General features: G+C 42.5%; 2 protein-coding genes and 1 long non-coding RNA gene across 3 annotated transcripts in view; 1 reads left to right on the top strand and 2 right to left on the bottom strand.

Moving 5' to 3' along the window:
* Positions 1-225, bottom strand: part of LOC142462931 (hemoglobin subunit beta-2-like) — a 3,413-nt gene extending 3,188 nt beyond the window's left edge. The window contains exon 1 of the mRNA XM_075565146.1: positions 140-225. Coding sequence (XP_075421261.1) covers positions 140-157 — 18 coding nt within the window. The 5' untranslated portion in view covers positions 158-225. The remainder of the gene's footprint in view (positions 1-139) is intronic.
* A 43,874-nt stretch (positions 226-44,099) lies between these two features.
* Positions 44,100-49,521, top strand: LOC142463035 (uncharacterized). The gene is made up of 5 exons (XR_012787342.1): positions 44,100-44,739; positions 45,032-45,125; positions 45,461-45,515; positions 46,712-46,726; positions 49,453-49,521. It is a non-coding gene; the product is annotated as an uncharacterized LOC142463035 (long non-coding RNA).
* Positions 49,522-58,742: 9,221 nt separating this feature from the next.
* LOC142462930 (cytoglobin-like) lies at positions 58,743-141,320 on the bottom strand. Its single transcript, XM_075565145.1, has 3 exons — positions 141,129-141,320; positions 68,876-69,107; positions 58,743-59,252 (listed from the first exon to the last, which is right to left on the bottom strand). Exons 1-3 carry the CDS (start codon positions 141,224-141,226, stop codon positions 59,112-59,114), a joined length of 471 nt encoding a protein of 156 aa, XP_075421260.1. The 5' UTR covers positions 141,227-141,320; the 3' UTR covers positions 58,743-59,111.
* Positions 141,321-144,179: the final 2,859 nt, after the last annotated feature.

The raw sequence follows: 144,179 nt of genomic DNA, 5'->3' as shown, positions 1-144,179 counted from the left end.
AATACTGTATGAGTTCTCTCCCCTCAGATTTATAGGAGGTTTTACTAGGCCGTGCCCATATTGCATTAATGCTGTGTCACCCTTACTCTCCCACCCTCCCATTCTACTCAAGACTGATAAGTCAAATCATTTCACTGACCTTGCATTTCAGTATCATGTCTGGTCCATACCGCAACTTTTTGTTGTTGCCGCTGTTTCTATGTATGTTCTTACAGTATGCTGATCCCACAAAACGTCTCCATTGTAATGTGCAAAAGTACAGTGGAGATAAGAAAAAGAAAGAACAGTTTATTCATAAAGCGTTTTACCAGAAAGTAATACATTGAGAGTTACCTCTCATTTTCAAGTATGTCCATGCTACAGTATATGACAGATAAAATTGTTACAATAGAAAATAATTAGGCCCAGAAGGTGCGATTCCATAAAACATCTTCTGGCTCCAGAAATACCTTTGGAATAGCACTGCTTAGTAATTTAAATGACCCTCAATACCCAAATTGAGATTATACATTGTAATGAGCACTCATAGTAATGGGCACACATTGTATTGGGCACACATTGTATTGGGCACACATTGTATTGGGCACACATTGTATTGGGCACACATTGTAAAGGGCACACATTGTATTGGGCACACATCGTATTGGGCACACATTGTAATGGGCACACATTGTATTGGCCACACATAGTAATGGGCACACATTGTATTGGGCACACATTTTATTGGGCACACATTGTAATGGGCACACATTGTATTGGGCACACATTGTATTGGGCACACATAGTAATGGGCACACATTGTATTGGGCACACATAGTAATGGGCACACATTGTATTGGGCACACATAGTTATGGGCACACATTGTATTAAGCAAATAATGTAATGGGCACACATTGTATTGGGCACACATTGTAATGGGCACACATTGTATTGGGCACACATTGTAATGGGCACACATTGTATTGGGCACACATAGTAATGGGCACACATTGTATTAAGCACACAATGTAATGGGCACACATTGTATTGGGCACACATTGTATTGGGCACACATTGTAATGGGCACACATTGTATTGGGCACACATTGTATTGGGCACACATTGTAATGGGCACACATTGTATTGGGCACACATTGTAATGGGCACACATTGTATTGGGCACACATTTTAATGGGCACACATTGTATTTAGCACACAATGTAATGGGCACACATTGTATTGGGCACACATTGTATTGGGCACACATTGTAATGGGCACACATTGTATTGGGCACACATTGTACTGGGCACACATTGTATTGGGCACACATTTTATTGGCACACATTGTATTGGGCACACATTGTACTGGGCACACATTGTATTGGCACACATTGTAATGGGCACACATTGTATTGGCACACATTGTATTGGGCACACATTGTATTGGGCAGACATTGTATTGGGCAGACATTGTATTGGGCACACATTGTAATGGGCACACATTGTATTGGGCACACATTGTATTGGGCACACATTGTATTGGGCACACATTGTAATGGGCACACATTGTAATGGGCACACATTGTATTGGGCACACATTGTATTGGGCACACATTGTATTGGGCACACATTGTTATGGGCACACATTGCATTGGGCACACATTGTAATGGGCACACATTGTAATGGGCACACATTGTATTGGGCACACATTGTAATGGGCACACATTGTATTGGGCACACATTGTAATGGGCACACATTGTAATGGGCACACATTGTATTGGGCACACATTGTATTGGGCACACATTGTATTGGGCCCACATTGTAATGGGAACACATTGTAATGGGCACACATTGTTATGGGCACACATTGTAATGGGCACACATTGTAATGGGCACACATTGTATTGGGCACACATTGTAATGGGCACACATTGTATTGGGCACACATTGTATTGGGCACACATTGTATTGGGCACACATTGTAATGGGCACAAATTGTATTGGGCACACATTGTAATGGGCACACATTGTATTGGGCACACATTGTAATGGGCACACATTGTATTGGGCACACATTGTATTGGGCACACATTGTAATGGGCACACATTGTATTGGGCACACATTGTATTGTGCACACATTGTATTGGGCACACATTGTAATGGGCACACATTGTAATGGGCACACATTGTTATGGGCACACAATGTATTGGGCACACATTGTAATGGGCACACATTGTTATGGGCACACATTGTATTGGGCACACATTGTAATGGGCACACATTGTATTGGGCACACATTGTAATGGGCACACATTGTATTGGGCACACATTGTATTGGGCACACATTGTAATGGGCACACATTGTATTGGGCACACATTGTATTGTGCACACATTGTATTGGGCACACATTGTAATGGGCACACATTGTAATGGGCACACATTGTTATGGGCACACAATGTATTGGGCACACATTGTATTGGGCACACATTGTATTGGGCACACATTGTATTGGGCACACATTGTGTTGGGCACACATTGTATTGTTCACACATTGTAATGGGCACACATTGTTATTGGCACACATTGTAATGGGCACACATTGTAATGGGCACACATTGTATTGGGCACACATTGTATTGTGCACACATTGTATTGGGCACACATTGTAATGGGCACACATTGTATTGGGCATACATTGTAATGGGCACACATTGTAATGGGCACACATTGTATTGGGCACACATTGTAATGGGCACACATTGTTATGGGCACACAATGTATTGGGCACACATTGTATTGGGCACACAGTGTATTGGGCACACATTGTATTGGGCACACATTGTACTGGGCACACATTGTATTGGGCACACATTGTATTGGGCACACATTGTAATGGGCACACATTGTATTGGGCACACATTTTATTGTTCACACATTGTATTGGGCACACATTGTAATGTGCACACATTGCATTGGGCACACATTGTATTAGGCATACATTGTAATGGGCACACATTGTATTGGACACACATTGTATTGGACACACATTGTAATGGGCACACATTGTATTGGACACACATTGTATTGGGCACACATTGTATTGGACACACATTGTAATGGGCACACATTGTATTGGACACACATTGTATTGGGCACACATTGTAATGGGCACACATTGTATTGGGCACACATTGTTATGGACATACATTGTATTGGGCACACATTGTAATGGGCACACATTGTATTGGACACACATTGTAATGGGCACACATTGTATTGGACACACATTGTATTGGGCACACATTGTAATGGGCACACATTGTATTGGACACACATTGTATTGGGCACACATTGTAATGGGCACACATTGTATTGGACACACATTGTAATGGGCACACATTGTATTGGACACACATTGTATTGGGCACACATTGTAATGGGCACACATTGTATTGGACACACATTGTAATGGGCACACATTGTATTGGACACACATTGTATTGGGCACACATTGTATTGGGCACACATTGTATTAGGCACACATTGTTATGGGCACACATTGTATTGGGCACACATTGTAATGGGCACACATTGTATTGAGCACACATTGTAATGGGCACTCCTAATATTGGGCACACATTGTATTGGATACACATTGTAATGAGCACACATTGTATTGGGCACACATTGTAATGGGCACAGATTGTATTGGGTACACATTGTAATGGGCACACATTGTATTGGGCACACATTGTAATGGGCACACATTGTATTGGGCACACATTGTAATGGGCACACATTGTATTGGGCACACATTGTAATGGGCACACATTGTATTGGGCACACATTGTATTGGGCACACATTGTAATGGGCACACATTGTATTGGGCACACATTGTAATGGGCACACATTGTATTGGGCACACATTGAATTGGGCACACATTGTATTGGGCACACATTGTAATGGGCACACATTGTATTGGGCACACATTGTAATGGGCACACATTGTAATGGGCACACATTGTATTGGGCACACATTGTATTGGGCACACATTGTATTGGGCACACATTGTAATGGGCACACATTGTATTGGGCACACATTGTAATGGGCACACATTGTATTGGGCACACATTGTATTGGGCACACATTGTAATGGGCATACATTGTATTGGGCACACATTGTAATGGGCACACATTGTAATGGGCACACATTGTATTGGGCACACATTGTATTGGGCACACATTGTAATGGGCACACATTGTATTGGGCACACATTGTAATGGGCACACATTGTATTGGGCACACATTGTAATGGGCACACATTGTAATGGGCACACATTGTATTGGGCACACATTGTATTGGGCACACATTGTATTGGGCACACATTGTATTGGGCACACATTGTAATGGGCATACATTGTATTGGGCACACATTGTAATGGGCACACATTGTAATGGGCACACATTGTATTGGGCACACATTGTATTGGGCACACATTGTAATGGGCACACATTGTATTGGGCACACATTGTAATGGGCACACATTGTATTGGGCACACATTGTATTGGGCACACATTGCATTGGGCACACATTGACATGTATAGTTTTAAAGCTTATGAACTGAACATGCACTGAACTTTGCACACTGATAAATGTTCTATTAAGTTTTAGACTTCTATTTTTAAAACATATTGATTAATCCCATGTTATTTTTTCAGGATGTGGTCTCTTTTCAACCCTTTCACTGCCAGAGGCAGCAGCGCATTTATAAGTTATCTTCACTGTAGCTTCAATTAGGTTTAGTGCAGCATTCTCTCTATTGCTGGTTTGGTGTATTAGCTACTTTGATGCTAATTAAAGTAATAATAATAACTTTATTTCATGTTTCTCCTAATGGGACTCAGATTACAATACAGCATGTGGTAGTCAGCACTGTACAAATGTGTGTTTCTTACAGGAACGGTCCCTGCCCAGATGAGTGTATAATCTGTGTGTTGCTGAGACACAGGGAGTTAAGGTGTCCGGCCCAAGATAACAAGGAGCTGGCGCTGGGACTTGCACCAGCCTCCCCTGATTCAAACTCACTGACATTGTTAGAGTCAGTGTCTGTATATAGATAATCAAGAGATCATCTATATATAATTATTGCCAATTCCCTCATATTCACTCCTGTTCTTTTCATCCTACAGCAGACTTATATTCAACATGCAAATATTTAACCGATTTAAAATGATGAAAAACAATAATTCTACATAAAGAATGACAGCAAGTACTAGGAAACAGGGTTCCTAAATTCCGTGCTCAGCTGTGGGGTGTCTCTATATGTGTATATTGTAGTCTGATATATAACCACAGAAGGAAACACCACTCTCTTAACATATATGATCCGTGTCTCACTATTTGTCTCCTAACATGTGGGGAACCTGTGTAGCTAGGTGAAGGTCAGTAGTACATCTCTGTCCTCCCAGTAACACAGTATGACACGTCCCCCTGGAGAAAGACACTAATAATGTATGACACAAAGCCCGTAGTGAACGGACTGGGGTACTCACGATTGAGAGTTCTGTCATTTTTTTTTCACGATTGAGAGTTCTGTAAGTTTTCTATATTTTAATTTCTCAATTTTCCTTTTTTCCCCTCCAACTCTTCCTTTCCCCCCCTTTCCCCCCCTTTTCCCTTTCCTCCTTTCCCACCCCCCTGTCCTTCCTTCCTCCCCTCCTCCCCTCCCTCCCCCCCCATTACCGTCCTTTTCTTTCTTCCCATATGGGCTCCCCAAATGTATCTAATATTTATCAGTGGATGATACATCTCTGTATTTCTTCTTGTATCTACTTGTCTATGATCATACCCTAACATAAAGTACTATAGACATATTGCCATTGATGTACATATTTAGTTTCATTGAAAATAACTTTGCCATATAGGCTATGGGAATGTACATTTTATAATGTTTCCCGTCTTCTGTACAAACGTATATCTTTGGTTATAACTTTATTTATATTGATATGTACTATGATTCATTGATATCCTCTTCCTTACCAGATCAGTTTATAAGATTGTTTCTATTATGTTTATATGTTTGATTTTAATATTTAATTATTGCTTCTCGTGTGTGCCGTTTTGTTACAGCATACACTTGCTGCGCATCTGATATATGACGCCCCCCGACTCGAGCGTGTAGTTACCAGTTCATTCATCCCATTGGTTCAGGGCTTGAGCCAATCGGATTGTACTCTGACAATTTCGCGCCATGAGTTGTACACGTGATTGATCAGCAGGAGGCGGGGGAACTCCTATATTAGCTGCTGCAGACGCAGTCTGTAAAATATTCTCTTTGAAAAAGGGCGACGGCCCGAAACGCGTAAGAGTTTTTACTTATCCCATGCCATGATGTCTACCATGGATTAAAGGACTTTTATTCATCGGTGTCTAGCCCCCTTCCTTCACTGCTGTGCTCCGTTTTTCCCTTGAGGAATCATCTGCTACATAAAGAATGAAATGACGGACTGCTTTTGTTTTATTACATCTGATTTATGTTTCTAGATAATACTGAGACTTTCATTACCCCCAGAGCCGCTGACAGGGGAGAGCTGGGATGTCCTGGGTCCGGTGGCTACAGGGGGGTTAGGCCGGCATTGGAAGTTGGTTTCGTCCAACTTCTTTGCCTGGCTGCCGGTCCTCTCATTGCCACTGGGCCCTGGCTCTCCCCAGCTGCGGGCCTTCCTCACTGACACTAACACTGTTGTCGCTGAGCCTCTGATGTCGGTGCATGAGAGAGAGGATCGGCGTGAACTGACATCAGAGGCTCGGCACGGGACAGTGTCAGTGAGAGAGAGCCACAGCTGGGGAGAGTCGTGGCCTGATTATGTAAAAAAACACTAGATGGCGCTCTACTGCACCACAAGCAGTGAAAATGAAATCTTATGCAAAAATTGTGCAGTGATAACAAAATTCAAATAATAAACAGTGAATAATATTAATGACAGTGAAATAAAGGCAAAAACAACTTATCACTCGACCCCGACTAGGGGTCGAAAGCCATGGCCTAGCAGCAACAAGAGGACCGGCAGCCGGGAAAATAAGTCAACTGCTTTGTCCAGCTACCGAGCTCTAGCCCTCCCCAGATGCGGGCCTCCATCACTGTCTCACACATGGCCTCTCTTTGACGTCAGAGCACACTTCAGCATGAGGGAGAGAGGCCCACACAGCGCGGGAGAGGGGGAAGTCTGGCAATAGGCCCGCAGCAGCTGGGGGTGCTGTTTTTTGTATGTATTTTTATTTATTTATAAAATATTTTACCAGGAATTAATACATTGAGAGTTACCTCTCGTTTTCCAGTATGTCCTGGGCACAGAGTAAAACAAATAGTACATGGTTACAAGTACAGTTACATAAATGAACAGGGTATACATTATATACAAGACATTGTGTGCACAGTTAAAGAAAATATATATTATGAGCGTATGAAACAGTTACAGACCAGATTAAAGTGTGAGACAGTCTTAGATTTGAAAGAATTTAAACTGGTGCTGGATGTGAGAGTCTCTGGTAGGTTGTTCCAGTTTTGGGGTGCACGGTAAGAGAAGGAGGAGCGGCCGGATACTTTGTTGAGCCTTGGGACCATGAACAGTCTTTTGGAGTCTGATCTCAGATGATAGGTGCTGCATGTGGTTGGGGTGAGGAGCTTGTTCAGGTAGCTGGGTAGTTTGCCCATAAAAAATTTGAAGGCAAGACAGGAAAGGTGAACTTTGCGCTTAGACTCTAGTGATGACCAATCTAGTTCTTTGAGCATTTCGCAGTGATGTGTGTTATAGTTGCATTGGAGAACAAAACGACAAATTGAATTGTAGAGGGTGTCAATTTTGCTAAGGTGGGTTTGAGGTGCCGAGCCATATACTATGTCTCCATAGTCAATAATTGGCATTAGCATCTGCTGTGTGATACGCTTTCTGACCAGGAGACTTAGGGAGGATTTGTTCCTGTAAAGTACCCCTAGTTTGGCATAGGTCTTGGTTGTCAGGTATCAATGTGCATCCCGAATGTTAAGTGGGAGTCAAACCATATGCCCAGGTATTTAAAACTAGTGACAGGGGTTAGGGTGGTGTTAGTGTTGGTTCTAATCTGGAGCTCAGTCGCTGGAAGCTTTAAAAATTTAGTCTTGGTCCCAAATACCATTGTTACAGTCTTGTCAGTGTTTAAAAACAGTTTGTTTTGGGAAAGTCAGACTGAAGTATGTGTTGAAGGTCAGAGAGGCTATAGCTGTGTGCAAATAGGATTGTGTCATCTGCATACATGTGTATTGAGGCTTCCTGACAAGCTGTGGGAAGATCATTGATGAACACTGAGAAGAGTAGGGGCCCCAGAACAGAGCCTTGCGGGACACCACAGGTGATATCCAGGGGGTTGGAGTTAGAGCCTGAGATGGACACATGTTGGGATCTACCTGATAGGTAGGACAGAAACCAGTTTAAAGCATGCTTCCCTATTCCAGAGCTCTGGAGTTTGTTAAGCAGGATAGCATGATCAACTGTATCAAAAGCCTTTGCAAAATCTAGGAATACTGCACCAGTGAGTTGTCCCCGTTCCATTCTACGCTGGATTTCATTGCAAACTTTTAGCAAGGTACAGGTAGTTATGGTGGAGTGTTTGGGGTGAAAGCCAGATTGGAATTGGCTAGGGAAATTTGTCTTGGTGTAGTAATCACTTAATTGGGAGTGGACACATTTTCCCATTACTTTGGATAGAATTGGGAGAAGTGAGATTGGCCTGTAGTTTGAGACAGTGTTTTTGTCCCCACTTTTGAAGATTGGGACAACTCTGGCAGTTTTCCAGGTCTTAGGGATATGGCCAGACAGGATAGAGTTGACTATGGAAGCAATTGGTTTGGCAATAGCTGGGGCACCAAGTCTTAGGAACCTAGATTGTAGTAAGTCAGGTCCACATTGGCTGCTTAGTTTTAGTTTGAGGAGCGCTTCTGTAATCTCCTCTTTGGATACTGGGCCAAATTGAAAATTGTTGGCATGTTGGGAGGGGGTGGGGCTATATGGGTACTCCCAGGATGAGATTCAGGTTTGGGGTTTGGGCTGCGTTTCACTAATAAGTTAGTGGCACACCCCAAAAAGTAATCATTGAATGCATTGGGGTGGAGGAGATTGTATGTATTTGGGGGGTGGGACGATTGTATGTGTTTGGGGGGTGGGGTTGTTTGTATGTATTTGGGGGGTGGGATGGTTTTTGTATTTGGGACTGGGCTTTTTTTGTATTTGGGTGGGTGGAGTTTTTACGTATATATTTTGTGCGGGGGATTATGTTTGTGTGGGGCCGGCGGGGGGATGGAATGAGTGTGGAGGGGGGATTGAGGGGTAGTATTGAGTGAGAGTGGGGGAGAGTGAGAGGAGAAAGGGGTGAGGGGAGGAGTGAGTGAGACGGAGGGGAGAGAAATACATGGGAAGAGGGGGGTTAACCGAGGGGGCTCACAAGGTGAGAAATGAGCTCATGAGATTGCCGACACAGAGGGGGGGGGGGCAGTCATAACTCTTATCCTGGTACTTGGGCAGACTGTCTGTGGCCCTGATTACCCCTCTAGACTTCTGTTGAAAGGTGTCTCAGTGAGTATATTATGGCCCCTACTTATGTTGTGAAGCCATTTTCCCCTCGCTAATGAAGATTTCAACTCATTTGAATGAACCTGATATCGTCCAGGGCAAGAGGAAATTGGTTGCACAGCAAAATGAATAGGGATGGTTGGGTGCCAATATAAATACTGCTCATGGTTAAGGTTGAGATAACATTCACTGCTCGTTTGGAAACGATCGTAACAGAAGTGCAGAGAGTTCCAATTCCGTTCATGTCACTGTGTGCCGGATGTGATTAAAGATGGACGAATTTGTAAAAATTTGATTTGCGTTTTCCCCCATTGTCAGGAAAATGGGAAATACATGACAAATATGATATAATAGTTTTATTTTTTTATTTTGCTTATACAAATTTGTGAACTTTGGCTAATTTTCGTGTATTGTGTGTAAAAACGTGTTACTTTTAGCTTTTTCAAGCTCAATTAAAAAATAAAAACAACCTAGTGGTGTTTGTTTCTTCAAACTCTAACAAGTTTGTGAATATTGAAAAATGCTAAACTACCATTTGCACGGCGAATTTACATTTTGCCAAAAAATGCACCCATTACAAGCTGAGACTTCTTGATTGCGAGCACTACTCCAAGCAATCACACGCGTGTGACCTCACAAGATCGGCTTCACTCGGGTGCCACTGGTCTTCTGGCATTTAAAGGGTTAAATCAGAAATTCCACTCAAATTATTGAAAACATATACTGTGTTCACTTTACTTTTACTGAGTTTAAACCTGTTTATTATGTCACTGCCATCCTTTGTTACTTTGGCAACCTCTGCTGTTTTAATGTGTGTGCATGGAGACAGCCATTTTAATTTCCCTGGGGCGCCTATCTGTTTAACAAATGATATTCGCAGAATGCTACTGCACAACTTATAAATGGTGGGATAATAATAATAATAATTATTATTATAATAATAATAATAATTAGCATGTTCTTGTATAGCGCTGCTAGTTGTACGCAGCACTTTACAGAGACATTTTGCAGGCTGAGGTCCCTGCCCTGTGGAGCTTACAATCTATGTTTTTGGTGCCTGAGGCACAGGGAGATAAAGTGACGTGCCCAAGATCACAAGGTGCCGACACCGGGAATTGAACCAGGTTTCTGCTTCACACTCAATGCCAGTCAGTGTTTTTACTCACTGGGATCCATGGGTGGTTCCCGCGGGTGTCTGGGGGTCCCCAGGTTGTCCCTGTGGGTGTCTGGGGGCCCTCGGGTGGTTCCCACGGGTGTCTGTGGGTCCCCGGATTGTCCCCGCTGGTCTATGTGTTGTCCCTGCGGGTCCCCCACAGATGTTGCGCCCCCGGTTCCTCCCCGAAAGTGTCCGTGGATTCTCAGGTGGTCCTCATGGGCGTCCTGGGGTCCTTGGGTGGCCCCCGTGGGTCCCCGCTGGCCTGCAGTACCAATCCTGTACTTAAAAAAAATCAACATGGCCTACATTTCAATAAATACACCTCCCCCCCCCCCCAAACACACAGTACAGGGTGGGTTAACACCTTAATTACTATAGCGTTTATTAACCGCTCTGGGGATTAAGGGGTTGGGGCCATTAGATTGTATTTATTATTTATGCTTTCTGGCAATGGAGAACGTGGACCTGCAGTATGCTGACAAGGCCGTACTTCACATTGGCAGGGGTAAGTAGAACGGTTTTATTTATGCTGCCTGACTAATGTTGTGTTTAAAAATGGGCATATAATCTATTATCCATATCTGTATAATAGTTATTTTGCTCATTACTGTACTGTATATGTTTGTGGGTTGTGGGGGAAGGGTAAAGTGTATTTTTTTAAATGTAGGCCATGTTTTTTTTTTTTTTTTAAATACAGCAATGGTACCGCAGTCCAGCGGGGACCCAAGGGAACCACCCGAGGACCCCCGAATGCCCACGCGATCACCTGAGGACCCACGGACACCTGCGGGGATGACCTGGGCACCCCCAGACACCAGCTGGGACAACCTGGAGGCCCACGGAACCTAGCGGGGATGACCCGAGGGCCTCCAGACAACCTTGGGAATCCCCCAGGGTGCACTGTGTGGCCTGCGGACACCCGCGGGGACCACCCAGGGACTCTCGCCGGCCAGTGGTATTAATCCTGTGTGTAAAAAAAGAAATAATGTTTTTGGGGTCCTAGGAGGTGGGTATTAGGGCTGTTGTGTGTATTTTTTTATTGTGGGTAGCGGTGGTGGGTGAAGGGGGTATTAGGCCCAAGGATGGGTGTTTAGGCCTACCAGGTGGGTAGCAGGAGGGGTTAACCCCTTCATTACATTAGCGGTATTAACCGCTAAGGTTATGAAGGGGTTAAGTCCACCCGCATTCCCCCTGCAAGGCCTGAACACCCAGCAAGGGCCAAATATCACCTTCACCCACCCCTTCTACCCACAATAAGCATGGCACTGGTGGTTAACCCCTTCATTGCCTTAGCGGTTAGCCGCAAAGGCAATGAAGTGGCCAATAAATGCATTTTTTTTTGCATGGGATTCATGCCGGGGGTCTCCGTTACTGATATTAATAGATATCAGCTCCGGAGTCTCCCGGCATCAATCTGATGCAGGAAAAATGCATTTTATTTTCTAAGTGCTGTCTCGCAGCTTCTCACCACCTTCTTGCCAACTTTTTGTGGCGATTTGGAGAGGAAATCTCCATTCTAGAGTGGTGATCAGCTACAATAAGTTCATCGGGACTATTAGAATTGAGACAGTTAGAGAAGCTGGCGATAAGTGTTTTTTTTTTCTCGGCACAAAAAGCGGCAATATGTGCTTCTATCGCAAGTTTATTGGGGTTTACTGAATTGCTTTTTTGGCAATAAGCTGGTGATAAGGGGCTTATCGCTGCTTATAGCATGAGGCCCTATATCACTAATAATGCGCAAACCAAGGTAAGTAAGTGTTATGATGAGTGAAGGTGCTTAATATTTAACATTTAATTAATACAATTTAAAATAAGGCAACCTTGAAAATAGTGGTTTAAAACTGAGAGGGTGGGGAAAAGGGGAAGCAAAAATGCTGTCAACTGCTCTGATAGGTAATCAGATCCAAGGTGAGCTAAAATAGCTTAACCATTGGTATTCAATAACCAAATGGCTGACAGTTCTAAAGTGATTTACAGACAGAGATATACTCTGTCCAAGGAGAATCAGTGGGTCCTGCAGGAAGAAAGTGTCCAGGCGGCTAACCAAGTACAAGTGCTACAGGAATGGCTGAGTACCCAGTGTGTCCCCACAGAGCAGTATTAGGAGCCGAAGTAATGAAAAAAGACAGTGCAAAACAGCACTAAAAAAATAATAACAACAATACTTGAAATAAATATTGCAGGCAGCCTGGCAAATACTGACTGTACAGTCAGAAAATGAACCACAGAGAAAAGAAAGAATTGCCGGCGCCAAATCAGTACTTTAAATAATAATAACTCTGAATAAAAACCAAACCGTCTCTTGAAAAGTCCCAAAAGTGTCCTTGAACAGATAGGCAGTGAAGGGGTCAACGAACGGCTCACACCAAATGGTAGTGCAATATGTAAAAAAGAGAAGAAAACAAACAGATAATTTTGCAGTACGCAAAAAAGTTGACATTAAAACATTAAAAACTCACACATGACAAACATTACACACAATAACAGACAGACACTAGCAAGGCTATAATCCTAACAAAAAGCTATTTAATAACATAGAAATACTGGGTTCCGGAGGATACAGCACTTAAGTCCAGAGGGGTAAAATTGAAACACTACTTACAGGACAGTGGATGGTAAAAGCAGTGAAGCTGAAGATTGCTCAGGTGCTCCTCTCTGATGATAACTGGAGCTCCTTTAGGGATTGCCTCGTGTGGGGGATGGCTGTTGAGTCGCACAAAAACAGGAACTTCCGGGTGGATGTGACGTCACACACCGCGGTGTTACCGAAATCGCTGCTCCTCTTCCTCTTCTTTCCCCCCACAGCCTACACAACTGCTGCCAATATCCTCCACAACCAAACGAACAGCTCTAAAAACAGAATAATCTCCCAACGACGTTTCATGCACATACGTGCACATCTTCAGAGGCTGTGGGGGGAAAGGAGAGGAAGAGGAGCAGCGATTTCGGTAACACCGCGGCGTGTGATGTCACATCCACCCGGAAGTTCCTGTTTTCGTGCGACTCAACATCCATCCCCCACACGAGGCAATCCCTAAAGGAGCACCAGTTATCACCAGAGAAGAGCACCTGAGCAATCTTCAGCTTTACTGCTTTTACCATCCACTGTCCTGTAAGTAGGGTTTCAATTTTACCCCTCTGGACTTAAGTGCTGTATCCTCCGGAACCCACTATTTTTATGTTATTAAATAGCTTTTTGTTAGGATTATAGCCATGCTAGTGTCTGTCTGTTGACCCCTTCACTGCCTATCTGTTCAAGGACACTTTTGGGACTTTTCAAGAGACGGTTTGGTTTTTATTCAGAGTTATTATTATTTAAAGGACTGATTTGGCACCAGCAATTCTTTCTTTTCTATGAGGAGCTGAAGGCCACAGAGCATCGCTGGAGGCTGAGCTTGGATGCAAGGTGACTCTGTATGAGAGAGAGCGGGAAAAGGTCCAGCAAGAGCTGGAGAAGCAGAGAGGCTGCTCCATCCCCATGAGTCAGTACGACAAGGAGAAAGAGGCCTGGAAAACAGAAGCAGCAGCAACCCTGGTGATGAAATCTGCAAAGCTCCAAAATATGATGGATGCGCTGACGCAAACTCAGAGCAATCAGCGGGAAGAGGTGAAGGCCCTTAGAAGGGACATGCAGGATCATATTGAAGAGCTGCAGACGCAGGTTGCTGAGCGTAAGATACATCTCGCTGAGAGGGAGGAGGTGTCCATCCGTCAGGTGGCCTGCCTGACATTGTGCTATTAAACCGAGATGGCCGATACCCACAACTTGCTGGACCACACGACCAATGAGAGGGCCTGACTGCAACTTGAGCAAGGCCTGGGAGGAGCACCAGCAGCTGCAGTTCAAGAATAGAGAAAAGGAAACAGAGTTAAACCTTGCTCTGAATCAGATGACCGATGTGGAATCGTGACTCAACTTCAAAGAAGCTGAACTAGCAGCTGCACTGAGTGAAAAAAGACATACAGAAGGACTGCTTCAAGACTTGAGGGAGGACCTGGAGCCTGAGTGTGCTGGCCGCAAGATGGCATAGAAACAAAAGCGCAACCTGGGGGAGGAGCTCGAGGCTCTGAAGACTGAGCGGGACGCTACGTTGGACTCTACTGCTGCCCAGCAGGAGGTTTCTCAGCTGACATTGGAGAAAAAAGGTATTGGCCCAGCTCAAGCGTCTGTATCCCACAGAAACTAATGCCCGTGAACACAAGGGTACAGTGAGAGCTGGGGACACCACTTAATTGAAAAACAAGATTACAAGTTTGAACCGCCTGAGCAAGTGAGGAGCTCCAGGAAGTGTGACTGCAATACCTTTGCTTTATTACAGTCTACTTTCCACAAGGCACGGAATGGAAAGACCAAGGTGTGATGTAGTAGCACAGTAAGAAGCCAGTTGTTCTGCAGTACCCATGGGACCCAAAGTGGATTCCTTGCCAGGAAGGCAGCCGCTGTGAAGAGACAGTCGAGAATGGGAAGGAAATTTGTCCGTGATCATAAGACGAGAAAGGCCTCACAGATTTTACAGCGACACTTCCTACAGAGTAAGTTAAGGAGTCAAGACAGAAAGGCCCAAGCCTACGAGTCTGCCGACTGTAATAGAGAGGCATCATGGGGTACACTTGGGTTAATAAGAATCCCACCCAAATTGAAGTACTGAAGATAAATGGTGTGGAACCCAACACTGAAGGTACACTGATAGAGAAAGGTCCAAAAGCCATCACCGCTAAAGCAGAGTTGCTGTCTTCACAAGAGAAGGCCAAACAGTCACTGGCGAGTGTACGCAATGAGCTGACCGTGGTCAAGGCTCTTCTACAGGGTAGGGAGACTCTGAGCTCAAGAGGAAAACGACAGAGATGCATCTTCAGGATCCACAGATCAAGGTCACAGAGTGACATAGTGTCCTGGCAGAGAGAGCTAATAGATAGCAGGATGCTCAGGAAACTTTGCAGAAGGGGACACAACAAAGGCGGAGCTTCAACCCTAGACCGGCCGGCACAAGATAAAGAGGTAGCGAAGGACCAGTCTGCAGGCCCAGAAGGCCTAGTACCTGCCCAGAAGGAGAGACTCTTCAACTGGAAGGCAAGGAAAAAGAAGAGGTGGATGTCAGACATGTCTGACAAAGAAGCTGGTGCACGGGAATAGTGCACTGGTCACTGCTAAGGTAATGAAGCTGCTTACATTTTATTAACCACATATCCCTCCCCCCAGCAAAACATTACCATCACTGTCCTCTATGGGCTGAATAGAGCAGCTATAGGACTGTTGCAGCACACAGAGTTAATCCTCTCTGGAATAGCTGTTCACTTGCTGGCTAATTAATCAAGATGGACTCCCTCAGTGAATAAGGAAATGTTTAAGGCAAATACAGAGTGATGCCATGTTTAGAGAGAGAGACTGTTTTCCCCAGAGAAGGGGGGGAGACAGGAGTGCACCCCAGCTGCGAAAGCTGGTTACAGAGGAACCTACAAGGAGAGTTTCTCTGGGCTCATGTGGGGCCGAGTTCCCTTAAGAAGGAAAGGATGCAAGGCCTGTGCTGAAGCAGGAACGTCTGCTCCAGAGGACTTACAAACAGATAAGCGAAAACCCTTTGTTATTGCTGTGTGCAAAGACTGTGTAGATTGTTGCATATTCCAGGGCATGTTTTAGCTGGGAACCAGTATAGTTGGCCAGAGGTCTTTAGAGAGGGCTGAAAAAAAGTTAGTTAGTTTCCATAACGGGAAAAGGATTTTATTTTATTATTTACATAGTTACATAGTTACAGAGTTACATAGTAGATGAGGTTGAAAAAAGACGTACGTCCATCAAGTTCAACCAATGCTAGATTTAGACAACAGATACTTTATCCTATATCTATACTTACTTATTGATCCAGAGGAAGGCAAACAAAAAAACCCCAGAGTCATATCATCCAATGATATCTCATAAGGGGAAAAATAAATTCCTTCCTGACTCCAAGAATTGGCAATCGGATTAATCCCTGGATCAACATCCTTCCCATGTATACTTATTTGGTATATCCCTGTATAACTTTCCTATCTAAAAAGATGTCCAACCTTTTCTTGAACAAATCTATTGTATCTGCCATCACAGTCACTATGGGTAATAAATTCCACATTTTAACTGCCCTTACTGTAAAGAACTCTTTCCTTTGCTGCTGATGAAATCTCCTTTCCTTCAACCTTAAGGGATGGCCCAAGTCCTTTGTACTGCCCGTGGGATGAATCGTTCTTTTGAAAGCTCCTTGTATTGTCCCCAAATATATTTGTATATAGTTATCATATCCCTTCTTAGACGCCTGTTTTCTAGTGTAAATAAATCTAATCTAGCTAGCCACTCCTTATAAGTTAGATTGTCCATCCCCTTTATTAATTTGGTGGCTCTTCTCTGCACTCTCTCTAGTTCCATAATATATTTTCTTAGGATTGTTGCCCAAAATTGTACTCCATATTCAAGGTGTGGTCTTACTAATGCTTTGTAAAGGGGCATAATTATGTTTACTTCCCTTCCATCCATTGCCCGTTTGATGCAAGATAAGATCTTGTTTGCCTTTGCAGCTACTGCATGACTTTGGTCACTATTGCTAAGCCTGCTGTCTACAAGCACTCCTAAATCCTTCTCCATCAAGGATTACCCCAATTTATCCCCATTTAATTTGTAATTCGCCTTTTTATTCTTGCATCCTAAATGCATAACCTTACATTTATCTGTATTAAACCTCATCTGCCATTTACCTGCCCATGTTTCCAGTCTCTCCAAGTCCTTCTGAAGAGAAATTACATCCTGCTCTGATTCTATTATCTAGCACAATTTAGTATCATCAGCAAAGATGGAGACTTTGTTCTCGATCCCAACCTCAAGGCCATTAATAAACAAGTTAAAAAGCAGGGGTCCCAGTACCGAGTCCTGAGGTACACCTCTCATGACTTACCAGAAATATGTGGGGCTTTTCTCCATTTCTATCGGAGTTTCCCGCGCGGCCGCCGCATCATCAGATAAGCGCTAATGGCACTTATCATTGAAAGCGCCAGCGGTGCGGGAAACCTGCCAGAAAAAAGCCGCGCGTCATGGGTTTTAAAATTCCCGCGGTAGCGGCCGCAGAAGGATAAAGGCGGCCGCCACTGTATGACAACCCTCTGTTGTCTGTCCTTTAACCAGTTTTCAATCAAGGTGCATATATTATTACTGAGTCCAATTTGGTTTATTTTGTACACCAACCTCTTGTGTGAAACCGTATCAAAAGCCTTTGCAAAATCTAAGTAGACCACATCAACTGCATTACCCTGGTCTAAATTCCTACTTACCTCCTCAAAGAAACAAATAAGGTTAGTTTGGCATGATCTATCCTTCATAAATCCATGCTGACTATTACTAATAATTTTGTTTTCCATTAGGTATTCCTGAATATTATCCTGTATTAAACCTTCAAGTTGTTTCCCAACTATTGAAGTCAGGCTTACAGGTCTGTAATTCCCTGGATGTGATCTAGCTTCCTTTTTAAATATAGGCACCACATCTGCTTTACGCCAATCTTGTGGTACTGAGCCTATGGAAATGGAGTCCTTGAATCTTAAATATAATGGTTTGGCTATTACTGAGCTTAAGTCCTTGAGAACTCTTGGATGTATGCCATCGGGGCCAGGTGCCTTATTTACTTTAATTTTTTCAAGTCACTTGTATTGTATTGTATTGTATGTCTTTATTTATATAGCGCCATTAATGTACATTGCGCTTCACAGTAGTAATACATGTGGTAATCAAATAAATAACAGATAATATAAATAACAGATCATGGGAATAAGTGCATAAACGTAACATTAAGGAAGAGGAGTCCCTGCCCCGAGGAGCTTACAGTCTAATTGGTAGGTAGGGAGAACGTACAGAGACAGTAGGAGGGAGTTCAGGTAAGTGAGTCTGCAGGGGGCCAAGCTTTATGTATCATGTGTTCAGAATATTCCCAGTGCTATTCATATGCTTCTTTAAGCAAGTGTGTCTTAAGGTGGGTCTTAAAGGTGGATAGAGAGGTTGCTAGTCGGGTACTGAGGGGAAGGGCATTCCAGAGGTGTGGGGCAGTCAGTGAAAAAGGTTTAAGGCGGGAGAGGGCTTTAGATACAAAGGGGGTAGAAAGAAGACATCTTTGAGCAGAACGCAAGAGTCGGGATGGTGCATAGCGAGAAATTAGGGCTGAGATGAAAGGAGGGGCAGAAGAGTGTAAAGCTTTAAAAGTGAGGAGAAGAATGGAGTGTGAGATGCAGGATTTGATCGGAAGCCAGGAGAGGGATTTCATGAGGGGAGATGCTGAGGCAGATCTAGGAAAGAGTAGAGTGATTCTGGCAGCAGCATTTAGGATAGATTGTAGGGGAGACAGGTGAGAGGCAGGAAGGCCGGACAGCAGGAGGTTACAGTAATCAAGACGGGAGAGAATGAGGGCCTGAGTCAGAGTTTTAGCAGTCGAGCAACAGAGGAAAGGGCGTATCTTTGTTATATTGCGGAGGAAAAAGCGACAAGTTTTAGAAACGTTTTGAATATGAGAGGAGAATGAGAGAGAGGAATCAAGTGTGACCCCTAGGCAGCGTGCTTGGGCTACTGGGTGAATGATCGTAGTTCCAACAGTTATGTGGAAGGAGGTAGTAGGGCCAGGTTTGGGAGGAAGTATGAGGAGCTCTGTTTTAGCCATGTTGAGTTTAAGGCGGCGGAGGGCCATCCAGGATGATATAGCAGAGAGACATACAGAAACTTTGGTTTGTACAGCAGGTGTAAGGTCGGGTGTTGAAAAGTATATTTGTGTGTCGTCAGCATAGAGGTGATATTTAAACCCAAAAGATGTTATTAGGTCACCTAGAGAGAGTGTGTACAGAGAAAAGAGAAGAGGTCCCAGGACAGAGTCCTGGGTACCCCACAGAGAGATCAATAGAGGAGGAGGAGGTGTTAGCAGAAGAGACACTGAAAGTACGATGGCAGAGGTAGGATGAGATCCAGGATAGAGCTTTGTTCCGAATACCAAGAGTATGGAGAATATGAAGGAGAAGAGGGTGGTCCACGGTGTCCAATGCTGCAGAGAGGTCGAATGATATGAGCAGAGTCTCATGTCTTTGGCAGCATGGAGGTCGTCAGTTATTTTAGTGAGGGCTGTTTCCGTGGAGTGAGCAGTGCGGAAGCCAGATTGTAGAGGGTCTAGGAGAGAATAGGTGTTGAGAAAATGGAGCAAGCGAGAGAATACAAGACGTTCAAGGAGTTTAGAGGCAAAAGGCAGGAGGGAGACAGGTCGATAGTTAGAAAGACAGGTAGGGTCAAGCTTGTTGTTTTTGAGTAATGGTATGACTGTTGCATGTTTGAAGGAGGATGGAAATGTTCCAGAGCAGAGGGAGGAGTTAAAAATGTGTGTGAGCGTAGGGACTATAGTAGGAGCAAGAGGTTTTAGGAGATGGGAGGGAATGGGGTCAAAAGGGCAAGTGGTAGAGGGAGAAGAGGTGATCAACAGCGACACATCCTCCTCTGAGACAGTGGAAAAAGAGTCAAGGAAGGCAGGAGGAGAGTTAGGAAGAGGTGTAGGATGGGAGGAAGAAACAGAGGGGATGTTCTGCCGTATGGATTCCATATTTTCCTTAAAATAGTCAGCAAAGTCCTGAGCGGAGATGGAGGAAGGAGAGGCAGCTGAGGGTGGTTTGAGTAGAGTATCAAAGACAGAGAACAGTCGACGTGGGTTAGACTTGTGCATGTTGATTAGTGCAGAAAAGTAGGCTTGTTTAGCTTGCGAGAGGGCAGAGTTGAAACAGGATAGCATAAATTTGTAGTGAAGGAAGTCTACGAGAGTGTGAGACTTCCTCCAGAGGCATTCAGAGGAACGAGTGGAGGAACGCAGCATGCGTGTGTGGGAATTTAGCCAGGGTCTAGGGTTAGAAGGGCGAGTGCGGCAGAGAGAAAGCGGGACATGTAGATCAAGAGACGAGGACAAGACAGAGTTGTAGTTCCTGACCAGGTTGTCGGGGTCTGTAGCAGAGCTGAGAGAGGAGAGGGAGGAGCCTAAAGTGGACTCAAAGTCAGGTAAGTGAATAGAGCGCAGGTTTCTGCAGAACCGGGGGGTAGATGGAGGTGGAGAAGTGGAGAAGCGAGATAGAGAGAATGAGATGAGATGATGGTCAGAGAGAGGAAAAGGGGAAATGGAGAAATCGGAGAGAGTGAAGTTCTTAGTGAAAACCAGGTCTAAGTAGTGGCCATCCTTGTGGGTGCTGGCTGCAGTCCATTGTTGAAGGCCAAAAGAAGAGGTTAGAGAAAGAAAGCGGGAAGCCCAAGGGAGAGAGGGGTCATCAATGTGGCAATTGAAGTCCCCAAGGAGAAGAACAGGGGAGTCTGAGGAGAGGAAGAAAGAGAGCCAGGATTCAAAGTGAGAGAGAAAGGCAGAAGGGGGATGAGTAGAGGTAGGTGGGCGATAGATGACCGCCACATGGACAGGGAGAGGAGAGAAAATCTGGACAGTGTGAGCCTCAAAGGAGGGAAAAGCAAGAGAGGGAGGAATAGGAAGGGTTCGGTAACGACAGAGAGAGGAGAGCACTTATGAACTTCTTCCTCAGTTAACCAATTGTTCATTAATATGGAGGTTGTGGCTTCCTCCTGAGGCACTACTATTGAACTTGATTCTTCCCTGGTAAACACAGAGGCAAAGAATTTGTTTAATACCTCTGCTTTTTCCTTATCTCCAATAATCTGCCTGCCCATCTCACACTGAAAGGGTCCTATATTTTCTTTTCTCATTTTTTTTGTTATTAAGGTACTTAAAGAACATTTTAGGGTTGACCTTACTTTCTATTGCAATAATTTTTTCATTATTTGATATTTATTTCATATTTGCTTTTCTTATAGGGACGGTGGGCCTGTTTTATGATTTAAACCCTGTAAATAAACCCCTGCATAGAAAATACAGTGTTTCCGGCCTTAAATTGGGCCAAAAGAGACTGGAACGTGGTGTGGGCATTACACTGGTTCATTGGAATGGCTTTGGCCCCGAAGAACGTTCTTGGGTTCCTAAGGACAAACTTCACGCCCCTAGGCTTATTCGGGCCTTTCATAAGAGGTTTCATTTCAAGCCATTCCTGGGATGGTCGCCAGAGTTCACCCATGAAGGAGGGGGGGGGTGTTACTGTGAGGATTGTCCATCAGATCCGCCCCTATGACACACCCCGTGATGGCGCATGCTGCACTAACAGGCTGAGGGACACCACACGCCTACATTTCAATAAATGCACCCCCCCCAAACACACAGTAGAGTAATGGGCAAAATTATGGGTACAGGGTGGGTATAGTGGGTCCGGGGTGGGTCGTTGGACCTCCCGGGTGTGTAGAAGGGCAGGGTGGGTTAACCCCTTAATTACTACAGCAGTTATTAACAGCTACGGTGATTAAGGGGTTTGGGCCATTAGATTTTATTTATTATGTATGCTTTCTGGCAACGGAGAACGTTGACCTGCAGTATGCTGATAAGGCCGTCCTTCATATTGGCAGAGGTAAGTAGAACGGTTTTATTTATTTTATTTATGCTGCCTGACTAATTTTGTGCTTAGACTCCTACTACCCCGTGACGCGTCCTGTGATGAAGTGCCGAACACGTGCCAGGCTGGGGGACACCGCACGGACCTCGCTCAGGCTTCGCCCTCATGATGTCATGGTTGAGGCGCACCACAATCAAGCTACGCAAAGGTGCCGCGCTACCTTGGGCACATAAGGGGTTAATTGCATCAGTAATTATTCCACACCTGCACTTCTCCTGCCCCTGTTTACCAGTGGACTGAATATGTCCTGTTGCTTTCTTGTCTTGCTTATCCTGTTCCTGTTTTGACCTAGGCTTGTATCTAGACCTCCGCCTCTCTGACCCTTGACCTCAGCGTGCATTTGGACTTCTACCTTCTATACCCCTGGACCCCGGCACCGCATAACGACTATCCGATCTCTCCAATCCTAGACCATGGGAAGTACCTCGACCATTCTGACTTCTCCTACTCTGACCCAGCTACACGGCTACCACTCTGCACTTCGGACATGGCTGCCAAGTTGTAGGTCGGTGGTTACCAACATCCCCACCTCAGCCTTGCTGTCCTGTCTTGTTTGTGTTGAGCACTCGTTATAGTAGATAAGCTACAGGGACAACATTTGACTCTGGCCAACGTATATGCCCCCTGTGAACACGATCCCAAATTCTTTGGGTCTTTCTTTACTACGCTAGACAGGATAGCAAAAGGGTTCACAATAATAGGGGGAAATTTTAATCTGGTAATGGACCCTGAACTAAATAGTTTGGCTCATCCTAAAAAAAGAAAAAAGAAAAACACGGATAAATTCCTTCGTAGTCTTAGAGATAATAGATAAGGAAGGTCTACCGCTAAACTAATACTTAGATATTTATAATGAAAAGTCACAAGGTGCATAAGGGAATATATTGAATCTATATACACATAGGAGATAAGGATTGGAGAAAACCCTTCCACCCCAAGAAGCCCTCAAAAATTGCACTCATGTGTAGTACTCAAATGGAGGATAACATTGATCCAGGATACACATTATCCTATACTGCCAGTCATAGTGAGTGGAACAAAATAATAATAATAAATCTTTAATAGTTATCTACAAAAACCACAGGGTGTAATATACAAGGAAAGTTTAAAATTACGCCAGTGGAATATGAATATATATACAGGATATGATTGTTGCAGCAACTTACCTTTGGTCCGATTTTGTGTGGTTGTTAAATAGAGTTTGTAATCTACCAATCTAAGATAGATAATTTCTTTTCCAGCTCTATTCTATCCTGTGTCTTTACCAACAGGAGGGTACAACATCTAGGCATGTAGCAAGAGGTTAAATTATACCTGCTTGTTACTGTGTAACCTTGCAAGGATTCCTCCCCTAAGACACATTGGAGGAATATATACGTAAGGATACATTTTTGATACCTGACTCATGCATCATACATTGTGGCAAGTGTACTGTATCTTTGAGTGTCTATACCTAGAGGGTAATATCCCCTGGACACATCTGCTACGCAGTTATATTCCAATTCCCTGTACTGTGATTAACTGTGGTGGAAGTTCTTTACTCAGGGAGAATTAACCCTGTGTGGGAATTACGAATATCTTCCCACATATATGAGTACTCCCCATTTTTTAGTCATATTCCACTGCCGTAATTTTAAACTTTCCTTGTATATTACACCCTGTGGTTTTTGTAGATAACTATTAAAGATTTATTATTTTTTTCCACTCACTATGACTGGCAGTATAGGATAATGTGTATCCTGGATCAATGTTAACCTCCATTTGAGTACTACACATGAGTGCAATTTTTGAGGGCTTCTTGTGGTGGAAGGGTTTTCTCCAATCCTTACCTCCTATGTGAATATAGTTACATAGTAGATGAGGTTGAAAAAAGACATCCGTCCATCAAGTTCAAACTATGCTAAATTTAGACAACAGATACTTTATCCTATATCTATACTTATTGATCCAGAGGAAGGCAAACAAAAAACCCCATTAAGGGGAAAAATTAATTCCTTCCTGATTCCAAGAATTGGAAATCGGATGAATCCCTGGATCAACATCCTTCCCATGTATACTTATTTGGTATATCCCTGAATACCTTTCCCATCTAAAAAGATGTCCAACCTTTTTTTGAACAAATCTATTGTATCTGCCATCACAGTCTCCATGGGTAATGAATTCCACATTTTAACTGCCCTTACTGTAAAGAACCCTTTCCTTTGTTGCTGGTGAAATTTCCTTTCCTCCAACCTTAAGGGATGGCCCCGAGTCCTTTGTACTGCCAGTGGGATGAACAGTTCTTTTGAAAGCTCCTTGTATTGTCCCTGAATATAAATTGAGAAAAAGAGTGGTGGAGCACTGCTGAAAAAATTAAAGGGCTGGAGGCTGATAGCAAGTAAAAATGCTTTCATTTAAGGCATGAGTAGACCGGGCTACAAACAAAGAAGGTATCTCTAACGCGTTTCGCGCTGTCAGAGCGCTTTGTCAAAGAGAAACCTTAGTGTGAGTAAATTACTAATTTATATATGCAGGAGTGCGGAAGTATGTTCGCGCCAAAACGGACACCCCCCGATCACGTGGTCGGATGTAATTACGGGCCCCTGCAAGGTTTGGACAACCTCCCCCACACATGCATGAATAAAAGTAATTAACAGTGAATAAAACCCAAATAACCACCCCCTTGCCAAGTCTCTACCTGCACAGCCGCTTCCCTGTCACTCCCGGTCTCCTTCCAAAAACCAAGATGGCGATCGGAACTAAATCTACAGAGGCCCTGGATGGACAAAAAAGCACACTGCGCAAAACAGTGACTTCAAAACAAGGACAACTTTATCTTATATAAAATCAACACAAGAACAATATTGAAAAAGATAAGAAAAGAAAACTGAAAAGAAAAGAAATTAAAAGCAAAACATATAATAAAACATGAATAGGCTAAATGTGAATAGTAAAAAAAGCAGTATCATTATTAACATATATAAAGAAACACACTTGTTTTAACCCCTAACAGTGAAAAATATATAAATAATGTAGTAACATAGACAAAATAGATACAACCTGAATAACACTGTTCCACTGATGTGAACAACAATAAATCATATATGTATATATATATTATCCTAAATATGAACATATTAATTATTAAATAATGATAACTATATTGAATGAATATACATGATAAGTCTATACACATATAAATAGTTACCTAACTACATGAACTACATATTATTGAATACCGATATGAAGTGATATTAAATACAAAATCTATTGAATATATAAATGCACCCATATATAAAGAAGAAATTTAATTTTATAAAAAATCTACTTAGATTTATTGTTGTTCACATCAGTGGAACAGTGTTATTCAGGTTGTATCTATTTTGAATATGTTACTACATTATTTATATAATTTTCACTGTTAGGGGTTAAAACAAGTGTGTTTCTTTATATATTATAATAATGATACTGCTTTTTTTACTATTCACATTTAGCCTATTCATGTTTTATTATATGTTTTGCTTTTCATTTCTTTTCTTTTCAGTTTTCTTTTCTTATCTTTTTCAATATTGTTCTTGTGTTGATTTTATATACGATAAAGTTGTCCTTGTTTTGAAGTCACTGTTTTGCGCAGTGTGCTTTTTTTGTCCATCCAGGGCCTCCGTAGATTTAGTTCCGATCGCCATCTTGGTTTTTGGAAGGAGACCGGGAGTGACAGGGAAGCGGCTGTGCAGGTAGAGACTTGGCAAGGGGGTGGTTATTTGGGTTTTATTCACTGTTAATTACTTTTATTCATGCATGTGTGGGGGAGGTTGTCCAAACCTTGCAGGCGCCCGTAATTACACCAGACCACGTGATCGGGGGGCGTCCGTTTTGGCGCGAACATACTTCCGCACTCCTGCATTTATAAATGAGTCATTTACCCACACTAAGGTTACTCTTTGACAAAGCGCTCTGACAGCGCGAAACGCGTTAGAGATACCTTCTTTGTTTGTAGCCCGGTCTACTCATGCCTTAAATTAAAGCATTTTTACTTGCTATCAGCCTCCAGCCCTTTATTTTTTTCAGCAGTGCTCCACCACTCTTTTTCTCAATTTGGATTCATCAAACCGGAAGGAGGCACGCTACATTTATCCAGGATGGATTCGTGAGTTATTCAATATTGTTATTGCAGTTCTACTGTTTATGGCTATACATTGTCTCATGCCTAGGGATTGAGGTGTGCTGTCCCATTAGTGGGTGTGGGGTGTGCTCTCTTCAGTGAGTGTACATTTCACACACCCACTGTGGTGCCTGCATACCATTCTACATATATCCTATATTATGGCTATCAAGTGAGCATTCAATGCCTTTTTACTGCACATGAAGTTAACTCTTTCCTGGATTCTAATGCTATATTGCACAATACCACTAAGACATTTCTAGCACCTAACAGGGATTCATTTCCCATATCCACATTGTCCCTGAATATGTTTGTATATAGTTATCATATCCCCTCTTAGACGCCTCTTTTCTAATGTAAATAAATCTAATTTAGCTACCCTCTCCTCATAAGTTAGAATGTCCATCCCCTTTATTAATTTGGTGGCTCTTCTCTGCACTCTCTCTGGTTCCATAATGTCTTTTCTTAGGATTGGTGCCCAAAATTGTACTCCATATTCAAGGTGTGGACTTACTAATGCTTTGTAATGGGGCATAATTATGTTTACTTCCCTTCCATCCATTGCCCGTTTGATGCAAGATAAGATCTTGTTTGCCTTTGCAGCTACTGCATGACATTGGGCACTATTGCTAAGCCTGCTGTCTACAAGCACTCCTAAATCCTTCTCCATCAAGGATTCCCCCAATATATCTCCATTTAATTTGTAAGTCGCCTTTTTATTCTTGTATCCCAAATGCATAACCTTACATTTATCTGTATTAAACCTCATCTGCCATTGACCTGCCCACGTTTCCAGTCTCTCCAAGTCCTTCTGAAGAGAAATTACATCCTGCTCTGATTCTATTACCTTTACACAATTTAGTATCATCAGCAAAGATGGAGACTTTGCTCTCGATCCCAACCTCAAGGTCATTAATAAACAAGTTAAAAAGCAGGGGTCCCAGTACCGATCCCTGAGGTACTCCACTCACGACTTTAGCCCAACCTGAAAAAGTTCCATTTATGACAACCCTCTGTTGTCTGTCCTTTAACCAGTTTTCAATCCAGGTGCATATATTATTACTGAGTCCAACTTTCTTTATTTTGTACACCAACCTCGTGTGTGAAACCGTATCAAAAGCCTTTGCAAAATCTAAGTAGACCACATCAACGGCATTACCCTGGTCTAGATTCCTACTTACCTCCTCAAAGAAACAAATAAGTTTAGTTTGGCAAGATCTATCCTTCATAAATCCATGCTGACTATTACTAATAATTTTGTTTTCCATGAGGTATTCCTGAATATTATCCCGTATTATACCTTCAAGTAGTTTCCCTACTATTGAAGTCAGGCTTACAGGTCTGTAATTTCCCGGTTGTGATCTAGCTCCCTTTTTAAATATAGGCACCACATCTGCATTACGCCAATCTTGTGGTACTGAGCCTGTGGAAATGGAGTCCTTGAATATTAAATATAATGGTTTTGCTATTACTAAGCTTAACTCCTTGAGAACTCTTGGATGTATGCCATCGGGGCCAGGTGCCTTATTTACTTTAATTTTTTCAAGTCGCTTATGAACTTCTTTCTCAGTTAACCAATTGTTCATTAATATGGAGATTGTGACTTCCTCCTGTGGCACTACTATTGAATTTGATTCTTCCCTGGTAAACACAGAGGCAAAGAATTTGTTTAATACCTCAGCTTTTTCCTTATCTCCAATAATCTGCCTACCCATCTCACACTGAAAGGGTCCTATATTTTCTTTTCTCATTTTTTTGTTATTAAGGTACTTAAAGAATTTTTTAGGGTTGACCTTACTTTCTATTGCAATCCTTTTTTCATTATCCATTTTTGCTAATTTGACTGCCCTTTTGCAATTTTTGTTACATTCGTTATAATTCTGATACGATGTCTCTGTCCCTTCTGACTTAAAGAATCTAAACGCCTTCCTCTTCTTGCCAATTTCCTCCCTATCTGTTTATTTAGCCACATTGGTTTTGACTTATTTCTTTTATACTTATTACCCAAGGGTATACACTGATACGTGTGCTTTTCTAACAATGTTTTAAAGACTGCCCATTTATCTTCTACATTTTTCCCTACAAAAATATCATCCAATTGTATTACTACTAGATTAGACCTCAGTTTATTAAAATCTGCCTTTCCAAAGTTGAAGGTCTTTGTTGAACCCAAGTAATCTGTTTTTGATAGTTTATTTCAAATGAGACCATGTTATGATCACTGTTACCCAAATGTTCCAGGACTTGAATATTTGTTATTACTTCTACATTGTTTGATATGACCAAATCCAGAACTGCCCCTCTCCTGGTTGGTTCCTTAATAATTTGGGTCATATAATTGTCTTTAAGCACCCCCAAAAACCTGTTCCCTTTTGTTGTAACGCTAATCTCATTGCCACAGTCTATGTCTGGATAATTAAAATCCCCCATTATGCAAACATGACCCAGTTTTGATGCCTTCTCCATTTGCAAAAGTATTTTAGCTTCCTCAATCTCACAGATACTTGGTGGTTTATAGCATATTCCCACAAACATTTTCTTTATACTTTTGCCTCCACTGCTAATTTCTATCCACAAAGTCTCTACATTTTCATCATTCCCTTCATAGACATCATCCCTTATAATAGGTTTTAGATCCGGTTTAACATATAAACATACTCCACCTCCCCTTCTATTTGTTCGATCCTTCCGAAAAAGAGAATAACCCTCTAAATTAACTGTCCAGTCATTAGTTTCATCCCACCATGTTTCAGTAATGCCTATGATATCATACTGCTCCCTTGCAGCTATTAATTCAAGCTCCCCCATTTTATCTGTCAGGCTTCTTGCATTAGCAAGCATGCATTTCAGTTTTTTTTCAGCCTGTACTATTATCTTATCTGCTCCTTCCTTTCTGCGCCCTCTTTGTTTAGTCTTTAGAAGTTTTCTAGTATTATCTGTATTTACTATGGGTGTCTCACTGCTTGTCAAACTTGCACTTGCCCCCATTCTACCTCCATACCACCTTGTATCCTCATCTATTCCATTTAGTTCATTATCTGTTTCATTCCCCTCCCCCCTCCATCCTAGTTTAAAATCTCCTCCAACCTTTTTAGCATTCTCCCCCCTAGCACAGAAGATCCCTCTTCATTGAAGTGCAATCCGTCCCTAGAATATAGATAGCACCTCTCAGAAAAGGAGTTCCAGTGCTCTAAAAACCCAAACCCCTCCTTCCTGCACCACTTTCTTAGCCATGCATTAACCTCCCTGATCTCTGACTGTCTCCCTGCGGTAGCGCATGGCACTGGTAGTATTTCAGAAAATACTACCTTGGAGGTCCTTGCCTTAAGCTTTTGGCCTAGATCCCTGTAATCATTGTGCCAACGTGTACCAAGACCACCGGGTCAATCCCAGCCCCCCCAACAATCTGTCTACCCAATCCGCAATGTGCTGAACCCGAGCACCTGGGAGACAACAAACTGTTTGGTTCATGCGGTCCTGGCAACAGATTGCCCTATCTACCTTCCTAATAATGGAGTCCCCTACCACCACAATCTTTATAGTCTTAGAGTTGGTCAATATAGTCTTAGAGATAGTCAGCAAACAGATATCTGGAGGTTTCTCCACCCGAGACATAAGGGCTATACTTTCTATTCACACCCCCACGATAGCTATAGCAGAATAGACTACTTCTTTGTCACAAACAGACTAGTCCTAAGGATCTCAGAAACTCGGATCCATGATATTTCATGGTCAGATCACCCACTGGTAAAATTAAGGTGCTCACAAATTTGTCTAGACCGACCAGGAGCAAACTGGAAGCTGAATGAGTCAATTATTAAAATCCCAGAGGTATTCCAGAATCTCAAGGTGGAAATAGAACAATTTTTCCGAATCAATATGGAAAGTGTAGAGTCGCGTCTAACACTTTGGGAAGCCCACAAGGCAACGCTTAGGGGTATGCTTATCAATACAGCTGCCGGACGTAAAAAGCAGAGAGAAGCTAAATTGACCAAGTTAAGGGCCACACTGCAAGAACTCTCCGACTTGCATAGACAAAATAGAAGAGCAGATATCCTAAAAGAATTAAAAGATGTAAGGATAGAGCTAAATCTGCTACTTACCTCCCAGGCGGAGCAATCTCTGAGTTGGTCAAAGAGGACATTTTTTGAAAAAGCTAACAAGCCAGATACTGATGCAGCGGCCGTTATTCAAACACTTCACGCGGTGTGTAGATCATAATACACATGCGATGGCGCGCAATTTTTTTAATCTATTTCTTTGTTTGTGAGTTTTAATTTGTGAATTTTTGATATTATTACATTTGTTTTTAGCAGTAATGCTCTAGGATTGGGCGTTTTTCTTTTTCTTATGCAGGTTTAAAAGGGGAGTTTGTTGTACCCACGAAAAAGGCTGCCTGTTTCCTGGCTTGTACATTCAATATCAGGACTACTATATCTATGGACTTATAAGTTTTCTTTTTGGTCTTGGATTACATATATATATATATATATATATAAAATCAAAAAATAAATAGATGATACCGTTCTGTGGCTAACGAAATGCTTTTATTTGTGCGAGCTTTCGAGATACACTGATCTCTTCTTCCGGCGATGTTACAATGAATGAAGCAAGGATAACTTAAAAACAGTGTCTCTTGGAATGTTATCTGTGCTTGTCCTTCCCCCGGTGTGGATGTGTTTTATGGCTAGAGGTGTCAAAGGGTAACTGAAAGCAAGTGAAGAAAGAGTGTGTATGTGTATCAGTGTGAATAAAAATGAATGGAGAGCCCACAGTATAAACAGTGCTCTACACAAGGTGTGTGTGGAGTGAGAGGGATATAAATGGTGTGGGTGGGTGTGGAAATGTGAGAGTTTGTAGCACAACTAAAAGTGTGTGTGGATACTATGTGGTCCCTATTGGTGTATATGGATGGAAAAATAAGGAGTATTAGTATGTGTGAGAGACAGCTGTGTGTGCATACATATAGCACAGTATGTACAGACATGGCCAAAGACATGAAAGACCTCTGGCAGGAAGACAGTGCATAGCGTTTCTCTCAGCAATCAGGAAATCATTCAGCAAACGAAGTTAATTACCAGTTAATTACAAGCCTGTCACGAGAGCTTGCGACAGGCTGTAATTGACACCAAAACTATATATAAATATATATATACCTGGGTTTGAACTGGGACGAGACTTAAGATACTGCACCGACACACTTTATTCGAGCAAATACCCAGTATGTACCTGGCAGATACCTGGAATGCGCCGCTCCTCACCTCTGACAAGCCCCGTTGCGTTTGCCTTCCCAGCCTGGGTTCATGCCTGGCTGACGGGCGGCTGATCTGTTAAATGATAATGATTAGGATTTAATAGGCTGCAATGCTTCGCGTGTCTACCAGATGGCATAAATTCATGAATTGTAATGCAGTATATATATATATACTGTGCAGTATTGCAGCCAGGGGGAATAAAATGCTTCAATCCCTGCTTGGAAAATACCTCAATGCACTCGGGCAGAAAACAGTCACAAACCTCAATACACCCGGGTATACCCGAATTCGTGGGACTAGCCGAGCTCGAATAAAGTGTGTCGCCAGTGTATAATAAAGTGATTTTATTCCTTGATAAAGGTGAACACAGCAAATATGTACAAATAACAGGCAAAATATAGACACTTACAAGCCTGTCACGAGAGCTTGCGACAGGCTGTAATTGACACCAAAACTATATATAAATATATATATACCTGGGTTTGAACTGGGACGAGACTTAAGATATAATAAAGTGATTTTATTCCTTGATAAAGGTGAACACAGCAAATATGTACAAATAACAGGCAAAATATAGACACTTACGTAAAGATTATGGCAAGAAAGCCAGCAGGATCACAGCCTGCCACTTCTTCCATATTTGAGTTGACATCACAGCAAAACAGGCAGGACACATGCATGCATGAAGATCATTTGCATGAAGAACAATGAACAGCATGAACAACATGGGTAAAGGGTGGCTTTGACTTATATATCATTTTAACCCTGGTACCCCAGTTTACGGCTCCGTGCCGTCTAGCAAACGTCCCTTTCAAGCTTTTGAAGCTCATTTTGGGACTTCCAGCTTGGGGTGTGAATTACCACATTTACAAAACCATCCACTTCCCTTGGTCTTTGATGATCAGGTTTGTAAATTCTCCTTTCCTGCTCATCACAACAGGGGTTCCTCAGACTCAACCAAAGTTTCATATTTACTGCAAATTACCTCATAACTTGAGTTCAGTAAAACATACAGTCAGGTGAGATATATTACTGCATTCTGTGACACCTGACGTTCGTAGAGAGACCCAACATTACATTGTAATATGAACATTAATAGAGATATTAATATCTGGCATTTAGCAGCAGGTACATATACAGTGTTTAGACTCCCAAAGATCGGCTGACTCCCGCCAATACACTTATGTAATTCTTAGCTGGTTCAGCCAAGGACATCTCATAATATTCTTATATTTATTAAAGTTACTCACTTTTGATATCATGTTGGGGGTAGCCCCCCTCCTGGCCCCATCAATAAAACCTTTTGAAGTGGGCTTTTGCTTCTTGCATAAACAATTCCCCTGGGAAGCCAGGCTCCAAGCTCGCACAAATAAAAGCATTTCGTTAGCCACAGAACGGTATCATCTATTTATTTTTTGATTATTGAAGCTCGGCTAACACGGTACTGATACCTCTACATATATATATATATATATATATATATATATATATATATATAACAAAAAGACAGAAGCGCCGGCTCCATAGCATAATACTGTAAAAATAAGAGGATTCTTTAATGAAACAGAGAATGATCACCAGGACCTATACTCACAATGTGGGTAAAAACACAATCAATTGAGACAATCTGTAAGCAGCAGCGGATCAGCGCAGATGGATATAGCAGACAGGTAGCCAGGACAATTAGGTAATGAAGTGGTTGATCAATCGGGGAGAACAGTCCTCAGTATACCTCTTGATGTAGGGATGATGAATACACCAGCGTCTAACTCCCACCAGCCAGTGGAGTGTATGGTACAATGTCCTCCTGTAGTAGTGAAGGGTTAACCACACTGGACTCTCAAATAGCAGCAGCCAGATGGAAGAGTTGCTGTGAATCAGATAAGTTCACAGCAATGGCGGCGCCACGAGGGGCAGGAGATGAGGTAGCTGTGAGCATGTAAAGTCTCCAGATAGTAGCACAAAGCAAATTCAAACCTGGCCTGGCTCCGCCTGCCGTATGCGCGTCACCGCGTGCTGACGTCACACGCCAACGCGTTTCGTCACAAGGATCCTTGAGAAAGTCACTGATCGTGATGAAACGCGCTGGCGTGTGACGTCAGCACGCAGTGACGCGCATACGGCAGGCGGAGCCAGGCCAGGTTTGATTCACAGCAGCTCTTCCATCTGGCTGCTTCTATTTGAGAGTCCAGTGTGGTTAACCCTTCACTACTACAGGAGGACATTGTACCATACACTCCACTGGCTGGTGGGAGTTAGACTCTGGTGTATTCATCATCCCTACATCAAGAGGTATACTGAGGACTGTTCTCCCCCATTGATCAACCACTTCATTACCTATTTGTCCTGGCTACCTGTCTGCTATATCCATCTGCGCTGACCCGCTGCTGCTTACAGATTGTCTCAATTGATTGTGTTTTTACCCACATTGTGAGTTTAGGTCCTGGTGACTATTCTCTGTTTCATTAAAGAATCCTCTTATTTTTACAGTATTATGCTATGGAGCGGGCGCTTCTGTCTTTTTGTTTTTTGTAGATTTCTGTGATCTGGCAGGATCATATCAAGAAGCTTTGTCTCCCCATACAGACTGGTTCCTGACCTGGACTTTTCATCTTCATTTCACGTGTTTGGTTTTCTATACATTTATTTTGGTGTTACACTTATTAATTGATTTATTTTAAATAATTGTTATTGATTATATTTATGCACATATGCTTATTAACACCTCATCTCACTACACACTTTAGCGCTACTCTTTGTTTGTGTTAGTATATATATATATATATGTATACAGATGTGTAGCAATTTAATTAGTATAACCATGTGATGCTGATGTCCCAACCTTAAAGATTATGAGTGAACAAAAAATATTTTTATTTTATATATATATATATATATTTTTTTTTTATGCACATTTTTTTTTTAATACTTCATACATTTTTTGTTCACTCATAATCTTTAAGGTTGGGACATCAGCATCACATGGTTATACTAATTAAATTGCTACACATCTGTCATAATCAGTAAGATGAGATATTTTTAATTATTTGTGTATATCATATTAGCAAAATATCTGTGGTTTTGTATGGTTGTTTATTATCACCAGATAACTAAGCGCAGTCTTATATCCGTCTCTGTGTGTATATATATATATATATATATATATATATATATATATATATATATATATATATATATATATATACAAAAGGAACGATTCCTGCACTCCTACCAATTAGGATAAAATAAAATAATGATCTCAAGAAAAAGGGTAATTTTGTTAAACCCTTTGGCCAAAGCATTTATAAGCCTGCATGCCACGTCAAGACATAACCGTATGCAGGTACCTACACTGAATATATGTAATAATTGTCCCATGAACTAGTGATAAAATGTGATAAAGCTCTGAAGGGGTTAAATAAAGCATATGCTTATGTGAGTATTGCAAATAAAAACTGGCCAAAGCCAGTATCATAGTTACCTTACTATAGAGGTAAACGGTGAGTGCACAAATTCCCTGGTGTGAGTATAATAAAACTTACACATATTGCTTTCTGTCAGTCTTATACATTCACCTACTCTTCAATGGAGGGTGGTGTCCAGACTGACACAGGGGTGTATTGTACCTGCACTAATTGGAAAATATATATATATAATGCACATTTTAAGTTATGGTGTGTGAAAAAGGCGACAAAAAAACTCCACCGTTAGCATATAGCTAATAAAGAATATAACACTTGTAAGCACATTCACATGTCTTAGACAGGTCTGACCCTGCCTTTCAACATTATCACCTAGCATACAGTGCTCCCACTGCAGCAAGGGATTCTGGAAAACGATATGCAAATGAGCACACAATGTGTCACCTTTTGCCTGAAATCGATTTTTACAAGGAACCCTTATAAGCAAATGCTCTGAAAATTGTTTGTTTTTCCTCTAGGAATAATTATTTGTTTTAAGAATTGTGACATCTTTTCGGAAAATGAAAGTTTGAATGTACTAAAAAACTAACTGCATTACATTGCTGCAGTGAAACATATTTGTGTTGAGATGTTGGCTATGGATAAGGTCTCCCCTAAATTTTAATTAGACTTCCTGCCTCCTTATCAGCACAAATTGAGTTGAATTAAAAACTGTTATATGGGTTGTACAGGAAGTTAAGAAATTAGAAATGTCCTTGCCGCTTTATTTATGAAGTCCAAAACTCAACATTTTTCTAATGCAGTTAACTAAATATGTCACATTTAATAACTGCTGACTATTTTCCTCTCCAAAGGTGTCCCACCCTGAATCCAGCTTCTCTAATGTCCACCCCATTTGATGGAGAACCCCTCATGCTAGTATGCGCCGGATGATCTGCGGGATGTCCCGTTGAGCAATCCGGATTTTGTTCTGTATGTTGATGGTTCCTAGTAAACTGATAGGGAAGCCCCTGCTGCTGCCTCAACAAGTAATAAGTGAACGGTGCTTTGGGTATATGTATAGAGGGAAGTAGGGTAGAGATAGAACCCAAATGTAGCACTCAGGTTCACGCTCTGTGTGATGAGTGAATGATTTAAAACATAACTTTATTAAAGTACCAATGAATTAAAATAATGGGTATTAAGAACAGACGACCTGAAGGTATTCTGACCTTCGATACTTGAACCGTATAGGTTCAGGGTCTATGATAGCTGTGTGTACCTTAATATTCTGGTTACACACTAAACACCATTCCTTGTAAGGATCTGATGTGAGTCAATTCTTACAGGGTAGCTCTAGGGTAGGTATTGGGGTGCAATAAACTAATAGCAAAGTATATGAACCGAACGTGATGTATAATCGTAGTGGGTAAACTGTGATTAAATGAAATCTAGACAGTTCCGATATACCCTGTGTCTAAGTACATTGATTCTGAAGTCAGTAGGATATTGAGTCGGGTTGACCTAAGGTAACCTCCTTCTGTGTGCGGTAGTAGGGAGGATGTGACCTCTAATAACCTTTGACATAAATGAAAGAGCTATTTGCACAGTGTGCATAGCGACACAGAATGTACTTATATATCAGAGAGTCACTAGACCGCGTGGTAAATACATACAATAATAGAGTAGTAGTATTGGTTCATAAGTATAAAACACCCAATTGTTGGCAGCCTAAGTAATGCTCTCAGCTCACTCCTACTGTGATGAGGATAATACAGTGTGTATTACATTGTGTCACTTAACCCCTTTAACCTGTGGGTTAATATTAACAGATACCCAATGTGGAGGTATATATGAACTGGGTCATGTAGTTATACCCTGTATGATAGTACTGCTCAGGGGGATCGTGACACACCAATATACATGTAGGTGGGCTGAATGGAACAGACTTTATATAGGGAGTAAAGTATCACCATAGCTGCTGTTGATGGTTCCTGTCAGAGAGATATGATGGGTAATTTGGTATTAGGACATATTGTTTTTTCCCAACATGAGTTTTTAGAAGCAAATCCCCTACTTAAGGTTTATTAAGCCCAAGTTGCTGAATTGTTTGCACTTACCAGAGCTTGTGTTCCCACCACGGACAAAACAGCTAATGTATATACTGACTCTGCATATGTTTTTGGTACTGTACATGATTTCACATCCACAGAGTTCTGCAATGTTTATATCTACCACTCAGTCTCCAAGCACGGAATTTAGTGATCTAGCTCAAATTAAAAAATTCTGCTCCATGTTGTGAATTAGAATCATGGAGACTGGCAGGGTGTCTGTTACACCCGGATGCACTCTGGCGCTCACCGGACGGCCATCTGGTAGCGCCGGAGATCCTTTTACCTCCTCTTGCTAGAGCAAGCTATGGTATATCTAACTCTAGCAAAAGGGGAATGTACTGAAATTAAAAAATGTATGTATGTCCGAAGGCTTACTGTTCTCGCACAGCAATATTGTAAAACATGCCCCATTTGTCAAAATGTTATAATAGGCAAAGCAGATAACACCAAGCAGGCTAAACATCACCCAACCTGGCGACTATTTGTCAATCTGCAAATTGATTTTATACAAATGCCTAAATGTTGTAAATATGAATATGTTATTGTTCTGCTGGTCATGTTCTTGGTCTGGATTGAAGCCTATCCATGCATACATGTGGACACAATAGTTTTATTTAATTTTAAACTCAAGTTCCAGCACTCACTGACTATAGAATAATAGATCAAACAAGGTAAATGCCAAAAAAGTAAATAATTTAATATCAGCACAAGACTATATAATTAAACCTGGAGTGATGTGGCACTAGTGTGAAAACAATAGACCCTACAACATGGGTGTTAATGGACAGGGAACACAGGGATAGGGAGTGTAATAAACAATAGACAAGGTCCGTGGGGGAATAACAAAACTAATGGGGGGAGGGTAATCAAGGGGCAACGTTTCAGGGAATTACCCCTTCCTCAGGCCCGTTCCCTTGGGTCTATAAGAACCACAAGGTACTTTCCTGGACCCTTATCTCCCCAACCACGGAGCAGCACCCAGCAAACACTATTCAAGAACAGAGTTTAAGCTCAAAATGCCAGAGTCCTGTTATAGCAAGAGAAGAATGCATTAACGATCAATGTCCAAACCGTCAGGTTCAAAGTCTCTTGTCTCGCGTCTCTCTCTACCTCACTCCTACTAGATAGCAGCTACACGTGGAAGCAGTAGGAGTGAGAGAGAAAGACGAGAGACAAGAGACTTTGAACCATACTGTTTGGACATTGATCTTTAATGCAGGGGGCCCTAAGAGTCTCATCGGGGCTTGAAGTATCTGGAAAGATAAAAAATATATATATTGTTTGAAAAATTAAAAAATTAAAAAAGTTAATAACAGATATAATTTGGTAAAAGACAATTGATGGTCAAATAAAAGCCCCTAGATCAATATCAATATTTAGACCCATCGGTGTCAATGTATGTAATTGATATATCCAATATGTTACTCTTTGTGCGAAACGTTTTACCCGATCTCCTCCTCTCCAATTTTGGGGTACAGATTCAATTGCTCTGTATATTATGCCATCTGGTTTCCCTTCATGATGCATGGTAAAGTGTTTCAAGACGCTGTGGGTTAGAACATGGCATCTGATGTTGCCCATGTGCTCCAGCATGTGGGTTTGCAAAGGTCTAGTGGTGCGCCCCACATACTGGAGGCCGCATGGGCACTCCAGAAGGTATACGACATGATTAGTTCGACAATGAATAAAATCCTTCATCTTAAAACATTTCCCAGTCACATTTGATTTGGAAGAGATTTTCTCAGAAGAGCCCAATTTACATGCCTTGCGTGTTGGGCATCCCCTGCTTGGGAGAGCCAGTTGTCTGGTTTCTGCACAGCAGTAGATTTAAAAACACTTGGCGCTAATTTAGTTTTAATATTTGCTGCCTTTTTCAAAATAATCCTCGGACTTTGGGTAGATGCCCCTTGAGAATGGGATTATCTTGTAATAAGTGCCAATGCTTGTTAACTATCTTTTTCATTTTTTCTGAATCTTTATTAAACTGTGTTATAAAAGAGACACCAAACCCTGATGTTGTTGTCTTTGGCTTGGTAACTAACAGTTCGCGTCTGTTTAATGCAGTAGCTTTTTGGATATCAGATTCCAAATGTTCATTGTCATACTCTCTGTCTCTGAACCTTTCTTTCAAGACTAATGTCTGTTCCAAAAAGATTTTGGTGTCTGTTTAGTTCCTTCTTAAGCACCTGAACTGGCCTGTTGGAATATTTGTCATCCATCTAGGATGGTGGCAGCTTGATCTCAAAAGATAGTTGTTGCAGTCTACAAGTTTGAAGTAGGTTTTAGTTTTAAGTATATCATCCTTGATGTATATAATGAGATCTAAAAAATTGATGGATTCATAACTATATTCCGAAGTTAATTTAAGATTCAGATTGTTGGTATTGATGTACTGAAGAAAGGCATTCAAACCATTTTCGTCTCCTTCCCAGGTGAAAATGACAATCTATATATCGCCGCCAGAGGACCAGGTTTGCGCCATACGGGTGGTCGGACCAGATGGAATCGGTCTCCCAAATATCCATGAATAGATTTGTGTAAATAGGCGCAAACCTGGTCCCCATAGCGGTGCCGCATTTTTGTAGATTATGTGTCCCGTTAAACCAAAATGTGTTGTGGGTGAGGATAAATTCAATACTATCCAATATGAATTTAATCTGTTAATTTTGTAGTTCAGGATCCTTTCCCAATTCTTGGTTGATGGCAGTGAGACCATCTTTGTGGTCAATCACAGTGTAAAGGCTGGTTACATCACAAGTAACAAGTATATAGCCTTTCTTCCATTCGATTCCCTCTAAAATGCTTAGGATCTGGGTTGTATCTCTGAGATAGAATCTCATGACAGTCACATACCTCTGGAGAAACACTTCAATGTACTCCAAGAGATTGGACGTCAGAGACCCTCTCCCAGAGATAATGGGCCGCCCAGGAGGATTGACGGGATCTTTTTTTAGGCAGGTAGTAAAAGACTGCTGTAACTGGGTGTGTGACATTGACATAATCAAATTTGTTACTGTTTAAAATCCCCAAATTTTGCCCGCTCTGGAGTAGGGTAATCAGTTCTTCTTTGAATTTGGCTGTATTATTACTCTTAAGACTTTCGTAAGTCTTCACGTCTGAAAGGATTCTACCCACTTCATCTAGATATGCTCTAGTGTCCAGAATGACAACCCCCCCGCCTTTGTTGGCTTGTTTGATAGTTATCGTGGGGTCATCCATTAGTATATTTAAGGCCTCATTTTCTTTGATACTTAGATTGTTTTCATACTTTTTATTATTATTGCTCTTGAGCTCTAGGTCCTTCATGATTGCCTTTTGATAGACCTGTAGGAAGTGTCCCTTCACTCCACTCAGATAGAACGTGGATTTGTTCTTCAGGCTAGAATGTCTAAAACTACTATCTGGTGTGATGGTACTCTGTGTCCCCTGGTTAGTACGCATTTTACACTGTAGGAGATTGTTTTCTCTTGTCATGGTGTCCTTATTTATAAAAAATCTTTTAAGTGTTAATTGACATATAAATTTACTTGCGTCTACGAACAGATTGAAGCCATTGGCTCCTATCATTAGGGCAAAATTTAGACCCTTAGAAATATGAGAGTTTTCTGATGGTGTTAGTGTTCTATTACTCAGATTAAAAATTGTATTTATAGGTGTATTTTTGTCCTTCTGTCATCTATCCCCTCTTTTTCCTCTCTTAGTCTTTTTTTGTTGCCTATTGGTGATATCCCCTCCCGATTGGCTCCATCTCTGAGAGTCGTGACCTTGTGGTGTGTGTGTTGAGGCCTAGATCTAAAAAAGACACTGTGTTTGAATCACGGCCGTGTCTGTTCCTATTGGGACAGTCTCTGCATCGGCTCCTCCTTTTGGGTGGGCTATTGTCTCTCCTAGTATGATATCTATCTGCTGGACTCCTATCTCTTCTCCTAGGGCTTCTCTGTGGCCTGTCTTGTGGCGTAGGTGTCTGTCTCTCCAATCTTCTCTACGTTGTGTGTTTTGGAAACTACCCCTACTGTCACTGTGCTGTCTCCTCTCTCCCCTTTGTGTGTCATGTGTTACTCTGGGTCGTGTCTGGTGTTCATGTTTGTTGTCTTGTGGAACTGTTTGGGTCTTTGGTGAATCTTTACCTTCTGGATCGGAGTGACAAGTATGGTTCCTATTCTCACGTGGTGTGTCTATCCTGGAGTTGGAATCGATATCATTGACATTACTGGAAGTGGATGCCTTCCTAGTATTGTTAATGAATTTGGTGTTGTAATCTATTTTCCTTACAGTGTGTAAATATATTCTCAATTGGAGTTTTGAGCCATTTTCTGTGATTTCCTTCTCTATAATCCTGTTCGTCTCTGACAATGTTTTTATTTTTTATCTCTTTAATTTGTTTTTCGAATATATCCAATTCCTCTGTAAAAGTTGCGTCACTTTTTAAATGTTTAATTTTTTTTATTTTTCAAACAATATATATATATATATATTTCTTATCTTTCCAGATTCTTCAAGCCCCGATGAGACTCTTAGGGCCACCTTTTTTCCATTTGTGTCATCTGTATTTGTTCCATTGCTGTAATTCTATTGCTGTCTAATACTGTATGAGCTTTATTATCTTGTTAATACTAATATGGCTTCCTACCACTAGGTAGCACTCTTGAGCCAATATAGAGGTTAGATCCTTATGCTTGCTGCTCGCTGTCACTACATTATTATTTCTTATTTCATATCAAGGAGCTTATGTTATGCTGTCTTTGAGCTTATTCTATATATCACATATAGCATTATACCCCCTCTGTCCTTTTACCTTATATGTTCTTGGTGTCACAGCAATTTTGTTAATGTTCTCTCAGTCATTAGTTTACAATATAGACCATTTTCTGTCAATACACTTATATAGGGTACCAGGTTTTATTGATTGTATAGTAAGTGGATGCTATTTCAGTTATTGTGTGCCAACGGAGATTAAGAATTACTACACCCCCTTCCTCGATCTGCATGACGTCATGAGACTCAAATACAGACGCCGATGCTCAGATTGAACAAACTATGTGTGATCAGACTATCTCCAGTAGTCACAATTATCCAATCAGCAGTTTTCAAGGACTATATATATGCCCCTCCAGCCCTCCACGTTCACGGCCTGAAGAAGCACTTACCTTGTGTGAAACGCATAGCCTGCTGAACGTGGAGCATTTTGGACCTTGGACTCCGTATTCCCAGGCACACTGCAGTTTGACTCCGGACGCGGCAATCAGTAAAACTGACAGGAGCAACGAGGAGCGGAGAATCCACAAGACTGCTCGTTATGTGAGTGGCTTTTTAGTTGTATATGGTTTATGTCATTAAAATAGTGGTTTTATCTAACTCGCATTCTCCTGGATATCTGTGTGGGACTGCACCTGCGCCGAGTGCTAATACGCCTTGCGGAGAGACAGACGCAGCAGACGCAGGAGTTAAAGAAACTGTTTGGAGGCTGTGACTCACACACGGCCGTTTGAGTGATTAATTATTTACTTTATTTCATTCTACCACCGTTGCTGCGCCTGCACCACCACTGGGGTACTGCACTCGGCTCATGGAGAGGATTTAAAGACACCCTTATACGCAGTGACTCACACATGGCCGTGTCAGTCAGATGTTATATTAGGCAGTGGATATTCACAGTTGAGTGCAAATAGCCGCACGGCTATTCGCACTCAGTAAACATCCCAGCCTGGAATCGAACCCTTGTCCCCTTACGGCTATTCGCACTCAGTAGAACTTAACTGAGTGCGAATAGCCGAGCTGTTATGAACAGGTTTCTATGCCTTTATTCACCAGGAAAAAATCAGAAAGTCTTATAGCTCAGTGGTTATGCTGCAGGCCATTCGCATAGTGGACCAGGGTTCCATTCCTGGCAGGGATGTTTATTTTTTCCATTTTATTTTCTACTGAGTGCGAATAGCCGTGCGGCTATTTGCACTCAGTAGAACTTAACTGAGTGTGACTAGCCGAGCTACTAGAACTTAACTGAGTGCGAATAGCCGAGCTGTTATGAACACGTTTCTATGGAACTTAACTGAGTGCGAATAGCCGAGCTACTGAGTGCGAATAGCCGAGCTAGTAGAACTTAACTGAGTGCGAATAGCCGAGCTGTTATATACAGGTTTCTATGCCTTTAATCACCAGGAAAATCAGGAAGTCTTATAGCTCAGTAGTTATGCAGCAGTTATGCAGCAGGCTATTAGCATAGGGGACCAGGGTTCCATTCCTGGCAGGGATGTTTATTTTTTCCATTTTATTTTCTACTGAGTGCAAATAGCCGAACTCAAAAGAAAATAAAATGGAAAAAAATGAACATCCCAGCCAGGAATCGAACCCAGGTCTCCCGTACTAATGGCCTGGAGCATAACCACTGAGCTATAAGACTTTCTAATGCTTTTCTAGGGCACAGAGGCATAGAAACCTACTGACAGTACAGTGTTCCTAACAGCTCGGCTATTCGCACTCAGTTCAGTTGAGTGCAAATAGCCGCACGGCTATTCGCACACAGTAGGAAATAAAATGGAAAAAAATGAACATCCCAGCCAGGAATCGAACCCAGGTCTCCCGTACTAATGGCCTGGAGCATAACCACTGAGCTATAAGACTTTCTAATGCTTTTCAAGGGCACAGAGGCATAGAAACCTACTGACAGTAGAGTGTTCCTAACAGCTCGGCTATTCGCACTCAGTTCAGTTGAGTGCAAATAGCCGCACTGACTCGGGAGCTGGTGAGTATTTCAATGTTGTTTGAAAAAAATGGAAATGGGATGCATAGAATTGGCTGGAGTATGGCACGGCCGGGGCTTTGCCAGAATGCCGGCTGTGCCGCAGTGCATTTGTTGAATATAAGGGTGGGGCATTGCATAGCACCCTTGACATCCTTCAACCAATCCCCTGCGGCCATGATTGAATTCTACCAAAGCACCGGCCCTGCCATACTCCTTCAACCAATCCCCCATTCAACCAATTATAGAATGCTGGGGAGGATGGGGGGACTAGGTGCTGGCGTTGGTTATGAGGTGATGGGTGAGGGCCAGGGGGAGCGCCGAGTGCATCGCACACCACCAGGCAATAAGGGTGCAGGTGATTGTCTCTTTTGAGGCATGAGCACAGGGGATAGGACGGATGCCGGGCAGAGTGGGTGCGTGCATTTTTCCATGGGATGGCAGTGATGGTACAGACCCGTGACATTGACTGCCACGAAGAGGACAGTGTGTCAGACTGTCTGTAGCTGCTCAGTCTGCTCTGTATGAGTCTTCTTCTCTCCCTCTCCTTGTACCGCTCCTTCTCCCACTTTTTCTCTCTCCCTTTCTCATTTTCGCCCTCTCCCTCTTTCATATCACTGTAATCCCAGGGGCAGAACTTTGATTTATTTTTGGTGCAAATATATCGCATTTAAAATTAAGTTTTGAACTTCATATTTGAGTTTGTGCACCCTTTTTCATGCAGTGTGTGCACTCACAATGGACACTGTGTTGTCTGCCACGAGGATGACTTTTGCCAGAATACCAGTTTACCAAAGGTTAGTACAGAGAATAATAAAAAATAAGTTTAAAAGCTATTTTCTCATCCTATTTTTTTGGTCAACTGTTTTAAAAAACACAATAACACATATATTGACATATGTTCGCTCAAACATATACGTGGTGTTTGCCACGAGGAAGACTTTTGCCAGACCACCTAAAAACATTCATCACGGTACCCTAAAACGTAAAAATAAAGATTCCGAAACGCAATTGTCGTTGACAATCCTTTCTCTCATCCCTATATTGTGGGTATGTTCTAACTATTTATTTTCTTATTTTTCATATGAGGAGGAAGTCCCTAACCTTCAGACACACACCAGGAGCGCTGTTTTACTGACGCTCACAGGCCGATAGTTGTGAATTGCAGGCACAGATTTATCTGGTAAGTACTGCAAACATTCTTTTTCGATGGCCTTCGACATTTTATTTGACGGTTTACATCAAAGTGCTCCATCTTTCTCTAGCGCCCCCCTGCAGCCCATCTGCCTCACCATGCTGCCCCCTGCACTCCATCAGCCTCACTAGGCCGCCTCCTGCACTCCCCATGGTTCCTGCAGTCCACCCTTACTCTCTGCCTCACCCACCCTCACTCTCTGCCTCACCCAACAAAACTCTCTGCCTCACCCACCCTCACTCTGGATATTTTAATGTACCTGGTATATATTAAGTGCCCAATAAATACACTGAACTAAATATACCTATACTGCTTTCTTCCAGATCTGACAATCTTCCCAAGGGAGACATAGGAATCCCAACTATCCCCAGAAGACAGGTAGGGAACACCTCCCCTACAACATATAACATTGCGGGAATGAGGTACACTACCTGTTTTTATTGTGTTTGTTTTTGTGTTTTTTTTTCCGCCCACATAAACTTGATGCCCCGGCTGTAATGTACAAGTTGATGGTCCCATGCAAAGGCCCCACCTCAATACACACAATCGCAAACTGCGGCACCCATCTCTATACACACACACACACTGCAGGGGTATCACGTGATGCAACACTGTTTGCCGTACGTCTCGTTGGCATGGCAACGGCGGCGTCACGTGAGGTAATTTGTTTGAGAACAAATTTTTGACGGTGTCCTGGCTGTTTCAAATTAAAAATTTGGTCACCCTACTGGAAGGTGGAAGATAAGAGCTGGCAGTTGAAGGCACTCTTTGTCTCTGCCCACCCTTTCCCACCGCATAGCACCCGGTGATCTGTCGCCCCTCTCCCATCTTTCGACGTGTATTAGCTCAGGGGGAGTATTCAGGAGATGGGTAATCTCGAAGCGACACACAGTGACGCGCGCACACACGCATTGTAACGCACACGCAGTGTAACGCACCCACACAAATTTTTGTGGGGGTTATGCATGATTTCTGTTGGCGGCCCTGAGGGGGAAGAAAGTAGAGATTTAATGGGAAGAGGTAGAATGAATAATATAGCATCTAATAAAGCATCAATGGTGACTTTATTAGATAAAGATCATTATAATATTCCTTTTTTTGGTATGTCCATTATAATATTCATTTTTTAGTAATGTGATGTGTTGTATTAATATTTATTTTTGAAGTGTCCCATCTTTTAAGTGTCAAAATGTGGCCACCCTAATCATGCTGTAAACCAGGGTTTCCCAAACGTATTTTTTTCAATGACCCGGTTATTTTTGAACGTCTCCTTCGTGACCCACTAAAAATGTTATCGCCTATACTGGCCTTTAGGGCCTGCACAGACACAAACACACAGCCACTGATACACACGCAGCCACTGACAGACATATATAGAAGTTGCAAGCATATTTTATCCATTATGTAATGTCCTCCAACCCTACCAGTGCCTAATGCCCTCCCTTGACTAATTCAACACACAGTTACTGTACAGTATATACTGTAACGTTATAGTAGAATATAGTATATACTTTAGTGAGACACACTGAAGGCCTTCCATCATGTAATCCTGGTGAAATAATTTTGTCTTTCAGAGATTCATCAGAACGGTAAGGGGGGGGGGGGGGGGTAGTGCAAACTTATTGAACTGCGTGCATAATGTAATAACAGTCAATAGTTTGTTATGCTCTCACCCTCTCTAAATGGCAAATTAAGTACAGTACAAAATCCAAGAGAATGAGAATGTGTATGGAAAGAAGTAAGTAATATTTAATGTCATAATTTATCAAATATTAATACCGAGTGTGACACGTAAACACTTGTACCCCCTCTCCCAATCGCAGATTGGTGTGGTGCATGTAGATACGTATGTTACCATGAGTGTGATGCGTGTACCTGTATGTTCACAGGGGGCCAGAGACGTCACAGTTGGAAACCTGGGGTGCACCTGGAACGTATTTGTTCAGCGCCAAGAGGGATCCTCACAGTGGTGGGAATAGGCCCAACTGGAAACATACCATTAGAAACACACACAATGATGTATGCTAACATATTTTCTAATAGCAACAATAATATAGAAAATATATTGGTAATCAAATCCACACATGCAGATTTTGAACATATGCAATGCACATATAATCCAGAATTAGATAACTCCCCTAAATATGGTAGTGGGGTATAATGAACACAGTTCAATAATAGTGCTCTAATGTCCATAGATATTTCAAAATGTAGATGTAAAAATAATTCTTGATTGAAGATGGATAATTGGCTGGATATTAGTGACGTGAGTAGGTAGGTATATTGGTGGGTGTATGAGCAAAACCTATAATTAATGTCCTGGGATGTATAGTGGATGGAGATATATACCAACCCCTCCATCTGCACTCCCTATTTGGACTAAATATGCAATCACCTAAGTGCACCAAACATATACCTCCATGTACAGCATAAAGTACATAAACTCACGTGAACCATGCCTGTAGTATCTTCCAAATGGCGTGCTTCTGGAAAGTTAGATTAAACCTCAGGTAGCCACAGATGTAGAGATGCAGAGCACAGCAGAGAAGCAGAATTCCATAAGGCAGCAGCGGTATAATAAAAGATTCCTTTATTAACATATCATGTTGCAAACAGGGATGGGTGCAAAAAACCTCCTATTACGTGTTTCACGCCTGTGTGGCGCTTCGTCCCAACTCCCCTAAATCCCCCAAAGTCCAAGGGCTGCAGGTACTCCCTCCCCATGGGTCAAATGCAGCGCTGCCCCATTATAATGTTGGTGCACTTTAGTAAAGATACTTTACGGTGTTCCAGGACCCCAGGATGATGAAAAACTAATGATTTGATAGTTTAGCTGCTCCAGTGATGCACTGCAGCACTGGTGGTGTTGACTCCTGCAGATGTCCCACCTCAAAGCCCAGTCTCGCACTGGATAGAGGTGGCATGCTCTCAGATCACAAAATGTGGATGGTACACTGCAATGCAGTCCTATGTCCCTGTCTTGCACCACTAACTAGAGGACAGCATCCATATCTAAACAACACAATTACAAAATTAACTATTACTAATTTCTAATTTACTAATGTTGAATTTACTAACTTATTAACTTCTAAGTAACTACTGTCACTCACTTATCTTTAACTGCTAACTGTTCCTTTCTTGAACTGCATCACAGGCTTAGGGCTGGGACCTGCTGGGCCCGTCGGCACGGGCGGCTGCACGGGAGTTAACCACCAGCAGGGGAATCCCTACATTGCCGGTCCCGCTCCACACTGGCTGCACAGCTGACTACAGGCTGTGGCGCGTCAGCCGCTATGGGATACCAGAGAATGGTGTTCCCTAGCGTTGACGCGTCACGTGGTGTGGCTGTGAGCCAATGGGGAGGGGGGCTTCGGGGAGCGGGGAGGAGTGTGGAGTGACAGCAGCGTGAGTGCCTGTGTGTGTGTGTGTGTGTACCTGCGTGTGCCTGTGTCTGCGTGCGTGTGTGTGAGTTGCTTACCTTTGGCAGCTCCAGCACAGGTCCGTGGAGGGAGGGAGGGGAGGGGGGGGGGAAGAGAGAGAGTAGCGGATCCGTTCGCTCAGGCCACACCCCCTCCCGCTCATGCCGTCCCCCTCCCGCCCACATCCTGCTCTGGCTCCCGCTCCCTACAGACCGCATATCGCGGTCTGTGTCTGTCAGCGCCCCGCCTGTCTGCAGCATGGGAGCGCTGACGGAGGGAGCGTGGCCTTAGCCTAACTCACTCATCTTGGAAGAAATCTCTCCCATTGGTTGCCTTGCAACACATGCTGCAGCTTTCGAGGCAGCTGACACTTGTAGTTCCCTTAATGTGATATACTCCTATGGAAAGGTAAGGGGTACCAGCGGAACACAGGTTATACATGCAGCACATCATTTATTTTTTATTTTTAATCACTAATGTTCCCTTGTCGATCAACTAAATAAGTATGGGTTATTTCACAGTTAATACTTTAAATTAATATTTGCACAAATCCACCCAAAACTAATCCCACATAATGGTTACCTGTAGCAAAAACCAATTTCATTAGAGCTTTTTTTAAAAAGAGTATATAGAGTCATATTTTTCACAATAGAATGCAACACTGCTGAGGCAATGTAGAACTACCGTAGGTTGTAATTCTGGCAAAAACTGTAGTGTACTGAACAGCAGCAGCAATGATACACACTTGATTTGTCCTGTATGAGTAGCCAATTACTATAAATTTGTGACTCTTGGTGTACAGTAGATCATGGCCTAATATTGGTAGACGATGCAGGCATACAATTATAACAATATTCAGTGCGATAATTAATATGGTAAATTATCTTTATTTCCAGACGCTGATGTCAAACAAGCCATTACGAAGAAGAAACAGACAAGATTGAAAATTGTGAAGATGAGGCAAAGCTGTTTTTTTAAAAAAAAAAAAATTTCATTATTCACATCCAAATGAAACTATTTATTCTTTAAATATACTCTTTTGGTTGTTCACGTTTGCCATTTCGAAAACACTTACTGTACGATAGTAATATACCGTAAAGATGTTTGGCAATGTAAATATGTTAAATATATAGAAACTAGCTGATATACCTGGCGTTGCACGGGCGTGGAAGGGCAGGGGGCATGGCGTGGAGGGGAGGGGCGGAGGGGCAAAGGACGATGGGGGGGGAAAGGGCAGGGAGGGGCACGGGGGCATCACGGGCACCCACTGACACGGGGGCATCACAGGCACCCACTGACACGGGGGCATCACAACCACAGGCTGCACCTTGTCCCACAGACAGAGCTGCACCCAGTACCAGGCTAAGGACAGACCCACTCACGTACTGTACAAAGGCAGTGGCACTGACATACCCCCTGCACACAGGGCACGGGTGGCACTGACCTGCCGGTAGCCGCTGTCCGTGGGGTTGAAGTCGCCCCCGAGCCACATGGAGAGCTGCAGTTGTGGGAACCCGTGCAGCCAGTCGAGTCCCCTGCTGTGTCCCGTGCGCTCGCTCCGCTGACTAGTGGCGCATGGGGGGTGGGGGAAGGAAAAACTGCGGGAGACCCGGTGAGAGGAGGTGCGCGCGGCTCCCGCTGAGCGCCGCGCACTGCGGCTGTGATGAGTTGGATTTCCGGGACCGGTGGTAAGAGAGGTGTGTGTGTGACCGTCACTCTGCCTCAGGCCAATGAGAGGTGTGCGGGGACGGTCGGCACAAGGGACCAATGAGATTTCCCCTAGGGACACAGGAGATGCATACAGTGCTTTCACAAATATAGTATAAGATGTATAATTTTTAAACTACTGAAAACATTAATTGTTAAAATAGTATAAAATTGGCTTTATTTGCATTCTATTTTTTCTTTTTTTAATTTTGCACATTTTCAATTTTATGTAAATCTACATCAATGTGTGGAAATATCCATAACTTGATTAGGGGGCTCATTGGTGTTAAAAATGCACCCTGCACTTCCTTTAATCACTAATTATTATATTTTGGTTAGCTTCTTTTATGAAGTATGCGCGTACAGTATTTCTGTGCGTTCATAAGTTGCTAATGCTTCTACAGTATCTTTTTTTTTTTTTTTTATTGTTTTTGAGTAAAAAAAATTATACAACCCCAAAATAATGGAAACATACACACAATATTCATTTAGATCACTTTTAAGGTTAATTGTTAAATTGTTGTCATTGGATGTTATTTATTAGCACGCACAACAATGTGCTCCAAATATTTTCAAATACATAAAATTATGGAAACAAGGAAAGTATAAATATGAAAATTATATTAAAAGTTACCATAAAATAATTCTGGACACTTGCAACTCAGTATCGAAATGTAGATGAGCTAAATTTCAAGTGTTTACGAAAACGTCACACAGGCGCGCATCTATATTTACGTGTCATTTATTGTGCTTATGTATTGATCAGCAGTTGTCATTTTTCCGACTATGAATCATGTTACTTAGCTGAAATTAAAGTACTAAGAAAACAGGATGGCTAGCCATTATTTGTGAAATAGTGTTATTCTAGTTTTTGAAGTTAAATTTCTTTAGCGGCACATAGCACCTTAGCAAAATCCAGTGACAGTAAATGGAGTTGATTTGAAGCGGAATGCAGGGGTGACGGAAGTGATGTCACCGCTGGCAGAAGAGGCCACCAGCAACAGTCGCTGACACTAGCAAGAGTAAGGATGAACTAACACACACACACACCACCGTGACTGAGCCGCATGAGTTTGAACAGAACGCTTTGGAGCAGACATAACGCTCAGCCAGTGAGACAAGAGTTATGCAGCGTTCACACACGTGGCTTCACAACGCAGCGTTGGTGCCTGTCTGCTGGGCGGTGCGCAATCATACACAGCAGACAGAATGTTGCGACATACCACGCACCAACGTGACGCGCTCCCTTCTGACGCCCTGTCATTTAGGAGACTAGTGAGTCTGCAGACTCCACATTCAGCTCTGGCTATTGAAGGTGCAATCTCACATAGCCATAAAAATAATAAACAACCTTTGGTATACTGCGATCGCTTTCTCAGAATAATGTCAACATGCTAAAAGCTATGTTTTGACTTCTATTGTTTCTCAGCAAATTACTTATAATCGACCACAACTTGATCAACAGCAGCCGGAACAAGGCGACATACCGGGAGAGAACGTGTGTGGTGGGGTGGTGTGTGGGTGTCCATTTCTCCCTCGCTGTTGGCGACACTGATTAAGATCAATGGTGTACAGCACATATTTCGTGAAACATTTTATAATTGGTATTAAAGCTTTATGCATACTGTGTCTGGGCAGGGTGAGCATCGGGGCTTGAGACGCTTATACAGCAAGCTAAATTGAATTTGCCATCTCAAGCGCGTCACGTTGTGCTGGGATCACAGTCCTAACTGTGACACTCGCGCCCGCCGGCGGGCAAAGCGTGCACAGCGCTAACCGCGCTCTGAGGTCTGACATGTAGAGAGGGAGCTTGCAACAGGAGGGAGCATGGTACGGGATTTGTGGGTGCGTGGGCATGACGACATGCATCAGGTTCGCTCTCAATGGGAGAACCGCCGGTGATGGCGTTGCCACATCTCCGTCGCAAGTTGTAAAATTATTAATTTATAAAATATTGTACCTGGAATTAATACATTGAGAGTTACCTCTCATTTTCAAGTATGTCCTGGGCACAGAGAGGACAAATAATACATGGTTACAAGTACAGTTACATAATGAGCACGGTATACATTATATACAAGACATTGCGTGCACAGTTAGAGATAATATATATTATGGGCGTATGAAACAGTTACAGACCAGGTTAAAATGTGAGACAGCCTTAGTTATGAAAGAGCTTTGACTGGTGGTGGATGTGAGAGTCTCCGGGAGACTTTTCCAGTTTTGGGTTCACGGTAAGAGAAGGAGGAGCGGGCGGATACTTTGTTGAGCCTTGGGACCATGAATAGTCTTTTGGAGTCTGATCTCAGATGATGAGTGCTGCAAGTGCTAGGGGTGAGGAGCTTGTTCAGGTAGCTGGTTAGCTTGCCTATGAATAATTTAAAGGCAAGACAGGAAAGGTGAACTTTGCACCTAGACTCTAGTGATGACCAATCTAGTTCTTTGCGCATTTCCCAGTGATGTGTGTTGTAGTTGCATTGGAGAACAAAACGACAAATTGAATTGTAGAGGGTGTCAAGTTTGCTAAAGTGGGTTTGAAGAGCCGAGCCATATACTATGTCTCCATAGTCAATAATTGGCATAAGCATCTGCTGTGCGATACGCTTTCTGACCAGGAGACTTAGGGAGGATTTGTTCCTGTAAAGTACCCCTAGTTTGGCATAGGTCTTGGTTGTCAGGGTATCAATGTGCATTCCGAATGTTAAGTGGGAGTCAGACCATAAGCCCAGGTATTTAAAACTAGTGACAGGGGTTAGGGTGGTGTTAGCGTTGGTTCTAATCAGGAGCTAAGTCACTGGAAGCTTTCAAAATGTAGTCTTGGTCCCATATACCATTGTTACAGTCTTGTCAGTGTTATAAAAGCTGGTTGTTTGGTGAAATCCAGTTTTCGACTGTCAAAAAGTCAGACTGAATTATGTGTTGAAGGTCAGAGAGGCTATGGCTGTGTGCATATAGGATTGTGTCTTCTGCATACATGTGTATTGAGGTTTCCTTAAAAGCTGTGTGAAGATCATTGCTGAACACTGAGAAGAGTAGGGCCCCCAGAACAGAGCCTTGCGGGACACCACAGGTGATATCCAGGGGGTTGGAGTTAGAGCCTGAGATGGACACATGTTGGGATCTTCCTGCTAGGTTGGACTGAAACCAGTTTAAAGCATGTTTCCCTATTCCAGAGCTCTGGAGTTTGTTAAGCAGGATAGCATGATCAACTGTGTCAAAAGCCTTTGAAAAAACTCGGCACACTGCACCAGTGAGTTGTCCCCGTTCCATTCCACACTGGATTTAATTGCAATCTTTTAGCAGGGTAGTTATAGTGGAGTGTTTGGTGCGAAAGCCCGATTGGAATTGGCAAGGGTAATTTAATTTGTTCAAGAAATCGTTTAATTGGGAGTGGACACATTTTTCCATGACTTTGGATAGCATTGGGAGAGGTGAGATTGGCCTGTAGTTTCAGACAGTGCTTTTGTCTTCACTTTTGAAGATTGGGACAACTCTGGCAGTTTTGCAGGTATTAGGGATATGGCCTGCTGACAGGATAGAGTTGACTATGGAATCAATTGGTTTGTCAATGGTTGGGACACCAAGTCATAGGAACTTGGATTGTACTAAGTCGGGTCCGCATTGCCAGCTTATTTTTAGTTTGAGGAGTGCTTGTGTAATCACCTCTTCAGATACTGGGCCAAAATGAAAATTGTGGGCAGTGTTGGATGCGGGTGGGGCTATGTGTGTACTCCCTGGATGAGATTCAGGTTTGAGGTTTGGCCTGCGTTTCGCTAATAAGTTAGTGGCACAACCCACAAAGTAATCATTGACTGACATTTGCAATGTCAGTTGGGTTTGTCAGAGTAATATCCCCCTTTAGTGATATAACTTGATTGTTGATGGTTAGGAGGCTGGAATATATTGTTGATAACCTTCCAGAAGTTAGCTGGGTTTGATGTATTTTGGTGGAGATTGTCAGAGTAATATTGTGCTTTTGCGTGTCTTGTTTGCCCCTTGTTTTGCGTAGTGGAGCATGGTTATTGCAGAGTTTTTAGAACTCTGAGTTGAACTATTCGAGCGCTGAATCAGGTTCGTGAATTACTTCGATTCTGTGCCATGGGCAGTTGTTAAGGTCATCCAGAAACTGTTGTGGGTTAAAGTTTTTAAAACTTCTAGTGAGGAGAACTTTAGGGCTTGAATGAGGCTGTTTAATGTTCCTTACACAATACACTATTGCATGATCACTGAAAATATCAGGCAGGATGCCAGAGGATTGGATTCTGCTGGGGTTTGAGGAGAGAATCCAGTCTATCAAGGAATGGTTATGCAATTTCAGGTTTGTCCGTGTGGCTTGAAAAAGGAGTTTTGATAGGTTAAGTGACTTGAGTTGAATGTGGTTTTTGTGGGTAAAGCCAATTTCAGTTGAAATCACAAAGAACTAGCAGCTCACTCATCTCATTCCGAGAGGAAATGTAGCCAAGAAATTGGGTGATATCTGTCAGGGATTGTAGAGGGGCTTTAGGGGGCCGGTAGATGGCAGGGAGAAAGATGGTCTTAGAAAAGGGGCGGCAGATTTAGCCGACTACTATTTCAAAAGAGGGTGGGCTTGGGGGGCAATGTAACAGTGTAAATTTTAATGTGTCTGCAATATAAAATAACACTCCTCCTCCTCTCTTTGACCTATCTCTCCAAAAAATGGAGTATCCTTTGATGGCGATATTTGCATCAGGGGTTTTATGGGTTAGCCATGTTACGGTAAGAACGATGGTTTTTGTTTATGCATAAGGCACCATGACCTTAGTGCTTTCCAGTTTGGGCAGCAGGCTCAGGATGTTTATATGGGCGACAAATACCCCTTTTTTTAAATTAAAGGTAGAATTCTCAGGGGCATGGGACAGAGCTGAAATGGGAGAACCTGGGTTAGGTTCAATATCACCTGCTAAGGAGAGTAACAGTACGAGTAGGAATTTGGGTAGTTCTTTGTAAGTTGTATATTTGTGGTGTTTGCCATTAGAGTGAGCAGTGGTTGTGTGCTGGTTTTTAGAGTTCTCCACCAACTTTCAGTAGATAGAGCAAGGCTTTTGAGTAGTCCAGGGTGTCTGGTGATGTTGGTTGTGGGCCAGGATGGATGAGTTTGTTGTGGAAAGAGGGTATAACATCTCCATGAGGCCAGGAGAAAGAAAAAAATTAAGATACATAGCAGGTTCATGATGTCACAGGTAGGCATTTCTGCATGGAGCTGTTGTGAGTGTGTGCAGTCTAAACAGCAAGGGTGTGCCTGTTCCTTGTCAAATGTTTTGCTGCATTGCAATGCTATTGTCAAATCTGGGTTTCAGTGTTTTGTGCAGGCTGTTTTGGAAGAGACTGCAGTGAAATAAGTTGTAAAGGGGTGGGGGGGGGGGGGGTTAAATTATGCAGATTAACAAGCATGGGATCATAGTGTGGTCATATATGCTCACCATTTGTTGCCTTGAGTAAGAGTTTGCAGAAAGGATGCAGTCCCCCAGTCACCTCTAGTCAAACTAGAGTCTAACTATTATTATAACTTTAAATGCATCACTCTTAAGAGGCCAATGCAAGGGGGATATGTGTTTTATACATCTAAAGCAGTCATATGACCCTCCCCCTGCCCCAATAATTCAGCTTTTTTGAGTTGGTCAATTAACAGCAAAAAGTTAAGAGGGGGGAGGGGGGGAAAACTCATTTACATATTCAAACATACCAAACTTATCAATGCTTAAGGCCACTGAGAAAATATTTTAAACAGAACTTGAACATCAAGGGACATACAGCTTTACTCACAGCTATTCCAGCTAATTACATCTCATAGCTCCTTCAGCTCACTAGAAACAGGCAAAATAAATTTCATTGTGTTTATAAAAACTTGCAGCACACCGTGGCTGCACCTTCAGCATGAAGGTGCGTACTGGGCCCTTCCCCATTGAGAGGTGGTGCTTACATGCACAGCGCACGCCGAGCAGTGCGCTGTGGCAGTGACTGGGACCACCGCGCCTACCTAAGCGGTTCACCTAATGAGGGCGAACCAGCTCAGTGCCGTTGTGGCCGCGCCCCCAGATGAGCGTGCACCTAGCCACAAATTGCACGGCCGAGCAAGGGCTCGTGTGCCAGCACGCCACGCTCCGTCCCAGGCCGCGGCCTAAGGCTTAGTCCGTGCGGCTATTTGCACTCAACTGAACTGAGTGCGAATAGCCGAGCTGTTAGGAACACTGTACTGTCAGTAGGTTTCTATGCCTCTGTGCCCTAGAAAAGCATTAGAAAGTCTTATAGCTCAGTGGTTATGCTCCAGGCCATTAGTACGGGAGACCTGGGTTCGATTCCTGGCTGGGATGTTAATTTTTTTCCATTTTATTTCCTACTGAGTGCGAATAGCCGTGCGGCTATTTGCACTCTATTTGCACTCAACTGAACTGAGTGCGAATAGCCGAGCTGTTAGGAACACTGTACTGTCAGTAGGTTTCTATGCCTCTGTGCCCTAGAAAAGCATTAGAAAGTCTTATAGCTCAGTGGTTATGCTCCAGGCCATTAGTACGGGAGACCTGGGTTTGATTCCTGGCTGGGATGTTCATTTTTTTCCATTTTCTTTTCTTTTGAGTTCGGCTATTTGCACTCAGTAGAAAATAAAATGGAAAAAATAAACATCCCTGCCAGGAAAGGAAACCTGGTCCCCTATGCTAATAGCCTGCTGCATAACTGCTGCATAACTACTGAGCTATAAGACTTCCTGATTTTTCCTGGTGATTAAAGGCATAGAAACCTGTATATAACAGCTCGGCTATTCGCACTCAGTTAAGTTCTACTAGCTCGGCTATTCGCACTCAGTAGCTCGGCTATTCGCACTCAGTTAAGTTCCATAGAAACGTGTTCATAACAGCTCGGCTATTCGCACTCAGTTAAGTTCTAGTAGCTCGGCTAGTCACACTCAGTTAAGTTCTACTGAGTGCAAATAGCCGCACGGCTATTCGCACTCAGTAGAAAATAAAATGGAAAAAATAAACATCCCTGCCAGGAATGGAACCCTGGTCCACTATGCGAATGGCCTGCAGCATAACCACTGAGCTATAAGACTTTCTGATTTTTTCCTGGTGAATAAAGGCATAGAAACCTGTTCATAACAGCTCGGCTATTCGCACTCAGTTAAGTTCTACTGAGTGCGAATAGCCGTAAGGGGACAAGGGTTCGATTCCAGGCTGGGATGTTTACTGAGTGCGAATAGCCGTGCGGCTATTTGCACTCAACTGTGAATATCCACTGCCGTTATTATTCCACACTTTACAGTGTTTTTCTCTATCCACCAAGACTTTAGTTCACCAAATATACTCTAGTTGGAGAGGATTTTCAAGGTACCTTGCATATCACTGACTTGCACAGGGCCGTGTAAGTTTATATTTCCATTTGTGCCCCCTTCACCACATCCCGTGCATGTAGTTGCATGATTGCAATTTATTTCTCTACACAGTATTTCTACTGATATTTGTTCTGTATATTTCTCTTTTGTATGGTTTGCGCTCCCCACATCTGCTTTACATCTTACCTCAAGGATCCAGGGAGATTCTCTACCGGGTAGAGCTGCAACAAATCATTCCCGGCCAGGATTAAATATTTATTATATATTTTATTTACTATACGGCATTCTTGCATTTCTACTATCGTCTGATTTGGGAAGCGCCACAGTTTTTTTCCCACTGGATTGGGGATACAGTACGCACTGTACTGTATCAAACATTGCAAATAATGGTGACTCCAAAAATACGCTAATTATACCAGTTTGACTGCACGTTACTCCTGCATTATTGTATTACGATGCTTTGCTTCACTCGTGGCAGTTAATGATTTCGGTCGTATTATTGAGCTGTTGGAAGAGTATTTGCTTGGAGCAAAATCAAAATGAGATGCAAAGTGTGCATCAATAAAATGGTACCGAGCTGCACCAATTCAATCATAAGTTCTCATAAAAGATTATTTGTTTTGGCTGCAGAATTCAACAGAGTTGAGATATCAAGACATTTGTAACCAAATGTACACACATTGGCTTCACGTTTTGCTCCACAATATAAACTCGCAATTTGGAAAGTGTCAATAGCAGGAGTTAGAGATAAGTTATATGATGGACACATTATAATGGGATGTATCTTACTGTATTATGCACGGGGTCAGTTTTTTACCTTTTATTTGTGTCAAGAAAATATACCAGGTTTGAAGAGGTGATACATTTCCTGGCTAACAAATTGCAGCAAATGTAGGAAACACTTTTTAAAATATAGCAAACAGAAAATGGAGTAATGAATATGGTTTGTTTTCCTCTCTTGTGCAAGTGATGTAAGCTTATCGAGGCATTCAGTAGGCACGTGGTATCTTTATTATTCCACATAGATGAATATTACTGTATATTGGAAGTTGATTGTAGACCCATCTTAAAATAAGTAGCTAGCCAATGTGCTTTCATATATTTGTAGTATATAAAACAAAACACAGCGCATTCCACTAAGGAGTTTATTATCACTAATCTGCAAAATCATAAGAACTACTTTACCAGTGGGACCAGCAATATCTTAATTGTTTCATTTTCCTCAGAGAACAAGACTCATTCAAAAGTTTAATATTTTGTTAGTAGGATAGGCCTAAAAAAACTGCAAATAAACATATTGCAGATAGATTTGCACAGAAATTGAGTTAATTGGTCAGGGTAAATTTTACTTGGAACTCAGAGTATTTTACAGCTATAAAAAGTGAAGATTTTATACATACTTTAAAATGTGCGTGTACGTTTGAGAATGTTACATACTGTAGATAAAAGAAGAGTTATTATTCATTTGTTATATATTCTCAAGAATTAAAAAAAGCACGCTCAGGAAACAGAGTTTGTATAGCAGCTACTTAAATAATCATAGATTATTGACAACAGTTTCTCCCAGGATGCACAGTGTTCTGCCGTAAATTCGGGTCCCAGGGCATCTTTGCAGATATTGATGATGACCAAAAACAGCAACTGTCAAGAAAAACAAAGTCTATCATTAGTCTAGTTTATAGTAATTGTGACATCTGAGATAGGTATTACAAACTATACTATTAAAAGTGGGTTATTGTCAAATAACCTCTACTCAAATAAGGCAGAATTCAGTTACCATTTCAGGATTTAATTTTGGGGGGATCTTTTAAATCCATGCTTTTCTAGCATGATAGATAAAATGCAAACATGTATGTTCAGTAATTGTACATAGAATATACTGTAGTACCTGTAGAAACATTTATTTTGCTAGTCATCTAGTGTAATCCCATTATAAGTTTGAGATGTTCCTACAGTAGCTGGTGAAATGGACTGCAGACTATAGTATTCTAAGATTATGAATACACTTCAAAATGTAATACTGTACTTTCAAGCTCTGATTATTAAAATACATGTTTTTTTCTTTATCATCTACATTATATTATCTTTATTACGGAGGCCCGTACTCACACATTCACTCTATGCCGACAAGTGAGGTTTTTATGTAATGGAGCGGCCCTTATATACAGTAGGCTGTGCCACATAGCATAACACAGACTCGTTGATGGTAACTGCTCTTGCTAATGACGTTGGACAATGTTGGTACATTTTTTTCCACGTGACATCATCTTTTAAAAAAAGGTTACCACGTGATAATTTAACCATCTGATTGGTTGATTAACCATGGGGATGTCATCTGTTTCTTGTGCAAGGGCAACAGGGTGGCAACCTCCTACCTAATTGAAGCTCACCCCCTCCCACATTTAAATGGTTAAGGGCTCACTCCATATCATCTTCCACTCAGGGGAACTTGCTTGCTTGCAGTATGGTTGTGACAACTCTAATACTGAGTGCTTTTCCTGGTAATGTACAGGTGAATAAAAGCTTCAATCAGACTTAGAACTTTGCAACTAATATTGACAGATTTACTATAAATCTTTCTTCCTGTTATTAGGAGCTTGTTAGGTGTCCAGTATGTTTGGCAATAAAGTATACCTGAGGCTCTTAGTATGTTTTACCAGCTCAAGCTGAACTAATCGGCAGTGAAGTACACCAAAAGCACTGAATAGGTAACATACATGTAATCCCTAATGGGACTGCTTCACCATTCTAATGTGTGGTACAGCTGGTACGCAGTATGCAGCATACGTGGCAGCAAATGAGTGAACAGTATCAAGCCTGAGGCTCAGAGCGGTATGAGCAATACTGCAGCACACTATAGCTTAACAATCTGTGCACTGTGTGAGAGGTATACACTAGGTTAATGCCGTCATGCTTGATTGCAGATACCCAACTCTTCCTAAGGTGTAAATGCTAGCTAACACCGTATATAAGTGATATAAGCCTGTAACAGGGTCATATCCCTATTAACAGGCTTGCCTCTAATCCAGCAGTGTGCTAGTTAAATTGCACAGCAGCAATCAGCTAGTCTTCACCTGGCTGATTTGAACTATAGAAAAACCATGTTCCCAGACACAGGAAGAGGATTCCTTAGTCCACAACTGGGCTGACCTGGGAAACAAACAGAGATTCTTCCTGAGCTCACACATGAGCTGAACCGGGAAACAGACAGCGGAGAGGTTCCTGAGTCTCACAGGTGAGACTGACCGAGAGAACACAGATGTCTTGAGTCTGCCAAAAGAGACTGCACACTGCCAGCAAGACACAGGGGAAAAGACTTCTAAAACCTGGATGCTGATATATCCGGAGAAAAGGCAGCAACCCAGCTAACAGATAAGACTTTTCTAATAAGACTGATTATCTATGTCTATCTATATATATACATATATAAATGTCTCTATGATTTGGGCTGGTGAATCGCTGGGCTAACCATGCAGTTAAAGAGAACTGGATTACAAGTGTATATATACTCCAGAGTGGAGCGTATTTTGTTTGCTGATTTACATGTTTGCTGTGTTTAAAGCGACAGGCGCAATAAAGCCTTATTTTAATTTTACCTTAAAACAGTCTCCTTGCGTACCTCTGCACATGTCCTCTTACATATGGTGTCAGAAGTGGAATGAGAGGTGGCCCTTGAAGTAAAAAGGGGCCCCGAAGATTGCCTATGAATTTTTTTTTGTGCTTTTTGCCTGCATATAGTCTTACAAACAGCCTGAGCAACAAAAACAAAGATTCACCTGCAGCAGAGATCAGAATTAAAGGGCTCCACTCCACTGAACAAAGCCATAAAACTACAGATGGACTCTTTTCCCCGATCCCAAGAGGAGAGAGACGGTGCTGAAGCTGGTAAACCTCAATTGCCTATCACAAAAATGTGTAATATGGTTGTTGAAAAAGGGGCTTTGCCTTTCAGCCGTAGTCAGGGTTCAAGAAGTGAGTCAGCGCTCCAGAGGAGCTAGGCTTTGTTTATTATTTTCTTTAAAAAAAAACAAAAAAAAAACATTTTTTTGCTGAAGCAGGGGAGTTTTCAGCAAGCAAGTGCTGAGTGTAAAATTGCCCCACCGGATAAAAAGGGATTGCTGAACTGTGTAAAGGGTAACCCAAAGCCAATTGCTGCGTTTTAAGTTGCCCTGCCGGAAGTGAAAGAAAGTGAAAAAAAAAAGAATATTTATTTTCTGCAAGTAAAGTCTGTCTTTGTATCTTGGGAATACAACATGCACCCAAAGTGTGAAGAGTTAATGCCATAATATCCAAAGATGAGACTGAAAATTACTGAACTCAAGCAGAAACCCAAATTCTTTTGCTGAAGCGGAGAGATTGCACATAGCAAGAAAATGGTGTAAAGCAAACGCCTTTGCTGAAGCAAGGAAATGGGCAGCTACACAAGCAAGCATTGTGTGAAAGAAATAGTGCCAAATCAGTCAAGATGAAGAGTACATCAAAAGAGAAAAAAAAAATAATAAAAACCCCTGGGAATTTAAAATGGCCGCCCAGCTGAAGTCAAATACAGACTCTGCAAGAATGGGGAAGAAAATATGTTCCTGGTGTAAAGAGCCCAGCCACACGGAGCAGTGTCCCTTCAGGCCTTATTCAGATGATGAGGATGGCCCCTACGTGGCCCCAGATAAAGGGCAGCAGCCAGAGGACATGTTTTCCAACGAGCCAAGGAACTGCAGCAGCAAGCAATACACTGTGGACCCAAGGGAGATACAGAAGTTTTACTTAGCAACCGCACATCCAGTATCACTGATGAGAAAGAATGCGTGCCCAGTACTGCTGATGTTGTAAAACATACCAAAGTAAAGAAAAAGAAAAAGTCTACAGAGACGCCTGTGAGAGCTACGAACTCTACAAGCAAAGTCTACCCACCTGTAGGACTAACACAATTTGGGGTTCTAGCAAATACAGTGGCAACAGCTGCAATAGCGCCTCCAGAGGTCAGGAAGGAAATATACCTGATTGCCCAAAATGGAGGACAAGATGCGACGTTCCTGTAATGAACCCTACCCCACGGAAGAGTGGCCCTTCCAGCCGATGAGGAGGAGGACGACATCTCTTATGGGGAACCCAAACCGAGTCACACCCACAAAACACCCCAAGAATGGTAGGGAGGCCTGAAATCGGTATGAACCGAAAAGACCGCTCTCTATGATAATGAATATGATCGGCAGGAGAAAGAGCGGAAGCAGCAGATCACCGAATATTTCTGTCAGCTAACGCAACTGCAAGAGAAGCCTGGTGCATACAGTGAAGATGCTGAAGTTTCAAATAAAGACGGAGACCCCAGTATTCCTGATGGGATCGAGTCATCCAAAACAAAAAGGCGAAAAAAGAAAAGCGGTTCTTCACTTACCGTGGAAGTAACAGACACGTCCGCAGATCCCATGGAGGAAAAGGGGGACTGAGATGCCCTGCGGCCTAGAGAAAACGGAGGATTCGCCATGCGGATGACAGAATATCCAGAGGGCTCAAGGCAGAAGTCGTGTAACCCAAAGAAGTGTCTGTCCGGTGCCAACTGTGAGGAACTCCAGATGGACTCTTTTCCCCAATCCCAAGAGGAGAGAGACTGCTGAAGCAGCTAAACCTTATTTGCCTATTACAAAGTGTAATATGGTCATTGAAATAGGGGTTTTGCTTTCCAGCCATAGTCAGGGTTCAAGAAGTGAGTCAGCCCTTAAAAAGGGATAGGTGTTTGTTGTTTTCAAAAGTTTCGCTGAAGCAGTGAATACAGATGGTGACCCACGAGTGGTACTGATTTTGCAAATAAAGGTTGCCACACCGCATAGGGCTACCAGCTGGGAAACAGACAGCGGAGAGGTTCCTGAGTCTCACAGGTGAGACTGACCGAGAGAACACATATGTCTTGAGCCTGCCAAAAGATACTGCACGCAGCCAGTAAGACACACGGGAAAAGACTTCTAAAACCTGGATACTGATATATCCGGAGAAAAGGCAGCAACCCAGCTAACAGATAAGACTTTTCTTATAAGACTGATTATCTATGTCTATCTATATATATACATATATAAATGTCTCTATGATTTGGACTGGTGAATCACTGGGCTAACCATGCAGTTAAAGAGAACTGGATTACAAGCGTATATATACTCCAGAGTGGAGCAGATTTTGTTTGCTGATTTACATGTTTGCTGTGTTTAAAGCGACAGGCGCAATAAAGCCTTATTTTAATTTCACCTTAAAACAGTCTCCATTGCCTACCTCTGCACATGTCCTCTTACAAAGCCCCAGAGCCCATATTCATGAATGGGCTAGCACTTTAAATAACTGGGTACCACTATTTGAACATATAAGTGCACGTATGCACAGAGGGTTAAACTGATCAGTCAAAATGTTACATACAGATGTCCCTATACACTCTATGAGGAGAGTAGCCACTGTAATAGCTAAAACAAACTCCCTAGGGACCCCACAGGGCTCCCGCAGTTACTCGCTCTGCGACTGAAATTTCGCTTTCTCAAGGCTCAAGTTGTAGAGAGGGGGGCGTCCCATAGAAAAGGGGGAGGTTTTATAGCAGCGTCCTGCGATCTGATTGGTCTATATGACCCAATGTGCTCTACACCTATTTGCTTGTCTTGCATTGCGCTGGCATAGACACTATTAGTGTATAGACACAACTAGCAACTAGTACACTCAGGGTAAGTGACAGACTAAATATGTCTCCCTATCTGCTTCTCACAGTCCGTAATTAAACCAAAGTGTAACATATTCCTGTGAATAAACAGATATGTCATCTGTCCTATATGCTTGTTCCTTAGTTTGAGGTAAACATAGGTAAATGAAGAAGCACCTGAAAGTAAGTGACTCCTACAGTATGAGTGATTGGGTAAGTATTACTTATATAAAGTGACCACAGTAATATGTAGAGTTCAGAATACATCAACCCTACAAATGGATACTTATGCTACCACAATAATGTCCCAATGAACTGAGCAACATTCTCAATGTCAGAAATAGAGTTCCCTAAATTAATAATAACATACTGATAATGACATACTTTAATTTCAAAAGGCAGTTCATCATAATAATATGATCCCCACACTCCCAAATACAGTACGTAAAAGCACACAAATGAGCCATGTGCAGTCAAACGCACAGGGTTGCAGTCAAAAGCTACAGCAAAGATTGAATATCGTAATATCAAGATGATTTTTGCAGGCTTGTGGAGAAAATAAACATTAAAAATTGAGGAGAATTTTTTTTTGGTCACTCACTCAAGCAAGCAGTGGTAGGTGAAGTTACAGGCGCATGCGCAGTAATCATCTGCTGTCAAGCAGGAATGTGATTGAAACCAGAAAGACACACGTTCAAAGGAATGGTGTGGGAGAGATGTACTGCACTGTAGATAAGATAAGAAGTTGAAATACCCTGCAGTGCAGTAAATTATCCTGTGTGTGTCCGAGCGAGGGGAGAGCGCTGTATATGCCGAAATGTGACACTGTTACAGTACTGTACATGCCTATGCATTTCAACAATTTTCAAATGAGACATACAGTACAGCACTGCAAATGCATGTATATTGTAAATATGCAAATTTACAATTACTGCGTGCGCACGTAGGTTGAACTGCTAACGTATTAGACTTCCATGACAACAGCTCGCGAACGCCCCCCTGAGTTTTTAGATGGCATTGCAGTATTGCAGACAGCGAGAATAAAATGCTAATATCACGAGCGCTAAAATAACGCAATTCACTCCGGACAAAAAAAAAACGCATCTGACCGTGATAATCAGTGCGTTGCGGATACAGCCGATTTAGGCTAAAGGCGGCGCCACTGTAACTGTCAGTCTATTCACATATTGGTTTATATAACCACCTTTGTATTTGCTCCTGGTCACTCTCTACTTAGGGATCTTCATACAAGATATCCTAGTAGTGTTAATTGATCCAATCAATCTCAATTAACCTATTTTATTATTATTGATTCAGGGTACTCGCCATACCCGACATAGGATCATTAGCGTGTGTCCAATACGTATCTATTTTAACCACCTTTATTTTATAGTTCGTGACGAATAAAGATTACGTTTTAAATGACACATTCATGATCTGGATTGGGAGTGTGAGTACTATTTAGTGGGTTCTTTGCCTCTCTCTAGTAAAACTTATTGTTAGTAATTGTTGTATATGGCCAAGGGAAAAAAAAGGTTCACATCCACCTTTATTCAGTTGGATGATTAATTTGGGGGAATTAGCTCAAGTGTTTCAGATGGTGCATGATAATTTTATCCTAGAGAATAACCCCAAGTGTAGGGGTTATTTTCTACAGCTTTGCTAAAAAGGTCTGAAAAAAAAGTCAAGTACTTATTATTACAGTTTCTGTGGAACACAGGTCGGGGGGCTAAAAACAAATGCACTCGCTTATATCCATGGTCGCTAACTCCAGTAGGTCTGACCTGGGGGGATGATACACTGGCGACACACTTTATTCGAGCTCGGCTAGTCCCACGAATTCGGGTATACCCGGGTGTATTGAGGTTTGTGACTGTTTTCTGCCCGAGTGCATTGAGGTATTTTCCAAGCAGGGATTGAAGCATTTTATTCCCGCTGGCTGCAATACTGCACAGTATATATATATATACTGCATTACAATTCATGAATTTATGCCATCTGGTAGACACGCGAAGCATTGCAGCCTATTAAATCCTAATCATTATCATTTAATAGATCAGCCGCCCGTCAGCCAGGCATGAACCCAGGCTGGGAAGGCAAACACAACGGGGCTTGTCAGAGGTGAGGAGCGGCGCATTCCAGGTATCTGCCAGATACATACTGGGTATTTGCTCGAATAAAGTGTGTCGGTGCAGTATGTGACAGCCCTAGAGAAATGTTCTAAATAAATGAACAGATCACTAACTGTATTTGCATGTTCTATTAAGGGGTCCTTGGGGGCGGGGGGAGCTTTCAGAGAGCAGGGTTAGCCGTTGCTCCACTCCGCAGTTTCAGGATAGCTTAAACTAATATGTGAGGAGTCCAGGCCAGTGTTTGTGCTGAGCTCTGATTTCTCACACCTGTTCTAATCATTAGAGAGGCAGGTATTTAAAGCTGTCTGGTGCTGTCTCCAATGATCTCTTTCTGTCCTAAGAGCCTGGATGCTGAGCTGATGTTTGGGGACTCGCTCTGTGGTGTCAAATGACGTGCGGTGGTCATGAGGCATCACGTCACCGGCAGCGTCATTTGATGTTGCGTTGCTATTGCAACACGCGTGTGAGATCATGCCGCATGACCTTGCGCGTCATTTAACGCCGCTTTGCCATGGAGACGCTTCCAGACACGGATGAAGCAAGGTAAGTTTAGGTTCCAGAGTCCTCAGCTGATACCCCGGCATTTAATTTTAATGCCTTGGAGAAGAGCACAGGGCCTCTGCAACTGCCCGCGCCCCCCAGAAAAATCTTGCGCCCCCCAGTTTGCGCACACCTAGTCTAACTAATGCTTTTATGGAGGGGAATAATTCAAGTATTCTTATTTCCCTTCCGCCAAATCCCTGTTTAATGCAAAATAAGATCTTTCTCTTGGCAGCTGCTGTACCTCATGAGAAAGATTCACCTAATTTGTCCCCATTTAATCTGTAAATTGCCGGTTTATTCTTTCCAAATATATAACCTTACATTTATCTGTATTGAACCTCACCTACCATTTACTTGCCCAAGTTTTCAGTCTATTCAAGTCCTTCCAGAGAGATATATTTAAGATAAAGGTCTTTTATCATTACAGGAGAGACTTGCATTATAGCAGATTGTTTCAAATCAAAATATTGGAAGCTTGAGGAAATTGGGTGTAGCAATTGAAGATACATTAAAATAGCTTAAAGAAGCAAAATGTTTTGTTTAAGAACTTAAGATATCTATTATTTGATAAGATTATCTTTCTTATCTTGTGTCATACATTTATTTGTTGTTGTTGAATGAAGAGCCTACGATTGCTGTTCTTTATCATTTGTCAAACAACATTCATAAATCATTACCAAAGCATCCAGATTGATCCATTATATTGGGTATTGGATCTCTGACATCTAATCTATCTCAATATATAGACCCATACAATTAACCTCTAGTGGCCACCCTTTCCTCATTTTTGAACGACTCCAGTGATCTATTACATATAATTGACCATTTTTAAAAGACAGCCCATTGTTATTTAGTTAAATGTGCCATGTCTTTCTATAAATATGCATTATGTGACATTACAGGCTATTAATTTCTTCCTATATAGGAGATTTATTCTTATAAATCTACTAACTGATTTTATCTTAAGAAATAGGTACAGTGTGTATAAGGTTTATACTCACAACTATTTATGATGCTGTACTGTATGTATGACTTTATTTTTTCCTACAAGACTGGGAGTGAAATGACAATATGTGTTGTGCCTATCTACTGTATGTGGGTTTTTTTTAAAAACAATTATACTTTTTTTTTAATCAAATGGTTTTTTTTCAAAAGGGGACAGATATGGTAGCTACATCACTAATAAATAATTTATTAATAAATACCACCATTGAATTGAAATGCAACTGTTGGCTTCCTCCATCAATATCATGCCCCATTCCCACCCTCGTATCCCTCTCTAAATTTAACTGCAGAAGGTGACAGTGTTGTTGGCAAAAATGCATGATTTAATATGCACAAGGGATTTACATGTACATTCTCGCTTACCGCAGCCAAACAAAAATCATTTAATACAAATATAGTAGAAACCCCTCCATTTCTTACATTTTATGGGATCCTAAAGTCTTCTGTCTTGACTACAATTTTGATGTGACAATGGTAAAGATGAAAAAGAAAAACACTTAAGAGCACATTGACATGTTTCAGGCAGGATCATAAGCCTGCCTTTCCACATAGTCACTCAGCATACAAGTATTCTACTGCAGAAAAGGGTTCTGGGTAATACAATTCAAATGAGCACTCACAATGTGTCACTTTTTACTTCAAGTGCAAGGATGGACATTAACATTTTAATTGGACTCTTCTTTGGCCATCTGCTCTTTGTGCTCTGAATAGAATTTGCGTTTTGAGTGTGTTCTCCAAGCTGAAGAGGCTTTAGATAAGAGAAGGTAGTCATACTAAATGTTGCTTTATACAATGTATATATATATTTCAAGAACATTTTATACTTGTTTTTGTTCCTTTGTTTTTCTTAACATGTGTATTATCCAGAAGAAATTGAATTAAAAAGTAGTTGATATATACAAATCTGCAAATACCTGAAAGTTGTAAGCTTCCACTTGGTGAACATCTTCGTGCCTCTCTGCTAAACGAGCCAAAGCATTGCTCACGACACTCCAGTCATTTATGTTCTCAACAACTTGGTTAAGGGCCACCATAACTCTTTTGCCATGAGCCCTTATTCCAGCATTCACTTGCATTTCTTCAAGAGTTGAGATATTGCTCAAGTTTTTGAAGTATCTTTTAGTATTTGGGTAGTCCACAAATAGCCTAAATAAAAAATAAATAAAAAAATATTTAAAAAAATGATTTCTATTTATTATAAAAAGTAAACATAACTCAAACATATTGATACACAGTATTCAGTATATTTAGTCCAACAATCCAGGGGTATATATTTTTTAAATCCTACCTGAAAGAAGGGGTCCCACTGTAGTTAATCAGTGGTCGCCCAATGTCCAGGGACCAATAGTTTAAAAATGGGAGGTAAACCAGTGGTCCCCAGGCAAACTGGGGAAACAACATGGATGCCGTGCCAGAGCTCGCCCACGCAATCAATAGAAAAACTGCAGTGTCATCTCAATGATGACTGTGGCTTTCTACAAAAACTAAAAGGTGACCTCGCTGAATGGGCCGTCCACAACTTCTCCAGGATAGGAAGCATTCACTCAGTAGAAGATTTATTTTCACAGAGGATACTACAATATATTTGTTTCAATCTCTCCCTATCCCAATCCTACAAAGTATTAACAGATTTACAATCCCATATCACTAAATTTAAGTGGATAAAAAAAAAAAAGCTTGGCTTTGCAGAACCATCCTCAGCATGCCCAGGGACATTGGTGGTCTTGCCCTACTTTACCATTCATGGACTCATATTATAGCGCTGCAAAGCTGGGCCAACTGGTGGTTTGGGACGCTGACCTCACACTAAGGAGATGGGTAGAACTGGAGGCCGTTCTCCTACACCCATACAAAATCCACTTGGCGCTCTGGTAAGGAAAAGGTTCACAATTCCCCTCCCCTCAATAACCCACTCCTTCAAAATGTGGGGCCAAAATAAAATTAGGCTTTAGCTATCCAAAGGGTGTTCCTTAATGATCCCTCTATTCTGCAACTCAGAATTCCTTCTGGGCCAAAATGTACCAATTATTAAAGAATGGTTTCAAAAGGTCTGGACAGGTTGAATTACCTAATAACAGACAATGGGCCTAGGTCATACGAGTCTCAATCCATTGAGCATGACTTGGGTAATTGAGTGATCTTCCGCTATTTGGAATTAATCCGTTTTGCATGCAATTCTGACCCTAACCCCAGCCTAACAAGGTTTTAAGAGATTTGCCTTAACTCCCCTGACCAGTCTAGCATGCCATCCTTTTTTACTCATGTGTCTTGCCTGCCCACAGATGTCTAGCATGTGTATCTATGAATTTGAATCAACATTGCTTCAAAAGCATTGATATGCAAAACATCAAGGAGAATGCTTAAAAGATTCTCTATCAGTAGTACCCAACACCAGTGAGGCTCTCGAGGATGTTCCCTGGGACCTCCCCCATCTGCCCTAGGGTGTGTGGCAGTAGGCAGACTTCATGAACATATAGTGGTTATGCCATAACGTTGTCCTACTTTGGAACAAGGTACACAGATTAGCTCAAAGTGCTGGGTTTCTCATGGAGATTAGACCCTTGGTCATGCTTGTTGAACATGCATAAATTAATCTCAATTTTAATAATGGCGACCGGATGCACCATAGCCCTACATTGGAAGAAACCTATCTCCTATCTAAGGGCTATATTAAAAATAATATATTTTAGTCCATTCTCCAAATGGAGAATGGAGAGGTTCTTGAGAGACTTCTGTTCCAAGTTCCACAGGGTGTGCAGCTGTGACTAATATATCACAGTTACATAGTTACATAGTCACATACATAGTTACATAGTTACATAGTAGATGAGGTTGAAAAAAGACGTAAGTCCATCAAGTTCAACCTATGCTAAATTTAGACAACAGATACTTTATCTTATATCTATACTTACTTATTGATCCAGAGGTAGCCAAACAAAAAACCCCAGAGTCATATCATCCAATGATATCTCATAAGGGGAAAAATAAATTCCTTTCTTACTCCAAGAATTGGCAATCGGATTAACATCCTTGCCATCAGTATCTGAGGACCAGCTGCCCCAATATTAGATGGCACCCCGGTCGTGTTATAAGATCCTAATGTACAACAGCATCCTGGCTGCACCTTCTCTCTCCCCCCACCCACAAAATGGCCTCTGACTAGCCCACATGCCTCCCAATGATACAAGAGTTTCAGACCCTGACCCGCTTGTATTCACCTGAGCTGTTAATATGTATTTATACAGTTTTTCTCAGTCATTTTAAATCAATGTATCAACATGTAACTTTATTACTGATTTGTACTATGAACCCCAAAAAACCCTCTTTCCTTTCTGTACCCCCACCTACTGCCCCCGTAAACTCATTATTGTCTGTTGTACAACAAATAAAATTGGTATTTTTAAAAACAAAAAATATGAACCACAATGTCAGGACCTGATGTCACTGTAGCTTTCTTTCAGTCTACAAGAGAGAGGCTAACCTCAAATACAAAAGGTACATTTCTCTGCAACTGAATGGTCCCTGTAATTCAAAATACAGTAGCGCAATCCTGCTCTGGGGACCTACCTGTATGTGTATATGTATATATCTGTATGTATGTATATATCTATATCTATATCCTAAAAACTACTGTATGTTTCTAAAATGGAATAATGAATAATTATTTGAAAAAACGACAAAAAATTGGTCTTTCCTTACACAAAAAAATGCTACAGTGGCGCCCAGCTTTATTCGAAAGCGCGTGGCACCGTGGGAATGTTAACCGGCGGACGGCGTGCGCCTCTTTTCGGCTCTTTTCGTCCGGTTTCCCGCGCCTCGGGCGCTTTCAATGATAAGCGCCATTAGCGCTAATCTTTTGAAGCGGCCGCCGCGCGGGGAACTGCGGGAAACTCCGTTCAATCGGTGAAAAGCCCCGCATTTATCCCGGCAAGCTTTAGAATAAAGCTGGCCGGGACAGTACACATAAAACACAGAAAATATCATTTATTCCTACAAGATACGTTAAACAAAAATATATCTACTGTATGAAATCACATGAACATAATTTTTACATAAACCTCAGAGTTACATAGTAGATGAGGTTGAAAAAAGACATAATTCCATCAAGTTCAACCTATACCAAATTTAGACGACAGATACTTTATCCTATATCCCTACTTACAGTATATTGATCCAGAGGAAGGAAAACAAAAAATCCCAGTGATATCCTCCAATGATAAGGGGAAAAATTAATTCCTTCCTGACTCCAAGAATTGGCAATCGGATTACTCCCTGGATCAACATCCTTCCCATGTATACTTATTTGGTATATCCCTGTATACCTTTCCTTTCTAAAAAGATGTCCATCCTTTTTTGAACAAATCTATTGTATCTGCCATCATAGTCTCCATGGGTAATGAATTCCACATTTTAACTACCCTTACTGTAAAGAACCCTTTCCTTTGTTGCTGCTGAAATATCCTTTATGGGATGACCCAGAGTCCTTTGTACTGCCCTTGGGATAGATAGTTCTTTTGAACGCTCCTTGTACTGTCCCCGAATATATTTGTATATGGTTATCATATCCCCTCTTAGACGCCTCTTTTCTAATGTAAATAAATCTAATTTAGCTAGCCTCTCCTCATAAGTTAAATTGTCTACCCCCTTTATTAATTTGGTGGCTCTTCTCTGCACTCTCTAGTTCCAAAATGTATTTTCTAAGGAGTGGCGCCCGAAATTGTACTCAATATTCAAGGTGTGGTCTTACTAATGCTTTATAAAGTGGCATCATTATATTCGCTTTTCTTTCATCCATTGCCTGTTTAATGCAAAATAAGATCTTGTTTGCCTTTGCAGCTACTGCATGACTTTGGGCACTATTGCTAAGCCTGCTGTCTACAAGCACTCCTAAAGGATTCCCCTGAGCTCTTTTTTATAGAGGGCCAACTCCTCCCATACCTTTTTAAAACATGTTCTACAAGGAGGGGTATGTTTAAGGGACTTTTTTAAACCCATAATTGGTATCAAAAGCCTAACCCTTTGTAAACCACAGAGAGGGACTAAACTAAAATGGATTTTAATGTGTTGTTTAAATCAACTGTATTTCATTGGTATTGTGGAGTTAGTATTGTTTGATATAAAAATGAAATAAACTACAATTTCAAAATCAATTATCAAAATAAATGTAATAAAGCATATTGCTCAATTTCTTAGTATAGAGCTTTCATTGAGATGAAAGTACACTCATAGGATTTAGGATAAGATTTTCTATATTTAGCTTTCTAAGTAGTTTTTTTTTTACATTCTTTTAACATATTTCCACGAAGCCTGTAGAATATTTTAAAGCAATCATTAAAAGGTTTATGCAGTATGGTAATCTAGTTATTCTAGTGCAAAGTAAAGTAGTAACCCACTTCCAATTCTTAAGGACTGGTTAGTGATCCTACCATAATTATGTTCAGCATTTATAACATTACATCACTGTCTACAAAGAAAAAGCACTACCCTGTAATCCCCAAATTAAAAAGAAAAGATGTAACGTGTATAGCTGCACACAACATCTGCAATTATTTACATGTGTAAGCAGTGGATTCCTGAGGGCAAAAAAAATATAACTTTTTTTTTTTGGTAGTGATTGAACATGTCTCCATTTAATATGGCATAATGATGCCACATTTTTTTCATTAAGAAAAGCTAAACAGATGGACATTTAACTTTAAACCACATTTCTAAAAACTAGAGCTTAGTGCTGTGAATTCATGGAATTTACTCATGCCCATGAAAAATAACTTTGATCTGACATGTTTAATGTAACTTTACACTGGGAAAAGGTGATGTGTTCCAACTGTTTCTGATTCCTGAAGTGCATTTCTTTTTTAAAGACCTTGAGATGTTTGTACAGCATGTGTTAAATAAGAAATAGAATAGGCAGGACAGAAAATAATGATGAGTGGGAACTACTGTATATTGGTTTTCACCAGTTTCAAAATCAAGAAATGAGCTATGGTATCCAGCTAAATGTCTAGTACTCAGATCAACCGAACAGATTGTCATTTTTTTTTAACTATAGTACAAACTTCTGGCAGACAAATTGGCCCTAGAGTGATATAGATTCATTGTAGTGGTGAAACATTAAGGGTTCTTGATAGTTCTTCAAAGACAGAATTAAAGGCAGGAATTTATGAAGATACAGTAACTTGAGACGTATCGTCCCCCAACCCAGCGTGAGCGGCCAATGACTTGCATAACAGTTACTGCAGGACTTGGGGAGAGATATACGTAACACTGCTTATTGAATTCTAGCCATTCTGTACTGAGCAAACATGCCTTGGTCTCTTCTTCAATAGGCCATATTCTTTACATGCATTTGCTATTTATACTGCTAATAATATGAATTAAAGTAGCAATCTGCCAAAATGTTTATTTTTAGGAAATGTAGCAAAGCAATTACGTGGTCGTTCCAAGCAACTTCTTAAGAAGTAAGATACACAGAAGGGAAAAGCGGTGTGTTCACAGTATATCAAATGGACACTGGTAAAGGACGAATCACACAGCGTAGAAGTAGCAAGTTTATCAAAATCTAATTTGAACAGGATATTCGAAAGCACACAGAGAATAAGAAAAGCAGACTTGATCAAATAAATTTAGAGTGAGAAAAGGCAAAATTGGGATAAATGGAGAAGTGTTACAGTATATGTACATGCAATGCATATTCTGTAAGCTTTGAGTGCATTTCAGCAATCTCGCATGGAAAGCCCTATACACTTCAATGATTTGCAGAATAAACCCTTATGTATGTAAATGTATAGAATTTGTGGATTTAGTTGTGTACTGTTTGAACAGAATATGAAGGTTGTAAATATGCCTTCTATCAAACTGGGAGAAGTGGTTCCTCCTTCAAGGCAAACTATATATTAGATTTGAGAACGGGAGAGAAGCCCGAAACTTTGCCGATGCTTGTATTTTATGGCGACGCCTAGAAAGCTTTACTAAGGATATGAAAGCTATTTTTGAGTGCTGTAGACAGGGTCACTGACATGGGAAGAGCTGTGACATCTGCCTTGGAACCAGTCCCTGCAGGGGGGGGGGGGGGTGGCTGGCCAGCCTGAGCTGGACTTTAGGCCTGGACAATGGTCGGGCCCAATGTCTGTGTCCAGCTGCCGGGTCTCTGATTGCTGTCGGACCTCATTTCTCCCCATATGCTGTGGACCTCTCCTGCCAGGCATGCCTCTCCCTCACTTGGCCTCCTGTCGGTTGGCCTCTCTCCCGCCGGGCCTCCCACTGGGCCTGCTTCTCCCCCTCGGGCTTCTATCTCCCACCGGTGCACACCAGAAGCTGGGCCCACCTTGAAGTCTGGCCCAAGGGCTGCATGTGAATCAGAGCGGTACCAGAGGCCTAAGACCACCCCAAGGTAAGTCTGTCTGTGTGTATTGTGTATGGGAGATATTGTGGGCGGTATTATTGTGTGTATTGTGGAGGCTGGTATTATTGTGTGTGTGGGGTAATTATTGTAAGTACTGTAGTAGGGGGGAATTGTATGGGTATTGGAGAGAAGTGTGGGAGGGGGAATTGTATGTGGCATGAGAGAAGGGGGAGATGGGGAGAGAGGTGGGGAAATGAGATGTGGGGAAGAGTGAGAGACAGAGGGGGAGAAATAAATGGGGAGAGGGTAGAATAGAGTGGGATGAGAGTGAGGTGGTGATAAAGGGGATGGGGCATGCAAGGCCACTGTCATGGGGGGGGTGGATAATCTCTAGTTCCGGCCCACAGGAAAGCTGTCATAGGCCCGGGCTGTGGATATTCTCTTTTTTTTCTCCCATCTATTATGTTAGGATACATAAAAGACAGAGACTGAGACACGCACTCAATATCAAGGGTAATAGAGGTGGGGTACTTAGCTGCCGGTGCGCTGGTCCTGAGGAACTCCTGTAGTCCCAAATGTTCCAGTACAAAGAAGAAGAAGCAGGCACACGGTCTTACTCAAAAGAGGTTTAATATGCCATAAAGTCCAACGTTTCGGCAGTCAAATACTGCCTTTCTCAAGGTGACTGCACTCACAGCGCTGGACAAAGATGTATGACACTGATCCCATGGTGACGGATACATCTTTGTCCAGCCCTGTGAGTGCAGTCTTGATTGGTGCACGCCACCCCCAAATTCCCCCCCCCCCCGACGGCCGGGTCACGCTGACGTCATCATGGGGGAGTGTTCAGTCTGGGGAGAGGTGTGGCTGTGGCTGCTGTCCTCCAAGACAGCTCTATGCTGTATTGCCAGGGATTTAGACCTAGACGTCTGACGTCACTAGGGGGCGCCATATGGTAGCTCTGACGTCATCAGGTGGGCGTCAACATCCTGGTTATGTGGCAGAGTGGGGTGGGGTGAGTATCAGGGGGGGGTATATATTGTGACTGTTTTCTTGTGTTTGGTAGCCTTCACCTTGAGAAAGGCAGTATTTGACTGCCGAAACGTTGGACTTTATGGCATATTAAACCTCCTTTGAGTAAGACCGTGTGCCTGCTTCTTCTTCTTTGTACTGGATACAGAAAAGCAAATGGAAGACTTGGACAGCAGTCGGCATATACACAGACAGAAAAGGCCTTCATGTCCATCCAATATAACATTCAGGGAATGCTATTTGTACATTACAAATAGCATTAATTGTAAAATAATAATTTATTATTATTATTATTATTATTATTATTATTGTTGTCAGATATGCTATTTTCTACATTACCATGATATGTTTTCATTTTAAATTATCTTACTGGTGTATGGTAGGAAATATAATTGCATTTTTATTACTGCTGTTACTGCTGGAATGAAACCCATTATGTTTTGTTTTATCGTTATTCATTACTTGTTTGACTAAAAGAAATGAGTCCTTTCACGGTTCATACAACTACAGTACAAAAGCGAATTTATGATTTGCAGCATCAATTAAACTTAATGTACACTCAAGCTGTCATTTGCACAAAAAATGTTGCATTGTACCTACTGTAGGTTTAAAGCTCTCCAAAGTCATTGGCATTCCTATGATACTTGTAGTACATTTCTTTCTCCTGTGGTTCATACTCCAAGATGTAGCTAAGGAAACAGCAGTGACTAGCAATAACTATATAGCACGTAAATTGCATTCAACAAACTTTGGCCAGAAAGTTTCTTTCACAGAAAATGCGTCAACGATGGGGGATAATCAGTAAATTCAGATCAAACAGAATTGCAGTGCAATGTCTGATAACTGTCATTCAAGTCAATGGTAGTTGATGTAAGATTTTGCTGCGGTACCCTGTATCAGACCTTATCTCGGCCCATGTCTTCCAAAAATACAGTTACATGATATATTTTAATCAGAGCTTACACTCTTCTATCATTCTCCTACAGTACCTACCATGCAGTACTTTACAGCGTACTCATTGATACCCCTTTGGCTGCTCAAGTAAATGGCTGTTAATAAAGGGTAGCAGCTATCAACTTTTAATGAATTAACCCCTTTGTATATTCAACATTCATTAATGTCACAGAATATAAAGGCGCATTTATAATAGTATTGCAGCTGCAAAACAGAGGCAGAACCACCTCACTAAATGTATCAATACAAATATTGCTGCAATTTGTTTCTTTGATAAGTTTGATGCAGCATTTATTCACCAGATTTGACCCCATTTTACAGCCACAAGACATAAATAATCCACGTAGTCTATGTCATTCTCATTGTGTTATGGTCTCCATTTCTATCATAACTAAACTCACCTTATATAAAATGCAGCCAATTCCAGCTCTTAATTCTCCTACCCCCCTAGGAGTCAGCATTTATACACAAGACCTTAGATACCTGTAAATATCAACAGAGATTTTATAAGCTAGTGATTCTCATTCCTCTACTGCCAGTATATACTATCCACATTGATCCTCAAGCATACCATCTTCCTGGCAAAAGGACCTTGCTGCTTACTTCATTACTCACATGGAGTATGAAATAGCATATTTACAACAGATGTTGCCAGACTTGTCTATTCTAGAATCGAGGCAAGATTCCACAACTCTGGTGAAGGTACAGTAAGAGTCACGGGCAGCGGCAAGGGGCCATGCCACTCTACCAGACCCTCCTTCCCCCACCCCCATAGTTAGTACTGAATTTTCTACCAGTGGGTGTTGTGGTTTCTGTTCCTTTGACTTTCCCAGGCAGCAGGGAAAGTAAAGTTGTCTACATCGGTAATACTGTTGCTGCCAGAGAGGCCTGCTAACACTTGCAGAGCAATGTTTTACAGGACACTCTGACAGAGATTGGGTTAAGTATACAAGTACATTTGAACTCCAAGATAAAATGGTTTGGATGTCATTACTCCAAAGAGATCAGGGGGAAGCATCTTAGAATTCTGATAGATGTGTTGCAATAGAAAGTTGAGTTATGCAGGAACACATCAGAAAAAGAGTCAAAAGAATCTATAACACTGGTGCTCTTTGCTGAATAGGGAAATTCTTCTGAGTCACAAATATGAAGTATTGCAGAAAGAAAAACAGTGCAGGCACAATAGTCTTCAATGCAAAAAGTGTTTAATATACACTGGCGACACGTTTTATTGAAGCACGGCTAGCACCGCAAGCCGGGGGATGCCCCGGCGTGCTAGCCGCACTCCCTCAGCGTGCCGCGCATCACCGATGCGCGGTCACGCGTCATCGGGTGCCTGCGCCCCCTGCACGCGCGTCCAGGGCTCCCCGAGGGAGCCCTGGTGTCCCGCGATGTGGGGGACGGCGGCAGGGGGTTCCGGGGGACCCGGCGGACCTGGCAGCGGGAGGGAGAGCGCCCCGATCGGAGGGCGCTCCTCCGCTGCTTCGGCGCGCGCCCGGCACCCTCCGGCGCGCGCCAGGTTACTGCTGCGGCCGAGAACGGGCAAATGCTCGAATAAACTCGGCCGCAGCAGTAAGCCATGAAATCCAATGTTTTGGCTGCTACATGCAGCCTGTGTCAAAGTAAGTGCTACAAATGATACATCTTAGCTTGTGTGTTTGTGTGTATATAACATGTATTGTTTGTAGCCCTCACCTTGACAAAGGCTTTGTGTGTCCGCTGAAACGGATTTCATGACTTGTTAAAAACTTCCCCCCTCCCTCTTTGAGCCCTTCTTCTCCCATACCCCTTTTCTCCCCCTCACATCCTCCTGCTTTTTTCTCCCTCTCCCCACCCAACTCCTCCCATATTTCTTTGTCCCTCTACCCTTTGTAACCTAACCCCCTCCCCCTGTCTATATTGTATCCAAATATGATACTTAGGTTGTATATAGGATAAGTATATTTGAACCGTTTGAATTGTGTTTTGAACTGTTTAAAACAATTGAGGTTATAAGTCATAAACACAATTACAGGTGATAGCTTGTTTATCAGCTACCCATAAGCCTCTTTGGAACTGAAGTTTATAATAATAGTTTGTTCTTGTATAGCGCTGCTAGTTTTACGTAGCGCTTTACAGACATTTTGCAGACACAGCCCCTGCCCCGTAGATCTTACAATCTATGTTTTTGGTGCCTGAGGCACAGGGAGACAAAGTGACTTGCCCAAGGTCACACGGAGCTGACACCCGGAATTGATCCAGGTTCCCCTGCTTCACACTCAGTGCCAGTCAGTGTCTTTACTCACTGAGCCACCCCTTCTTTCCTGTTTATGAGATATAAGTTACCTCCCAGACTCCCTCCTGATCCCCCTCTCACCCCCCCTCCCTGTCGCCTCACCCCCCCTCCCTGTCGCCTCACCCCCCCATTTACACTATAACATCAATATAAATATTAATACCTTTCCCACCCCCTCCTTACCCCCCCCCCTTGTTACAAACATAAAAGGTCTAAAGAAGCAATTGTTATGGACATATTGACCTCACACTAATATAGGATTTATATTTATCTTTGCTTGGAGAATTAATATGCTTCCATCTAGTAGTTTGAATTACTAGTTAAAATATAGGGGGAATATTTATTGAGCAACGTCGGGGGCCCCCGTGTCCTTCTTTTTGCTGTCCACAGAATTCCGGGACCGGGGTTGTCTCTAAAGTGCCATATGCCCTACCCACCAGTTATTAGGATAACTGGTTTTCCTAACTTAGGGCCTATTCTTTGCTCTCTTTTTTTTTCTTCTTTCTGCTGCTCTGTTCCCAGCAGGCACTTTCTCCTTCCTCACTTTTTTTAAATTTTTTTAATAAAGGCTCAGTCACATCTCCGGGCGATGCTCTGGGAAGCCCATAAAGCTACGATCAGGGGTAATTTTATCTCTATAGTATCCTATAGGAAAAAAATCAAATTGAAAAAATATAAATAATTAACTGAAAGTTATCAATTTAGAAAAATTGCATAAGGCAAACCCATCAAAATATCTATCTATCTCTATCCCTGGCTACAGCCAGATCATAGCTGAGACAGATTCAATTGGAAGATGTTGAAAAGGCCCTGAAATGGACCAATCAAAGATATTATGATAAAGTTTACAAAGCAGATAAACATCTAGCCAATAAATTAAGGGGGATGCATGTGAAGTTGCAAATAACTGCGGTCAAAGATAAAAATGGCAATATTATCTACAGGTATAATGACAGAGGAATTGCTCAAGAATTCACCAAATTCTATACAAAACAATATAATCTGAACTCCTCCATGGGGACGTCTCAGCTCTTAAATTAACAGGCAATTACGAGTTATCTAGAAAATTGCAATCTACCCCAACTGACCGAGAAGGAAACTGGGATACTGCACAGTAAAGTTGCCCCGGCCCTGATGATTTTACCAATGTCTACTACAAGAAGTGTTTACCTATACTCTCCCTATACCTACTAGAGATGTTTAACTCATTTATGGATAGAAAACCAATTCCACCATCCACATCGACTACAAATTTGGCCATTATACACAAAGAGGGCCGAGACCCTATGCAATGCGGTAGCTATCGCCCAATCTCTTTACTGAATAACAATCTTAAATTATATAGCAAAATCTTGGCGAACAGGTTAAACCCTATTTTGCCTAGATTGATACATATTGATCATTTTGAATTCGTGTCTTGTAGACAAGCTTCAGATAATAGCAGGAAAATAATAAATATAGTGGATCATGTTCATCTCACTGGAACCAAAGCCATTCTTCTACTGTAAGTCTTGATGCAGAGAAGGCATTCAATAGAATAAATTGGATATTCTTAGATAAAACTTTACAGAGATTCAGATTCAAAGATTCATTTTTGGAGGGAGTTCGAGCATTATATCAAACGCCGACATCTTTTGTTAAACTTCCAGGGAATAACCCAGACCCGATTACAATTAAAAATGGTACGAGACAGGGATGTCCATTAACTCCTCTTCTTTTTGCTCTAACGATTGAACCACTAGCTGATAGTATTAGAGCAAATGTTAATATACCGGGTATAGCGATAGGAAAAACAAATGATAAAACTCATTATTCGCCGACGATATTATTCTGACCTTAGCAAATCCCCAGACTTCTTTGACTAATCTCCAAAAACTATTATTGGACTTTGGGAAAATCTCTGGATATAAAATGAATAAGTCAGAGGCTCTGAATTTGAATCTCCCAGATAAGGAGGTAAAATTATTCAAATTAAATTTTAATTAGAGATGGAGTTCCTCGTATATTAAATACCTGGGAATATATGTGACCAGGCCCTACTACTCTTTATATCAGAGCAACTATCCACATCTGTTTCATAAGATCAAAAGGAATTTGGCGAAGTGGGAAGGATGCCAGGTGTCTTGGATCGGGAGAATAGTATTAGTTAAATTGAATATACTTCCTAGATTATTAAATAATTTCCAGACTCTCCCGGTCTGGATACCTGGATCCGAATTTAAAAATCTACAATACAGAATACTTCAATTTATTTGGCAGAGTAAGAGGTCCAGAGTGGCTAGGTCAGTCATATAAATCCAGCACCTCTGTTTTTAAATGGAATGTGAATGCTGATTTCATTACCGGTAAATGCTTCTGGTTGATGGGCAGCTTTCAGTGAGCTGGGAGAAAAGGTCAGTGACATGTGTGATCATTATATTAGATGTGCCTTGTGTATACCATGGCTGGGCCCCCTTTATAAATGAATATATTGTTGTTGTTGGCAATAAAACCTAAACTATTAATGAACAACAACTGTTCCTGCAAATTTATTTAGTATTCTAATCTCCTTTGAATGGAGCTGCTCTCTTGCACAGCAGGGGCTTATGCATCGATTTTTCTGCAGAAATGAATGTTGCATTCTTTAATGCAGCTCCTTTAGTTTGGATTTTAGATTGCAGATGCAGAATAACATTTTACACGTTGCAGACTTATTTACAACATTGTCAGATTTAAAGTATGTCCAGAGCAAAGGCATTGTCAGTATACGCTGCTCTGTGCTTGTATATAAATAACCTACGCCCTCAATGGGTCTACCCGTCTCCTCTCTGAGCCTCGTGTGTTTTTGTGGTGTCAGATAACATAACAGCAGAACTCGCAAGAAATCTGCAATGTTCTGTTCTCCTGTAAAATAGGTTCTCATGGCTAATAAAAAAGACTGGAACTTTTTTGAAAGAGGGAGGTCTGCAGAGTATTGTCTGTTCCCTGTTCCCTGCGCCACCCAAAACATATATATAGGGTGGCCAGATTTTGAAAATGAAAAGCCGGGACACATTTTTTTTTTTTAACGTAACAGTTTATTTATTGTAGCACACTTATACTTTACTACCATAAGTCCTTGTTACATAGCTACGTGTGTGTGTGTGTGTGTGTGTGTGTGGTATGACCTCACCAATCGAACAAAAAAAAAAGCCAGATGTTGTACTGGAGGGCTGGTGTTCCCTACCTGTCTTCCAATGTCTCCCGCGTGAAACTTGAGTCAGATCTGGAAGAAAGCAGGGTAGGTTACTTCGGTGTAGGTATTCGGCAGTTAAGATAAGACATAGAGGGTGAGGGAGACAGGGAGGGTGAGGGAGACAGGGAGGGTGAGGGAGACAGGGAGGGTGAGGGAGACAGGGAGGGTGAGGGAGACAGGGAGGGTGAGGGAGACAGGGAGGGTGAGGGAGACAGGGAGTGTGAGGGAGACAGGGAGTGTGAGGGAGACAGGGAGTGTGAGGGAGACAGGGAGTGTGAGGGAGACAGGGAGGGTGAGGGAGACAGGGAGGGTGAGGGAGACAGGGAGACGGAGACGGAGACGGAGACGGTGACAGAGACAGGGAGGGTGAGGGAGACGGAGAGGGAGACAGGGAGGGTAAAAGAGATGGAGAGGGAGACAGGGAGGGTAAGGGAGACGGAGAGGGAGACAGGGAGGTTGAGGGAGATGGTGAGGGTGAGGGAGACAGAGTGAGACAGGGAGGGGGAGGGAGATGGTGAGGGTGAGGGAGACAGGGAGGGTGAGGGAGATGGTGAGGGTGAGGGAGACGGAGAGGGAGACAGGGAGGGTGAGGGAGACGGTGAGGGAGACAGGGAGGGTGAGGGAGACGCTGAGGGTGAGGGAGACGGAGAGGGAGACAGGGAGGGTGAGGGAGACGCTGAGGGTGAGGGAGACGGAGAGGGAGACAGGGAGGGTGAGGGAGACGGTGAGGGTGAGGGTGAGGGAGACGGAGAGGGAGACAGGGAGGGTGAGGGAGACAGAGAGGGTGAGGGTGAGGGAGACAGAGAGGGACACACACACTGATACACACACACCCAGATACACACACACACCCAGACACACACACACACACACACACACACACACACACACACACACACACACACACACACACACACACACACACACACAGTCTGATACACACACACACACTCTGATACACACACACACACACACATACACACACACACTCTCACACACACTGATACACACACTGATGCACACACACTCACACACACTGATACACACACATTGATACACACACACACACACTGATACACACACACACACACACTGATACACACACACACACACACACTGATACACACACACACACACGCACACTGATACACACACACTGATACACACACACTGATATACACACACATACTGATATACAAACACACACACACTGATACACACACACACACTGATACACACACACATATACACTGATACACACACTGATATACACACACACACACTGATACACACATACACTGATACAAACACACACACACTGATACACACACACACTGATACACACACACACTGATACACACACACACTGATACACACACACACACACACACACTGATACACCCACGCACACTTTGACACACACACACTGATACACACACACACTGATACACACACACACACACACATACACACACACTCTCACACACACACACTGATACACACACACTGATACACTCCGCATCCCCCTGCACCGCCCACCAGGCCCTGCACCGTCCGCCAGCGACCGCGCAGTCACCACTGCCCGCCCCCGAGCCCATCTCCCGCACCAAGGGGATGGGGGGAAGTGAGCGCCATGAGAGGCAAAGGTGGAAGCACTGGGGGGCAAAGGTGGGAGTGCCGGGGGGCAAAGGTGGGAGCGCGGGGGGGCAAAGGTACAAGGTGATACAAGGTAGGTGGTACAGAGGCAGGCGCACCCCCGCTACCACCTCCTATTACCCCCCTGGCTGGGACCCGGGACAGGAGGGGACCAATCCCCTGTGGGCCGGCCGAAATTCTAAGTACCGCCCCCGGCATTCCCCTTCAGTCAATCCCCCCGGCAGCATTCATTCATACACACACATAGAAAATACTTACCGGCCGCCGCATTCTCCTCACCGCCGCTGCCCCACAATACCGGGACCAGGGACAAAAAACGGGATATTTCCGGGGTGGACCTGAAACCGGGACAGGACAGAAAAAAATGGGACTGTCCCGGCAAAACCTGGACAAATGGTCACCATATATATATATATATATATATATATATATATATGGTGACCATAATCCCAGAATCCCTTGCTGCAGTGGAAGTGCTGTATGCTGGGTGATAATGGGGAAAGGTGGGGTTGCAGACCTGCCTAAGACATGCAGATGAGCATACAGTTATATTTGCATATTTGCTTTCCTGTGGAGGGTTTTTGTCACTTTTTTTACTCACCATAACTTAACTCAGTATTATGGTTTTATATATATATATATATACACACACACACACACACACACACACACACCTCTCAGACAGAGCCAGCTGACATCTCAGCTTCTGCAGAGAGCCTGAGATCCTCCCCGCTTTGCCCACTCTCGCAGACTCACCAGCTGTCCTGCATTGCACACAGCCCACAGTCTCCTGCACTGCATAGGTAAGTCCTGTGTGGTGCTGCCGCTGCGACGCCGGCTTCCGGGAGAGCTGGGAGAGTTATCTCCGCTCTCCCCCTCCAGCGGACCCTGATCACCGGTTATAATGCGGCCCCAGAGCACCGCGTTATAATGGGGTCCAGCTGTATTGGGAATAACTCTGAATGTGAGCAACAACAACTCTTCTATCAACATTCTAGAATTTCAGCATTTCTCTATTATGGTTTTTAATCCCTCACATCTTGCTCTTTACTTAACTTTATTTTCACTGCCCAGCCCTTACCCATCTCTCAACACTAGCCTAGCAGTACTACTACTACCAAGCCTCCTCCTACTATTCTTTCTATTTTCTCATACAGTACTGTACCTCACTTTGGTTCAAACTGCACTTTTCTTTCTACCATCCTCCAAGACAGTAGGAGATTAGGGAGGTTAATGCATGGCTCAGAAAGTGGTCTAGGAAGGAGGGTTTGAGGTTTTTAGAGCCCTGAGACTCCTTTGCTGAGAGGTGCAATCTTTATAGCAGGGATGGATAAAATGTTAAATTGGAGGAGATTTTAAACTAAAACGAAGTGAAGTGGGGAGGGACAAGAAACAGATAATGAACTAAATAGAATAGATAGGGATGGGGAAACAGCAAGGGGTTTGTAACAGGGACGTATCCTTGTTTAAATAAAGCTGCCTCTATTGGTCTGAGAAATCCAACAGAGAGCTGGTTAATTGCTGCTAGTCATTTAACCAGCTCCACCTAGGTAAACTGAGAAGGGTAAAAAAAAACCCTGCTGGGGACAGACTGACAGACTCCTTGGCACAGACACACTATTCTGGCAGAGGAGATGAAGTCTTAAGGACACAAAAGGGTTGTGTGCAGAGAGCAGGAGACCAATGGAGAATCAGGACTGCAACACCTACATCTGAAGTTTTGCCTGGAGAAACCAGAGATGCTGGACCAGCATATTCTGATATGACTTTCATATACATTATGCCCTGATAATGTTATGTGTTTTGGATTGGGAACTGGCCTATCCAGCCAGTCAGATAGCTAGAGCATGTACTGTTTATTTAGTCTCCAAAGTGGAGTAGGTGTTTGTTTCTTTGTATTATGTTTTGATTTAAACAGTTGTTTAACGTGACAGGCTAAATAAAGCCATGTTTAATTGCCCCCAAATCGATCTCCCTCAGTATACCTCTGCACAGGTCTCTTACAGGGTAATGGAGGTAGAATGGGGGCAAATTGGAGTTTGGAAAGCAGAGAGACACCCATACTAAATACAGATAATACTACAAAACTTCTAAAGACTAAATACAATTGAAAGAGGCAGGAGCAGATACGATAATAGTACAAGAAACAGAAAATAAAGCTCAGCAAATATACAGATAAAATCAAGCTGCTGCCTAAACACCAGGCGTTTCCCTAAACCGCAATCCTAACAAAACAAAACCAAAAAGGTGTTCGTGGCGCAAAGTGAATTAAATGTACAATAAAATTTGCAAATAAGCCCAGTGAACAATTCGCACTGAAGACACATATTACTGTTACTCCATAGAACGGAATCCTCAGGTCCGTGGGCTCCTGGTTGCCCTCATATGGAGAAGACACAAATGCATAGGGTATAGTGTATTAACATTTTACTCAAAATGACAGACAACACAGAGGGGAAAGGAACAACTCACACTTTCCCCGCTGGTAAATAGACATTTTGAGTAAAATGTTAATGCACTATACTTATTGCATTTGTGTCTTCTTCTCCATATGAGGTCAACCAGGAGCCACGAACTTGAGGATTCCGTTCTATGGCGTAACAGTAGTATGTGTCTTCAGTGCTAATCGTTCACTGGGTTTATTTGCACAAGATAATAGTACAGACTGGAAGAAATCTTAAATGAATGCAGATTTTAAGAAACTGAAATCTTAAAGAAATACATTGGGGTGATGTTTTTGCAGGGAAAAATGTAGAAGATAAATGGGCAGTCTTTAAAACATTGTTAGTAAAGCACACTTATCAGTGTATACCCTTGGCTAATAAATATAAAAGACATCAGTCCAAACTAATGTGGTTAAACAAACATGTAGGGAAGTAAATGGAAAAGAAGAGGCAGGCATTTAGATTTTTAAAGTCAGAAGGGACGGAGGCATCGTATCAGAATTATAAGGAATGTAACAAAAGTTGCAAAGGGTAATCAAATTAGTAAAAAATGAAAATGAAATTAAGATTGCAATTGAAAGTAAGATCAGAGTTCTTTATGTACCTTAATTACAAAAAAATTAGAAAAGAAAATATAGGAGCCTTTCAGTGTGAGATGGGCAGGCAGATTATAGGGGATAAGGAAAAAGCAGAGGTATTAAACAAATTATTTGCTAATGTATTAACCATTGAACAATCAATTGCAATAGTAGTGCCAAAGGAGGAAGACACAACCTCTATATTAATGAACAATTGGATAATTGAGGAAGACGTGCATAGGCTGCTTGATAAAATTAAAGTAAATAAGGCACATGGCCCCAATGGCATACATCCAAGAGTTCTTAAGGAGCTAAGTGCATTAATAGCCAAACCAGTACATCTAATATTCAAGAATTCAATTTCCACAGGCTCAGTACCACAAGATAGACATAAAGCAGACCTGGTGCCCATATTTAAAAAGGGAGCTATTGTAGATCCCAACCGGGTGATTACAGACCTGTAAGACTAACATCAATAGTGGGGGCGCTACTTGAATGTTTAGTTCAGGAAGGGCCGATTCATGCAGTAGGCCAATTAGGCGGGCCGCCTAAGGTGCCAGAATTTGAGGGGCGGCAGCCACTAGTTTCCCCAAAATCTCAGATCAAGGCCATTGCTAGGGGGTGGGGCAGTCTCCTCCATTCTGATTGGCTACTCCTGGGTAATGCAGCCAATCAGGCGTAAGGAGCCTGGGGGTGGGGCTAAACATAGCATGGAGCGAGAGAGGTAAGGTTGTGCTTCTCTGTCCAGCCCGTGTGTGTGTGTGTGTGTGGTTTCTGTAGATATCCTGTGTGTATTTGTTCTGTTTTGTGTGTGTCGGGGGAAAACAATGACAGAGAGGGGAGATAATGAGAGAGGGGGAGACAATGACAGAAAGAGAGGAGGGGGAGAGAATGAAAGGGAGAGGGGTACGTGTGTATGAATGAATCTATTAGATATAACATTTTAATTTTTCCGTTAGATATTAAAAAAAATCTGAAAGTTTCATTGTGTGTGGATGACGGGATTGGGGGTGGGGAGGGGGTTTCACCTAGGGTATCAATTACCATTGCACAGACCCTGAGTATGGGATAAAATTCAGAAATACCTAATGGATAACAACATTATTAGTAAGTCAGCATGGATTTACGAAGGATTGATCATGCCAAACTAACCTTATTAGTTTCTTTGAGGAGGTAAGTAGGAATTTAGACCAGGGTAATGCAGTTGATCTGGTCTGCATAGAGTTTGCAATGGCTTTTTATGCGGTGCCATATGAGGTTAGTGTACAAAATAAAGCAAATTGGACTCTGTCAAAATATTTGTACCTGGATTGAAAACTGTTTGAAGGACAGAAAACAGAGTTGTTGTAATTTGACTTTTGCCGGTTTGGCTAAGGTTGTGAGTGGAGTACATCAATGATCAGTGCTGGGACTTCTGGGCATAGAGAGCAAGGTCTCCATCTTTGCTGATGACACTAAGTGGTGTAAGGTAGAATCGGAGCAGGATGTCATTTCTCTTCAGGACTTGGATAGACTGGAAACTTGTGTAGGTAAATGGCAGATTAGGTTATATGTATATGTATATGTAAAAGAAAAGGGAGTGAAGTCGCGCCAAATAAGAAGTGTTGAAGTAGTGTAAAAATATTATTAATGATAATTTAAAATGAATATTTCTAAATAGGCAAAATCACTAAAAATTATAGATGTGTATACTACAATTTAAAATAAATATATATAACATATATTATGTGCTCCTATTTCGTGAAAAACAATTTAAGACAACACTCCAAAAACATGTGATAACATAAAATACAAGCAAAAAGAAAAATTGATATAAAAACCAGTCCTTGAGTGAAAATCCTTAAATAGGAAAAAATAGTCCTGGTATGAGGGGATCTCCGGCTGCTCTCAAATAGGATGAATCACATCCAGATGATACCTATTAGAAAAGAAAAGAGAGAGAGCGCACGCCCCATAGCATAATACAGTACATTTATTGGGAAAGGGGAGGGGGGGGTAGAAAATCCACTCACAAGGGTAGGTTAAAATCAAGCAGTGTGTGAAATATATCACCGCCAACTCTGGTCACTCAGTCTCCAGACCCTGCAGTCCAAATCTCACTTGAAGCTAGGGAACGGAACTGCGTCATCACGCAAGCACATGACAGGTCGTATCGAGCGCTGATACACATTGTGGCCCCCTAGGGAACGGAACTGCGTCATCATGCAAGCGAATGACAGGCCGTATCAAGCGCTGATACACATTGCGGCCCCCTAGGGAACGGAACTGCGTCATCATGCAAGCGCATGACAGGCCGTATCGAGCTCTGATACACATTGCGGCCCCCTAGGGAACTGAACTGCGTCATCATGCAAGCGCATGACAGGCCGTATCGAGCTCTGATACACATTGCGGCCAGCAGAGATTGGAGATTTTCCTAAAACTCAAAGACTGCATCATTGATTTTAAGGAGCCTTTCTACTCATGCACCAGAGAACATCTACCAGCAGCTTCAAGTGAGATTTTGACTGCAGGGTCTGGAGGCTGAGTGACCAGTGTTGGCGGTGATATAATTCACACACTGCTTGATTTTAACCTACCCTTGTAAGTGGATTTTCTACCCCCCCCTCCCCTTTCCCAATAAATGTACTGTATTATGCTGTGGGGCGTGCGCTCTCTCTTCTTTTTTCTTTTCTAATATATATATATATAATATATTTATGTATTTGGGAAGCAAGAATAAACAGGCCATTTACAAATTAAATGGGGATAAATTAGGATAATCTATGATGGAGATAAATTTAGGAGTGTTTGAAGACAGTCGGCTTAACAATAGTGCCCAAAGTCATGCAGTGGCTTGAAAGGCAAACAAGATTTTATCTTGCATTAAACGGGGAATGGATGGAAGGGAAGTGAACATAATTAGGAACCTTTATAAAGTCTTAGACCACACCTTGAACATTGAGTATAGTTTTTGGCACCACTCCTTAGAAAAGATATTATGGAAAAAGAAAAAGCGCAGAGAAGAGCCACCAAATGAATAAAGGGCATGGATAATCTGATTTGAGAGGCTTGTTAAATTAGATTTGTTTACATTAGAAAAGAGGCGTCTAAGAAGGTACATGATAACTATATAGAAATACATTCAAGGCCAATACAAGGAGCTTTTAAAAGAACTATTCATTCCAAGGGCCATAAAAATGACATAGGGCCATACCTTAAGGTTGGAGGAAAGGAGATTTCATCAACAGCAAAAGGAAATGATTTTTACGGTAAGAGCAGTTAAAATGTGTGATTCATTACCCATGGAGACTGTGATGGCGGATACAATAGATATCTTCAAAAAAAGGTTAGATATATTTTTAGAAAGGAATGGTATACAAGGATATACCAAATAAGTAAACATGGGAAGGATGTTGATCCAGGAAGTAATCTTATTGCCAAGATTTGGAGTCAGGAAGGAATTTATTTTTCCCCTAATGAGATATCATTAGATGATATGTCACTGGGGTTTTATCCTGCCTTCCTCTGAATCAATATACTGTAACTGCAAATATAGAATAAAGTATCTGTTGCCTTAATTTAGCATAGGTTGAATTTGATAAACGTATGTCTTTTTTCAACCTCATCTACTATGTAAGTATTCCTTTATCTCCATTCAAAGTTCTTACTCGCTCCATCCCTCTACCCATCTCGATTCACAAACTCCATTCCTATCTGCACCCTCTTACAGAAACTAGGCAACAGATGAAGACACGCCTACAAATGCTGGTCACATATTCTTTCTTTCCAGGCTTGTCCGACTTTCTTTTGGGGATATCTCTGACCCTGTCTAATTTCTACATAATTTCGTCCTCACCTCCCATGTCCAAGTCTGCTTCCTTATGGTGTACACATCTCTAACTTTATACCCATTCCCAGTCTACCTCCCACCCTCTCCCTTTCTCCTGTGCCCTTTGGAATGCCTGCTCCCATTTGATGTTCCTGTCTGTACAATTTTTCCGCACTCTTTTCTCTTTTTTTCTATAACTAGGTGCTTGGCTCTCTCTGTCTGACTGGGAGCTGGAATCTGCCGTGTATGATGGCTTTGTTTTCAGCCATACTCCTTGCTCTAGTGGCAGGGGTGGAGGTGTGGGACTTCTTTTCTTATTTGCAAAAAAGTGATCCAGAGATGATCACAAAAAAGATACCCGCTTTGTTGCACTCAGCCTAATTGCCTGTATTTCTTATAGCTGAACAGTAGGTGTCCCAGACTCGCATTTGTAATGCAACCACCAAGGAGGTAAGTACAAAAATAATAACATTTTATTAAACTCATCTATCAAAAAAGTATTATTACATATACATTCTAATAAAATATTAAAACCAATGTCTCTGTTGTCTACACAGTATCTACCAAATGTTGCATATAAATCAAAAGGCACTTGTGCCAAGTAATCATTAGTATCAAATAATATATATGCAAGGGTTTGGGAGGTGAAAACACCCTAATCATGGGTTGTAGCAAAAAAAGTATACACTGGCGACACACTTTATTGCAGCACGGCTAGCACCGCAAGCTGGGGGATGCCCCGGCGTGCTAGCTGCACTCCCTCAGCGTGCCGCGCATCACCGATGCGCGGTCACGTGTCATCGGGTGCCTGTGCCCCCTGCACGCGCGTCCAGGGCTCCCCGAGGGAGCCCTGGTGTCCCGCGATGTGGGGGACGGCGGCAGGGGGTTCTGGGGGACCCGGCGGACCCGGCAGCGGGAGAAAGCCCTGATCGGAGGGCGATCCTCCGCTGCTTCGCCGCGCGCCCGGCACCCTCCGGCGCGCGCCAGGTTACTGCTGCGGCCGAGAACGGGCAAATGCTCGAATAAACTCGGCCGCAGCAGTATATCTCAGTAGTTGTTGCTCATAGCTACAATGTTTGAGACAAAGTATGTATAAATTGATATAGTGTTGCAATACACGGTGTATATTCTCCTGTGTTCAATTTTCAACCGCAGTGGATCCTGCACACTTGGCAGCACTATTCAGACTGTTTACATATGAATCATAAATTTCACACAAGCTACTTGCTAATAGACAGTATATCAGCATAATATTACTCTCATAGAGAGCCTCAGTATATGGAGACCACAGTCAGTCACCATAAGTAGCAGATCATATATATACAGAGATGAAGTCTGTCTCAAACAGAGCGCTATCTAGATCGTTAAAAGGTAGCTTTCACGAAGGCGCATGCGCGGCGGGAACGGAGATGGCAGCCTGATTTGAGTGCTCCGATACCCGTCGGCAATAAATAAAGCATTACAACTGCAAAACCCAACAAAAATATCCCTGCACTACGGGACCGGCTAAAGCTAAGATCACAGCAACTACACACATGGCGGCGACTCGCAAAAAAAACAAACAAAAGGTGGATGTACGCACCTATTTCGTGGGGGCAAAGAAGGCAAGAGAGACAGACAGCATGGCGGCCTCCGACTCAGAGTCCGCACCGGAGTTGGAGTCGGCCCCGGACGAGCAGACGGGTGCTTTAAAGAGGGAAATTGCCCAACTCCTCTCTGACCTAAAAACGTTTTTCCGCGGAGAGGTGGACCAGCTAAGGAAGGACATACTGAACATCGGGACACGAACGCACGCCCTGGAGGAGAAAATGGAGGAGTCTTCCCGCTCTCAAAATGTAACAGACACCAGGGTCTCTGCACTAGAGAGAAGGGTGGCAGAGCTGGAAGAACGCCATGAGGACAGCGAGAATCGCGATAGGCGCAATAACCTAAGGGTTAGGGGGATACCGGAGGAGATACTAGACCCCGAAGTGATGCTGAATCGCTGGATGTCCTCCATTATGCCGGGGAAAACGGAAGCAGAGCTGGTCATGGACCGGTGCCACCGTGCATTACGGGCCCGACCGCTTCCTAACAACCCACCCAGAGACATAATTCTGCGTCTGCATCATTTCACCACAAAGGCAGAAATCAGTAAAATTACACGAGCCACCCCAACGGTGAAATTCGAGGGAATAGAAATGGCCATATTTCAAGACATTTCCCCGATTACATTGGCACGGCGCCAGGCCCTCCAGCCAGTTACCAAACTACTAAGGGACAGAAATATAAGGTATAGATGGGCCTTTCCCTTTGCCCTGATCGTGGTGCAAAACGGTCGGTCCCATGTACTAAAACACCTTGCAGACGGCGCTGAGTTCCTGAATAAGTTGAATATACCTCATGATCTCCCACTAGTAGAGGCCCAGGTGGGGCGCCCTCCCAGGCGGACGGAATGGGAAAAGGTGGGCTCACCTAAAGGTCCGCGACAAGCTACCTCAGGATCGCCCAGACCGGCATGAGGGCTTTTTGAGTGGCTCTCCAGCTATGCTGGACACATCAGTTCCTGTTATTAACCCGGTTGAAGTTATCTCCCAGCCAGTGAATACCACTGAGTAATACCCACAAAAGCGACTGACAGTGGGCGACCCCTCTGCCCCCTCTCGATGGGTCCCGACCCAGATGGCCAAGCCCCGGCGGAGGATGCTGGAACAGCCAAGAAGAAAAAAGAAAACAAAAGTGAAGAAAAACATAACACTCACCAAAATGGCGGCCGGAGACGATCCGCGGGAGAATCTGGAGGAGAGGCGCGGAAACAGAATGGCGGAGGTCAATTGGGCGCGAAAAAGAGAAGCTCCTGCTAGCTCCGCCTTCGGGACACGCCTGCTCCCTCGGCTCACCACGGACTGGAATGCGCACGCAGCCCGGATGATGACAGAGGGCGGTCCCCGGCGAGTCCGTGTCGATCCGGATCTGACGTCAGTGACAGCGCCTGCGGAGCAGGACAAAGATGGCCGCGCACCGGAGCAGCGGGGCAGAGGGTCTGGGGGGAGTCACTGAGAGGGAGGGGGTGTTCCGAGGGGGTTCGCGCATTCCCCCGAGGGGACGAGGGAGAGGGGGGCTAAGCCCGATTAAGATACACAGTTAAGGGTAGTTAAAGAGCTGGACTGCTAACAGTAAACAACCAAAGTCTATAGCACACAGCGGTCCGCAATAAGACACAGAAACAATACAGACCAGCAAATATGTTGTTGAACTTGCAAAACACGGCTATTATTTTAGTTGTTCGTTTAAAAAAAATGTTTATGTTGCCGACGGGGGGGCAGATGCCTGTCCTCTTCCCTACCTGTTGGCATGTGCCTCTGGGGCTGGACTGTGGCCTTAAGCCACAGGTCAGTCAAAGACCAGGGGATCCGCAGTCTGGAGTTTCCTCTCAATCCCGGATGGGAAGGTGGGATCATCCGGAATATGTGCGGCATCCCCAGGCAGTTAACCACAGGTCAAATAAGACCAAGATGGTTTCCCTTGTATGTTCTACAAGGATTTATGTTCCCTGTCACTCCCCTATGTGTTTTCCTCCCCATCCCACAGGTATCCCAAAAGGAAGCAGCTCGGCAGACGGAGGGCAGCAGTACCGCTCCCGACACCGGCAGAAAAGACAAGACAAGGGTAGGAAACAAACACAGCACACCCGCAAGGTCTCACTACATAAACACCTATGGCATTGACATTTATATCACAGAATGTTAAGGGATTCAACTCCCCTCAAAAGCGTAGAATCGCCTTTGCTGAATTTAAACGCAGGAAAACAGATGTTTTATTCCTACAAGAGACGCACTACTGCTCGAGAAAAAACCCGGGGTTCATAGATAAACATTTTAGGAAGTTCTATCTAGCCTCAGCTAAGGAAAAAAAAAAAGGGGTAGCCATTCTACTCCACAACAGAGTCCCATTTGAGATGGAAAAAATAAAACGAGACCCAGGCGGTCGATATATTATATTGGTGGGCACATTGCAACAATGTAGAGTAACACTGGCGTGCATATATGCCCCATGTGAAAAAGACCCTAAATTCTTCACAGAGTTCTTCCTTAAGCTGCAGCAATGGGCTTCCGGCAATATAATATTAGCGGGAGATTTCAATAAGGTCTTAGACCCTCGAATAGACAGGTCCCCTAGAAGGGAGAAAATGCGACAAGCAGGGACGACGGGGTTGATGGAGGGGCTGAGACGGCTGTGTCTGGTAGACATATGGCGGGAACAGCACCCAGGTGACCGTTCGTATACATTCTATTCACACCCCCATGACAGCTATAGCAGGCTAGACCACTTCTTTGTGTCGAGCAGAGTGGTCCCACAAATCACCGGCACCTTAATTCATGACATTTCATGGTCGGACCATGCATCAATTGAGCTAAAATGCACGCAAATTAGATCGGTTAGCCCGGGAGCAAACTGGAAATTAAACGAGTCCCTAATAAAGATACCGGAATTGGCACAGATAGTCAAAGACGAGATTAGACAATTTTTTGTCATGAACGCAGGTACAGTGGAATCTCACACTATACTGTGGGAGGCTCACAAGGCCACAATGCGTGGAACGCTCATTAGTCTCGCAGCAAGGCGAAAAAGACAGAGGGAATCGAAATTGTCACAACTATACAAGAGGTTACATGAGCTCTCCACACTACATAGCCGATCAGGTGGAGAAGACATTCTTAAGGAGTTGAAGGATGTAAGGATAGAACTTAACCTCTTCCTCACATCCCAGGCCGAGAGGGACATTAGCTGGACCAAGAGGAAATTTTTTGAGAAAGCCAACAAACCGGATACTATGCTAGCCAACAGGATTCGCAATAGGCAACCAAACTATAACATACAGGCCATCAAAACCAAATCGGGGGAATTGACCTCCAACCCCAAACGTATAGTGGAAGAGTTTAGACTTTACTATGAACAGCTTTATAATGGGGAGAAGGTGATACACAATTCCAAAACAAGCAAATTATTACAGACCTTCCTAAAAGAGGCAGCCTTACCTAGGCTGAGCAGAATGGAGAGCGAGGCAATCCAGGCTGATTTCACTCTGGAGGAACTGACCGCGGTTATCAAAAACCTCAAACCCTCTAAGGCCCCAGGCCCAGATGGGTTTTCCAATTTATACTACAAAAAATACATAGGGGTTCTAGCACCGCACATGCTCAAGTTATTTAACGGAGTCTTGGCGGGGGAACCCTTCTCAGACCAGATGCTCCAGGCGTCGATATCTATAATCCATAAACAGGACAAAGATCCTACAAACTGTCAAAGCTATAGGCCGATATCATTAATCAATTCGGACGTTAAGATATATTCCAAATTGCTGGCCAACAGATTGAGCGCAATCATGCCAAGGCTTATCCACCCGGACCAAGTTGGCTTTATTAGCAATAGACAAGCGGCCGACAATACTAGAAGAATCATAGATATCATTAACTTTATCAATGTCAACGGGATCCGAGGTGTAGTATTAAGTTTAGACGCAGAGAAGGCCTTTGACAGGATTGACTGGCCATTCATGGAGTCCACGCTTGAAGCATTCGGGTTTAGAGGTAAAATTCTAGGGGCTATAAACGCATTATACACAACCCCGACCGCCAAGGTGGTCCATCAAGGATTCCCGTCAGAGCTGTTTAAAATCAAAAGCGGGACCAGACAGGGCTGCCCACTCTCGCCCTTGTTGTTTGCCCTATGCATGGAACCGCTAGCGGCGCACATACGTCGCAACCCGGATATTGCCGGCATTCACATTCAATCCCAAGAGCACAAAATCGCTCTGTATGCAGATGACATTATCCTGTCTCTGACGAAACCGCTTACCTCGCTGCCCAATCTGTTTGCTCTACTGGACGCATTTGGCAGAATCTCCGGATTTAAGATAAATCAATCTAAGTCGGAGGCACTGAACCTAAATGTTCCAAAGGAGACGGAGAAATTAATAGAGATCAACTTTCAGTTTAAATGGCAGCCCAAGGCGATAAAGTATTTAGGAATATACCTAACTAAACATAACTCCAATCTTTATCAGGAGAATTATCCGAGACTCCTAAGAGCCCTCACAAAAGAACTAAAAGATTGGTCTGCATATGGGATATCTTGGATTGGCAGAATTTACTGTGTGAAAATGAACCTCCTCCCTAGGATACTCTATCTGTTCCAAACACTTCCGATACCCGTAGTGAGATCAGACATTAAGGAACTGCAGAACGCAGTTACAAAGTTCATCTGGAAGAATAAAAAGCCACGGGTAAAAATGTCAATTATGCAAAGACCTAAGGAAACTGGAGGCTTAGCAGTACCGAGTTTGATGGCCTATTATAAAGCAGCACAACTATGCCAAATCACTCAATGGCATGGTGATCCGGAGCAGAGGCGATGGGTGGCACTGGAGAGGGAGGTCTGCGCCCCTCTCGAGCTTAAAGATATACTGTGGTATCCTAAACCCAGACTAAAAGATATGCAGAACCCGCTGCCCTCGGTGCATAACTCCCTATCGGTCTGGGAAGCGGCCAAAAGTAATCACACATTAACCTCAAAACATTCTTTAATGACCCCCCTATACGGAAATCCAGACTTTGCTCCAGGGCTGATAGGTAGGAACTACACTCTCTGGCAAAATTTGGGGCTGAGAAGGCTTAAGGACCTGGAGGGACGAGACACGATCAAAACATTTGAACAATTGCAGTCAGATACGGACTTACCAAACACAGAATTTCTTAGATACCTTCAGGTCCGGGCATTTTATACCAAACACATCAATAGACCACCTCTAACTAATTTTGAAAAGCTCTGTGCTCGGGGAACCGACACACGGGGACTCATCTCTGCTCTATACAGGGAAGTGGTTAGGGCAGACATCGACGGATCGCGCAAAACCAGGTTTATGACACAGTGGGAGACAGACCTGACAGGACCGTTAGAAGACGAAGAGTGAACGGCGATCTTTAAGGCCGCGGCCAGTAGTTCGATTTGTACGACATTGAAGGAAAACTCATATAAAGTGTTAATGAGGTGGTATCTCACCCCAGTTAGATTGGCTAAATTCGTCGCGGGCGCTTCCCCGCTCTGTCCCAGACGGTGCGGGGAACGGGGAGATCTGGTACATATGCTGTGGTCTTGTCCACGAATCATACCCGTTTGGACACAAATCAGGGATTGGCTACAGAGGGTCTTTTTGGGCCTCAAAATTACACTTGACCCGTGGGTTTTCCTATTAGGTAAGCCCACAGATGAGGTATCGAGATCAGGAAATAAATTAATAGCACACTTTGCTACGGCGATGAGGTGCGAGACCGCAGCACTGTGGAATCAGAATACAATTCCATCAATAGACAAAATTCGGAACAGAATCTGGTTTGCTTGCCAGATGGAAAAGTTGACGAGTCTGGTCAACGACACTGGCGCAAATTTCCAAAAAGTCTGGCACAGACCGACATCCCAGGGATGAGCAATGCCTCCGTCTGGCTTTGATAAAATCAAATGGGTTTTCCTTCGATGCCGGACTAAACACACGAGAGGAACTATAACACCCATGAATACAGGATCCACAGAGAGGAACCACACAACCTCCGGGCCCGTAGATTCGGTGCGGGGGCGGTGCGGATGCATCTAAGTCTGCAGAAGCGAGCTAAGTCTACTGGAGCACACGGAAGAGGATACCTCAGTCCCTTGCCCTCTCCACACCCCTCCCCCTTCCCCCCCTCTCCTCTACCCTAACCCACTCATGTCTACCCCTCCCCATGTCTGTATCAATGTTGTATGTCCTACAATCTACCATTAGGTACCAAAGTGATAACTGACTATATTATACTTGCAAAAATCCAATAAAAGAAAGTTACAAAAAAAAAAAAAAAAAGGTAGCTTTCACATATATACTTCAGTGAAATCATATACCGTGGGTAACAAATCATATATGCGTAATATAGTTATCCCAAACATTGCTGTCTAAGCTGTTTGAAGACGGCTATCGCAGATAAAGTACAATTGCGGCTCAGAAACGCAGCTTATCCGCCGCGTGTCAAACAAGGGGTTAATACCCTCTCAGCGTATATACAAGTCCCAGTGCCTTAGTTGAAATATAACTAGGCCACACATATTATGTGTCTTGTGGGTAAGTATAGAGCCATACGACCGTAATTTCTCTGCATCTAGTGTTGGTTCAGCATACTGTGTGTAGCATGTTCCTCCGAGCTGGCTGACATCATCTGTAGTGGCGTCGCCAGACTGCCCGACAGCTGTTTCGTGCCGTGAACCGGCGCTTCTTCAAGGGGGAGGAGTGTGCCTGCACTCTCAATGTCTCAGCATTTATACCTCGCCTGGGGGCGGGGCTTAGGGATACAGCGAATGCGTGTTCATGCCCCAATTACATCTAGTCCGATGAGGTCACATGCAGACCTCTTAAAGATATAGCATTTTAGTATATTGCTATTTAGTTGTACTTGAATAGTACAGATCCCACATGAGTGTCAGCTTTCTTGTACCAGAATAGAGTCATATGTGGGAAGGTGTTAATCAGGCATTATACACCAAATTAAATTGTTATATCTCGTTGGCAGGGCCACATTTTCTCACATGTATATACAGTATGTGTGTATCTTGGCATTTATGTTATAGTGTAGGATTGGAAGCTAAATAGACGGGCCGCCCCTAAGGTCAATACGGCCCTACTAATAATTACATTATTTAGTTCTCACTACAAGCAAATAAAACCTTCATTCAACCCCAAAGGACTCTGTGTTTTTAGTTTGAAGATCCATTTGCATTCTTACTACACACAGTATGCTGAACCAACACCAGATGCAGAGAAATTACGGTCGTATGGCTCTATACTTACCCACAAGACACATAATATGTGTGGCCTAGTTAAATTTCAACTAAGGTATTGGGACTTGTATACACGCTGAGAGGGTATTAACCCCTTGTTTGACACGCGGCAGATAAGCTGCGTTTCTGAGCCGCAATTGTACTTTATCTGCGATAGCCGTCTTCAAACAGCTTAGACAGCAATGTTTGGGATAACTATATTACGCATATATGATTTGTTACCCACGGTATATGATTTCACTGAAGTATATATGTGAAAGCTACCTTTTAACGATCTAGATAGCGCTCTGTTTGAGACAGACTTCATCTCTGTATATATATGATCTGCTACTTATGGTGACTGACTGTGGTCTCCATATACTGAGGCTCTCTATGAGAGTAATATTATGCTGATATACTGTCTATTAGCAAGTAGCTTGTGTGAAATTTATGATTCATATGTAAACAGTCTGAATAGTGCTGCCAAGTGTGCAGGATCCACTGCGGTTGAAAATTGAACACAGGAGAATATACACCGTGTATTGCAACACTATATAAATTTATACATACTTTGTCTCAAACATTGTAGCTATGAGCAACAACTACTGAGATATATACTTTTTTGCTACAACCCATGATTAGGGTGTTTTCACCTCCCAAACCCTTGCATATATATTATTTGATACTAATGATTATTTGGCACAAGTGCCTTTTGATTTATATGCAACATTTGGTAGATACTGTGTAGACAACAGAGACATTGGTTTTAATATTTTATTAGAATGTATATGTAATAATTTGATAGATGAGTGTAATAAAATGTTATTATTTTTGTACTTACCTCCTTGGTGGTTGCATTACAAATGCGAGTCTGGGACACCTACTGTTCAGCTATAAGAAATACAGGCAATTAGGCTGAGTGCAACAAAGCGGGTATCTTTTTTGTGATCATCTCTGGATCACTTTTTTGCAAATATATTTGATCTTCCCCCTGCACCGCCACTTTGTTTATACTTCTTTTCTTATCCATGTGCTGATAGTGGACCGTTTCTATGCCTCCCTTTTTTTTTATTTCCTTCATGTGGATGCTCACACTGTATCTTTTTTTCTTCTCTCCACCCCCAGTTGGCTGTCATCTATTGCCGATCTACTTCTAGCCCTCCTGGTTATAGCTTTCTCTCCTCCACCTTCCATTCTCTTCTCCTTGTGTGACTTCAACTGTAATATTGATGACCCCTCTCTCCCTTGAGATTTCTCTAACCTCTTCTTTTGTGCTTCACAATTGACTGCAGCAAGTAGAGATGGGCAAATGTTTTGTTTTCCTTTGTATTCAATGCGGATTGACCACTAGTTCCTTTCAGCTGCGGAATTCCGCGTATCAGGCTAAAAAAATAAAATCAACCATTTTTTTTGTTATCACTAAAATCTGCCCATTGGATTAGTAATCTGAACCTAAACTGAATTATAATAGGGGGCGGAGGTGTTGAGGAGTATTCTGTAAATAGCGGTGCAGCCTCAAGCTGAAGCCATTGTTTTGTAGGCACCTCAGCATTAAGCTGTAGCTTGGGCTTTTGCTGAGGTGGTAGTAGTACTGTAAAGCTGAAACACATACATTATTTACTTAATACAAAATGTAGTTAAACCATTAACCTGGAGTGACGTGACTGATCTCTGTCTGTGTGTCCAGTAGCCACTCCTGGGCTTGGTGGCCTGTGCTCTTGTCCTTTTTCTGTCTATTAAATTAATTATACACAGTAACAGTGTATTAATATTTAATAATCCTGATATTAATTTGAATACTGTCAATTATTTTAAAGGGTTACATTTGTACACATTTTTGGCAGCGGATGACATCGGATTTGATATAAACACGCTCCGTCAACTGAATTTACGTTAAATCAGACATCAAATTATTTAAAATCCAAGAGACCGAGCTTTATGGACTGATTTGAAATAATTTGCACGGATTAAAGTTGGTACAATCGGAAATCGATTTTTTTTTATACACGCCGATTGGATTTTGAATCAAAAGCCTGAGAAAATCTGGGAAGTCCGCCTATCTCTAGCAGCAAGCATCCACAAAGAAGTCCAGTATCTGCACCTGTTGTGTTTATTTTATTATTTAAGAAGAAACAGTGCTCTGATTTCTCTATTTCTCCCTTTCCTCTCTCTGACCATCACTTAATCTCATTACTCTCTCTCAATTCTCCCTTTCTTCACCTTCTTCATCTACCCCTTATTTTTGCAGAGACCTGCAATTCATTAATCTACCAGCTCTTGACTCCACTTTGCGCTCCTCAATCTCTTCTCTCTGCTCCTCTATATAATCTGACAACCTTGTTATTAACTACAACTCTGCTCTCCTCCTCTCTTGATCTACATGCCCCTTGTCTTTTCTGCTGGTCTCAACCCTTGTAATATCTGACCTTGGATTAATTGATGCTCCTCTTAATGCCTCTAGAGGTAATCTCATACTCTCGATGACCCTGTATTACAAAATTATCCTATCCTGGTTCAACTCTGCCCTCTCCCAGGTTAAACAGTAAGGTCATGGCGTTATAGTAGACACCCCCTGGATGACACATATTGTTTGGAGGTACTTTATGGAGGTCGTAGAAAATGCTGTGAGGCTAGTAGGTGTTACGATTTCCCTTCTGTGTCATATCGATTATACTGTAGCTGAAAAAAAGCTTAGTAAATACAGTCTTCTTTCTGAGAGCATTGGAGCTTCTCGTCATAGAACGGGGTCAGAAAGGAATAGTGAATTTGTTTATATAATTTTGCCATAGGCACCAATCAATAGGGCTTTATTACAAACAAATACAGTCTATGTTGAACAATATACATTTGTATATGTATATATGTGTGTGTATATATATATATATATATATATATATATATATATATATACGATCACTGAATGAAGCCACAAAAAATAAACAAACAATTGAATTAATAGTCCTTGGTTCTGGCTTTAGAAATTGCATGATTTATAAAGAAAGATCATCATATAAGCTCTGTATCTGGCTAGTTCTGAAAAGAGACATGCAGTATGTGGGAGGGAAAGCTAAAAGCTCACTCAAAATTATTAATGTAGAAACAAGTGAAATGCAGCCAATAAGCAGTTAAAATAATCATTCATTTGAGAACACAAGTAAACATATGGTTTAGAAAAGGGTCAATGTATTAAGCAATCCTGAAATACTTTACACAGAGGATGGGAGGAATGTGCATCTGATTGCCAATGTAAACATCAGATCTAAGTTCTGTACATCAGTGGGAAGTAAATTGGCTGAATATATGGTAGAGGTCAATATGAGAAATGCAACAATCTGCCACATACTACACTTTATGTCATTACCTAATAATTAGTTTTGTGTATAGTTTTCTAATGTAAACAAATATAAAGTAGCTAGCCTCTCTGCATACAGTAAGTCAGATTTTCCATTCCCTTTATTAATTTGGTGACTTTTCTCTGCACTTTTTCTAGTGCCATAATGTCTTTTTTTTTATGGTTTGTTGCCCAAAACTCTACTCCATATTCAAGGTGTGGTCTTACTAATGGTTTATGCAGTGGCATAATTATGTTTACTTCACTTCTATCCATTCCCCATTTAATGCAAGATACTATAGATAGATTGTATTTGCCTTTTCAACTACTGCATGACTTTGGGCACTATTGCTAAGCCTGCTAAATCCTTCTCCATCAAGGATTACACTAATTTATCCCCCTTTAATTTGTATGTCGTCTGTCGTCTTGCTTCCCAAATGCATAACCTTACATATCTGTATTAAACCTCATCTGCCATTTACCTGCCCAAGTTTCCAGTCACTAAGCTCCGTGCTTTTGCGTCTGTTTGAAATAAAAAATCACGTCCGATACAAAGTGAAGCCGGAGACGCTATTCACTAAGGCCTTGAGGCCATTTTCTCTCGGCCGGGCCAAAAACTGGCTTATCGTACGTGCAAGCTTTTTCCCCTGCTAGCGTTCTTAAAATTCACGTACGCTAGCTGATAGAAAAAAAAGCCGCATGTAACATTTGCATGGAGATTTGCCATCTCCATGCAAGGCTGTTACAGGCGATCGTACACTAAATAAATACATTTGAATAATAGTGTACATGAGCAGGGGTTCTCCGGAGCTGAACAGCATTGGTTTCAGGTCCGAGGACCCCCTACTTCAGGAGATACAGGCCCTGTTATGGGGTGCCGGTATCCCCTGCAGAATTTCAATGCCCCAGTCACGTGACGCGGACGCTTGAAAGTGCAGGGGATACCGGCACCCCATAACGGGGCCTGTATCTCCTGAAGTAGGGAGTCCTCGGACCTGAAACCAATGCGGTTCAGCTCCGGAGACCCCATGCACATCTACACTATGAAACACATGTATATTAAAAAAAGATTTAACAAACATCAATACACGACCCCCCTCCCCCCTCCGCCCTAACACATACAGTAAAATAATGTGCAAAATTACTATTATCCAGATATGAGGAACCTGACGAAGCATCACTGCGAAATGCGTAGTTCCCTGCCGGAGCTCATTGAGAGAGGGACCTAGGCAGCCGCCGGACATACGGTTCATATCCTCCCTCCCGGTCCCGCTGTCGGACGCGTTAGCGGGAGTACAAGCGGAAGAAGAGGTCTTTCCGGATAGCCTCGCGGCTGACGCTGGGCAGTCTTACCTGTGTGTGAGTGTATTTTACTGTTTTTATCTTTGAATATTGTTATTAATAAACTTTATCAGCGACTAATCCAGACTTTGCCCATCCTTTTGGCTTATGGGCATCTGGGAGAGGAGCCACTCATACACTACACCTATTGGGACAGAATACTAAGATGCATCTGCTCCATCGGAGACTGATGACAACACCCACTGAAGGAACGAACTCACATATGGCCGTGTGAGTTTTTATTACTATTTCTCCGCTTTAGGAGTTTCATTCACCCACTACATTCTTCGCTGAGGGTGAAGTCTCACACAAGCCCGTGTGAGTCGTTGAAACTTACATTTTATGTTTCATTTACTGTTTCATTCTAGTGTCATTCATCACAACAATCCCCCCTTTATCCCTTCCCCTCCCCCATCACCTTTCCCCTCCTTGCATCAACACCGTTTTATGCACTAATATTGTGTGTTGTATTATCTTTTATCATTTCTTGAGTTCCACGAGTTTGCGCTGACCATCACCATACTTCAATTGCCGTTATAAGAAGATCTTGGGATTTGTCTTCTTCAAGGTCAAGCTGCAGCAAAATCAACAAGGGCCAGTACACAATTTTTTAATATATTTTTAATTATTTTAGGCACAGTCATTTATGTCCATAGGCGTTTAACACCTATAAGCCATATATAACAGGGAGCGCCCCAGTTCCACACTCTGCATCCAGATATGGATAATAGATTATTTGCCCATTATTAAACACTGCATTAGCATAACTAAATAAAGTAAATAAAAACAGTAGCCAGCTAATCCAATGAATACAAGCAGTAACAACATCAACAATGTATTAATTAAACCATTAACCAATGAAACCAATTAATTCCTAATCCAACTCAAAATGAATAGTAACACTAACCAATAAAATGACGTGACGAAGCCGGCGTCACATGGTATTTCAGCCAATCAGATCGTGGGAACCAATTCCACACTCTGTTTGAAATACCATGTGACGCCGGCCATCTTGGATTTAGTGAAGTCATCTTAAAGGCAAATGAAGCACAGCCTTTCTGATTGGCTTTAAGTGATGTCATGTAAAAAAAAAAAATTAAAGTCGGAACATGGTTTGAACAGCCAATCAGGTGGCTGTTAACCATTTTGAGGCTAAATGTGATGTCACAAGCCCTATTTAAGGCCGTGATGCCTCATTTGAGCCCAAGAAGATGACGAGACAACATCGGTTGGGATTTACCATGGGGTTTTTTGGATTGACAGATGAAGATAGAAGCTAAAGAAGATCAAGAAATGGTGACAGATGAAGATAGAAGAAGGTGATTAAAGAAAGAAAAAAGAAGATTTGGGTACCTGATCCGGATCTTCATGGCGGATTACATCGGATGCTGTTGGAGGCCTTCAAGGTATGTGAGCTTCCTGTTACCCCGGGAGTCGAAGGGCCACCGCTTCTAATGGTAAGTAATATATTGAATGTTTGTAAATGTCTCTTTTTACAGGTTTCTTCATTGGATGTGTTTTTTGATTTTTTGGGGGAGGCACATTGACTGATAATATACTAATCTGTACCACTTTAGGGTACAGATGAATAAATTATTGACAATGTTTGGGGGGCATTGATGGCTTGGTATTGCTGTTGTTTTTTTTAATTTCAATTTCTTATGTGGATGTGATTGTTTGTTTTTTTCCTGCTTAATGGTAATAAAATGTTTGTGATTGGTGTTCGTTTGTAGTTAATGTTGTATTATGTTAGCTAATGCGTTTTATGGTTATTTCAGATATTGTTTGAATTTATTTCTTTGTCTTTTAATGTTTACATTCATTAATGTTGTAGTAATTAATTGGTTTGATTGGTTAGTGTTACTATTCATTTTGAGTTGGTTTAGGAATTAATTGGTTTCATTGGTTAATGGTTTAATTAATTCATTGTTGATGTTGTTACTGCTTGTATTCATTGGATTAGCTGGCTACTGTTTTTATTTACTTTATTTAGCTATGCTAATGCAGTGTTTAATAATGGGTAAATAATCTATTATCCACATCTGGATAATAGTTATTTTGCACATCATTGTACTGTATGTGTTAGGGGGTATATTTAGTTAGAAATAATGTTTAGTATTTTTGTAGGCACAACATTGGTACCGCAGGCCCGTGGGTACCCCGGGACTCCCGTGGAGACCCCGGGACGGCTGCGGGGTCAGCCGGGGACACCCGCGCGACCCCCAGCCTCCCTCGGGGACCCCTGCTTGCTGAGCCGGGACCCCCAGACCCCCATGGGGACAGCCGGGGACACCCGCCGACCTGTTGTATGGGTGTTGCGCATGCAATAATGTAAACAAATAAATTTTTCCAGCTTTTTTATCACCTGCCTTGAGCTGGTGATCTTTTTTGAACGCAACTTTCACGCACGATAACTTTGCGTAGCTTAGTGAATCCCGGAGAAGGGCAGAATTGAACTCAAACAGGTTATCGTACGAGCAAAGTTGGACTTTGAAAAATTTCCAGGAAAAAGTCAGTTTAAGAACGCAAAGTGCCTGTTTGCGTGGCTTAGTGAATCGTGTTCGGTGGAACATCACGTTCTAAGAGCACTTTGCACTCTTAAAACGACTTAACGGAGCTTAGTGCATAGCCCCCTAAGTCCTTCTGGAGAGAAATTACGTCCTGCTCTGATTTTATCACCTTACACAATTTAGTGTCATCAGCAAAGATGGAGACTTTGCTCTCAATGCCAACCTCAAGGTCATTAATAAACAAGTTAAAAGGCAGGGCAAATGAGCACAGTGTCACTCTTTAACTCATCCATTTTAACATGGAGCCCAGTAAACTTTTTCCTTACCGTATCGCACAGGTTTTCAAACAGCCTGGGTTAAAGAAGTGCATATCCAGTAACCATATACACAGACAGCCGTTTCAACATTTTGGGTCTCATCAGTTTGAGATTGGTTGCTGGCTTTGTATTGTGAAGCTGTACATGACTATAACCAGACATGAAAAAAGTTATGGTGGGTAAAAGAAAAGTGACAAAAACCCTCCACGTACTGTGTGTGGGTTTGTTTTGTTACTTTTTTGCATCACAATGTGTGCAACCCTGCCTTTCACCCTTAGTGCTTAGCAAACAGTGCTTCCACTGCAGGAAGGGATTCTGGGTAGTGACATGCAATTGAGCACAGTGTGTCCATTTTAACATGGAACCCTATAAGCTTATGCCTGCCGTATTACACAGCTTTTCAGCACAGCCAGTAGACTACTCATCAAGTCTTGTCGTTGAACAGAAATACCCATTTCTGCCTTCTCTGTTTCACCCCCCCCCCCTTTCCTTGACAGTTCTGCCTGCTAGCTGTATTTGGATGTTACTTTCCTTGCAGTTTCACTCCCAGTGCAGATGGAATGGATACATTATGTTGCCTTTTTTCCTTCCAGTCTGTCACACCCCTGGTTGCCCTGGCAACATCTCCAGTCCTCCAAGTTAATGAGCTTTCCCATTCCCCCCTGTTCCTGATGACAGTTAGTATGGCCTGACCCCTATCCCTGTGTCACAAGCAGTACCCACTGTCTTTTACTTCCTGACATTGGCAGAGTGAGTACATTCATGTTACACCCCTATGGCAAGGCCAATTCTTTTCACCTGCCATTACTACAAAGCACCCACAGAGATACACCTTTCCAAAACAAACATCTTATCCACAAGTGCCTGTTTTTATTGCTGCCTTCCTAAATAAAGTGAAGAAAATATACATGATTTGTTGTGCTTTGAAAAGAGGGCTGAGTTGAAGCTAGCTGGGTTCATTCATACCCCAGACATGACCCTGGATCCAGAATAAGTATTGTGATGTTACTGAATCCCATGGAAAGCCTATGTGATATTTTGATATGCAATATTGTCACTGTGTTTAATTGCCAATGTAAAATTTTTTTATTCTTCAGAGCATTTATACATTCTGCTATGTTTGGCACTTTTATCCTGCATATTGTATGTGATTTTAATTAACTGACATACAGGTGCCACTGCCGGTTCTATTCCGCTGTCTGAGGAAAATCCGTGACCATCTCGTGGACACTCAGCTAGAGTCCACAGCAGGCTGTAATGGACCATAGGATTACCAAAGTGGGGTCCCGCACTTTAATGGGACTCGTGCGGTGTGAATTCTTCAGGGTTCCACCTGACTGTAAGACGTGCAGTAAGAGAGTCTGAATCCGTCACTCTAACTGCGCACCTGTAACAGGCGATCGCAGGGCTTTTATTTTATTTTAATAGTATATTATTGTAGCAGGGGGTCACCAGCGCTGAATCACATTGATTTGAGGTCCGGGGACCTCCTACTTGCCGAGTAACAGGCCCCGTTATGGGGTGCCAATATCCCTCTGCTTTGTTTAAATCTCCCGATCACGTGGGCCAAGACGCGGGGGAATTTAAACATGGCTGTTGGGGTATGTTTTATCATTTAACTTCTCTCACAAATGTCCTCTAATAACAAGCAATATTTAATACAGTGGTCTAAGATTCTAACGCAATTAATTGCCCAACAAGTACAATAATAATTGTATAAAGAAAAATTCAGTTACATTTTTACAAAACTGCATTTTGCAGGATTGCTTGCATTAGAACAAATAAGGACCAATTCTTAAAACAAGCAAACATCATTAACTTACAGTACAGTACAATCCTACCAAATTGTTTCTGAGATTTTTGTTTTAGTTCTGATGGTGCAGGAAGGGTTAAAATCGATTTCAGGTGTTGGAAATCTACATTGTAGCAAAAAAATCTAGCTTTCAGTTCTTTAGCAGTATTACTCACTCCTAGTCACTACCACTTCAAACTCCACTAGGCTAATGGTGCTTACTGTACATTGTATCAGCCGTAAAGAATACTGTATCGAGCACATTTTTAGGGCATTTTTCTTACCAGGATTTACAGTGCATAATTTGTTGATAAAGCTTGATGTATTTTTTGCCAATGTTGACAGCTTTAGTGAAAATGTATAATAATGTTAATGTTATAATTTCAGTTTTACAAATTTGGGTGAAGTTTCACACACCTCTAGCTGGCATGCCAGCAAACAGTGACATTACTTTCACTATCTACAACTTTCAAGTGGAACAACTTTGTCTTGGACCAAAAAAAGGATTTGTGTTGTAATAAAGGTAAATAGAACGTTGAAACAAGAACATGAAACAAGTACCTACAGTAAGTACTGTAGTGTCAACATTTTTCTGCCAGATTATCAGTAGTCAAATTACAATGTCTTTGGGGCACTACCACACTTTGATTTCAATGGGAGTTTCCATGGTAGTTGTCACATACGCATTTCTCAATCTTCTACAAATACTTATGTCACATAAGTATGTCTTAATCTTCAACAAATACTAATTTCTTAATCTTCGGCAAAATAGTTAAGGTGACTACATTCCTGAAGCAAAAAGGAAGTTGCTACTATAGACATTTCTGAATCAGAACACATCTCTATGATATCTTAATATTTACTTAACATATATATATTATATTATAGATTCTAATATATATATATATACTATATATATAGTGCAATCCTGTATAGCTATAAACTGGATAAATTATTAAGCAAGAGAGGGGCTGGGTTGCTGAACAAACACAATAGTGCAATATATCACAATATGACAGTATAAAAAAACACTCAACAGGAAAATATCATAAAGAGGCGAAAAAATATGGATGTATATCCAAAAACATGTCCAATAGATCTATTGTGAGGAAGTGGTAGTTGCTGTAGATGATACACTGGCGACACACTTTATTCGAGCTCGGCTAGTCCCACGAATTCGGGTATACCCGGGTGTATTGAGGTTTGTGACTGTTTTCTGCCTGAGTGCATTGAGGTATTTCCCGGCAGGGATTGAAGCATTTTATTCCCGCTGGCTGCAATACTGCACAGTATATATATATATACTGCATTACAATTCATGAATTTATGCCATCTGGTAGACACGCGAAGCATTGCAGCCTATTAAATCCTAATCATTATCATTTAACAGATCAGCCGCCCGTCAGCCAGGCATGAACCCAGGCTGGGAAGGCAAACGCAACGGGGCTTGTCAGAGGTGAGGAGCGGCGCATTCCAGGTATCTGCCAGGTACATACTGGGTATTTGCTCGAATAAAGTGTGTCGGTGCAGTATATCAATTGATAAGTTAGTCAGTGACTATAGCAACAAGTGGGGAGTAGAGGAGAGTCGTAAATGAATCAATGTGGATGTTAAGGTGATAATAGCAGGCTGATGGGTGTCTTCTGTTAGATGAATATAAAATGTCAGCAAATAATGCAGCAAGGGGTAAAGGAACGGTCTCACCAGGTAGTGTATCCTTGATGACCCAGAGAGGGTCTCCGTGTCCTTCCATCAGCTACACCAACGATGCCACGCTGGAGATATCACGTGATACTGATCCGGGTAACACTGGAGACGCTGTTCTACTTCCTATAAGCCCCCCTCCACAGTAGCTGTAATTTTTCCGTCGGGAAGGTATCACACTAGGTTAGGTAATCTCTGGTGTATCCACTAGGTGCCAGACTCAGCCCCACATGCAGAAAAACCGCAGCCTTCCACTTTGTTTCGGTATACACTTAGATTTTGCTCTCCACTCCTCTCACGTCGCTCATCACTCCTCCCACAATCAGCTGTTGGACATGGATGACGTAGACCTACGCGTTTCATCAGCTGTTGTGCCGACTTCTTCAAGGGTGTCAACCCAGCCTCTCTTGCTTAATAAATTATCCAGTTTTTTTATAGCTATACAGGATTGCGCTTTTTGTCTTCTTTATCACATTTATTAGGATAGGCATATCCTCATTAGGGCTGCATCCTGTTAGCTCAATTCTCCATGGTCAGTACCTGAGAATTAATTATATTATTCACTTAAAAGTCACCTATATATACTATCACTTATGTGCTAGTTCTAGCGCTGATTTTTCCTTGTATGTGTGTGTATATGTATGTGTGTGTACTGTATATGTGTATGTATATATATGTACCCACCTCCTAGGCCCCCAATAAACATTACAAAATCTAATAAACACCACAACCACCCCCCTGTGCCCCCACATACTGTAAAACCATGATTTATTTTTTACCATACAGGATTAATACCCCAGGCCGGCGGGGGTCCCCGATGGGCTCGACGGGTGTCCGCAGGCCCCACAGTGCACCCCGGGGGGGGGCAACGGGTGTCTGGGGGCCTCCGGGTTGTCCCACTAGGCACCGTGGGCCTCCAGGTGGTACCCGCATGTCAGTGCGGGCCCCAATAGGGCCCCGGGTGGTCCCCACGGGTGTCTGGGGGTCCCTGTGTGGTTCCTATGGGGGTCTGGGGGCCCTTGGGTAGTTCCTATGGGGGTCTGGGGCCCTTGGGTGGTTCCCATGGGGGTCTGGGGGCCCTTGGGTGGTTCCTATGGGGGTCTGGGGACCTTGGGTGGTTGTTGAGTGTCCGTTTTTTTTCCGCAGGTGTCCCCCGTGGGTCCACAGGTGGTACCCGTGGGCGTCTGGGGAACTCGGGTGGTCTCCATGGGTCCCCGCAGCCCTGCGGTACCAAACATGTATGTAAAAAATAAAACATGTCCTACATTTAAATCAATACCCCCCACCCCCAGCCCCACCAAACACATTCAGTACAGTAATGTTGAAAAAAATATAAATGCGCACTAGACTAGGTGATTATAAGTGACCTAATTAGGCATTGAATACAGTGCAGGTGAGAAATCGGTGATAACCCGCACTAAACACCACTAAACAACCTAGGAATGTTGAAAGCAGAAAAGGCAGGATGTTCAGCGCTCGTGCTGTAGTAATACAATATGGAAAATCCCTTTGCAGCACGTGCATGGAGCGTCTCCCCAAAGGCTCCTACTTCAAGGTGATCCCCCCTACAAGAGGGGGGAGGGCACCCTGAAAAACAAGGTAAAAAAAAATGCACAAATGCGCACCAGATATTAATTATTAGTAATTTATTAAAATACACAGATACTGAGGGGATCCAACCCCACCTCAGCAATAAATGCTATACAGCTAAGATACAGTGATCGTGGAAAGTGACCTCTGATGCTAACTGAACCCTAAACAGTACAACATACAAAACACAGTAAAAATACATATGATAAATAAAAAGTGAAATTCTAACTAACGCTTTAGAATGAAACCGCCATAGAAGTATGAACAGCTGGCAAGGGGAGACGGACACTTACACTGAGGCAGAAATGCGGGTTCACGGTGTCTGCAAAGGGATCCGGATCTCGACACCGTGAAGATGGAACACACCGCTTGTGCCTCTTGCAGGCTCCGTCTCAGCTTGTCAGGAAACACGCGCAGGGTGACCTGTCGGGACCTCTACGCGTTTCGCACCATGTGCTGTCTGCCGCCTACAAATACGCGCGGATGACGCTGTACGTGACCTCCTGACGAAGCACGTGGTGCGAAACGCGTAGAGGTCACGACAGGTCATCCTGCGCGTGTTTCCTGACAAGCTGAGACGGAGCCTGCAAGAGGCCCAAGCGGTGTGTTCCATCTTCACGGTGTCGAGATCCGGATCCCTTTGCAGACACCGTGAACCCGCATTTCTGCCTCAGTGTAAGTGTCCGTCTCCCCTTGCCAGCTATTCATACTTCTATGGCGGTTTCATTCTAAAGCGTTAGTTAGAATTTCACTTTTTATTTATCATATGTATTTTTACTGTGTTTTGTATGTTGTACTGTTTAGGGTTCAGTTAGCATCAGAGGTCACTTTCCACGATCACTGTATCTTAGCTGTATAGCATTTATTGCTGAGGTGGGGTTGGATCCCCTCAGTATCTGTGTATTTTAATAAATTACTAATAATTAATCCCTGGTGCTCATTTGTGCATTTTTTCTAACCTAGGAATGTTACTAATATATTTGGTACAATAAATAAAAGTGAAAAAAGTTAAAGAAGTGTCATTAACCTGTTGTGGTAGGGCATAACCAAATAACAACCTCTCCTGTAGAATACACGCGAGTCTGCAGCTATTTAGTAGAGATGGCTCAGCCTCACACAAACTGAACATGAAAAGACAAAAAACAGCGCACGACTCCTAGTGTATTAAATATGATTATATTGGATCATCACAGGTAGGTGAGTATTACACGTACAATTAGGTTGAAAATATCACGCAGTACATATTAGGGACATGTTACCACTATGCAGCATACATCCAATCATCAGAGGCACAGCGTCTCAGCATAAACTGCCAGCTTGCGACCGTCCACGGGTCCGCGGTAACTCTCACTGCACGGCACACGTGTTCTGCCCCGTCACTGGTCGCCTCCATCTCCAACTCTTAACTCGGTTCACAGGGGAGACTAAGTACTGCAATCTCTAGTAGTGGGAACTCCCAACACTCAACACAGCTCTCACGCCGCAACTAGACTCAGACTCTCGTGGTTCACACTGACGTCATTGACATGCGCCTGCTGGCGACTCAGTCAGAATGAACCTTCAGTCAATAAATTAAAACCACAGTCTCTCGATCTGGCTCTGAGCTGGAAAGTGTATTCAGAGCATATATTATACTGCAGCTATCACAGATGCAAAGTGACTGCTTTTGAACTGGAGGTCAGGGTGAATCTTAGGGACCAGCTGTCAGGCAGATTGAGGTAGCAGACCTAGGGACAACTTGGCACACAGCGTGCCACCACTGAACTCAGTCAGGCTGTGCAGAGTACAGCAGGGTGTCTCAATATATCACACAGGATGGATTAGAGGACTCCAACAGAAATACAAAGTGCACAATACCGTGTATGCAATTAATATTAAACCAAATACAGGATAGTGAGCATCACAGGAGGAATGATTCAGCGTTTATCAAGGAAACAGTTCAGAGAGAAATTTACATTAAGTCCTTTTGGGGCAACCATGTCAATGGTATAAATCCAAAACGCCTCTCTTCTGAGCAGTGCTTTGTTGTATCACCACCCTTTGTAGGGCGCCATAAAGTATCTTGCCACAGGTTGGCCGAATGCGTTATCATGGATACTCCTTCTGCTACATGACCAGTGAAGAGCCATTCTTTCTTTAAAGTTGTCGATCCATTTCCCCCACATAGTATAGTCTACCATAGACATTTTATGAAGACTTGGTATCAGTTCTCAGTCTGCTATGGCACCGATGGGTCCCGTGGCTTAATGTTGGATATACTTGGACTCAGCACACAGTCACATCTGGGGGCCCTTGGGTGGCTCCCATGGGGGTCTGGGGCCCTTGGGTGGTCGCTGAGTGTTCCCGGTTCTTTTCCGCAGGCTGACATTGGACAGCCCTCTGCCCTTGAAACTATGGAATCACCATTTCATATGACTTGTATGGCTCTGGGTGTTCACACAGAACTCCATTGTGGCTCTTGTATGTTCCGTCTAAATCAGTTTCCTTATACTTACCACACTGCAGTAGATGCATCTTTGTCCTTTGCTTATTGTAGACCCATTTGCTCATGCTCATACCCATATATGGATACATGATTAAATCCCTATAATGCATATGCCCTTTTGGACTTAGAATCTATGACGTACATCACCATATATGGGGTTACTCCTTCTGACTTCAAATATTTAGCCACATTGGTTTTGACTTTTGTCTTTTATAATTATTACCCAAGGGTATACACTGATAAGTGTACTTTTCTAACAATGTTTTAAAGACTGCCAACTTATCTTCAACATTATCCCAATGTATTCCTTGGAGATTAGTCCTCAGTTTATTAAAATCTGCCTTTTTAAAGTTTAACGTCTTTATTGAACCCAAATAATCTGTTTGTTTTTTTTCAACTTGTATTTGATTGTTTTTACAAATCATAGGGATGGGGGGGGGGGAGGAATACAGAAAAAAAAGGGTGGGGATTACATCCACTTGGTCTCCGTGCAGGGAGCATACAGTCAGTTATATTCATACATGCACCTATGATAGCATCTTTTCAGTCTGTGTGGTGGTAGTCAGGTCTCGCGACAGGGATCAGTTTGTGTTTTGCCACTCATAGGTCTCCCAGGGGTCCCAAATTGTCAGAAATCTGTTGTACCTGTCATGCATTAGGCTAGTGAGTCTCTCCATGGTCATTATATGATTCAGTTTGTGCTTTACTGCTACAATGGGTTGGGAGTCATTCGGTTTCCAGTGTTTTGCAACACTGCCTTTGCTGTCATGAGGATTTGTGGTGTTAAGACGTCCATGTTCCTCTCCATGTCTTCTATTGGTTTTAAAAGTAGCATGGTTTCCTTGTCACATGACAGATCTATTCCCAGTACACCTTTTATTAATCTTCTGATCTTTCCCGAGAAAAGGATTATCTTGGGGCAGGACCACCATATGTGCTTGTACGTGCCCAGCTGGCCGCTGTTGCGACAGCACATGGGGAAGCTAGTGGGGAAAAAGAGTGTAGGCACGCTGGTGTGTGGTACCACCTGTGCAGAATTTTTAGGTTAGTTTCTCTAAGTGTTGACCATCGAGAGGCTCTGGCTACCCTTTTGTATATATCTTCCCAGTCCTCGTCTTCTAGGGGCCTACAGTACCTACACTGGCGACACACTTTATTCGAGCTCGGCTAGTCCCACGAATTCGGGTATACCCGGGTGTATTGAGGTTTGTGACTGTTTTCTGCCCGAGTGCATTGAGGTATTTTCCAGGCAGGGATTGAAGCATTTTATTCCCGCTGGTTGCAATACTGCACAGTATATATATATATACTGCATTACAATTCATGAATTTATGCCATCTGGTAGACACGCGAAGCATTGCAGCCTATTAAATCCTAATCATTATCATTTAACAGATCAGCCGCCCATCAGCCAGGCATGAACCCAGGCTGGGAAGGCAAACGCAACGGGGCTTGTCAGAGGTGAGGAGCGGCGCATTCCAGGTATCTGCCAGGTACATACTGGGTATTTGCTCGAATAAAGTGTGTCGGTGCAGTATATCCCTTTCCCAATCTGAGATGCTTTTGCTTGTTTTGCCACCTAAATTGATGTTTTGGGGTCTGGTCAAATTGGGCAATTGTCCCCTTGTAGTATTCTCCTGATTGATACAAGTTCTCAAAATTGGTAAGGGATGTATTCCAAACATCGCTTGGTTGTAGCGAGGAAACATAGGGCTTGAGTTGAATATATTGAAATAGTTGTGTGATCGTAATTTCATATTACTCTTTTAGTTCAGGGAATATCTTTGTCTTGCCATCTTTGTACATGTCTCCAATAGAAGGCCTTTTTTGTCCCAACTCTTACAAAACATTTGAGTGGTATGTTGGGGGGAAACCAGGATTGAATCTGATCGGAGTCAGTGGTGAAGGAATAGACGAGATCTGTTTTATAATTGCAGCTTTTGTCCAGATATGTAGGGAGTGTGTTAAGACTGGGTGTTCCCTATAGTGTGTTAGCCTGATTTCCTTTTTTAGCCACAAGAGTGGCCATGTCTGTGGTATGGGCTTCCGACCTCTCAATATCCACCTACGGTTTAGTACCTGGTGAAGTCGACCAGTAAATTAGTGAATTCAACCTAGCTGCTTCGTAGTATTTAGCTAAGTCCAGCTGGCCCAGGCCTCCCTGAGTCAGAAGAAGCACCATTAACTTTTTCTTGATTGTGGGTTTCCTGCAGTTCCAGATAACTAAGTTTATCTCTCTCTCTAAATATCTGACATGTTTTGGGGCTGTTACTCGTAGTGCTTGGAAGAGGTACAGCAATCTAGATAATAGATTCATTTTAACTGAAGTGATACTACCTGACCATGAAATCTGATAACCCGACCAGCTCATTAGATCTTTTTTCAAAGTTTTAATGAGATTTGGGTAGTTCGCGCCAAAGGTGCCCTCATATGTTCTTGTGATTAACACCCCCAGGTACTTTATCTTGTCTAACTTCCATTTTATAGGAAATTTCTTATTCAGGTCATTCTCTATTTCTTTAGGTTTATGGAGGTTTAGAGCCTCTGATTTGGTATGGTTAATTTTAACATTTGACACCTTCCCAAATTCATCTAGTGTGGCAAACAGGTTCAGTAGAGATGTTTTTGGTTTGGTCAGGGAGAGTAAAATGTTGTCTGTGAAAAGGGATACTTTGCATGTTTTGTCTGGACTCCCTTTATCTCTGGATTTAATCTAATTTTTGAGGCCAAAGCTTCTATGCAGAGAGCAAATAGCAGGGGGGATAGCGGGAAACACTTGTCTAGTGCCGTTGGTGACTTTGAGTGGGGATGAGGTGTGACCTGAAGTGCGTAACATGGCTTTTAGGTTGGAGTATAGCGCTTTAATGCCATTGATCAAATGTTCATGAAGGCCCACCTCCCTAACAACCCAGAACATAAAAGGCCAAGCTACACTATCGAATGCCTTTTCTGTGTCAAGCCCCAGGATCAGCGTGGGTCTTTGTGTTGTATACTGTATGTTGTCTGAGGCTTGACGCTCTGGAGTGAAGCCCACCTGATCTGGGTGAACAAGTGTTTAATACCCTGTTCAGTCTGGATGCCAGAATTTTTGCGACAAGTTTTGACTGTGTTTATCTGGGAGATGGGTCTGTAGCTAGGTCATAGCGAGGGGTCTTTCCCTTCTTTCGAAACTACAATAATTGAGGCTTCCAGTAGTTCTTTCAGTAGGCCTTCACCCTTCAGAATTTTATTAAACTACCTAACCAAATATGGCTTCAGTGTGGATTCAAACTTTTTAAAATAGAGGTTGGAGGACCTGTCTGGTCCTCGGGCCTTAACATTTTTCAAGGATTTGATGTTTTTGAATACTTCCTCTGCCGTTATTAGGGCTCCTAGCTGACTGGTTTCGGAGTCGTCTAGTTTAGGTAGTCCCAGTTGTTTTTATATACTCTATTTTTGTTTCTAGTCTGCAATGTTCTGGGCGGGTTTCGCCAGATTGTATAAACTGCTATAATACGTCACAAATTCTCTGATTTCGGCAGGATTGTATGTCATTTAATCCTGGTTGTTCTTTGTGTTGTAGATATTTAAGCTGGCTATTTTATTACAGAGTTTAGCTGGAAGCTACCTGTCTGCTTTGTTAGCCTTCTCATAGAAAATCTGGTTAGTTCAGCACATTGCTTTCTCAGTGCCCTCAATTAATACGTTTTTAAGTTCAGTTCTATATTTGTCTATGTTGCCTCTGACTTCGTGTGTTGGATGTTGTTGGAACCCCTCCTCGTTTTCTCTGATGCTATCATTTAGTCTGATTATTCTCCTGTTTTTCTCTCTTTTTCTATGTGAGGCAATGCTAATTATTTTACCTCTTAGGGTGGCTTTATGCGCAGCCCACAGAGTGCTATCTCTTACTTGTCCATTATCATTTAATGAGAAATACTCTTGTATGGCTCCTCCTATAGCATCTTTAGTCTCTGGTACCCCAAGCAGAAGATCATTCATACTCCACCGGGCGTGGGTCGGTCTCTGATGGATATCCCTTAATGTCAGTGTCACAGGCATGATCCAACCAAGTAATGTTATCCATCTCCGCTTTCACTATGCGACTGACCAGGTCCCTAGATACTGTAGTAATATGTAGTCTATGCGTGTATATTGTTTGTGTGGGGCCGAATAGAACGAATAGCCTCCATGTGTGTACACTCCCACACGTTCTTATATTGTGTTTCAGGGCCCTTGCGGTTTTTAGTTTTGATTGGTGTTCCTTATCTGGGATTCTCACCCTATCTTTATTACTATCTATGATGGTGTTTAGGTATCCTTTCCTATGTTGGCTGATAGTGTTGAAGGCTTCATTAATGAAGGTTTCTTGGTCATCGTTAGGAGCGTATAGGCACGAATGTTAGTTCTGCTGTGCCTAGTTTGCCAGAGATAATTAGCATTCTTCCTAGCTTGTCTCTTTTTATCTTTTCTATTGCAAAGGGCACTGGTTTTAATCAATTTGTTTTTCCCTGGAGAGGGATAGATTTGGTGAATTTTTGTCTCTTAGCCTAGTTAAATCTTTTCTGTTCAGGTGTGTTTCCTGAATCATATATATATATCTCATTGCTTAGCTTTAAAGTTTCTGAACATGAGCCTCCTTTTTCATGGGCGAGTTTAGGTCCTTAACGTTCTGTGTGATTACTTTTAGACAGCTAGCCATTCCATTGTTTAAAGTATCTTATCGTGGGTTTCTCCGTGGCTGGCCTCTTACAACTATTATCTTTCTGGGAATTCCCTTGTACTGGAGAACATGCCCTTCCCTGTTTTCCATCTTTGAGAGTCGGTGTGGGTGGATTCCAGTTAGGATGGGATGGAAAAATGATTGGGGAAAACCGAAAATAACCGTGGGGTATAAACGTCAACATTGATATCTAACTAGGACCTGCGGGATTGCAACCCTAACTGTGCCGATGGCTTGGGATCTCTAGAGAGGGGGATCCCTATGTTGAAACTATCCACCCTTACGCAGTCTCGCAGACAGGGTGGTCCCAGCCCAAGTTCCCGGTTTGACCAAACCAGGGCACGTCATGGGAATCAGGGTCGGAGGGTCAGCTATATCTCTAAACATTTAGTGTGGTCCTCTCCTTTTCAAGCCCCTCCTCCCTCTTCCCCCCCACCTCCGCAACCCAGGTCTTAGTTCAGAAGGCAAGTAGGTCTCTGTATCTGTGTTATTGGCGATTGTGCCTTTCTCAGAATCTTTTCATTTTTGAGTCTCTCTCGGCTGGCCTAGCTCTCCTCCTCTCTCGTGGTCTATTTTTACTTCAAATCCAGCTGTTGCCAGGTTTGAATAGTCAGGTTTGGATGTTCTAATTCTTTTTTGAAGTTGAAGTTGCCGGGACCAGCGGTGCACAGACTGGGGGGCGCGATACTTTTTTGGGGGTGTGGCTCACTTACCCAGGTTCCATGTCCACTCGTCTCCATGACAACGTGGCATCAAATGACGCCGCGGGCCATGTGACGTAACGTTACATGACCCCGCAAAGTCAATGGACGCCCGTTGCGATGGAGACGCGGCGTCAAACGACACTGTCGGCTATGTGACGTCACATGGCCCCGAAGCGTCATTTGACACCACAGGGGAGAGCAGGCAAGGGGGGGGGGCGCAGCGCAAGAAGTTTTCACACCCTTGCTCTAGACCATGGCCTCTCTCTCGATTGGGGAGGGGCTTCCTCTGGATTCCTTGTCAGCTCCGCCGGGACCTCCAGGCCTACTGCAGTAATGAAGGACGGACCCTCCTTCAGACTTCTCCCTTGATGTGAGGCCTATAGGAGAAATGGAAAGCCCCAGCGGTATCTGACTCCTTGGTTTCGTAGAAAGCCTGTTATTTCTCGTCTTTTGACCAGTGTTATTGGTGCAAGATCTGAGAAGATCTGTATCTCTGTATCTTCAAAGGAGATCTTATCCAGGTTCCTAGTTTTGTTGAGTAATTCCTCTTTGGTCGAGAAGTAGTGTAGCCTTGTAATTACTGTGTCTCTAGGGCCCCTATTTCCTTGGTCTGTAAACCCTGTGAGCTCTGTCCAATTCCAGCTTGTTGTTGGTGTCTTCTGGAAGTATGTTTTGGAACAGTCTGTATAAGTAGGATTTGATTTCTTCTGAGGGGGCTGACTCCGTGATGTTTCGGACCCTATCTTCCCTTATTCTTCCTTGATCTATTCTCAGTCTCCTCTTGGGCATCTTGGAGTCTGGATACCTGTTCTCTCAGTTGGGCTAAGTCGGAGTCTATCTCTATCTGTTTTTCTGTTGTGGTCTCAATGGCTTCCTCCAACCTTGTAGTGTGCTCCTCGACCACTGCGGTTTTTCGATCGGAGACCCTTCATGGTGCTCTGTAGTTCCTCATGAAACGTCTGCTTGATCACCTTGACCCAGGCCTTCAGATTGTTTCTAATGCTTGAGCCTTGATCTGTGTCGGAGTATGACTCGGCCTCCTCTTGGTCTTGTGGTTGTGGTTGAGTTTCACATTCTTTGTTTGGGGGCTTTGGTGTCATATTCTTTTTATTGAAGAACGATGAAGCCTCCGGTTTCTGTGTTTTTTTTTTTTGGTGGCACCATGTCGCGATTTCCCAAGAAGGGGGGGAGGGGGTGAGTCAGTCCTGGTTTGCGCTCTTTGTATTAGCTGTTATCTGTTTTAGTTTATAGCTTCCAAGGTGGGCCTTATTAGTTCATCTATGCCAGTACCAGGTTTGCACCCTCTCACTTGGATATTCTTCTTTTACATTAAGTTGGTTATATACTCTGGTCAGAGGCTACTAGTCCTCACTTTTGGCCAGGCTTCATACCTCGTTTCCAGGTTTATTGTTGAGGGCCCCTTCACTCCCACTCGGTGGCCATCTTGAGTGCGCAGTCTCATGTGTGTGTGGGGGAGCTGGAGACCCGACGGTCTCGCTCTGGGTTATCGTCGCTTGCTGCTGTCTTCTGTCTTTGTGCTCCTACCAGTACTCGGGGTGAGTCTTCCCCCAACTTTGCTCACTTTTTGGAGGGGTTTCTGTGGGTTTTTGCCCCAAAAATCTATTTTTTAGGATGGAGCTGCTCCTCCACACGCCTTGCTAGCTTGGTGTTGGCCACGCCCCAGTAATCTGTTTTTTGATAAAATAATTTATTTCAAAAGTGACCATGTTATGATCACTGTTACCCAAATGTTCCAGGACTTGAATATTTGTTATTACCTCTACATTGTTTGATACTACCAAGTCCAGTTTTACCCCTCTCCTGGTTGATTCCTCAATAATTTGGGTCATATAATTCTCTTTAAGCAACCCCAAATACCTGTTTTCTTTCATTGTAATGCTAATCTCATTGCCCCAGTCTGTCTGGATAGGTAAAATCCCCCATTATGCAAACATGACCTAGTTTTGATGCCTTCTCGATTTGCAAAAGTATTTTACCTTCCTCAATCTCACAGATATTTGGTGGTTTATAGCATATCCCTACAAGATATTTTCTTTATACTTTTACCTCCACTGCTAATTTCTATCCACAAGGTCTCTACATTTTCATAATTCCCTTCATAAACATCTTCCCTTACAATAGGTTTTAGATCCGGTTTAACATACAAGCATACTCCACCTCCTATTCCATTTGCTCGATCCTTCCGAAAAAAGGAATAACCCTCTAAATAAACTGCCCAGTTATGAGTTTCATCCCACCATGTTTCAGTAGTGCCTATGATATCATATTGTTCCCTTTCAGCTATTAATTCAAGCTCCCCCCTTTTATCTGTCAGGCTTCTTGCATTAGCAAGCATACATTCAAGTTTTTTTTCGTCTGTACTATTATCTGATCCTTCCTTTCTGCTCCATATGGTTTAGTCTCGCTGCTTGCCAAACTCGCACTTGCACCCAATCTACCTCTATAACCCCTTGCTATTTCCCCATCTATTCTATTTAGTTCATCATCTGTTTCTTTCACCTGCCCCCTCCATCCTAGTTTAAAATCTCCTCCAACCTTTTTAACATTCTCCCCCTTGGCACAGAAGATTCCTATTCATTGAGGTGTTTTCCGTCCCGAGCATAAAGATTGCACCTCTGAGAAAAAGCGTCCCAGTGCTGTAAAAACCCAAAAACCTCCTTGCTACAACACTTTCTTAGCCTAATCTACTACTGTTTCCTTGGGGCACATGGCATTGGTAGTATTTCGATAGTCAATAAATTTCCCTTTTTTTGAATATAGGAGTTCCTGTCCTGTTTTCCCTTTTGTATCGTTTTGGACATTATGCGCCCTCCCTTTACCTTTATTTTAAATTCTGATATGTGTACACAGTTTCTTATAAATATATATAAAATAAAAAAGGAATAGACAATACCGTTCTGTGGCTAACAAAATGCTTTTATTTGTGCGAGCTTTCGAGATACACTGATCTCTTCGTCCGGCGATGTTACAATGAATGAAGCCAAAAAGGGTTTTAATTTTAAAACAGTGCATTCTGGAATGTGATCTGTGATTGAAGTCTATCCCTCCCCCCTGTGCAGTATGCTGTTTTATGACTCGAGGTGTTAAATGGTCCCTGAATGTTAGTGATGTAAGAGTGTGTATGTGTGTGTGTGTGTGTGTGTGTACGTAGATAAAAATTGGTGAAGAGCCCACAGTGTATTCAGCACTTTACAAAAGGTGTGTGTGGAGTGGGAGTGTATATCAATGGTGTGGTTAGGTGTGGAAATGTAAGAGGCTGTGGCATAACTGTGTGTGTGTGTAGATACTATGTGGTCCCTATTGGTATATAGGGATGGAATTACATAGAGTATTTGTATGTGTGTGTGTGTGTGTGTGTGTGTGTGTGTGTGTGTGTGTGTGTGTGTGTGTGTGTATATATATATATATATATATATATATATATATATATATATATATATATAAAAATGTAAATACAACTGTATGCTCATCTGCATGTCTTAGGCAGGTCTGCAACCCCGCCTTTCCCTATTATCATCCAGCATACAGCACTTCCACTGCAGCAAGGGATTCTGGGAAATGACATGCAAATGGGCACACAGTGTCACCTTTTATAGCGTAGTACTGTATGTATGGAGATGGCCTTTAGCACTCATGGGAAGAGAGTTCAGCAGTGTCAGTAGTGACTCATAAAACTTCGGTCTCAGTTTAGGCCATCGCTAAGGGTCCCGAACAGTTGCATAAATTCGTATTCATGCAACTGTCTCTCTTTCGGTGTTCTAAGATTACCTTTGAGTATGGCCACCTTCAGATCGTTCATCTTATGGCTAGAGTCAGATATATGTTCGCCGACAGGACTGTCTCTTCTTCCGTGTGTGATGCTGTGGCGATGCAGGTTCATTCTCTTGTTTAGCCCCTGTCCCGTCTCACCTAAGTAGTAGCAGCCCCCTGGGCATTTCATGCACATGAGGTACACGACATTGATGGAGGAACAGGTGAATCTTTCTCTGATTTTGTACTCCAGATTCCTGTGTGGTATTTGTATTGTGCCCGCTGTGTGGAGCATTGCGCAGGTTTTGCATCTTGTGTCCTGGCATGATCTTGTCCTGCATTCAGTTGTAACTGTTGAATACTTTACTTCTCACCATAATTTTCTTGAGAATTTGGGTTGTCTGTATGATAATAAGTGTGTTTCAGGGAAAACCTGTTGCAGTCTTTTATCTTCCTGGAGAATGGGTTGTAGTTCCCTGGCAATCTTGCGTAGGGCTTCTAGGGGTGGGTTATATGTGACCACCAAAGCCACCCTTTCGCTTGTCTCTGTCTGTTTTCAAGGAGATCACTTCTTAGTATTCTGGTGGTTTTGTGGATTTGCTGGTCTACAATTCTGTGGTTATATCCATGGTTTATGAAATCCAGTGGCCTCTTCTGCTGTGTTGGAGCATATCCGGTTGTATCATATGGCTTGACTGTAGATGGCTGCATTCTTAGTGTGTGTCGGGTGAAAGCTTTTGTCCCTCAAATAGCTGGCTCTGTCTATAGGTTTGCGGTATACAGAAGTCTGCAGTTGGTTGTTCTTTATAGTAATGGTGGTGTCTAGGAAGTATACTTCGTCTGGGGAATGGGTGAGTTTGAGGTTAATGGCCGGGTGGAACGTATTGAAGTTCTCATGTTCATCAGAGGTCCAAATCAAGAGGATGTCATCGATGTAGCGAAGGTATGTAAGGGTTTTAAGTGACAGGTGGAAAGAAAATAACATTCCAGTTTTGCGCAGAACAGATTGGCATACTGTGGCGCCATCCGAGTGCCCATAGCGGTCCCAGTTGTCTGGAGGTATGTGTCATTTCCAAATGTGAAGTAGTTATGGGTCAGAATAAATTCGATGCATTTAGTCACTGTCTCTGTGAGTGACTCCTGTGATCCCAGAAAGTATCTGCAGGCTGAAATCCCATCTGTGTGGGGGATGTTTGTGTAGAGTGACTCTACATCCATGGTTGCTAGTAGTGTTCCTGTTGGGAGGGGGCCAATGGCATTATGTTTGTTAAGCAGGTCGGTGGTGTCCTGGATATAGCTGGTTGTGTTCCTGACAAGTGGTTTTAGAATGCCTTCCACCCAGCAAGAAATATTCTCTGTAAGTGTGCCAGATCCAGAGATAATAGGCCGCCCATGGTTACCCTCTTTGTGAATTTTAGGGAGCATACTGTATAGAATGTGCCATGTTTTGGGTTAGCTGGTATCAGGTTCAGAATTTGTTCTCTTGTGTGGATCGGGAGTGTTTTAATGATCCTGTTGAGTTCTCTCATGTATTTTTTGGTTATTGGATCCTCCTACAGTTTGGTGTAATACTTTGCATCAGAGAGTTGTCTGTGCGCTTCCCACAGGTAGTCTGTGGTGTTCACTATGACCACTGCCCCTCCCTTGTCTGCAGGTTTGATTGTTATGTTGTGGTTGGCCTTAAGCGATTCTATGGCTCTCCTCTCGATCAATGTCTGATTATACATTTGTTTCCTTACTTTGTCCAGGATGGTGGTTTTGGCGCTGTGTCTAAAGCTTTCGATGTACCGGTCCAGTTTGGGGTTGCGTCCAGTTTGTGGGATCCAGTTGGATTTTTGTTTCTCCCTGCTCATGTGCAGCGGCCCTCCCTCTGCAGTGTTGGCACGATCTTGGTCGTGTCTGTCATGGAAGAACTCTTTAAAACGCAGTCTTCTGAAGAACTCTTCCAGATCACTGCACAGCTCGATCTTGTCCATAGGCTTGGATGGGCAGAATATGAAATCACACACACACGATAGATCCAGCCAACTTGGACTTCTTCAATATGTGGAGTTTATTTACACAGTAATCGACGTTTCAGTCCCCAGGACCTTTGTCAAGATACCATGCAAGTGAATTCAATTTATAACTCCAGAACCCAAGTGCAAGAGGCAACGGGTGACCTGTGATTTTTGCAGTGCAATATAACAACCAAAACAATTAAAAGACTGAGTCTGCATGCAATTAAGCAATGATCTGTCACTTGAGCTGTGTTTCAAACCAAGCTAAGTATGTAAATTAGCTAGCACAGTCGTCTAAGTGATGCAATACAAGACTAAAGTAAGAGACTTGAGCTTGTGTGACTGGTTGATTTCAAGTGCTGGTTGTATTGTGTGGAATTAGAACAAGAAGGGATGTGCTGTGTATACTAGTGCAGCGATGCGCAAACTGGTGGGGGGAAGACTTTTTAGGGGGGGCGGGTTCCATGTCCACTTGTGTCCATGACAACGTGGCGTCAAATGACGCTGTGGGTCACGTGACGTCACATGACCCCGGAGCGTCATTTGATGCTGCAGGGGGGGCGCGACACAGGGAGAGCAGGCAAGGGGCGCAGCAAGTTTGCGCACCCCTGTATTAGTGTATACTAGCAAGGGTGGCTGAATTTGAGGAGTGTAGAGTGGGTATATTTATTTTCAAAGTGTGTGGTAATTGAAAGCCTGTAACTTTTTTTTTCTCCTGCCTGATTGAGCCTGCAGTGAGTGTGGTTAGTTATTTGCTAACCTAACACACCTGGTTGGTGTGTGTGTGTATCTATTTAAACAGGGGTTTCTTCCTCCTACTCAACTTGGGCTTCTCCAGCCACATCCTCCTCCTTGTGGGGATCCGTGAAACTAACCACCCTCTGTGCGCCTCCTGCCTGCCCCGCTCTGCGATCGGGTGCTCCGCTGCTCCCTCTCCCTGCAGTGCATCATCAGGGCCACCCTCCTCCAGCCACCGGACTACGGGCATGCGCGCATCACATGCAGACATAAATACGGAGTCTCGTGATCCCGCCTCTAGGTTGCGCCCACGCGGGGGTGTCATTGGCACGCCATGCACGTGACGTGCGCTCAGCAAGTTCCTGCTCCACGTCATCAACCCAAAGCTGCTATACAGCTCTCACCTGTCTCCTGCATCACTGCAACCAACCACAACCCACACTGCTCTTCACTGATTGGCTCTACTCCCTGTTATATGCTCAGCCGGCCCACTGGCTCATCGGCTGAGCATAAACCTTTGTCATTCAAAGTGTTCAACGCTCTCCTTGTTCCTGCTGCCTTGCCTAGTGCTCTTGTTCCTAGATCTCTGTTCCTGACACGGCTATTCCTTGGACACCACTCTTCTGTACTCCTGACCCTGGCTACCATTGACGATCCGCACCTCTCCAATCCAGACCTTGGCATACGTACCACGACTACTCCCATCTCTCCAATCCTGACCTCGGCTAATAGCATCTGCAACGATCCGTACCTCTCCAACCCAGACCCCGGCAAGTATCTTGACTGTCCGTACCTCTCTAACCCAGACCCAGCTACCTCGACCAATCTACACTCCAGACATGCCCACGTGGCTCTGGGTTGGTGTTTATCTAATCCCCACTTCGGCCTTGCGTCCCGCCTTGTTTGTGGTGAGCACTCTGTGACACTCCTCAACCTGTTGGTTTTGAGCCACTGACCCAGCCTGTCCGGCAATCACATCCGCTGCCTGAAATATGGCCCTGTATAAAATTATATCATATCATCAAAGACATTCATGTTAAACTTAAGTAAATGTTAGCACCTTAGGATTGATTTTCTTAGACCAAACAGACTTTTTTTTTAATCATGTCTCTTCAATTATAGAACATTTTAGCAGTAGCATATATAGAAGCATTGCTCCACAAACTGTTGCTAAATGTAAGAAAGTGAAGAGAAAAAAAACAAGGGGCACAGCACTTACTGATGCAGCGGCCGTTATTCGAACACTTCACGCGTCATGTACATCGGAATCCCGATTTGAAACCGCGGGATGAATTCCAGCCTCACCGCACTAAGATGTGCGCGGCGAGTGCAGAAAAACACATTTTTGTGTTCCGGCTATTAAAAACATGAAATTGACACAGTAGCACAGTAACAGAGTGACACAGTAGCACAGTGACACAGTAGAGCAGAAGCGCAGTGGCCCAGTAACGTACACATTACAATTCATCCATTTTATTGCAAACGAAGAAACAGAATCCATGAAATTCAAACAAAACATCCGCGATAAGCGCGGGTGCCCGGGGCGATTGGCCGCGTTCATGCTGCGTGGGGAACAGCAGAGAACTCAAAATCAGTGCCGAGATGTGTTCGAATAACGGCCGCTGCATCAGTATATTTTGGCTAAATTTAAGAAGACCTTTACTCCCATGCACATGAACGACAACTGAAGCACACGATCATTTTAAAGCCTTTTGTTTTTGCTACAGTATAACATACCTTGCCAATAAGTGATGTAAAATACTTTACAAGTTATTATTTCTAACAGGATTGCTATGGGTAACATTATAAGTCTGTAATGCATTTATCCAAGACCATGATTTGAGGGACTGGGCAATCACAGCTGAGAAGCTCCACCATCCTTATCAGGTGAAGAGGCTCATGCGGGCCTCCTCATGTCTTCTTGACCGCAGAAGTATTGTAAGTATTTTTTTTTAAATTTGGCCTTACTGTCCGCCCATTGCTTTTTAGGCATATCTACTGTATGGTGTGGACAGCACTGCCCAGAGCATTACTCCGGTCAATGATGTGCCTACAAAGTAGTTGCTTCTCAGAGGTTGTTTTTTTCAATGTATGTATATGTGTGTATATGTATGTATGTGTGTATTATGTCTAGCTTTATTTATATATAGTGCCATTCATGTACATAGCGCTTCACAGCAGTAATACACGCGATAATCATATAAATAAATAATACAAATAACACAATAGGAAGAAGTGCTTCAGACATAAAAGTAACATTTAGGAAAAGGAGTCCCTGCCCCGAAGAGCTTACAATCTAATTTGTAAGTAGGAGGAATGTACAGAGACAGTAGGAAGGTGTTCTGGTAAGTGCGTCTGCAGGGGCCAAGGTTTATGTAAGAGGTGTAAAGTATCAGCGAACTGAGCTAATCATATGCTTCGTTAAGAAGGGGTGTTTTTAAAATGGGTTTTATTAAGCGCACCCATTAATTTAGGATGTTTAGCAACCACCCCTTCAATGAATTCTATCTCCTCATCTTTAAATGTTTTACTCCTTTAGTCTCCCTGCAGCAGAAGCAGGAGTAGCTCTAGCGATGGAGGTAGATGCTTGAGCAGCCATCCCTACAGTTTGGCAGAGGGTTGCTGTTAGGAAATAGTTTTTATTTAAAATTGTAACATACTCATCTGTCCGGTATTATGTTTGCATAGCACGTCACCAACTAACATTCCCTAAGAATGTATTTTCCCTATGCGCATGTGCAGTGTATTTTTTTTTTAGACTACTGTAATCCCTGTCAATCCAGTAACGTTACGTTGGTTGTTTTCCTAACACCTTACTTTTGCATATCATTAGCTTTGAGGATACCCATTAATAAGGAGGAAGTTAAGGTCAATTACCTATTTCGGCATCATTACATTATTTGCACAAAAATAGTGACCATCTGTGGATCTACCGGATAGATCTCGATGGGGCAGGGACTGTCTGTAAAAATTCTATCTGCTGCTTGTAGCGCTCTATATTGTAATTGTAAATTGATTTGAGTCCCATTTGGAGAAAAGCGCTATATAAAATAAAGTTATTATTTTTATAGTTATTATTAACTTTAAGTTACACTGGTTAATGCAGAAGCACTATTATCCTGCTAGTATCCTAATGCTACAAAGTATCAAGCGATACATAAAAAGGAGATTTACAGATCTAATGCCTGTGTTATAATAGTGACAATATTCACTCAGCAACAGTGCATGGAAGCTGGTCAATATTAATATCCATGGCCCAGCTAGTGCTCTCACAGCAGATATGTTGATACAAATGAAATTGCAGCAACTGGGAGAATTCCGTTAATGCGACACTTTACCGTTCTTTAATTCATAAAAAAAACCTTCTCAGCAGCATTGAAAAAGATATCAGATATACCCAAATATAAACTATCCTGCCAGTAGTAGGTTTTTATTGCGTTGGTCTTAATTTGGCGTTTTAACTACTGTCACAATATTATTCTAATAAAAATCATTAAGATTAGTTTTAATTAAGACATCATTACAATATTAGAAGTAGGGTTTGAGTGCAATCAGGGCAGTGATCTTTTCACCCTGAAACTATCTAATCTAGGGTGAAGGAGTAGCTTAGTGAGTAAAGACACTGACTGGCACTGAGCAGGGGGATCTGGTTCAATTCCCAGTGTTGTGACCTTGAGCAAGTCACTTTATCTTCCTGTTCCTCAGGCACCAAAAATAGATTGTAAACTCCACAGCGCAGGGACTGTGTCTGCAACATGTCTCTGTCTATGTAAAACTAGCAGCTCTATACAAGAACAAATTATTATCATCTATACAATCTGCTATGGCCTACGATGGTAGCCTTGGCTGAAGCAATGGTGTCCTATCACCTTTATACTATGACTGCTTGTCATAGACCAATTAGAAGGAACACTGTCCATTAGGGACATTTATCACTGATAAGAAAGAAGCACTCACATTTTTGAAGCTTCTCATTTGTATGCCCTATATTGTAGCAACATACCAGGTCTCTGCCTTGCACCATTTTGTTAACCTTTTTTCCAATTTCGTTATCTCTGCCTCTGAACAAGGGTGAGGATTTGAGTTACAGCTGTCATGGTAACAAGAGGCCTGCACAAAAACCCTGGGAGGGATGTACTGTATCATGTCAAATTTGGAGAACAATTGATGCAAATAGCATCATTTTAATCTTGCAAATCTTTGTGTCAATGTATCAATGTCTTTACTCCAAGTTTTGCGCCATATGCGTCCCCTAGCAGTTTGGGAGAGGTAAAGTGGAGGATTTAGGGAGAAGTTACATAATGAACAGATTATAATGAGATGTATCTTTTACTCTGCATTTCTATTCAGCACTTTTTTTTAATCTTGTAGTTACATCCCAAAAAATCTGCCAATTCTAAGGGGTCATAAATCTTTCTGGGTAACAACGTGTGTTAAATGTAGGAAACTTTCTTAAACTTAATGCAAATGTGAAAATAGGTTTCAAATACAAACAAACACTTTAAAAATAAATAGTGCACATGCACAGTGAAAGTTACTACATCTAATGTAGTGTAAGTGAATGGAATGACAAATACATAACTCAAGAGGAACTAGTGCTGCACCTTTAGAAGAGGTTTTCCCAAATCCCCCAAAAAACAATGGCAATGGAGATCAGCGCACAAACAGAAGCCTCGAGAATGACATAAAGTAAGAAACAACAGTGCAATACAGCAAAATGATAGACACTAATATGGGGAATTAGTGTATGTATCACACTCACATTCAGGCAGATGAAATCAAACATGTAGAATAATGGACAGGAGCAAATAAGGGTTCTTGCAGAATCAGATGTGACTCCAGGATTCAGTGGCAGAAGGCATTAAAGAGAACAGGGAAGCCACATAAGGTAATACAATTTATATTGAAAATAAAAGGATAAACATGAGAAATTTGCACTCACAAAACTGCGTTTGATATGTACATTTTAACCACAAACTGGGTCAAAAATATGAAAACACTGCAGCGTTCTCCTCCCGTTGTTACTGGTTTCAAGACACGCTCAGTGTGGGCCGTGCGCAGTGTGAGAACACACAGGGATCACTTCCGGTCCTCGAATGGACAGGACAAGTCCAGAAACGGGTCCACAGGTGTGACGCTAGTAGCTCTATGCGTTTCACTCAGATGATCATATGGGGCAATGGCTTGTGGCAGTCCAAAGTCCCATGTGATGACATGACAACACAATGCGTGAGTTGTGGAGGTGTAGTCTAAACTAAGTGGCGTAAGAGGGAAATCAAAGGACATGTAGCCACTAAAGATGCTCATGTCCAAAATGCAAATGTAAAGCAGAAAACAAAAACAGGGAGAGACAGGCTTGTGTGTGTGTGTGTGTGTGTGTGTGTGTGTGTGTGTGTCCTCTTGAAAATTAGATTGCAGAAGGATGATAAATATACAAATAATACTTACAATTTGCAAAAAAGATACATTTCCAGCATCACTTGAAAAATATGACATACTGTACTATGTGAATGGAAAAATATTTTTAACCTATATAAAAATCTATAGGACACAAATTAGAAACACAGAATGGATATCATGTGATCCAAATTGGTATCATCAAAAAAGTATACCTCAAGTGCATGTTTTATAGGGTAGGTTTCACATATTTGACATTTCCTGAGGGTATCACAAATACATTATAAGGCTTTGTGGTTCCACATCTGATTTGTGATTTTTTTTAAAGAAAGCCTCTATATACAACAGCTTTCTGAGTCAGTATTTACCTGGTGCTAAAGTTATGGTCCAAATATATTGTACCTAACAGATGTTATTTAGTCTCTTTAGTCAATTACCAAAATGTATTATAAAATATTGGCTAAACCAATCAAAGCATTTTCTGAATATGAAATCCTTTGTAAAAAAATAATGACGTGGCCTCACATTAGAGGATCCTGCTTTTCTCTAGTGGGTTACTGTAGGAGCAGCAGATGCTTTGACCTCACAGAACCACAACATATTGTAAGATAAATTAATGTTTTATTGGTAATAATATTTCTCTAGGCTAAAAATCCTATTTATTGTATGCTGTTTATTTTTTTTTATTTTTTTTGAGGTCCAAAAGATAGAATAGGGGGGAGAGAACATGGAATTAGAGAATAATGGAATTTGGATTCAAAACCAAAAATTAAGAACATGAGCATAAATTCAATAAGAACCCACAATCTATGAGGAAATATCTTTTACAGGGTTGACAAAAACTATACCAAGGTTTTGGGAGGTGGAGGAGGCTTTGGGGCCTATTCTACTGTAGTAGCTTTGATTAAGTGAGTTTGCAAGTGTAGCTATTCAGAAAGCTTTGATAACATGCAAAACTCGCTTGAGAACTGCTTCTTTACGATTGGTAGCACTCGCAATCTAAAACCGAGCGGCAGCTCAAAGAAGGCACACACTTGCATTTGGGGAAATATCGAGCTTTTCAGGTAGCTCCGAGATTCACATCGGGGCTGCAACTCGCACATTCTGATCTCGCCACCTCAAGGGTAGCGAGATGGGATCCGCGATGTGACTCTGAAGAAAATGTTTTATTTTTACATCGGAATTCTGCTGCCCCAAAATGTTGTTGCCTTACGCCTGGGCCTAATGGGAAATCCACGATTGTTTTCCAGCTAGGAAAGTGTTACTCCTAAAGATAGGACTCCTCTATATGACTCTAAGCATGTTCCACTCACAAGAGGGGATGGGACAGGTATTTCAAAGGAGGTTCATTAAGTAAGGAGTATCCCCATAGAATTACTAAGGGGTAAGAATATATGTTCTGTGAGAGTTTGTAGGGTCTAATCTCTCATGCAAGAGGGCACCCTGTCTAGGGATCAGCGAAGATGGAACAGTCATCATTCAAACAATGATGTGCTACGTTACAGTACAAGTGCCTCTTTGGTGATATTACATGAGCACCCATTAAGAAGAAGTTTGTAGGTGTCCCTGTAAATAAAGTTTAATAAAAAAATCCTGGCTGCCTTTTGTTATTGCTTAACATACCACCCGGCATGAATGTCAGTGTGACGGTGAGGGGGTAACCAGGCTCACTAATAAAAGGTCAAGCCCACTTAGTTGCCCCTGATCCATGTTTTGTGGTCCTAGAGTGTCAGCTCTTGAGCCTGAATGTTGAATATGTACTGCCGTGCATTGTATGTAAAATTTGCAACAATAAAGAATGTATGTGTCTTTGCGTTTCCAGGAGTTTCCAGTGAAGATTCTCAGGCTATGAGTTTCAGGGTGGACTTTCCGGTAAAGGTGTTGTCGGATTGTGTCTAGATAGTCGGAGTCCAGAGTTGCTGGCCACCCCAAAAATATATCCGGGAGCCGAGTCAGATTTCCGGGTACATGTAGAGACCGGTACAGACCTCCAGACAAAGTCCTCCCTGGAAAGCAGTTACGCGGCTCATTGCCATGATGTCCTGCTTCAGCACAGACCAGAAAGGTAAAAGGGGGCATAGGGATACACGTATTCCAGTATTGTCAGGGGTCCCTGTTTAGGGGGAGTCCCCCGCAAAATATGCTCGAACACCTGGACCCGGTATAGGTGTTCGGAGAGTCTCCAACCATCCATAAGGTTGCGAGAGTGAAATTATTTCTAAGTCCAGCTTTGGTACAATAGAAGCAACTCTGAAACTTAACCTAAGCATTATTTAAAACAACTTTTTAGTAAACTTCTTATAGGAATGTCTAGGAGCTCTGAAAATGAACGTGCGCATCTTTTCGGTAGATCCTAAGGGACGGGGGACTTAGAAGAATTTTGTGAGATTTTTATTAATATGGTGTATAAAGGTATATATGATTTATGCCCTGTATATGAGCTGGGGAATTTCCAACTCCCTGGTTCCGAGAGACCAGATGGCCACCAAGCTTGGTGCCACTGAGTCTGCTCGGGTCCCAGACTTGAAAGTCTCAGATATGCCAAGGTGTTAGGGCGGGTGGAGTACCGGACTTACACTTGAGGACGCACATCTTGGCATGAATAAGGGCAATCTGTCAACCATTTGCCCTGTCCCCAGACCCTGAGAAGCCTGGCCCAGCGGGTGACTTCAATATGCTAAGTGGCAGAGGTGCCAGGTTGGCGCGTGCCCCCTTGGAGAATTGAAATCCGTGCCTGCCCAGCTTCAGGGTACCGGCAAATCGCTGATAGGCTGGTAGAAATATTCCCGCGCTCTGATTGGTTGAGGTATTCTGTGAATGGGACTGAAATCCTATAAGAAACCCAGCAGCCAATCAGTTCCGGAGATTCTAAGCACCAAGACAGCAGCGGCAAAGTTGAACTGACCAAAAGATGCTCCAGGAGAAATAGACGCGAGTTGGCTTCAGAAATTTCAAGGTGAGAATTTTGTCCCACTTTTCGGGGCCAAGTTCTCAGATTACTTTGTAGCGGTCGCGGATGGAACTGCATGCTTCAAAGAGTACCAGTCAAGGGATTTCAGCACCTCCAAAGTGGAAAGAGCGGTGGCGTGAAACTGCATGCCGATTTTGGTTCCAGGACTTTTCGGGCTTAGTCCCAGTCATGTTAAAGACTTTGTTTTCTGGGCTATTGCAACTAGAAAAGGTTAGTTTTGTTGCCCAGATCCCCCAGTAAGTGTGTTTCCTTTTGTTAATTGTAATTCACTCTGTGTACGTCTGTTTCAATGGAATAAATGACAATTTGTTTAACTTCTTGGTTTTGCTCAGTGATTGTCAGGATCCGTGATCCGCGACGCGCATGGTGCACTTGGCACTTACCCCAAACCGTGATCGGGTCCCCCGCTCCTTCCGTCATCCATGACGCTTCTCTCCCTTCTCCTGGGACCAGCTTCCATGCTAGGCGTGCGCATCCCGCGCGGATGTTAATACCACTCTCTCTGGTCCCGCCTCCAGACTCCGCACACGCGACAAAGTCATCTGCGCGCAGCGAACAAACACAGTGTGCGGTCAGCGTGCGCACGAGCTGCGTCATCTATCCTCTTCAGGGATCCTCCCCACACCTGTCTCCTGCACCCTCTAAGCCTATCATGGTCAGTCTTACTGACACACCTCCTCCTGTCTGCTACCTCATTGGTCCCTGTGTCCTATATATGCTCAGCCGGCCCACTGGCAAATCAGCTGAGCATAAACCTTCTTATGCGCAATGTGTTCACTGCTACCCTTGCCTCCACAGTCTTGTCTTGTACTCCGGTCCCTAGTTCCTCTGTTTCTGACCTCGGCTATTCTTCTGGACTCTGCTCTTCTAAACTCCTGACCCTGGCAACCAACAACGATCCGCACCGCTCCAACTCCGACCTCGGCAAGAACCTCGGCGATCCGTATCTCTTCAATTCCGACCTCGGCTAAAGTATCTTCAACGATCCGCACCTCTCAAACCCCGACCTTGGCAAGTATCTCTGACTATCCATACCTCCCCAATCCCGACCCGGCTACTTTGACCAATCAACACTCCAGACTCGCCCACGCGGCTGTGGATTGGTGATGTATATCTATCCCCACCTCAGCCTTGCTGTTACGCCTTGTTTCTGGTGAGCACTCCATTACAACTTTATACTGGGATCATATCCCTGTAAATTCCTGGTCTCCCGTGACAGTCAGCACCCAGAGAAAACAAGGTAACCAAAACCGCTGAGCACCACCTAAATAGACATTAGATCCCTTTCATGTGACCCTCTTCTGTTGGCCAGGGAGAAGAGCTGTTACACTTGCATAATAAAAATGCAAATCATTTAGGTTAAGTGTCTCTTGCGCAGCAAAGGTACTGTAGTACCTGGGGCATAAGCCAAGAACAGAATAAGAAAACTATTAGAAATATGAGGCTTATGTGAGAGCAGGAGTCATAATACAGGAGTAAGCATATAGGGGGCGATTCACTAAGCAGTGATAAAATCATTGCTTTTGCGTGCGAGAATTACATTTTTTTCACTCTTAAAAAAATGAAGCTAACCGCGGGATTCATTAAGAAGTGATGGACATTTTTTTTTAAGTCCGAGCCCAAGCTGTTTTTAGTATTAGTGTTGTCGTGCTATAAATTCTAAAGCGCGATAGCTGATAGAGGAAAAAGCAGCCTGTAAGAGCTGCATGGAGACGCTGCGGTTCTGGTAATTTTGTTGTGTTTACTTTTTTATTGTTTATTTGGTGATTATTTTGATTACATTGGATATTGTTGGTGGTTATTTATTTTTTAGGTTGACCATTGACTGCCATATATTATATAGGCCTGATGTACCCACTGTGCCAATCAATTGGTTTATTGGCATTTGGTGGTTAGGCCTCCTGGATGGGTAGTGGGGGAGGGTGTCGGTTACTAACCGCTATGGTGATTGAGGGGTTAGAGGCCATTAGATTGCAATAAAAATATATTGTTTATGGCATCAGAGGACATGGATGGTGATGAGGATGAGGACAGCCTTCATCGTGGCAGGCTAGCAGGCGTGAGTGCAAGTTTTATTTACTTTTTTCTGTTTGTTAATGTTTTATTTTAAACCACTGTGGGACTCCTGGAGGAACCACCCAAGGGCCCGGACACACACGCAGACCACCTGAAGGACCCCGGACAGTCGCGGGGGGCACCCAGAGGCCCATGGACCCCAGCGGGGATCACCTGAGGACCCGCAGGGTCCACCTGGAGGCCCAGGGATACCCGCGGGGACCACCCGGAGACCCCCGTCAGCCTCTTGTATTAATGGTGTTCATAAAATAAACAATAATACTTTTATTCATGGCTCCATCTCTTTTGCACCAGCCTTTAGCTGGTGAAAAGAAATGGTGAGTTGTTACAGGGCGATTCAGTTATCACTGCTTTGTGAATCGCGCAGACTGGCAAAAAACGGCGGGTTTGCCATTTTTTGCCTGATCGTACGACATTTTTATCACTGAGAGTTTTTGGGTGATAACTAGCCATTATAGCACGATACTGCAGTGTTATCACTGCTTTGTGAATCGTGCAGCAGGCAGTATCGCGCTATAAAGGCATTTATCCCCCTTCAAAACACATAACACTGCTTTGTGCATACCCCCATAGTATCTGAATTAATATAATCTAAAGCAGCTTTTATATAGAAAATAAGACAATACAAGTATTTATTTTTTAAATAATACAACCAATAAATTAATCTAGGTCTGAGATTTCCCAAGTAATGTATTTCAGTTTGAATTTAAAGCAGGGCATCTCCTGTTTTCCACCAAATCAATATACAGCTGCAGCGGCCATTATTCTAAAACTTCGCCCGGTGTACCGCTCGGAATACCTCTCATGGCGCGTGATGTTTTCCAACCGTGACGCGACTGCAGAAAATGGCATTTTAGTGTTCTGGTTTTTAAACACCTTAAATTGACACAGTAGCACAGTAGCACAGTACTGTACACATTGCAATTCATTCATTTCATTGCACCCAAAGAAACAGAATTCATTAAATTCAACAAAGCAAAGCGGGTGCCTGGGGCGATTGGCCACGTGGAGTACAGCAGAGCACACAAAATCGGCGCCGTGAAGGTTTACAATAACGGCCGCTGCAGCTGTAGTGAGAAGCAGCACAATACACAGGTACTGTAACAATGCAGAGATGTGCTATTCACCATACAATGTGATGGATGGTCATTTTTAGGTTTTTTTTTTTTTTTTTAAACATAACACTAGTACTAACTAAAACTTTACAAATATATAATGAAAATAGCAAGAACAAGGATAAATTAACAGAAAATATGCTGAATTTGCTCTAATTTATGAGCAGGGAGCTTAAATGGGTCCCTTTAAAATGAATAAGAAGTGAAAAGTGTGCTCCTTTGAATGTCACTACCTAGAGCCCCTGGCTGCAGGGGAAGCCCTATACTGCACTGTACGATGTTTGATTATGGGGAACAGGTTTAGGGACCTAAATGAGACAGTATGCATCTGCTCAAAATAGTCCTTTCTCATTACTGTACTCTTTAATTCACAAAAAACTAAGTCTGCAAAGTTGTATGATTTTATATTTAGACTTAAAGTTCATTGCTTTGCCTGGTGCAAAATTGCTTACATGATAAAAAAGGTGTCCATAAAACCATAAAGTTAGATTGTTACGCGCATTTCTTGTTCTAAAATAAATGAATGAGGTTGAGTATACAAACAGCTATAATATACAGTAGTGTGTCTGGTATAAGATTGTGTAGTATGACATACAGTACAGTAACTGCATCTGAATCTTTCCTTATTTTTATTTACCATAGTAGTTAATTACAATACTGTAGGTTAAATTACCAGAAAACATGTTTACATGTCAATAACTATAGAGATTAAAAAGATATTGTTAGAAAAAGTTCAGAGAAACAAACACTATATACAGTATACACATACTTTGGACAAGTGTACATTAGCAAAGAACCACAATTAAAAGTTGTCAGCTATGAGACTTTAAAGTATTATTTACATTTCAGTTCAAATTATTGTGTTTCCTGTCTTTGAGAGAGGAAGAAAAATAAAGTCAACTCTGGCACTTCAGTTTTCCCAGACAAATGAATTCTTAAGAAATATATTTGTGTAATATCCAGTACTGTACATTGATTTAAGACTAACATGTGTTAGTAATTCATTGAAAACATCTGTAGCAACTGTATTGGTCTTTAATTAAATCTGTTTTTGTACCATTTTTTATTTTTTTTACCTTTTTCTCTTGTAAAGATATGTAAATCAGTACATCCAACTACAAACTTCACAGTTAAATTGAGATATTAAAAATCCATAAGCAATGAACATTTATGAAGAGCTATCATTTTGGTCCATTAAAAAGTATTACTAAAAGCAAAACAGTCTACATAATTATGACTTTAATAAATCATTTACTTTGTGCATGGGAAATTAATTCAAGAAAGCATTAATGAATTGTCTGAGAAAAGTGTGGGGAGAGCTGGTATCTTTGACCAGTGGATTGTGCTAAGTTAGCATTCATACATTATCTGTAGAGTGTACTTAAGTTGTCAAAAGAGACATCTACTGTTTATGTGCAGTAGTTTTATTATATGTATCTGCTTCCACTTCAACGTCTAATGTTCAATTGGCACACATTTATTTTTTACACAACATATAAACTACACACACACACACACACACACACACACACACACACACACACACACACACACACACACACACACACACACACACACACACACACACACACACACACACACACACACACACACACACGCTCTAAATAAAATACACTTTCGACATGTATTTCTCTTTACTACATTATTGAAGTGGACTTAACATCACAAATTAATTTCAGTTGCTGTTATTCTCATCAAAAAATACAAAGACTGGTGGTGGTTTTTGGTCAAATAAAAAACAATACCTAACGCAGTAATAACAGCAGTAATAACTTTCTGCTCAAAACTTTTATTCCGTTAAGCTCTATACATTTGGATGTATTTAAATAAAAGATACAGTATTACATGAAATCTTGCTGTGCTGCTTGTCTGCATTCTCTCAGCTCACTGCCTACATTTTCCTAGGCAGTAAATGAAGGCTTTGAAGTGACAAGGACTTTGTGTCATTCAGTAAAACAATCTGTCCTTCAGTGAAGATCCTTTTAGTGGCTGCAAGTACTCGTGGGATTTCTGCTGTTATGTTCGTTCGTGCAAAGCGTGGTGAGATTTCATGACTACAGATAACAGCGATAACCCTTAGTGCAATACAGAGCAGAACATGCTTTAATTGATCTGGTAATAAATCCATATTATATATCATTAAGTATACTGCACACACACACACACACACACACACACACACACACACACACACACACACACACACACACACACACACACACACACACACACACACACACACACACACACACACACACACACACACACACACACACACACACACACACACTCTCTATACTGTATGCACACCTACATATCAAATAATGTGTGTGTAATAATCAGCAATAGATACAAGCAGCAACATTGCTTTGGCTTTCAAACTAAATTATAAAACGCTACCGTATATTGCAAAAATCACTCCTTTTGAAACCCTGAAATGTGCTGTACCAGATGTATGTTCTGTAGTGAGATTAGTTACCTGATCACAATAGCTCTTCCTGATTCCTCTGCATTCAAGTACAATTTGTCCCATATGACTTTAATGTTCTGTTTGTCAGCCTCTGTTAATTGAGCCATAGTGGATGGTGTTAATGCACTGCTGCGTTTCAACTGAGCAGATTACATACAACCCTTTCCTTTTGGAAGAAGCTAATAATTACAGTTCAGCTTTCAAACAACAGCTGTAAATACTTAGAAACCCCTCCTTCAACGGGAGGGGCCTCTTCATGTGTGTGAAACCCCTCCAGTACTATGTAAAATGATATTCAGGTGTAATATAAATGTGAGCTCCAGCTCCACATCTTTCACTGGAAACCCACGGAAGGGGGGAATGTATATCATGTAAGTAAGCATGCAGCCTTAATGCTCTGCGTCTAAATGTACAGTACAACCAGCCACAAGACCATACATTACCATTCTTGTCAGGCAGCTGATATAATCACAAATCATGTATTCCTTTTCCTGTGTGCTATCAAAACCGATTTCCTCACTTACATAAAGGGACAGGCCTCACATGATCTGGAATATTACAAACCTTTGATTGACGGGCCTTTGGATTTCTACCAATAAAATGACTATGGACCAATACAACCAGCACATGTTTTTTTTAGGAGTTAATAAAGTTTCATGCTTGGTACTACTGTACATGCCCTCTTGTAAGCCTTATTGGTGCAATCAGCACTTCTCTGGCTCTTGTCTGTGATCAATTGCATTTCAGACGTAGGAATTGTCCAACAGGGATACCTTTCTTTAGACTAGTAGGATGGGAATGAGAGAAATTTAATAAGGTATTTGTTGCAGTGGATTTGCAGAATAAGTCAGCCTCAAAACGTCTATCATCTGTAATTTAAATTTTCATATCTAGATAATAAATGGATTTGCAGATATCTTAAGTTAGCTTTATATTAAATACATTAGTGCAGAGTTAATGAGCACTTCAGTATTAGGTGATACCTTTTTTATTTGGACGAACAATAGATATTATAAGACAAGCTTTCGAGAGTTCTCCTCTCTTCCTCAGGTCAGCGAGACTGATTTACAGAGATTCCAGGAGCTTAACACAGATGTAAAAAAAGAAAAACAAGATACAGTAGCCATCTAAGCAGACGATGCAGAGAAGGCATAAACAGACATTATATTGCAATTCAAGCTTTCAATACAATTCTGACATTCTTCCCTAGACCCTTGCCATAAAAACATAACGTTGTCTATTAATGTAAATCATAATGTAATATGACTATATTTAAATGACTCACACCCCACCAGGCAATGCCAATTATATAATGCTTGCATGGGGTGTGTCGGTGTGTGTGTGTATGATGCATGTATGGGGGGAGAGTGTGTGTCTATATGTGATTCATGTGTATGGGGTGTGTGGAGAAAGTGTCTAGTACTCACGTGGTAGTAGGTAAAGATCTTTTTGGATACCGTCCAAGGTGTTAGCAAAGAAGCACAATGATAGGGAAAATAGTGCAAGGGACATTGGGGTGTTGGTTCTGTTTTTCCCTACATATTTATATACATATACACACATACACGCATCATATACTGTATATTTGATGCAGGCATTGGGTTCAATAAAGTGTGTTACATCTGTATGTATATTGTGCATACTGTATATGTTCTGTGTCCATATATGTATGGCATGCACTGTGTGTAGATTTCCAGGCCGAGGGGGGCACAGATATATAAACCAAAGAGATATAAAGAACACACAATAGTTCAAAATGTCTGGTGCCAATCGTGAATGGGCATAAATTCTACAGGGATATACGGTACTCCCATATTCCCCATTCTTTCAAGCGTGTCCCAAATCAGTGGCAAATGGTGTTTGTCATGTAACCCCGTAGCAGTCTCAGAGAGAGAGGACCATTGCAAATGAAATGTACTGTAAGGGGACCAATAGTGCAGACTGAAAAATGTTTTTTATCAATATAAAACAAATAACGGTGTCAATTATTTAAAAGCATGAATCAACACAGTCTGGGCAGGGATCCGGGGTCGATAGCGCTCTCACCACTCTTACTGTCCGCGATCTTGGTGTTTCGCTGTGAAGCGCTCACACTTCTGGGTTGAATCCACGGATGATAAGAAACACTGCACCAGTGTCCGTCCAAGGTGCTCAGAAAACCTTTACTTCTTTCATCGCTGCCGGTTTCATCACTCCTGATGTTTTTTTAAAGTGTCTGCATCTATATACAGTATGGTATGTTTTTGTAATTCTTTTTCTGTAACGAGAACCACACACTTTTTGTAATATTGAATCTAAAACTTAATAACAATTGTCTTTCAGCTCTATTTGAATCCAGCAGCGTTTGAAGAGCTTGACCACATTTTCGGACACGTTTTGAAAAGTTGAGTTTTTGTTTTAATTTATATATTTTTCTTGTATAAGGGGAACTGAGGACTCGACAGGTGCAACCCCCCCATAAGATGTGAGGAGATAGGACAAAATTGCCACTTCAGCGATAATCTTTTTGGATTCATTCTTTAAAAGCCATGGGTAAAAAAGGTTTTAATGAGAGTAATGATTTGACTGTGTATAACGCCTGTATGCCCGCAGACCTGGCCAGTCCCCAGTACTGAGGTGGGTAAGAGTATAACACGCACAATCAGCAGTGGGGGCGTGCCCGGAGTGTGGTAATTGCGTTGCCGGCCTGGAGAGTAAGGGTTAACGTTATACTTGCTGAGTCCAGGGGGCCAGAGGTCGGAAGGTATTTGTCCAAGAGCCAGAGTCCAGGGATAGGAGAGAGTAGCATAGTGATGTCCGAAAGCCAAGGTTCAAGGGCAGGAGAAGGCAGCGTAGTCAAAGTCCAAAGCAGAGTTCAAGTTTAAACCAAGGGAATCCAAACAAGGGCAGGGACAGGAACCAGAGCTGAAACAGACAAGGGAGCTGGGCATAGACACTGCACACACAGGAGCTACAGGAAAGCTATGCAGAGCAACGAAAGAGAGGACAGACTGGGGTTATAAAGGAGGGAGGACAAATAGCAGGAAGGGGTGGAGCAGGGGTTTGTCTGGGAGGTTGCAG

The sequence above is a fragment of the Ascaphus truei genome, chromosome 11 (assembly GCF_040206685.1).
Source record: "Ascaphus truei isolate aAscTru1 chromosome 11, aAscTru1.hap1, whole genome shotgun sequence".
Classification (NCBI taxonomy): domain Eukaryota; kingdom Metazoa; phylum Chordata; class Amphibia; order Anura; family Ascaphidae; genus Ascaphus; species Ascaphus truei.
This window is presented reverse-complemented; position numbering and strand designations above follow the sequence as displayed.

Excerpts from the sequence above, each read along its gene's own strand:
- LOC142462930 (XM_075565145.1), bottom strand. The coding sequence starts at position 141,226 with ATGGCTCAATTAACAGAGGCTGACAAACAGAACATTAAAGTCATATGG. Across the intron at positions 69,108-141,128 it reads GGAAGAGCTATTGTGATCAG|GCTATTTGTGGACTACCCAA; the intron begins GTAACTAATCTC and ends TTTTTTATTTAG. Across the intron at positions 59,253-68,875 it reads TGGAAGCTTACAACTTTCAG|TTGCTGTTTTTGGTCATCAT; the intron begins GTATTTGCAGAT and ends TTTTCTTGACAG.